This window comes from Aythya fuligula, chromosome 10 (genome assembly GCF_009819795.1).
Source record: "Aythya fuligula isolate bAytFul2 chromosome 10, bAytFul2.pri, whole genome shotgun sequence".
Lineage (NCBI taxonomy): Eukaryota > Metazoa > Chordata > Aves > Anseriformes > Anatidae > Aythya > Aythya fuligula.
Genome location: NC_045568.1, coordinates 4361995 through 4506173, shown reverse-complemented (window position 1 = coordinate 4506173; position 144179 = coordinate 4361995). Strand labels below are relative to the sequence as shown.

Genomic DNA, 144179 nt, shown 5'->3' with positions numbered 1-144179 from the left:
GAAATACTGAGCAACAAGCAACTTGACTCTAGATACTTATATATAGGTTTAAGAGCCTAACTTTAGGCAGTAGTTTTGAAATTCTTGTGCAATTCACATTGTGAGATAGTGTAGGGACAGTAGCGTGTCTAGGAGACACAACAAACATTCTCCTTTACATTATAAACAAGCCTTAAATAAGTAGTGGATGGAGCTGTTACCCAATCTGTTGTTGTTGTTGTTGTTGTTTTTAATTTAAAAAAAAAGGGGGGGGGGGGGGGGGGGGGGGGCATTCCAAGGTACCCTACAGATTTTTGGAAATATGTCTTGTGAACTATTTTTTCTTTTCAGTAAAATGACAACAACAACAAAATGAATGGGTCCCATGTTACAGATCAGACAATGTTTCTTAACAGGGTTTTAAAGCTTGTTGTTACACAAATGCAATTCCCACTGCCAAGAGTAAGCTAATATATTCTTGGCATGCTTGGTAAGTCTTAAATCAGAGACAGTGGGTACATTCTGCTTGACGTCCAGAGGAAGAAAACTTCACTTGGATAGCTGCATGGTAAAGAACTTCTTATTCAAAATCCAATTCTACAATGCTCACACACAGAAGACCTCCTCAAGCACAGTAGGCATTTTGCATATGTTAGGACCTCAGGGCACAAGAATGTTGTTGTATGATTATATCTCCTGATTTTCTTAGAAATTACCCCAGCTGCGTTTTAATGCTTCTTCTATAATTTGAAATGAGTAATTGCACAATGGATTAAGAATCCAACATGTTTTATTGGGCATTTAATATATCTTTCAAATGTGGTTTCAAAGATAAAATCTCAGTCTCCAAATTGCACCTTTACCAAATAAAACAAGTTGCTATATTCAGACCATTCTCGGCTCTCAGGTTTTACAACAGTATGCATGACCAATCCAATAGAGAACATTTGTTCAGGAGTGGTCTTTCTACAAACAGCTTAAAATGCCTTACAACAATCAGTACTAGCAAGGTTCATTTTACTGATTGGGGGAAGCTGGTGCATTGGGCTTGGAGGTAAGTGATTAGCCTGAGTTCATGCAGAAAGCCAGTTACATACTAAGCCTCATTGTCAGTTGCCTGCTACAGTACATTCAGCAGTATTCCTCCAACTTTTTCAGAGGAAAGCTCCACTGGCCATCTTATAAAGCACCACCAGAAATATTTTAAATTACATACAAGAAAACTAAGCTAGGACTGTTACTTTAAAACTCCATTTCCCCAACTGTGTGTTTGCTTGCAAGTGAGCCACTTTTTTTTTTTTTTTCCTTGTGGTTTTGTGTGCTGCTCTCTCATGTCTCATAGAAGAGCAAGAGTGGCTAGACAACATGTGAAGAAGCACTACTCTAGATTACCTCAGGTCAGTGTAGTTGTTCAATAAACATTAAACCAAGGTGAAACTATCTAATGATACATTCTCTAACCAATGTAGTGCATCTGGGTAATGGTTTAGAGTGTATCACTGGAGCTGACTTTGATAGGACAATATTACCAAGAAGTGGAAATGACAGAAGACAATGAAAAAGATTCGTTGTTCAATGTATTCTTTGCTTAAGTTTTCATAGTAGAAGATTAATTCCTAACAGATGCATAGAACAATTAAAACTAGCAACAAACTGGAGTATTGAGAGTAAAAGAATAGGTTAAATACATTCAGCTGGGCTAGATATATTCAAATTAGCAAGCTGTAAGGAAATTTACCCTGGAGTATTGAAGGAAATAGTTGAAACAATCTTAACCATTAAATGATTATCATTAAGAACTCATGGATCATGGAAAACAAGTCTCAAAGGACTTGAGAAGGACAGCTTCTTTTCCTGTTGTTTTTTTTTGTTGTTGTTTGTTTTTGTTTTTTGTTTTTTTTTTCTCTTCTTCTTTTTCTTTCCTTCTTCCCTACTTAAAGGAAAAAGAAAGGAGCAGAAAAATTAAAGACTAGGTGAGCTTCAAACTCCCAGTTGGTTACTAATTTCTTATTTGAATTTTTGCTGTTTGATCAATCTTAGAGCACTCAGCCAAGAGCAAGATAATAAGGAGTCCACATTTTTGTCAAGAGTAAAGTCATGCCACATTAATTTAATTTCTTCTTTTTTAAAGAATAAAGGGGAAGCAGTAGATGTGCTATAGCATGACTTTGCACAATTGAATGTAACATTCATATAAACAAGCTAGTGAAGCACTGGAAAATGAAGCTATTATGAGTGCAAAAATGGATGAAAATGTATTTCTCAATAGTTTTCCATGAAAAAGAGAAATCATACCAGCTGAGTTGCACAGCAGTTTTTTTGGGTAGCATCTGTTTTAAACTTTTCCTTAATTATTAGGATAATAGAATATACAGTGTACTTGGAACATTTTAAAATCAGATCACAACAAGGGGACTTCAGTGTTCTGGAGTACAAGATTTTAATTCAGCCTGATCTTGAGCTATTGGAAGAAGTGTCAGGAATCAATACAGTGAGATTCAGCAAACACAAATGTGAAATTTTACCTGTGCAAGAGAAAATTTAATATGCCATTAAAAATTGTGGAATAATTGGCAATGTAACAGTGCAACATGGCACGAGCATCTGGATAAAGCAAATCATGATCCCAATACACAAAGTATTACTTTGCTGTTGCTAAAAAAAAATAAAAAAAAAAAAAAAAAAAAAAGCAGGCACTACTTGGTAGCCAAAACATCTGTTTGGCTGACAACTGATTCTTACCACCATTATCCATGATTATCATGCCCTTGCCCTGAGTTTGATGGCACAGTCCTCTAATGACTGGAACAGAGATAATAGGAAAGGGGGAAAAAAAAGAAAAAGAAAAAAAAAATTCATTCCTCATATAGGATATGAATTTCTTTTTGGAAGGAGACCTTGTTTCTTGGTGAGAAAAGCCATTCTCCCAAGACAGTGGTAAACAAGCCCCTAATATAGTGACTGTAGTCTTTTCTTGATGGCATTTCAAACTTATCTATGTCAACACTGGCTGACAATGCGTGCTTCAAATCCAGAATATACTTTAGAGACAGCAACGCTCTTTCGAAAGACATTTTGAAACCAGACAATTGTATTAATCTGTCTCTCCCTCTCTAATAGACGCTTAAACTAACCAACCTCTCGCGCACAGTCTACTGTTCCCACGAATTGCTGGAGAGAGAGGACTTGATGTTCCCCAGTTCAAGAAAAAGCCTCAGGAAATTGCAAAAAGTCCTAAAAAGCCGCAGTTTGTTTTCATAACATTCTTTTCCTTTTAGAGAAGTAATAGATATTTTTTAACATTCTCTCTGATATTTCAGGAGTTAATGGCCAGTAATGATCTAAAAACTGCAGGAAAAAAAACAACTAAGGCACAAAGAAAGATGGCTTGGCTAATTATCAGGGCTTCATTTATGTACGAAAAAAGAATGTGTAAGTTAATGTGTAAGTTAGACCAAAGGGTTTCAGATTTTATTATTTTATTTTGTTTTATTTTGTTTTATTTGTCAGCATCTGGTCCTGGTGGATTCCTAGGTCCTCTCTAGGTCCTCTCTTCTAGCCTTTTACAAAGGCAAAAATATGCATATACATGTATATTATGGGTGGACTTCATATTACTTGAGACTGCCTAAAAGCCAGGCATCCAACAAGTCTTGTTCTACAAAGCTGGGAGTTGAACTTAGCACAATCTTCTGCGAAGATCATTGTCTCAAGCTGTGATATGGCTTGCACTCAGGAGTTGCTTCTCCTGTAGACAGGGCAACTTTCAGATGGCTAAATAAAAATGAGACAAAATCATGGCCTATAATACTTTCTACAGTATTATGACACCCTATGTCATCATTCCAGTCATATAAAGAAGGCTTCTTTTTCTCATGTATTATATGAAATTCTAAAGGAGTCCACTACTATAAATAATATTGAATATCCATGGAACCTAGCAAAGCTGGCGTAATTAGTTCCCTCTTCAATTTTTCTTCCTCCTCTGGTCTTCTTTTTACCTTCTTTGATACCTGAAAGTACCTTTGTACATTCACATTCGTGAGACTTGTAAAATAACCAGGACATAAGTATTTTGAGTCAGGCAAAGGAAACTTGAGACACAAAAAATGGGTTTGTCTGAAAAATCTGAAATTTTACTCTAATCCCCTCCACTTGCTGTGATTGTGTATACTTCACCACCTACTGGGATGTGGTTACCAAGATTGTTTCCAAGTCTTCAGGGTGCTCAAGTGCTGCAATTATTTCATTTCACTGAAGGCTGTTATCGCTGGCTTCTTCTAAGGACCTTGGCACAGCTTTGCTGAATGAGCTGAGAGATTTACTTTATAGAATATATGCTCAGTCCTAAACAGTGCTGAGCTTCTTTGAAGGGGATCTATGTCATTCATTTGTACTATATGCACATGAAGGTGTTAAAGGGCATTTAATGTCTTTCAGAAAAAGTTTAATTGCAGGATCGAGTTCTCAAAGATCATCCTAAATTGGAATTTAGAGCTCTTTGTGTTAATCTTTGTGTAATCTGGAAATCATTGTAAGAGGAACAGTTTGTAAGAATTTGTAATACAGGTGTGATAATGTTTCTCTTAAGATTCAAGAGGGGTTCTGATTTACCTTTCCAAAAACCACGGTCCCATTTTGCCTGGGAGCCTATTTCAGAATGCACTGGGCATATTACTGGAGCCCCTCCCAAAATGTTGGGTGCTTAGAACTAGCTGTTCCGGGTGACAGTTCTCCTCTTTGTTTTCAGTTGTTGCATTTTATTATTAGAGGACAAGCAATACGTTAAATACTTTCTTAATGTTTGTTTCTATTAGGCAATTGTATTTGCCATGGGGATAATACGCAATCAGGGCTGGAAAAATCAGCAGTGTTTGCAAGCTGCTTGTTGCATGGGTGAGGTGAAAATTTTTGAGTGGGTGCATCCAAGAACAAAAGGAGAAGGGTCTGCAAGGCAATCTTTCCATTTAAATGTGGTCCAAGTATTCAAATGTAGCAGAAAGTACAAAACACTTTTAACAGATTGAATTGAGCAACAGGTTGTCATGTGATCCTCTCCTACTGCTGATGTAACTAGTGCTACTATGCTTATCCCTATAAATGAACTAGTTATTTATTAATTACTTCCAAAGACGGAAATGATTATTCTCTATGCATGTCCATACTATTCGCATTAGCAAAAGCTTATCCACTGAAAGAATCAGCTCACTAATTAAATGCATTATGATAACAGGAGCAACAAGTTAATTGTGTTTCATCAGTGTGTTTCCTTTATTTAGCTTAAATGTGTTGTTTTTTTTTTCCATTTCACTGGCAACAGCATTTTTCAGATCTGTGGCTGCCTACAAAGCCTGCAAAACCCCACCTTTGAGACAACAAATAGACTTCACTGTGTGTTTAACTTCCTGTGTGAATGTGCAATTTACAAATTTGCTCATAAAAAGCAAGAGATTTTGCAGGAGAACAGCCTACACCTGCTATTGTACAACAGCATCTGTTACACAAAGCTTTATATATATGACCTCAAATAAACCTGATTCAGAAAAAAAGGAAACTATACCGAAATGCTCCTCTACAGCAGTCACTTTTTCAGATACTTTTGCTGTCTACCTCTATTTTTTTCCTCCACACTACCAGAAATAGTTCAAGTCTCTCAGTTCCTGCATTGGAAAAGCAGAATGGATTATCTGATCTCTTGGCCCTTTCTAGCACTATTGTTCTATTTGTCTGTTTCAAACTGTGATATTCAAGACCTTCTCCAACCTCTCCAAACAAACTTTCCTTAAACTGCAACTTCTAGCCTTGAACTGCTTCTTTACTGCTTCTCTGAATACCAGTTCTTCAGAGCTAGCAACAGCTTGGTTATTGATTTTATCTGAAGTAAAAGTGGACACCAAGTAAAATACAGCCTCGCCTCAAATCCTTTATTTTACTGAACTTTTTATGTCATTTTGTGCCTGTTTTAAAGTAACAGAATATATAACAACACACACTGGACTAGTTTAGCAGAGGCTGAGGGTTTGAGCCTACCAATCACCATAGATTTTCTTTGATTTAGATGCTATAATTAAGTATTTAAGAGAAGAAAGAAAATATTATTAGGGGAAAAAAAAAAAAAAAAAAAAAAAGGAAAAAAAAAAACATTCTTCTGATCAGATGCTCTCAGAAATCTGTTCCTGAAGCATATCAACGAAATCAGCGTTTATCTATTTTTCAGCTTAGTTATTTTTCCTGCTATCACCTGGCTGAAATATGTGAGCAATAACCTATAGCTGAAGTGAGCCTCCAATCTCACAATCAGCTTTTGCAGTTGCTCCCAGAAAACATAATGATGTTTCATTATTGCTCCCACATTGCCCTGGGGTCTGTTACAGAATTTACTAAGACTGCACACGATTGGCCAAGGTGTAATAGAAAGAAGCAGGTGGAAAAATAAAATACGATTTTAATTTCCTGCCATGTACTAACCTTTTACTATACCCAAAGCAAAAGAAGGATTTTAAACAAGATCTTACTTTTTGTGTGTCACTTGATTGATGAACTGTTTAAGTAATTCTCACTAAATGTATTTAAAACATATTTTTCCCTGCCACAACATGCTCTTGGATTTCTTCTCTGGGAACTTGTGTTTACAGAGCTTTGCAAAGCATAAGTGCTGGAGCTGAGTTAGCAAAATTCCTTGGCTTGCTTGTGTAGGATTGGGCATATAGACAAAATAGTGGAGTGACAAACTGTAAGCAAAGCACCACTGCTTCAGTTCTGCCAGATAGATAGCAGTGTTTCACTGCCAGATGATAAAGAAATGACGAAATTATCAGCAAGAGAACTTTGTGACTTACAGACTGTACTGATGCCTGATTATTACTCCAGCTGGGGAATACAGAATTGGGTAAATGTCTAACTACAGCAGAATCAAACCAAACCACTTGACACTGACCTAGAGAAGCAGGACATCTAGAAGGAGTCACTGACTGATTAACTTAAAAGCAAATGCCATGCTAAAGCAGAGAGCACAGAGTGAATAGAATGGCCTATTTCTATGTTTTTGACTGCATTGTGCCACTGTATTTAAGGTCAGCCATGGTCCTGAGGCAATTCTGAAACAAGCAATGCAGAAATGGGCATTTTCTGAAATGGTTGTTTCCAACAGGTGAACCCTCATCCACTGTGCCCGCAGTCCTGTCACCAATGTGGCAACATCCTACTTCATCAGTAGTTCTGCAGAAAACAAGGTGAACCCTCAGAGCAAAACACTACTTGGACCTTGTATCCACACACAAGCATTTCATCTCTGGTTAGCTGACTGCCCATTAACTCGCAGTAGATAATCCCACTATAAATCTTGTTTGGACACTCCCCAAGCATTTGTTCCAGACTACAAATGTGTAAGCTTCCTCCTTGCTCTGACCCTGTTTGGCAGCAGAGTATCACCCCATGCACATCTACTGTAAAGAATCTCAATCCTACTGCATTTTTTTACTTTGCTCACAAGTGCAAGGTGCGTGCAGCTTTTCACAGGCATGACATTCTTTCCTCCCAGCCTGAGAAAAAGCATATTGTATTGTTTCACAGATTGCTTCCTTAAGCAAAACTCGTGAGGGGGAATTGCTTTGCATCTAAATATAGTGTCCTTGTGGTAAGAAAAAAATAGTGAAACAGAAGCACTTTTAATAAAGTGCTGCTTTTATTCACTGTTAGAAAAATTTCTTCTCCTTGAAGGATGGAGTGCTTTGTTACAAATGCCTCATTCTTCTTTCATTTTTAACCCAAATTCCCAGCTGTAATTGGTCCCAGGTCACATGATATTTGTTCTGCATCCTCAGATGTTAGCAGTCATTATGAGTCATGCTCCCAGAAAGAAAGGCTATGCTGCATATTTTCTCTAAGCCAGTCAGAGTGGGGGGAAAGCTTTCAAACACAGCAACTCGAGAGAATTCCCTTGGTGTTTTCTGTGTGCAGAGGTAATTTTCACACCTCCTTTCCTCACACGTTAGTCAGCTAAGATTAATGGAGCAGTGGCCTTGCTTGGTTGCTGGCAATGTCCCGACAGCAGTGGAAAGGACAGCAGAGCCTGAGCTCGTGTACAGGAGAGGCAACATGCCAGCCATCAGTGAGACAGAGCTGGAAATACTTGTACAGAAGAGGTTTAAGGCAAATCTGTAAGCAGAATCAGAGTGTGAAGAACTATCATCCTTCTGAAATATCAACAGTATTCAGATAAACTGGCTTTAAAAACACTTAATCAATAAGTGTTTGGACTCAAACTTCAGACCAATCCTCTGTAGCTACCCCTGCCTTGACTTCTGAATGATCATTTTCACTCAGTTGTTTCAGCGAGCAGCTGGCTGTCTCCTGAACATCTTAAACTGGCTAAACTGCTTTGTTTGCTGGACTTCTATTCCTGCCTCCTCATCTTGGTGGCAGGTGTTACAAGTTCTTGGTGGCTGATCATTAAGTCTCCCTTTGTTTTATGCCTGCCTCTGAACAGGAGAAGCCTCTCCAGTTATTGAAAAGTGAGTCCCATTGAATTTATGGTAATAAGTCACTATTCTGTCCATGAAGTTGAGAACAGTATTATTTATTTCATTAAATATTTGCAATTTTTCCTAACAGAATTATGAATCATGTTAAAATTCTTGGGTAATTCCTAATGCTTCTAAGCCAGCAACCCTGCCTGCAATTGCTGTTCAAAGGTAGCAGAGAACAGGGTCCTTTCTGATGTTAAACAATTTGCCTGTTTTCCCTTAGTCTGAGCCATTATTCAAAGCAAGTTTTTCTATCATCTGATAGGGGAGGCGTGGTGCATGTTTTCAGACTAGTCCTGACAATGGCTACACAGGCACAACCACAGCATCTATATAGAGTTCTCTTGTTTTCCTTTTGCATCTGGCAGTCACATCTTTGACAGAGAGACTCTAGATATCTAATATACCAGACTTAACGGTCTGACTCAACCTAACAATCACCCAGTGGCTCAGGATATTAGATAGAAAGAATTTTTATTTTATGTTTTTGCAGGTAGTAGCTCTGTGAAAGGTAATAAGTAGAACCAACGGCTTGTATCATCTGTTTCTTCTTTCATATTCCTCCAAGGTAATAAATGAAAAGAATGGCTGGGTTTCTGGAATCCTACTAGGGTTTTATCCATTTAGTTCCTCCTCTGTTTATACATAGGAGACATGTCAAATGTCAATGAAATCACTAGAGAATTAATTTTATTTATACATAGGAGAGTACAGTTCTGGCAGCAGGATTTTAAGTACCTGTTCATGAAGTCACTAATGTCTATAGAACCTCACCTGGAAAGCCACTTCTAGGAGCACATGTTAATTTAGTATTTGTAACCTTTAATTCCTTACCTCTGTTGAGGTAATGAACAAAAGGTCTTACTGAGCATCCTCTTCTAAATGAACAGGACTAATTCCAACTTGTTTTCTGTTAAGTACTATGCCACATGTATTACTTCTGTCCATACTTCACTGTCTTTACACTATTCAATAACTTTGCTGGTATATATTAAAGCTTACTTGGTTTGTGTTCGATACAAAATATTTTTCAAGTAACATAACACTTGTATAAAGCAAAAATAATGCCTGCTTCATGATGCAAGGTTCAACAGTGCTAGCATTAATATATTTTCCAACATTAGGATTAAATTCTGCTGGAATTATTGTAATTTAGCAGAGTACTATTTCTGAAATCTTTTTGTAAATGAACACAGCCAGTGTATTTCACATGGCATTTATCAGCTTACAGGCTCTCATGGGAACCATAGACATTTGTACCAGTGCTGAATTTGGACTCTGAAATTTTGTATACTGGAAGCTGTAGATAATACTCTAGTGTAGCTGATGATGATTATAGATAATTATATATTGGGCAGATAATTTCTATAGCAATTTTTAAGCTTTCACAGGAGAAGAAATGGAATAATTTCTTGTCTGAGCAAAAGATATCTATTTAGTGCAATTGTGCTAGGAGCAGTTTTGCATCCAGATTAGTAACTGGAATACAGCCTGAACTATAAAGCAATGCGCGGGGATTGCAGGATGCTAACTGAGGGAACAAAATAACAAATTTGTTTCCTTCACATTTTACCCAGCAATTTAATTAAAGAAAATGTAAGTTTTCTTATTCTGCTAAACCATACAGGCAAAGAAATTGCTGTATTCTGACTAGACATAGAAGGGGGTTATCTTTTGCAACTGGTCTACGTCAAGTAGTGTACCTGCAAATTCAAACGAATCTTTACAAGCCCTTATGCAAGCCAAACCTGTTTACTAACAATATGCTGTCTTGTTGCCACAAGGATGACTCAGCATGGCAACATCTTATAGCATCAGTATGAAAAAAGAGGAAGCAATGGGAACAAAAGCGATATAGATGTCAGACGATATACTTCAGAAAAAAAAATGCTTTTGGTCAGCACGTGCGTAAACATTTATGAGAAAAGAATGCTTCTGGTATGCTGATTTTTTTTAGTGCCGTAACTTATTCCAAAATATGATGGAGTCTGTGTTAAAGCAGGATCATTCTGGAGGAACATTAGGAATTCACACAGGAAAATTTTAGAATACACAATGCTGTTTTAAAAGATGATTTCAGAAGAGATTGTGCATTGAATAATACTCAGGCTATATCTTATCTGTCTATGCCAAAGTGAAAAAAAAGTTGCTGCAGAATGATTCATTTCTTCCTTTCTGGGAGGATGGGCAACATACTGACAGTAGGGTGTCCTGGAACAGACCAAAGGTGAGAATGGGCATCATGTGCTTCTGCTACATCTATTGTCAGAAGATTTGGAGGCCCCAGTTTGTGTCATTTAGCAACCTCTGACTTCTGCTGCAGCCTTTAATTTGAGTTCCTGTCGAATCTGGATCTCAGTAGCCAAAAAACTCTAGGGACACCCTTGGAATAATCTTGAGGCTGTAGAAAACTAAAGGATAATTCTTGGCAGTGTACTTCTGTATTTTAAGAGAACCTTTCCTATATGCATGGTTTATTAAAGACAGTGAAAATGCTATCTATTCCTTTTCCTCACACCAATATGCCTCCACATCTCTTTAAAACAACTCCATTGTTCCCACAGTGATGAGACTGTCACATAAATCACACACGTGCAACAAGCATGATTAATTATAGCTCCAGAAATATGCTTACCCACATTCCCATTCCTCCACAGCCCGCAAACCCCTGTGGCAATTAAAATATGTGGATTATGGGTTGCTTTCCTAGGGTCACTGGAAAGCTAAGGACAGATATTTTGAATCCTCAGTATTTTGTCAGTGATGCTGCTACTCTCTTAGACATTAGTATCAAATTAAATAAATAAATAAATAATCTAGGGCCAAGTTGGTTCTACTATATTTTGAAACCTCATGTTGATGTAACATGACCTTGCAGTGCTGCAATAGGCCCGTGTTTGAAAAAGACAACAAAAGTTCCACCTTACCTCAGTACTAGACAAAACCACATGAAGTTCGTGAATAGCCGAGGTTTGGTGTAATTCCAAAATGGCAACACATTCTTGTGGTATATTTGCCCTAGGTGGCCTCCGCTTGCCTTTCAAGTGATAGGAATTAAGCATGATGACCAAATATTTTATGTTAAGATGTTAGTTCCTGATACTTCATTTAAGTGAAAGAGAACATTCATATGGGGAGGGATACAAGGCAGTGTTTGCAAAATGCAACTAGAAAAAATTGAATACAATTAAGAAAACTTCGGTTAAGCAATGAAGGAAAGCTGAAATACTATAATGGAAGAACATTTTTTCCCTGTTAAGTTCCATTTCTTGGAATCTTAAAAGTAAATTTAACCTACTTTTTAGGGTCAACCTTAAACTTGCCTTGAAGTTACCTTAATCTTTCTGTGATGCCTCTTTCTCACTCCTATGAGTTTCTCAAAACTAGGGAAGACCCTAGAGGAGGAGTAAAGAGTATATCCTGAAGTACTGTGACAAAGTGCAGCCACTTTCTCACTTTTGTCTCTCTTTCCTCTGAAAATTCTTCCTTTTCTGGCAGCCATGTGAAGAGTGAATCAATGTCTCTGAGCCAGTGAGGGTAAAGGAGACCAAAGGCTGAGAGCTTAGACAATACACATCATAGCTCGGGCTGGCTGGCCGTGTCAGATTATTACAGGAAAGAAGGAGAACAAAATGTAAAAAGCTTGAGAAACACTGAATTGTTTGTCTCTTTATGATGAGTTGGCCTTCTAGGAATTATTTAACAGGTTATTGTTCTTGTTTCATGAACAGTTCAACAATTACAATCAAAGAAATCAGCAGTTGCTGCTGTGCAATTTCTAGCCTTGAAAGAAGTTTAAGAACAATGAGCAAAGGCAGACTGGGAGATGACTTGGATGGGAGTTCCTTTAAAATTCGAAGTTCTATATGATTTTCTCAGTTTTAACAGACATTAGAAACTGAAGTGGAGGGATTTACTTTAGGATCATCAGAACATTTAGGCTGAGGACATACTTAATGTTAATGATGAGCACAGACCTAAAGATAGATTCAACAAAATTCTGGCAATTTTGCTGTAGAAAACAATTCTACATGGGCTAACAGTCCATTTCACCCCCTTACACTTCTTTCTGTGGTTTTGAACATTGTAACACTGGTTTCATGAAATGAAAGTTCACTCCTCTTGAAAAAAATATGGACAGTTTTCCTGGAATTAATTATATTAACATAATTCCTAGCCAATTTTAAAACATTCTTTCTAATGTGTCTGCCTTTATTTTACTTTGTGGTTGATGAAGTTAAGCTTCTCTTCTTCCTAGAAGAATTTCTTTGTTTTATTTCCAATATGAATTAACTGCTACTGAAAATTCCTCTCCCAAAAGCGGTTGCAAATAGGTAGTCAATTATGAATTCCCTTGGCTTCCACAGTTAAATGTTCTGATAATGTCACCAAAATATCATATAGCACAGTCAGATCCAAATGACATTGGATCCTTTCGTTCAATGGCACCAGACAGATAGCAGTGGAGTATCTCTAAAGAAAGCTAGTACTTTGGCATCTCCTTTTTGTTTTGGCTATACAATGATAAGATATAGCAGACTCAAGTTTTTCTTATGAAATAAGATGATATCCACTACCTTTTTTCTTCACTGATAGTTAGAATCTGCTAATTCTGAGTACATACTGCCTCGCAGAAACGTAAAATAGATCACACCTCTTATCTCTTCTCTTCAAACAGCAGTTAGCAGCTTAAATTTAGGTATCCTGTAGTACAAATAGAAGTTATGTCATAGGTAGTAAAGTACATATATTTAAATTATTTATGTACATTGACATTATTTAATTTTGTGGCCAAGTGGAAGAGACTAAACATTTGAGTTTGCCTTGAAATTCTGATATGTGGAAGAAACACTGGTGAGATTATCTACATCGATATTCTATGCTGAAGTCTAAATTACAATGATGAACTCCAGATTCTTCCTAACCCTAAACCACTTATTAAAAAAAAAAAAAAGATAGGTAGAAATAAACTGAATAATATTTAGCCTTTCAACAGTTGTCATGCATGTGGTTATTTTGCACATCTCTGAAAAGATTGTATCTGTGTAAGTAGGGCTTACACATCTGTGTAGAAGCAGGGCTGACACTGGTGGTCTAGGACCACTGATTCAAAAACCATCTCTGTGTGACATAATCTGAATGGGAGCCATTGTACTGCTGCGTCCACAGCTTCAGAGCTGGTATTGAAGAGAGGGTTTCATTCCTCTGAAACCTAATGTAACCTGGCTATTTCAGTTGTGCCCTGAAAAAGAGATTTTCTCTTGAGGACGAGATGAAACCCATGAAGTTTAGGTCTTTAGTCAGCCTGCCAAACATATTTGTTTTAGAACCACTGTTATCACTCCAGTAAAGACGGTAACTTTAGCACAAATGCAACATTTCACGTTCTTTTTTAACATCTTCCTTTGAAGCAGAAAGAAAAATCTCACTGTAATACAGAATACTAGATGAGAAAAAGATAGGGTTTTATACTGTTTAGCAATTCCTATCTGTTTTTGTTTGGTTGGTTGTTTTTTTGTTTTTGTGGTTTTTTTTGTGATTTTTTTTTTTTGGCCTATAAGAGGGTATTTATAGTTACACTGGCCATCCATAAAAATCTGTATGGACATATATGGGAAGATTTTAATTAGCCGAGCATGGGTTTATTTCACCTCTCTGTTCTGATTCAATGTCACTTGACTATGTAAAATCAGAAACAATTGAAGGCAGAAACAAAGAATTCATTTTGTATTAATATTTGCCCTGTTGTAATTGATAAAATAATTTGTCACAGGTATAAACAATTGATGGTCCTCAATCCCTCTATAATCAATGTTATGTAAATAAATGTAAGGCCCCCATTTTATCAGCTGTCACAGAGTGGCTTTTTCTATGGTTCAGAATCTGAACTTCTACCACTACTACTGGTTCAGAGTTGTAGGTATGAATGAATAGTTAAATTCTCTCCTCACCAGCAGTTTTACTTTAATCCATATTTTCTGGGTCTTTTCAGTTTACTGCAACCTGCATACAGACCATAAATGAGCTTTAGAAAGCATTTTCAAATTCCTACCACTTTCCTATGAGACCAGAATATTCCTTATGGAGTAAGGAGGCTTATGGAAATTTTAAATATGCATTACAGATACTTAATAGGATGAAGGAGTAAATTTGCATTTAGATAGATGTTACCATTCCTATGAATACGTAATCATTTTTAAAAGAATTTTTAAAAGGAATTACATTTAAAGGTCTTTTTAAAGGAATTATGAGAAATAATAAGTCTTGAATAATAGTCCTCTATTAACATCAAAGTAAGTGGAATGTAAGTGGCTCCATTCTGTTTTGCAAATAAGGACACTGAGTAACCAAAGTGTTATTTGCCGACTGCATGTCAGAATGAGGAATAGGACCCAGGATTCATATTTGTAGTCTAGCATCCTGTCTGCCTAGACCATGGTGCCTCTAAGCCTGCTGGAAAGGTGTCAGAAATGTGGCATCTTTGTGAAAGTCCATGGGGAAAGTATATAGACCTTGCGTAACAGTCAGTTGCTGTTTTATTTATTCCAAGTATTCAAATCCAACCACAAGTCATTTTTTAATCAGACAGTGTCGACTCAAGGGAACCATACACCCATTGCAAGAATTGGTGCAATCATGCTACAGTCTTGCAGTGAGTTTTGTTAATAGTTTCTAGTCCCAAGACTTTCCATTAATACACATTACTGACACCAGGCTGTCATCAGATAACCATGCCATTAATATATACAATATCAACCACTTTCAAATCCTAAGATTTTTGCAAGAATCAATGGGTATTTACTTTGTATGATTTCTACAGCAAGCAGAAATTGTGAAAGGGCTGATAAATGCATATGACTGTCCTGTGTTTGGTGACAATAGGCACATAGAATTGTGTCTATATGAAGTGACAGTGACTACTGTAGATAGGATGGGGGACATTGGAGAATTTTATTTTATTTTATTTTATTTTATTTTATTTTATTTTATTTTATTTTATTTTATTTTATTTTATTTTATTTTATTTATTTTATTTTACATCTAAAAGCCTGAAAAATTTAGCTTGGTTTCTGGAATACAGGATCAGATTCTTTCAGGATTCTTGCATGCACCCAAAAGTGTAGAGTTTGAAAGGTCAAATTAGGTCTTCAAATTAACCCACACGATGCCCCATATCAGCAAACATTGCCCTCAGTGACCAATCTGGCACTTACAATGACTTTGTTTAGGTGTGATTGATTGAAACTCAGTAAACAATTGTGTTTGAAGTTTCAGGGGATGAACTGTAGTCAGCAGTTCACTCAGAGTTATGTTAACTCACCTGGTTGAGGAAGAATAGAAAAGTACAATTTTTAATTGGTCAGCTGATATGAGCAAAGTACAACTCTGCTGAAAAAGAAGTTTAGAGTACTAAGTTTAGAGTTGCCCTTAATTTAAGCCAAACAGCATATTTACCAACAATTATGTATGGGACTTGGGGAACTTCTCAACATTAACCAATTTAGTCTTTCAACACTTCTGAAAGCCAGATTATATGACAGAGGATATTGTGTTCTTTAACAATGTAATGAACACTTTATGCTGGCTATATCCGAATTATTTTCTCTATTAATACATTCACTCAACAAGATAGTATCAGGAGGGAAAAGCTCAGTATAAACTATAGTTCTGTAAACAGCATTGGTGAACACACATACTTTCAAGAGGAAAGTAGAACCGTTCTTTTAAAAGGTAGACCTCTTGGATGTCTCAACTTAGAATAAGGAAACTGAGTGACAATCTGCTCAGAAAAATTGCACCAACAGCCCAGAAGGTATCTAAAACATCTCCTTTTTTTTTTTTACCAGCTGGTTATCAGGTTGTTGTCTGGTGATATTAAACATTTGGTAAGAGAGATCAGTTTTGAACTATTTTATCTATTACATATTGAGATTGATACTTTTGCTTTAAAAGTGCTCACCACTCATCAGCCTTCCAAAAGGGAATAATAACAGTTGCAGTCCTGCTCTTGGATTGACAGGCAAGTTTATAGACAAGAAGATGAAATCCCAACTCCACTCCTAGTCTCAAAATACTGCGAAATTCAACCCTGCTAAAGTTATAAAGCGTGAAGCAAAAACTGAAAGATGCTTTCAAAAAGACAAGAAAAGGTATTCAGATGAAAGGCAGCTTTATAGGCTTGGCAGATGGCTATCGAAAAGTTGTTTCTAAAAAGAAAGTTAAGCTAAGGCACAGTAAGATGAATAAGCTGCAACCAAGAGTGGTGGTTTATTTAGTATACGTAAGTCTTGCTTTTCAGTCTGCTGTCTTAATCTATGCTGTTCTTGTGCCTAAAAATAAACCTCCTCCCACGGTAAAGAAAATTGTTTACTGGCAGTTGGGCCTGATTTAAGAATTAAAAAAGAAGGAAACATTAGTTGCATTTCTGCAGAAAGCACTTAATCAGCAAATATGAGTTCCTTCAAAATCTCAGTATGTTTAATTCTCCTTCCTTTTACTAAGCAGTCTTCCCCTTCAAGCCTCAATAATTTGTTTCCCAACAAAAGACAGAAATAGTTCTAGAACAGCTTTTACTAATGTTTACTGTGGCATATCATGCTTATAAAGTCTTTTTTAATATGTAACCATTTAACTTCTCTTGGCAAGATAAATTCATGGTGATACAGATATTTTGTAAATACCATACTTACTTAGCATCTGAGTCAGAACTGATTGTAAAAGAAATTACATTTGTAATAGACTTGTTTTTGCAGTGTAATAAGGTATATTAAGCAAAAATTTTTAGATGAGCTAGAGCTGAGAGTTCGGTATGTTCTTTATGGTACAGATGGCAACTATGTGCCCTGCACTGCTGTGAGGGTATTTCTGGGGTCATCAGCCATCCCATGGGGAAATGAGTCAGCAAAAGCGTAAGTGATTTCAACACTTCTGTTATAAATTCCATAGATTAGTAATATGAACTTTACAAAAGTTTTGCTAATTTGGGACCTGTGAGACTTTCCACTGAGTAACTTTAGCTTTAAAAAAGTATACACAGCACCATGATATTTGCATTAAAGCAGTGTTAGGGATTGAGGCAGGAACAAGATTTTACTTTGCTGTTGTATGGCTGCACTTGAAAACAATTCCTGCCTTAGGTTAAACCTTAGCCAAGGCAAGACACAACTAGCTATTATAGGCTAAGTGAATGAAGAACATTAAGGTTCTGGGGACATTATTGAGACAGAAAAATGTGTTTATACCACAGTTTAGAAGCTACAAAAGAACTTTAAAACATAATGATAAATAAAAGTTAGATAAACCTAAAATAATTGTACAAATAAGTAATACTAGGTAGAAAACTTATACCTCTAGGTGAAAAGAAAGCTAAAGAAGCAGTTTTCACAACAAAAGAAAAAGAGGTATTAGAGGCCTCTAGGATCTGATAAAAGAATAAGAAAAGCATGCATGGTTTAAACTGTAACATTCTTCAGGAGCATGCACAAAAATTTCTATCTGATCAATGGCAAAAGGGAAGTAGGGATACCAATGGGCTTACCAATGGTCAGGAAAACTGGCCTGCTAAACCAGGAAGACTAAGGAGCATTGTGTCTGCAGCTGTCAGTAGTGTAGGTAGTAAAGTTCAGATGTCATTGCATGACTGTGGTCTGTTTAACATAATGAATGTCTCTTTATATGGCTCTAGAGTTAGACTTCAAAATTGCAGCTACACCCTGACAGCAACCGGCAGGTAACACAAACATATGTGGAATGCAAATGTGAAATAGATGTGTCCTGGGGACAGTTCCTTCACAATATTTTTTTATGATCATTCCCCAAATGACTAGTTCTATATATCATCTCACAATGATTGTGTCCATCAGGGTGGGCAATAGTATGGCAGAACAGGAATTTTTATTCCATTGTTCCAGGCATCCTATATATTAAATTCATGCAATTATATCTAGAACAAATTTAGCACATGTATGTTGTTCCAGATGTTAATCACTTTAAAAAGCATACACACGAACCCTTTCAGAGGTGTACTCATCAGGGTACCCTCTGGTTACAAGCAATTTTCCCAGTCCAAGATCCAAATACATAAAGCAGTATCCTAAAGGCAGTTTGCAGAATTGTGATTCTCCTACGGGACTTTGTGGGTACAATGCAATGAATGGAACATATTCATCCGTAGACGGAGTTCCATCTGTGGCAGGTCGAAGGCGTTAAGCAATTCGAACATCCCTCATTTTTCTCTAATGTTTCAGGACACAACAGAATAGCAATCACATATATTAAATGTGATAAACGTTGAAAGCCAATACATTTTAGATCAGTAAATTGCATGTGTAATTTGTATCTGCTATTGTCAGGGAAAGGCTATGAGAAATGGGATGGGGGGCAAGCTTTATGCACGCTATGTATCTGTATAATTTTGCTGGGACTTTGAATATATGTTAATGATTTGCTTGCCTGTATTGACTTTTTTACGAATCTGAATGCCAATAACTAGTAGTCATGTGTTCATCAGCTTCTGTCTTTGTGATATGAAATCCAATCGGGTCATTAATCGCACAGTAGGTTTCATGCTGCATTACAATGACAAGCTCATTGTTATTCAGATGCAGCCACCCATATTGCTTGGCTGCATGCCTCTGTTCTGGATCTATATAAGAAGGGTTTGAGCAAAAGAACTGTAGGTTGGTGTACATTTTATCATGTGTGAAAATAATCTTGCAGAAACGTATTCTAAGGTATTAATTTGGCTACTAAAAAAGCTATGACTTTTACCTCATGCCAAGCAATGTGCAGAAGTAATCTTGAGGTAAAAGCTCAGTGAAGACCAAGCACTTCAAGGCCAGCTCCAAATGTGGGTTTGGATAATAGCTCAGTTACATCATGTTAAAAATAAAGTGCTTAGTCTTCTCTTTTAACGTCAGAATAGTTCTAATAGCTCTAGTTTTTCACCTGTTTCAAGGTGAAAAAGCCTGCATTTTAAGCAATGAAAACAAAGTCTTCTGTACTATGGTAGCTTCTGTATTAGTTTGTCCATCCACAAGTCAAATGCAGCATAAAATGCCACTCTTTCAGAAGGTTAGCAGAGGTCATTTTCAACCACCCATACATCCTCTGAGACTCAAAGCACCGTTTACTGGTTGTACTGCTCAGAAAAAAGCCTGACCAACTAGTTCTGTCCTGTTTCTGCCTCTTTAGTTTGCTGTTAATATGATCTTACTGACATGTTCATATTAACACAGTCACCCCTTTCAGTGACCATGGTCATGATCAGCGTTAATATGCTCATGTTTTCAATTCTTAGAATAATGTAGAAAGTCTTTCTGGACCAGCTCCTTCCATTTTGCCCTGAAATTTCCAAATTATATCTTTCTTATAGAGCCCTTTCCTACTAAACACTGTTCAAATCCCACCCAACAGACCTGGTAACATGCTGTAAAGACGTCTACTTTAGTTGAAGTAGCATGCCCATATCAGCATGCAGTTTTAAAGGACTTGTGATTGACTTACCCATTCTAGTTATAATCCGCCACAGTCATCTCACTTACAGAAGGTGTTTCTTAGACAAACTATTGGTAAACTATTCCAGATCAACAGCATTGCTTTTTTATTCAGTGAAAGTGAGGCCAGCCATTTTTAAAGTGGTGCTATTGATCCTTCTATTTTTTTGCTGAATCATATTTTAGTAACAATAACCAGGAGCAGATATCATCAGTGAAGTCTCTGAGCCTACCATTTACCTCTGAAACTTTGGTTTCTAAGCCAGAGATCTGCTGTGTAGCTAAGTCAGTGAAGATGCATAGCAAAAGAGCAAAAATGACACATTCTCCTCCAGTTCCTTGAAGTATATAAGATGTCCTCAAGGCCCAAGTCCTGGTAGCCTCCATGAAGCTCACTACATATACCAGTACAGCTGTCCTTTATGTGTATTGACACGTAGAAACTAGGTTTTCCTATTCTGTACTTCCTTTTATGATTTTTTTTTTAATCTAAAAGCTGGATTTCAAACTCTACTGTGCCTGCAGTTATAATCCTAAGGGAATCCAATTGCTGGCTGTTTGTACCTTACTCATTGTTCAAACAGGCCCACATCTTGTAATGGCTCTGTGCAGGGAACTGGCCTATTTGGTACAGCTTGGCCTGTCCTACAGAGGCAGAACTCTTCTATGTTTCTAACATGATTACGCCAAAATTTGCTGTAGTTACTTCAGCTGCCACCATAGAACAGGCAAGGCCAAAATAGGTTAAAGTACTTCTGTACGAAGCCTACAGAGTTTTGAAAGTGTACCTAAAAAGCAGCCCCTCAGCTTGATATTCCACTTCTTCAGTCCAGGGGCAAGCCTCGTCCTGTGCATCCAGTAACAGCTGTACAACAAACCTTTAGCCCAATGTTCACTATGGCTAAGACACCAAAAGAAACAGAGCCCAGCAGGTAACGCGGAAATGAAGAAAAGGATTTAATCTACACTTGAGTTCAAAAGGTACAGACAGAGGTAATGAACAGAACACAGGAAGGGCAGGGACAAATGAGCCAAGGAACTCTACAAAGAAGTACAAATGAGATACTAAGCCATTATAAGTTGCTCCCTTAGTTTATGATAGGCAATTGTTTGCCTTTGTGTGCTCATAAATGCATTTAAAACAAACAGAACATTTCCTAGTATAGGCCATGGCACTGGTTTTTGTGTATGTGTTTTTTTTTTTTCCTGGTAAAAGTTTTAAGAATAGCATAGGTATATTAAGATGCTGACATGAAAAACTCAACAAAAGAGCTACAAACCTTTTCCTGTTATTAAAGAAACGGAAAGTAAATATTCAGGATTGGGAGATATTCCATAAGAGGATGTTCTGTTGTTTTGTATTTGAAACCATATATACTTTTGGCAGCAAATTGATTTATTTGGCTTATTTCAATTCTTAAAAAATGTGATGATTTAGAGATTCATCCTGATTTGCTTGTTGTTTTGTTCTTTTTTCAGTTATGAACCTGGATAGCATTTTGGAAGACGTTTGAGACACGTTTCAGATAACATCTGAATCCCAATAGTATTATTTGTGTCCTTAGTGGCAGATAGCTATGTTAAAGCATGCTCCTGGATTAGAGAGTGTTGAGATTAAATGGAGTGTAACCAACTTTTCATTTTGCTGTATAATAAAAATTAACCTATTTCTGATTTCTTAATATTGCAAATGAGCTAAAAGTGTTGGAGACAAATTCAGTTTTAGATGTTATACACACATCCACATGAACCATAAATCGCTAGTATCTGGTCTGCATGTGGTCCTGAAAGTTGTCTTTAGATGGTCTGATATACAGCATTCTCTAAAATCTATTCTATCCCTACATTTAATATAACTGGCAATGCATAGGAAACCAGAAGAAGAAAAACAGTGAAAAAAAGTCTCTCTTCTGGGTTATTCCTAGAATGGAATTCAGCTCAGGATAAACTAATGTTAAGTAACACCTTCATTTCAGCTCCTTGGAATTGCCTAGTACTTGAACTATAAATAATTAAAAAGTATATAAAAACATCATCCATAAAAACATCATGGAGGATATAAGCAGGTACCTCCACTCGCAGTGTTACAGGTAACCAGGGAAGTGAGTAGGAATGCTACCAATTTGGCATAACAAGATGACTCTCCAGATATGCCGAGGCAAATGAGCAGAGTGATGACAGAGATGCTCGTCTGCCAGCACACGCAAATAGATATTTGGAGTCGTAGCCTGGTGCTTTCCATGAGCGCTGCACTCACTATTTTGGCAGGAGATGAGCACGCACTTAAGATGGAGTGCAAACCCTGCTGTTCACAGTTGCCATAAGGGTCCCTTGCACAGCCAAAGCAGTGAAAAGCATCTTCAGTAAACGAATACCAAGGCCAAAAGGCTGTCTACAGACAGTTTGTTCAAAATTGTGAGCATAAAAAAGAACATGTGCTCAGTTACCAAAACATATGTCCACATGAGCATAACTGTGTTTCCCAGCACTCATTGGAGAAGTAGGTAAATATTGGCTACCACTGTTTGAAGAGAAATGCCATGAGCAAAGCTAGTATTGAACAATTAATTATTCAGGCATACCTAAACAGTTGAGCCACTGTTTTTGGCATCTGCATGCATGTGAATGCAAGAAGAACTGTGTGCAGAAAAGCTTGAAGCCAAACTGAAAATAAATAAATAAATTAATTAATTAATTAATTAAAAATATTTCCAATTTTTCCAACTGTTTACTCCTGCCAGTTAATTCAAAGCACATAAAATTGGGGGTGAGGTGGGGGGAGGGGGGTGGAAGGTAATTCAGAAATGCAATGTTGTAAACAACAGAGAAATAATATTCAATATCTGACTGATCTGATAGCCTTCTAGGTCCTTTTTCTGAATGTGGTTTAATGACTATTAGATGCATGAAGTAAAAGGGGTTTTGTGTGTGTATGTTTTGCATTAGATTCAGTGCCTTTTTATATAAAGACCCAGGCACACAACGTCACTAGTATGAAAGTCGGTCTTGTCTTTACAACTTTCAGTGGAGCGTAGCACTTTTTGTGCATTTTGCACAGGGCAACTGCGTTCATTGAAGTTGTGACTGAAAATTGCTGAAATACGGACATCTAGTGGAGACAGCTAATTATTACAGTTTACCTTCCAATGGAAATACACCCCCCCCCCCCCCAAGTCCCCCCCCCAAAAAAAAAAAAAAAATGAAATGGCCTGTTCCTGACTGTCTTGCAGGAGCCTGGAGTTTTGTCCTTACCCTTTGCTGCCTGGCCACAGCACAGCTGCATGCGGTGAAGGTGACGCAGTCAGAACTTGGCAAAATAGAAGCTGTGCGTCACTTAACTTACCTAGGTGATTGATGGAGCAGAAAAACTAACGACCCATGAAGGAACAAATGTTTCTCAAACAAAAGGTAAATAAATCTGATAATGGAGCTGTAAGGATGGGTGAAAATCAGAGGTTGTAAGTGCCCTTAAATCCCCCTGAAACTGCAGCCTCAGACCTTCTGCTTGAATTTCTATGGGGAGAAGAAAAGCAATAACTTTGGGAGTGTCGAAAGCTGTGATGCAGAGAAAATTAATGTTTACATCATTTTTAAATGCATACAGTTTGTAATACACATTGAGAGCTAGCTGAGGACAAAATTGCAAAATGCATTTTATTGTAAGTGCACTGCAATGGCTGAAGAGAGCCCCCGGGTCATACTGACAGGATGGCACGTCAGCTGGATCCAACGGTGCCCTAAGAATTCCTCATCAAGGTGTGTTTAAAGTCCGAGAATACAAAATCATTTTCCATTAAGTATGATATCTACATAGTCATTTTTAGTATTCTCTTTTCTCATGCTATTCGCTTTATTGCTGTCCACCTTGGAATTTCTGCTACTATGGGATTTCTTACTGGGCTGATGCTTGGCCAATATTTGTCCAACTTCTCTTTTTTTTTGTCCGCTGTGAAAACTGTCTGAAACTAAGCAGAAACTAACCTTAATTTATTTCTTTAATAAACAAAATTAAGATACTGCATATTAATAAAAATGAAAAGTATTCCCTTGTTGGTTTTCTTTTTTTTTTTTCTTTTTTTTTTTTTTTTTTTAAGTTTCCCAAAACAGTCCCATATCTCTGTCAAAGTTAATGTAACTAGAATTTCCATGGGAATTTGTGTTGATCTGGGGAAACTGGAACTGGCTAATGTAAATAACTATAGCCCATCCTCCAACTACTGTTCAAATCACCTTGTGAGAAAGAAATGGGCTTTATTTAAAAGCAAGTGTCAAAATATTTTTCGTGGACTACAGCTAGCATGGGATACAAAAACTTTACAGGAACATTCTGTGGAAAACAGAGACAGAAATGAGTCTAATGACAAATCATGACTTAAGTTTCATGAAACTCTATTAAAAAACTGTTTTTTTGAGTTGTATGGAGTCCAAAATTAACAAAAGACACTACTAGGACATCTCATTCTTTTACAATTTTATGACTAACTTCCTTGAGAAGATGCAAGAAAATGCTACATAGGCAAATATTTTTACAGACTGACATTTCTGTTTCCTTTAATAAGCCTAAGAATGTAAAATACGTCTTTAAGAAGTACCTAGCCTGTATGTTTCTGCTGAGATGGCACTGGGAATTAACTTCCCAGCCCCTTGAAAAAGTCCCCAAACATCCAGAAAACAACCACCTTTGATAACAAAACTCTCCAGCACCTTCTGCATATGGCAACTTAATTTTATTGTCAGTAGAAGCTTCACAGCATGAAAATAAGTTAATATTAGGTGTTAAATATCGGTAAATATAATATTAAATGAGTTCTCATTGTATGAATAGAATGTGTTTTATCTAATGGTACTAGGCAAACTCTAATACAACTGCTATTGTGGAAGGACACAATAACATGCAAAAAGATTGAGAATACATGATTGGAAATGCTTATGATTTTAAAGGATATTTTTCAAATATGTCATCACTAAGAGTTTAATTAGTCAGATAGTGAGAGCCTGTCTTTCCTTTGTAACTGTTTTTCAGTTCTACTCCTCAACCACTGGCTAAGAAATTCTGCACCAACAGAAGCTAGCAGCTTCCCCCTAGAAAGACATACTGTTAGTTCAGAGGGACAACCACATATGAACTGGTACTAGCGTCCCCAGATAGGATATTTGGCAGGAAATCATGAGTATGGCAATGTGAACAACAGGACATTCAGAGCCAGGCAATGGACAGCTGAAAACTGCACAGCAACGGCAAGAGTGTTAACATTTGAAGCAATGTACGTCTAGTTGTTCTCATTACAATTTGGAAAAGAGGGTTATATCAGACTTTTCAGAAAGCTGGTGTTGGTTTTGGACCTTAATTTGATACAGGATAACTAAGCTCAGTATCAAGAAATAGTAAGTAATGGAGTACCCCACATTAGAAGCAATGAATCAGCCACAGACAACAAAAAATAGGCTATTCTCACAAAGATACTCTTGAGCCAAAAGACTGTAAAACAGGAATGGAAATCTGAGAGATGATTTAACAAAAGGTACGGGCTTTCAGCCTCCGTAGGGCAGTATAGAGTACTGCAGTTTCTGTGGCACTTCAATGAGATCAGAAAACCTCCTGAAAGGATAAATCCTGAAAACTGCCATGAAAGTGATCTTCGGTCTTCTTAGTACTGTCCCTTGTCCCAAGGCAGGATCAACTTTACTTGAACTGTTCTTGAAATATGCTTGTCTAGCCTGCTATTAAAATTTCCAGCAATGGAAATAATCCTATCCTCCTAGATAAAGATGGAGTTGACCTTCTCTCCTAAGTACAACATTATTTTGCAATGTAATCTAATGGTCATGCCTTCTATAATGACCTGTTTTGTCAAATTTACATTTTCTAGACTGAGTTATTTCAGTCTTTCCTCACATGTCACTCTCATCACTCTCTTCTTGACTCTGTCCAATTGCTCTACATGAGCAGTTCTTCTAACTAGACACGCTTCAGCTGAGATTCCATCTCATGCAGAAGAACTATGAGTTACTTCATGTCTTGGATATGACACTCCTGCTTATAAATGCCAGTGTAATACCTTTTTTCACAATATGACATTTCTGACACATTCCCAATTTGTGATTGACTATAATCCTCAGGGTTCACTTTTCAGACCTACTGCCTAGTCATCTAGCTGCTGCCTTGTCATTGCTGTCTCATCATAAAAAGAGAAATCCAGACATTCGTGAAAGCATCTGTACAATCACTGATATTCTAAAAATATATATATATATATTGTCATGACTCGTCTTAAAGAGAGCTTGTCCTTCAGATAGCAAATATTCTGGCTGAAGAACAATCTGAACTTATAATCAGAAAAAGAAACAAGAACAGATACGTATTCTGCATATTCAGTTGAATAAATTAGTGTGATTTAGTTAATTGACTGAATGGCGTATACTGTGGTTTCCCTCTCAAGGCTGTATGAAGATAATGAGATGTGGAGAAAAGCAACTGACCTATAGTTTTCTGATGTTTTGTCTACTTTTCACTCTAATGTACGTCTCATTGTAATACGTCTGCACAATGAGAGAATATAGACATATCTATCCTAGATATGGTCTACTTACATATAAGACTGACTTGATTTGACAAAATTTCAAGGAATTTTGAAACCAAGTGTTATCGTTGATATTTGCGTATTTTCATGTTACCTAGAATAGTTTAGCTCACAGGTATTTTAATGGTAAAGTTCTAAGAATGAACCTGAAATTATCAGAGCTATGTACTTTGGAGACAAGAATATAACAGGGCCCTCTGTGGTTTACCCTCAATGCTTTGTATGTGAATCAATGTTCAAGATAAATAAGCACTCATCAGGTGGTATGTAAAGTAGATCTGCATGGGAAATAACTAAGAATACTTGCTTGGTATTCTCATGTTTTGCTCTACATTTCTTGAGTAGCCTTATAACTGTCACTCCCCTCTCTGTGCCTCATGAGTCTGTCTGTAAAATGGGAATAAAAGATGAAATACCTCATCCTAATGATGTGGTTTTACAATTTTCCATCAGTACATTCACTGATCTCCTCACTGAAAATCAGATGGACTTCCCTACCGAGAGTCTGTCCCCCACAAACCAAAATGTCTTGGTCCTTTATTGGACAGGGGTACCTCACAACGTAACCCCTGAGCAAGAAATGGTAGTTGCGCTGTAACTGCGTGTATGACGGTGAATTTGATGAGGCCAAGACGTGTTGATTTCATCAAAAACACAAAAAGGGATGTTTGCTTCTTACTACCAACTGAAAATGCTTCGCATTTTATTCTTTTTTTTTTTTTTTTTTTTTAATTACACTGCCATTTCCTCCTCAATTCAACTCTGGTAATAAGCTGCACAATCACCTCTGTTAAACTGTGCAAGTAGCATTGCATTATCCTAGGCAGCCACATGAGTCACCGCAAAGTCAAGGGTTTGTCACAGCGCCAAAACCAACCGCTTCAAGCTGAAAACGATCTTTTTCCCTTACCTCCCACAGCTATAAAGTTCCACCCACCCGTGTATCTCAGCCGCCCCTCATTATGAAGATCATCACTCATTTCAGTAACAGGCGTTCCACACAAAACGCCGACTTTTTCGCTTTATTGAACCGCCAGCACGGGCTGTCGGGCAGCCTGCGGGCACTCCGGCAGCACCCAGGCCGGCAGCAGCCACCCCCGAGCGGAACAGGCTTCCCGCGGCCGCCATTTTCCCTCCCCTCACGCCATTCCCCTCAGCCTCCGCGCAGGCGCAGCGTCCCGCGGGGCGGGGGCTCGGGGCGCTGTCTCACGGCGCCCGGCGGCGTGCGCGGCCTTCCCGCGCTGCGGAGGGTGCGGGCGGGCGGCGGGGCCGGGCAGGGCCGGGCGCTGTGTGTGGAGGGCGGCGGCGTGGGGGGTTGCGTAAAAAGGGGTGAACTTTCACTCTTCAATATGCTTTGTTTCCGCTTTTTTTAGGAGGAAACGTTAATAGTAGGAAATGGCAGAGGCGGTTTTCCGTCCCCCGAGGAGGAAAAGAAGAGTGTTTGAGTCGTACGAAGCCCCCTTTCCCGTGGATGTAGGTGGGGAGGATTTCAGAATGTGCCAGGCTGAAATTATGAACAACAATGTTATTGTGAGGAACCCCGAGGACATTGAGCGGCTCTATAACAAGGTGGTGTACAGCTTCTGCACAGTACCTCTAGTGTGTAAGCACAGGTAGAGCCCGTAGAGCATAATGTTTGTTTAAAACCTGCCTGCCTCATGCTGCCCTGCCTTGTTAACCTCCATTAACACACCACATCTCCCTCCTCTCCAGACATATGTACAAAACATACTTTCTGTAACAAATACAGAAAGTATTTCATCCTTAACCCAGCAAATAAATACTGGAATGAAGTGACATGAGCAAAAACAAACAAAAGTTCATGTCTGTTATGTTTGTTTGTTTTTTCAATGCTTATGCAGTCTTGCAGAAGCACTTTCTTGTTTTAAAAGCTCAGAAAGTTGGAATATTGATGTGTTATAAATGCTTGTAAAATTCCTTTAAGCTCAGAGTTTATTGAAGTTACTTCTTGAGTAATATGAGCTCTGAGCCCTTTATGTCTGAGTACTGTTTCATCACCATTCTTAAGCTGTAGTTTTATCCATCTCTGTTTTCTGTTACACATTGTCACACATCAGGTGCCTTCTGCATCTGCTTTCAACAGTCTGCTTAGAGATGTCATCTGACAAATATTTGAAATTGAGGAAAAAGACACAAAACTCCCCTGGTTGAAGTTTTGAGTGCAAGAGTACTGTGCATGGGTTATGCTTTCCCATTAAATCTACTTTGATCCAGATTTTGGAGGCCTCATCCCAAATTGAGACTGGCCTGTGTCAGGCACTGTACAAAGGTGGAAAAAAAAATGTAGGCCCTGGTTCAGTGAAGCTCACTAACACAGGGACAACAGATCAGTGCAGACCAGCTCTGACTGCAGCCCTTCACCAAACTGGCACAAGAGGCTGTGCTATCAGGCTAGTTATCAGAAGCTAAGCAAAAAGCTTTAGGCTAAGATTACATGCTTAAGATTTCAAATACTTTTTTTCAACAGATGAGGGCAGTAAATATTCTGTCACTTGAATAAAGGTTCATTTTTGTCTGATGATAAAATAAAGATTTTTTCCTTATCTTTGAAGGGTTATTTTGGAAAAGGTATTCTTTCGAAAAGTCGACCAGTGTACAGCATTTCCAATCCTTACCTGGTTTCTAAATGGCAAGGTAAATTGTGCCCATTTGTACTTTATTCACTAACTAATAATACTTTTGATTTCTCTTCACTTGTTGAAGATATACATGTATATCTTCATATATACATATATATTATATTATATACAATGTATATACTATATATTATATATAGTATGTAATAATATATAATACACGTCATATATATACATATATACTTCATATATTATATACATGTATAAACAGCACACAGAGTCTGTCTGTTGTGCCAGATCAAAATCCATCTATTCCCATATCTCGTCTCTGATGATGGCCAGTACGAGATTCCCAGAAAAAATACGTATGTTGATATCTCCCTAGCGCATTCTTCTAACCTCCACTGATTTGTTTTGGTACTCTGTTAAGTAAAGGTGTATTCGTTGGATGTGTCTTCCCATAACTGTCCAGTTTTTCTAGGTTTTAATCTGCAGATTTAGTGTCCATGAAATCATGAGGCAAGGATATGTGAAAACTGTCTATCTACTAGTTGCTAGTAGTTGCTGGTGTGCTCTTGTTTCCTTAGAGAAAGACTGTCGTGCTTTATCCATCTGTTCCATGACAATTAAGTCTACACAGACCTCACTGGATTTTATAATATCCTTGCAGAATTGTCTTTTTAAAAGCTGGAGAGAAATAGTTTATTTAGTTACCCTGTGTAGACCACTTCATCTTCATTACCTCTGCACCTTTTCTAGTTCACATGTGTCCTTAATACACGTAGGACCAAAATGGCACAGTACTGAAAATGTACTAATAATTGAAAATTATTAGGCTGTAGATTATCAATGATCAAAATGTCGTGAAAACTTTTTAATGTTGATGAAGCAATGTACGATTTTTCTTAACACAGGTGCTAATGTAAACATGCCTATAATTACGTCAAAAAAGTAAGTCAACTTATATTCTTTACAAGAATAATATCATATGTAGAAATGTAGAAGGTAGGAGTTCCTATTTAGTGTTTTATCTTATTATTTTCAGGTGATGACTTCTATTTCTTTCTGTTGTATTTCAGTTATAAATTACATTTGAAAAAAATGAAATAAATTAGATAGTTTGTTTTTTTCATGTAAGCTTATATATATTACATGCTAAATAGAAGCCAAGATTGAGTGCATGCATAGTAACATGGTAATTAATTCACAGTAGCAAGCATAGCAAACTTCTTCCTCAGTTGAGGAAGAGAAGGAAATTTCTGGGGCTGACTTTAAAATCTTTTCCAATTTCTTAGTGAATTAATACAGAGCTGAAACAGCTCTTGAATTTTATATTACATAAATGCTTTACCTTTTTACCATAGTCTCTGTTAGCGTTGACAGTTTGTCCATATAGCAAAGCAGCGTGGAGTCACGTATTTATTTATTTCTGCTTAAATAATGTATGATCTAATCATAGCATGCATATTGTGTTTGCTTTTATTCTGTGATGACATGATGACAGTAAAAATACTATAAAATGTAAAGTTCAACTTCTTCAGTCTTCAACTTTAGGTAAAAATGTAGTAGCAACATTACTACTACTACTACTTGCAGAAACACTTGCCATGCTTATGAGTCTACTTTGTGACTGCTTAATGTGTTAGCAGATAGAGCTGAGCATTAGTGGAAGTATCATTGCATTGGTGCAGAAGGTGCACTGTGTCTGTCTCAGTAGATTGGAAGTGCTAATTAAATGGTAATTAAGTCACTGAACAAAGAGGAGTCTGTTTTTGTAACAAAGTACAACACTGAATTATATGGCTTTATTATGAGACTTCAGAGAGGATTGGTGCTTTGTGTTGACACATGAAATTTGTGTTTAATTGCTTTTGCAGTTCAGCATTACCTGGTCTTATAATTGCTGTGTTAAAGTTTTGTTTTGAGAAGTAAAGCACGTTGTGCCATAATTGTCCAGGTTTGATTAAGGACAACTGTGCTCAGCTACCTGTAACTTTCACAGAGAGATTAATGTCTTGAACTGGATATTAATGCTATCTTCAAGTTGAGAACTAACACCTAACATCTGGGATTATGGTAATTATTAGAAACTGTAAATCATATTTACAGTTTTCAGCTAATAAATCACTGTGGGATTATTGCTATTCCTCAGAGATGAGAGGAATTTGGTTTAAAAGTTTTCAAAAGTAGTTAAAGCCATGTTTGAAGATAACTGTTCTCAGTGGTTAGCTGTGTAATAGATGAAGTATTTAAGAGCTCTATATTCAAATTCTTTGTTGCAGTTTTTAATCATGCGAACTCTGATACTAAGATGTTTTTTCAGGGAAGTAGTACTTAAGACTTGTGTGGACGAACTGAGTTTTTGCTTGAAGTTTCTGCTTCTTGAAACTGTATCAGAGTAGTTCTCCATGTGGAGTTCTGGTGTAGCATTCTGTAGCCCTGTTTGTTGCCACAGAAATTTTAAAAGTCAAAACAAAGCCAAAGAAAGTAGCAAAATCTTGGGTGTTCCTTCTTGTCTGAAGTGTTCGGAGGAATGGAGTGCCCTCTCGTGTTTTATGGGGCAGTTATTGGGATGCGTGTTCAGATTTGTTTTGTGAACTGTGTTGAGTCTTCCTTTGTCTTTTTTTTTATTTAATACACTTGTTTTTAGGGTATTAATTAGAGGCTGTAATGCTCTAGAACTTTTCATTTATTTTGCTTGTTTACTAGGTACCAGTGTCGTGTTCAGTGGGCTAAAAGTATTCTGCAAGAGCAAGGACTTGATGACTGCTCCATTACTGAAATTCTTAAAAATTACACTAAGCCTCTTGAGTTGCCACTTCTGGAAAGGGAGGGAGCTGAGCAAACTGGTGACAGTTGTAACAGCACGGGCCCAAATGCAGAAAATACAGAGCTTTCCAGACATTCTTCTGCAGACACTGGAAGTGTAGTAGATCCTGAGTCCTGTAGTCCTGAGTGCCATAATGAAGGCCACCAGAAGGCCTGTTCGGAAGGAGGTCCAGCTTCGGATTCCGTGGCTGCATTTGGCCCTAAAGAACAGAAGCCCGCTGACTTGAAAGAGGCAGCTGAAGTGTCTTGCCAGAAGCATAGTTTTTGTGTGCGTTGCAGCTGCAAGGCTAAGGAGAGCACTGAACGCAAATCTTGTGAGATGGTCGAGTCAACCGAATGTGCTCCAGAATATGTCTTGGTGGAGGAGGAAGACGAAAGTGGCTTATGTCCTGAAAGTGACTCTGCTCATGAGCAAGAAAATGTAAGGCTAAAGAGAGTCCTGTTCTTTCAGAGAAATCATGTAATCACTGCTAATTTAAGCATATGGTGTTCTTTCCCAGTTTAAAGTTTTAGTAACATATCAATTTTTTGTTGTAGCTTGTCAAGAAGGAAAAACTGGTGTGTAGAAAAAATCCATTTAGGATTTTTGAATATTTACAACTCAGCTTGGAAGAGGTATGTTTCAAATAAGTTGTAGTGTATGTTTTAACCACCAAAAGTAAGCATTGATATATATTACACTGTAATTTAATATCTGTCCCTGAAGTACAGGGTTCTCCCATGTCTCCTAAATATTTGGGATGTTTTGGTCATTAAACAAATTTTTGAAGAACCTGCAGTAATTACAGGAAATGTTTGTTTTAACAACAACAACAAAAAAAAGTAGGGTCCAATCCCATTTGCTTCTCCCGCTGACATCAAAGAGACCATTTACAGGAGTTAAGTGTAGAAATATGAGGAGTATAATATTTATATAAATCCTGTTTCTATTGTGCTACTACTGAATATATCCATGTTACTTTAATACAGTGCCTTCAGGAGTCTACAGGGCGTGAATAGATTTTTTTTTTGTAGTTTTGCATTAGATGAAATTTAAAGGTTGTAAAGAAAAGGCTCAAATGAAAATTTCAGGCAACTTGTTTGTCTGATGACATTAGGATTCATGTATAAAATGAACGTGAGCCCTTGTTCGTGTGAAATATAAACTACAAGAAGAGTCTAGATACCAGTTAAAATTTACTCTGTTTATTTTTTCAGGCTTTTTTCTTGGTGTATGCTCTGGGATGTTTAACTATTTATTATGGTGAGGTAAGAGATGAGACTGACCTTGAATTAATGGGGATGCCATTGGTTTTGAACTGTTTTGGACTTAATTTTTTTTTTACTGATTATGGCAGCATTGTATGCTGTTAATTCCAAAAGAGGAGAAGGCACAGTAATTCATAAAATTTTATTATGAATATAATCTGTTTATCTGAATATTTCTGTTTTTAAAATATTGGTCTGAAAGTGTTATGTCTACCCAGACAAATGTATCTAAGCAGGGTCTTTCTGGAGAGAAAGTTTTCTCATTGTAATTTATGCAATAAATATAGGGAAAGGAAGCATGGGAGTAATAATATGGTGAATATTCTTTCTTTCCTGAAACAAGAAAATTCTGTGGCGTTTTAAGTATTAGTTTATAAATATATCAAACTACTGCTAATGTAAGGATAAAATAATTGAAACCTATGCTTCTAGTTTAAGATTATCAGATTTCCTTTTAAACAAAAGCCTTATGGGAGTGATCATGAAATGATTAAAAAACTAAATGGAAACTACAGGATTCTGTCTTGTACTTAGGGATTTCACATTTTATTGCCTGAAGTTTGTTCTCTTTGCAGTGGGACTGTGATATCTGATATTTTGCTGCTGTGCTGTACTATACACGGTATTCTCTGTGTGCTATAATATTAATATAGATGTGTTAATGCCTTTGCTTGACTTCCAGGAGCCCTTAACGATTTTGAAGCTATGGGAATTTTTCAGTGAAGTGAAGCCCAGTTTTAAAACTATTTACATGGCATATCATTACTTCCGCAGTAAGGGCTGGGTCCCCAAAGTTGGACTGAAGTATGGAACCGATCTCTGTGAGTAGCGTCCTTTATTTTGCGATTGACTTCCTTTCAGATGTGACAGCCAGTGCAAGACTTCGGTGCCAAAGATAAATTGAACAATGAGGAGCTGCATGACAGCAGAAGGCTTTGCTGCTTGTAGTTAGCAAATGACATCTTTGGCTAGACTATAGATTTGCAATAAAGTTAGGATGTGAATGAAACATAACATTACATTTGCAGTAGCTGAAGAGATAGCTTAAGAGTCCTTTTGTTTTGCATAATGAAATCAAGAATTAACATAGGATTGCAGGTTACATTTTTTTAATCATACAAAAATAATTAGTAGTGTCCATAATCCCTTACTGAGTAACTGAAAACAAGTATGTCAAGATCGTGCTGAGCTAGTCCTCTAGATTGGCATGTAGGTTTGGCTGAATTCAGCTTCCTTATTCTTAATACCCAGGGCTATGGATAGGGTTTTGGTACTGATCACCTAATGTGTATGTGAAATTTATATTAGCGTGGTCATCATTTATTTGTGTTCTAGCCTGAATGTGGTGTCTAGCATATCAATGCCTTTGGATTTGTGCCAAACAAAGTGGATTAGTTTAATACAGGCAAGTGTTCGGCCCTCTCTTGAGCTCCTCTAGTGTCTTGTTCTTTGGCAGTAGCTTCTTCGAGTTGCTACATATTGCTATGACTGTGCATAACAGATAACTTGCAAATCACGATTGCCACTGGAATGAGGTGCAGCTCATGCTTTTCCTGACAAGGTCTAAGCTAGCCAGCCGTAAAAGAAAGCCTGTGCTAGATAGTCACCTCTTAGAAGCTCATAACAAAGGGGAGACAGGAAATGTAACCATTTAGCTCAGTTAACCACAGTCCAACTTCAATGAGTCTTGTCTTTATTGGAACATATAGAAGGAAATTTTAGTGGGTCTACAGACAGAACTGTGGCAGTATTTAAGATCTTGTGCCTTTTGCCTCTCCTAAAACTTGTGGAAAATGTCCACTTCAAACAGAAATTCACTGACTTAGTGATCTTCCACTTGCATTCCAGCAGCTCAACTTCTACTGCAAAGACAGTGTTAAAAGCATGAGTCTGTTACAGAAAAATTCCATCCTAAATCCTTTTTCTCCATGGCAATTGCGAACTGTCTTTTGGCTCTGTGGTTTTTGTTTATTTTTTTTTCTACCTGCCACTATCCTGTCTCTGCTGCTCCCATGTTTTTTGTCTCTCTTCCCTCCCTCTTCGCTTTCTGGGACAACTTAACTCTGAATTCAAACGTGTTGAAGTTTTGTCTTGTGTAATTAAAATTTATGAAGCATCTGAAAATATTTATGGACCCAGATATGAAACTCAGAAGGAAACTTTGATTATCTAACTCAGATGTTTCTCTCCCTTTTCAGTGCTATATCGAAAAGGACCACCCTTCTATCATGCAAGGTTTGAAGCTGATGTTTTTTATGAACTTTGTTTTAAACTAGAAAATTTCTCTCACTATTTTAGTATCTTCACTGATTTAAGACATACTCTTCACCCAAAATACTTTGCCAGATGTATTCATTTAGCAGAGGTACTAAGTCACACAATTTTATTGAATTCTGTGACAGTAGTAAGATGTTTAAAATTAAAAGTTTCAATGCACTCAGGAATGTAATTTAATTTAGTAATAATGACTTTTAAAAATATATGGTATGAATAACATGTAATTTGGTTGGAGATTTGACCCTCCAAAAAAAAATAAAAATACCCCCCGCCCCCCCCCTAACTTTTAAGGGATGATTAATATCTTTATTCCTTAGCTAGTCAAATTGAACTCCTAAATAGTAAATTGATGTTAAGTGTCAGATTGATGTTCATAAGAGAATAGCTCCAAGTACTGGCAGAAGGGTAAGGAGGCAAAGTGCCAGTCAGTGTATTCACAATTTCATTTTTTCTCCTCTAGCTTATTACAGACTTAAGCTTCAGAGCTTACTTACTGCATGCTGGCATATTGCTTAACATGGATTTTTAGGCTCTATTCTTAAGATACACAATCTTCCTAAAACAGTAATTTTCTTTCTGTGAATTGTCCAATTTGCTTTGTTTTCCAGTTACTCTGTCATTGCTGAATTAGTGGATGACACTTTTGAAGGTTCTCTTCGCAGACCATTCACCTGGAATTCCTTGTCTGGCTTGAACAGAACAACTGTTAATGCTTCTAAGGTAATTGTGTAAGCTACCCATTTTAAAATAACTTTGAAATGACAAATACACAATTCAGTTCCAGAGAATAGAGAGCTAGGAGCGAGGCCGGAAAGTGAATCCTTCTAGTCTGCAGAAACATGTTGAGTTGCTAGTAGGCAAATGAGTTTCATTTGTCAATATCCACGTGACTTTTGGAAAAAACTTATTAAAGTCCTGTCCCCTGTAGGAATCTTACATGTAAATGTTGCATGAAGAATAGAAAGACCTGAGGGACGCTTTTCTGGTTACCAATTCCGATTTTAAACCCGTATCCATCTATCAGGTTTCCTTTTCAACTGCAGAATTTAAAGTTTCCCAAAGACTTTTCCTGTGACAGAGCCTCATACATAATGCCTTTATTCTCATAGTCATGCTGCTCAGGTGTTTTGTTACAATTCTAGTTTATTTCATAACCTTATTGTGCTTTGATGAGGAAAATGAGATATCCAAATTGTACAGCTCTTGGTTTGCAGAAGATGTCTTGTAGGAAACATGGAATCTGCATTTCTAATTAGTCTAAAACTTGTGTAGAAAGAAACCAGATGAAATTCTTGTATTTTGTTTACCAACAGGAACTTATGTTATGCTATTTGATTAGACCATCTGATATGACTGAAAAAGAGATGTCCACACCAGAATGTTTGAAAAGAATTAAGGTTCAGGTGAGTAATTCTCTTCTTTGCCTGTGTAGTTTTGCTCCGGGGCAGCTGGACAGCTAATACCGATCATAAGAGCCCCCTTGAACTGCTGCTTGCTTTTTAGCATGCTTTGTTCTTGCATGAATAGCTGCAATAAAACAGCTAGATCCATTTGCGCCCCAAGGCAAGAGAAGTGTATGACATGCCATTTAAAAACTTCAGGTCTTCCAGTCTAAATCTGTATGTTACTGCTACTGTGAAGCATTTGCATGAGAAAATTATAACTATGGAGACTAATGTTTATGAATGTTTAAAAATGGAGAGAAGCATGAGAGGAGCTCACTTCAGGAACAAATATAGTCATCTGTTGAAGTTTTTCAGCGGTTATATAATATATGTCAATCTGCTAAGGCTTAATCACAATCTCTCACTGATTTTAGCATTTTTTTTCCCTTTTCATTTCCATAATAGGTATTGTTGTTTTTTATTTCAGGAACTTATTGTAACTCGTTGGGTGTCTTCCCGTGAGCGTAGTGAGCAAGATGACCTTTAACTGAATGTATAAGAACTTATTTTTTAAATACATTGCCATTTTTTAACCTGATCTCACAATGAACCATTGCCTCAGAACAGTCTTTATCAACATTCAGTTGGTATGTATAAATGTTGTCTAAAATTGAGGCATATCCTATTTAGTGGAGAGAATGTTGTATTGAAAAATAATGACTGGACTATAATAATGCATATGAAGGGGGAGGAATTAAAGCTGTGTCCCAAGTCAAACTACTATGCTGTTTTCTTATAATTTATAAATTGTAAATTGTTTACAAAATGTATTATTTTGAACAGTGACTAGACTGTAGTGATTAGTAATGATGTTTTTAATACTCTGACGGATTCATGCATTAGTGCTGAATAGGCAGTATGGCTTGCAGAGCCACTGAAGTACAAAACATGGATCTCTGACTGAAAGCCTAAGCAATGAGGAATCAAACAGGTTTCTGATAATACCTCACAGATTCTTCAAAGTTGAACTGGGGAGTTGTAAGGCTCATTTAGTTCTGTGGTTCACACAGGGACATAATTTTCTTCAGAAAAAGAGACTTAAGCTTGAAAGGGGTGTTTTTTTTTGTTTTTTTTTTAAAAAAGGCAGTAATTACAGTGAGTCAGATAACCTTTCTGTCTTTAAACTAGGCAGCACTTTGTCTTCTATACTTACATGACTGTAAAAATCTCTGGCCTAAAATGATCCAAGTCTTTTAAATGCTATGGAGATGTGGTGCCCTTTGTTGGCTTTTCTTTTGATTTGGCTTTTGCCTGTTGCTCTTTTCCTTTGCTGTGCTTTTTTTTCTAAATTGGCATTTATTTACAAGTTCTCTTTAAAATTCTTTTGCCATTGAAAAGATGATGGCAAGTGATTGTTGTCTGAATATTTTCTCTCTCTCTCTTCCCACTCTCAACGTCAGAACACAACAATGAACAGTAGGCATGCACAGTGACAAAAACCAAACCCTATGCCCCTCAACCTTGAAATACATTATTATTTTTTCCTCCAGTTGAACTAAATCCATGTTAATGTTGCTGGGAGGAAGGCTTGGCTTAATGATTCAGTTGGAGGCTTAGGATTTGAGATATCTATGGTACCATTCATCTTCCACTGAAAACTGACCTGGTATGATAGACTTGATGAAGTTGTACAAACTTAGATTTTGGAAGAGATTTGGTTGTTGCAGTATTTGAGCGTTGTAGGTCTTTGGAACGTAAGATCAGTCCAGGCTCTTAGGTGGCTAGACCCTGGAATTCAGTGGTCCCAACTAAAATGCTTATTTTCACAAGCAGTGCTCAGAATTGATGAATTCTTCCCAGAACGTGCAAGGATTTAAATTAATTCTGGAGTCTAAGCACCTAACAGCAATTTTAGGTGTTAGGCAGTAGGAAGTGCAGGGACGCCTTTCCTCATTTGGGTAACCTCGTAAGGACTGGGAGACTGCTTCTCCTGTGGAGTGAGGCATAGGATACTGCTGAGCAGTTCTGCCATACTACACTGGGTGCCTGCTAGTTTCTAACTTGCAGGTTCCTAAACAGGGTGTCTGCTACTGAGAAGACGCGTTTAAAAAATAAATAAATAAAAAAAATCCCACAACAATGAAAAAGAAACAAAAGGATTCAGCTCCTTCAAGTACAGCCAGCAGTTGTGGTTTAAGTATCAGCTACACTGGAGTTTGAGTATTGCTCCTATAGATTCAGGCAGGCATCTGAATTCCATCTTAGTCTCTGAACAGTAGGCTTCCCTGCTTCACAGCACTGTGAAACATTTTTTTTTTTTTTTTTTCCCCTGTGCTGTGAGAGAAAACATTTGCTGCTATGGTAAGGATATACTACAGTTACTGACAATGATGGTGGCTTTGAATTTTCCTTGTGCTGCTTTTGTTCACTATAAGAAAGGGGGTTACTTCTGGTCCCAGTAAAATTCCCAGGGCTGGTAAGAATTCTGTCAGCTCCGTCTGTTCCCACCAAACACAAAACCACAATCTTGTTTACTGAGGAGTTTAAATTGTAAAGACATGCCATGAATGCAGGGAATCATAGAATCATAGAATCATAGAATATCCTGAGTTGGAAGGGACCCTTAAGGATCATCAAGTCCAACTCTCGACACCGCACAGGTCTACCCAAAAGTTCAGACCATGTGCCTAAGTTCACAGTCCAATCTCTTCTTAAATTCAGACAGGCTCGGTGCAGTGACCACTTCCCTGGGGAGCCTGTTCCAGTGTGCAACCACCCTCTCTGTGAAGAACCCCCTCCTGACGTCCAGCCTAAATTTCCCCTGCCTCAGCTTAACCCCGTTCCCGCGGGTCCTGTCACTAGTGTTAATGGAGAAAAGGTCTCCTGCCTCTTGACAACCCCTTACGAGGAAGTTGTAGACTGCGATGAGGTCTCCCCTCAGCCTCCTCTTCTCCAGGCTGAACAGGCCCAGTGACCTCAGCCGTTCCTCGTACGTCTTCCCCTCAAGGCCTTTCACCATCTTCGTAGCCCTCCTCTGGACACTTTCCAACAGTTTCATGTCCTTTTTATACTGTGGTGCCCAGAACTGCACACAGTACTCGAGGTGAGGCCGCACCAGCGCAGAGTAGAGCGGGACAATCACCTCCCTTGACCTACTAGCGATGCCGTGCTTGATGCACCCCAGGATACGATTGGCCCTCCTGGCTGCCAGGGCACACTGCTGGCTCATATTCAACTTGCTGTCTATCACGACCCCCAGATCCCTCTCTTCTAGGCTGCTCTCCAGCGTCTCATCGCCCAGTCTGTACGTGCAGCCAGGGTTTCCCCGTCCCAGGTGCAGGACCCGGCACTTGCTCTTATTGAACTTCATGCGGTTGGTGATCGCCCAGCTCTCCAACCTGTCCAGATCCCTCTGCAAGGCCTTTACGCCCTCACTTGAGTCCACAACTCCTCCAAGTTTGGTGTCATCAGCAAACTTGCTCAAAATACCCTCTATTCCTACATCCAGATCATTTATAAAAATATTGAAAAGTACCGGCCCTAAAATGGAGCCTTGAGGGACCCCACTGGTGACCGCCCGCCAGCCTGACGCAGCTCCATTTACCATAACCCTTTGGGCCCTGCCCGTTAGCCAATTGCTCACCCATCGTATGATGTTTTTATTTAGCTCTATGGTGGACATTTTGTCCAGTAGGATCCTATGGGAAACCGTGTCAAAAGCCTTGCTGAAGTCCAAAAAAATCACATCAGCTGGTTTCCCTTGGTCCACCATACGGGTGATCTTATCATAAAAGGAAATCAGGTTAGTTAGGCAGGACCTACCCTTCACAAACCCATGCTGGCTGGGACCAATAACTGCTTTGTCCCCCAGGTGCGCCTCAATGAGTCCAAGAACCAACTTCTCCATGATTTTACCAGGCACTGACGTGAGACTGACAGGCCTGTAATTGCTAGGGTCTTCTTTCTGACCCTTCTTGAAAATTGGCACAACATTTGCCAGCTTCCAGTCTACCGGGACCTCTCCAAATTCCCAGGATCGTTGAAAAATAATTGATAGAGGTTCCGCAATGACATCCGCCAGCTCTTTCAGCACCCGGGGATGAATCCCATCCGGACCCATGGACTTGTAGGGATCCAGGTGGAGTAGCAAATCCCGCACACGTTCAGGGTCAGTTGGGAGTTTGTCATCCCCACCGTCCCGGTCCTCCAGCTCAGGGCACCCTGGGTCCCGACGCCCATCATCGGCATTGAAGACAGAGGCAAAGAAGGCGTTAAGCGTCTCTGCTTTGCCTACGTCATCGTCTGTGAGGAGACCTTCCCTATCAAGGAGCGGCCCTATGTTTTCTTTAGTTCTCCTTTTTCCATTTACATATCTAAAAAAACCCTTTTTATTTTCTCTCACAGACACAGCCAGCTTCAACTCTAGCTGTGCTTTGGCCACTCGAACTTTCTCCCTACAAACACGAACAGCATCCCTGTATTCCTGAATGATATGCAACTTAGTGGAAGATCTAGTGTTTTTCATTTAATGGAAAGACATAAAATGAAAATGTTAATTGTGTAATAGCTTTTTTAAGCTCAACATCTATGTATGTGTTCGCTGTATGTGGCATGGTGTCTTATTTCCAGCTGCAGATAACTACGGTTCATGTTTCAGTACTACTGAACCAAATAACTCAGATTGTTCTACCAGGGCACTGATACTTCCCATGTATTTATATTTTAATAGTTAAAATACAGTTCTTAAATGAAGTATGGATTCTGACTTACTCGGAAATAACATAATGTAATTTCTTTTTGTAAGCCAAATCTTAGTTGAAGGATTCTGACTTGCTCTAGAGGTTGCAGGATAAATCTCTAATAGTAGCAGAATTTTGTGTGTCAAACTGGTTGTCTCTATTTTGTTGTTGTTTTGCATATGCTTTTAAAGGAACTAGAATTTAGCAAGAAGTGAAAGAATATGGGGGTGGGAAACCGTGGTCTTTGCAGCTAGACAGTGTTGTGGAGGGGCAGGGTTAATGCAGTTTGTGCATACAAAATTATACACTACATATGGGCAAAATGACAATCCTTTATGATTACTTCTCCATCATCGAGCAGATAGTTCGGGTCTAGATTTGTGTCCTACCTTATTTTGAAGAAATTAGTAGAAGGAAAAAGACAGAATACTTGTCTTAAACTAGAATACGTGTAAATAAAGTGTGCCAAATTATGAACAGTAGAATTTCATCCTCAGTATATGTTTTTCTATAATCTACAATAGGTAGGAGTGCTGTTGGAGGATCTCTTTAAACTTAAGTTTCTTTTTGGTAAATTCTCAAGTTTTACCTCTCAGATAAATGCTGAGTTTGTTGCTCAGCACAGACATGACACTACATGACTAGCTTCTAATTCTAAGCATCTGTCTTGGTGTGAGGATTAAGTGTACAAAATGCAAAGAAGAATTGGAAAAGAAATATGTCAGACAAAGAGGCTGGATTTACTTGTTATATTTATTAGCAGTTGAAGTAAAGGAAAATGACTTTGCATTGTCATAGACTTTAGACTTGAGCAGCAGGCAAGCACAAATTCCTTTTCTGCCTATCTGTAAACAGATAGGGAAAGTGATAGTTTGGTTTGATACAGCTTAAGTTACAACAGTTCACTTGTTAAAACCCTTGATTACCCAGCAGTTATGATTTCTGATATTAAGGCTCTTGGCAGAACACAGTGTATAGTGAATGTAAAAAAAAAAAAAAAAAAAAATTTCCATAGTTCCCAGTTTCCATAGAAATTTTCTGCAGCATGTACATCATGTGCATGTTATTTCATTCAAAATACACAAATTTAGTTTCACGATCCTTCCCTAATATGCAGGTTAACATACATGAAGTTGTATTTTTAAATACATCAAGCAGTTCATATATCTTAAACCCTGAGATTTGGAGTCTTAAGGCTTTATTTTCATGTTGTATTTTGCTTTAGGGTGTCTATATTTTGCATAGGTGTTTTAACATCACAACTTGTCAATTTCCACCCTGGTTTTCTTGATCAGGAAGGGGTACAATGTAGAAATCTTTAGTAGTTAGCTCCTGATGCAGGGTAATATATTTAGAAGCATTCTTTGTCTGTGGGATCACAAATTTCTCTGTAAATTCACTTTTACTCATTTGCTGCTTTCCTTGTGCAGTCAGTATACTGTTAATGAATGCTAGTGCGTACGTGTAGCAATTGTAGTCATGTTCTTCATACCTAGGAAAAATATCTCATTAATAAGAGTTAGCACTAATTGTTCAATCACTGTGCATGAAGGAATATTTTAGTGAGTGACATAAAGAAGCACACAATCTCCAAGATCTGTTGCCATTTGCTTTCGTTGCTGGTGCTTAAATATATTCTATTAATAGCAAGTTGTGCTTTCCAGACAGGGATACTAGAAATTGTGAGCATGAAACCAAAAACAAAAGCTGCAGATTTCAAAATAAGGAGTTCTTATTTTTTATACATAACTTTGTTTTTACCTTGTTAATCTTTGCTTTCTCCTGTGTTTTTACTCTGTTACCTTGAAAAGTTCTTCCTGCAGCAGTAACATCCTGCGCCATTATATATGCTGCTTTGTGTGCCATTAACTTGGAAGCTTGCTTTAAAATCAAGCAGACTCTATCACTGATAAATAATTGATACTGTTGCTTTGCTGTACAGAGTGCCAGTCAAATTCCCATTGGCAGGCATTTGTACCAAGTGTGCAAGGACAGAAACACTACTACCTGAATGGAGTAGCCATTTAAAATGTCCTGTTTTTTTTTTTTCCTTTTTTCCACTATCCAAAGCTAGGAGCACAACACCTTTATTTTTCACTGTCAGAATGTTTTGCAGATTCTGCCAAATGTTTCATGTTGGTCACTAACAACTTGAGTAACTTACTCCTTTCCCTCGCCGCATAGTGCTGCTTTTTCTGTTGGCCCTGTGCAACTGGATTTGATAGTCAGTCTCCTGTCTGCTATCTGCCTACTTCTCAAGCTGCTTCTGTAACTGCCTCATCCCATGTCACTTCTCTATTGCTCTTCCTAGCCCTGTGACTCACTCCTAGTCTCATACTGTCAGTGTTGCCACAGGGAATCATCTGCAAGCCTTGCATGTCAGCCCTAGGAATTTATGAGATCTTCTTGCAAGTTCTGAGGACTATTGCTATCAAAATCAACCCTGAGCCCAGTTCAGGATTGCTCACTGTTTTCTCCAAAGCTCTTCTGGTTTGTTAAAGGTATTTATTTGAAGTGACATATGAGATCCCATGCAGTAAGCAAGAATTTGCTACAGTGCTCTTTACCAAAATAGTTCTCACCAAAAAAAAAAAAAAAAAAGTAGGAGGAATTTTGATAGGGACCATCACTGCAGCGCAAAACAATGGAAAATTACATAGCAAAAATGCTGGATTCACTTCAGCTCAGTGCTGAATTAGGTCGCTTTGCCAGGAGGTGGCACATGGGGAAAACAGAAGAAAAGCTTGTGGAAGAGATGCATGCATCTACCCACCTTCTGCCATTGCTTTTTTGACATCAAGTTAACTTCAGTAATAACATTAAAGCACTGGGAAATGTAGAAGTGTCAAAGATGATTATAAAGCCAATAGGATTTGTGTTCTGGAGGTATTTCTTAAAATTATTCTAGGTCAAATTCTTTCATTTCCTGATATTAGGGAGATAATACATTATTTTTGAAAATTTATAGTCAAACACATGCAGAATTGCTAAAAACTACTTTTGATTTGTTGTTGTTTTTACGTAAGATGATGTCTACTTCCATTAACTTAAACACTTCACAGAACTCTGCTCTGACAGGCTGCTTATTAAATGTACCATTATCAATGAGCAGTTCAAGGACTGGTGATTTCTGGGACAGCAGCTGCTTTGTCACCAATAGGCTTGGTGATGTGGCACTGAATGTTTTTGCTGGGCTGCATAACTTGTAACACCGTCATCAGGCATTAACTTGAAGGAAAGTTGCAAAGAGAACTGAACATTCTGGATGGAACATGCTGGTTCAATTCAAAATCTATGGGAGTCTTTCTGTGTGTAACTATCCAAAGCAATGTTACCAACCTGCTGGAAGAGCTAGAAAAGCCTCATTATTTTTCCCATTTCTGACCGCTGTCAGCAAAGAAGTCATCTGGAGGTAAGATCTGGGCAAGAATCTCATCAGTGTAGTCATGATTTCAGCCTTTAAATCTAAATACCTCTAAAACTGTTGAACCCTAGAAATTATTACAGAATTGCACCTGAATTTTTGTACTTCTGTACCCAGCGGTATACTCTTCAAAGGTAATGTTCCAGTGAAGTGTTCCTTCTTGTGCAAGATTATTTTGTTGCTGAAAAGTCCCCTAAAATGTTCTCTTATTTTAGCACTTTTATAGTCCAGCTACTTAAAAACACTTGCAGATTAGCAAGGCCACCGAGCATCAAGACAACCTGGAAGAGTTGAGTTTGTTAGCAATGTGTGTTGTGAAGGAGCTGAATGCACCACAAGCCTCATAGGTCCAAAACAGAATAGCTTAATTTATCATCCCAGGCTAAGTACCTTTATTACATTCACCTTTTAAACAACCTACCTGTGAGGAAGCCAGGCCTCTCCCACAGAAAATTCCTCTAGGAGCTTATCCCACTGCTGAAGAAGCTCAAACATATCTGGCTGTACTAGTGGGACACTAATGCACTGTTCCCATCCAGTTTCATCTCTGTGAATGCCCTCCTCATCGTAGTTATATACCACTCCTGAAAACAAAGAGCAACAGATAGCACTGGAGAAAATGGTTTCACATGTACTTTTCCGTGATTTTGGAAAGTAATTTTCCTTAATGCCATTCTTTCTTAACTAGTTAAGAGCATAGCTTCCCATCAGTGGCCTTCTATGGCTAGAGTAGAAAATGCAGTGTTTACTTTTATTGAACAACTGTTCTTATTTTTCACAATGTTATTTTGGAGCTTTTGATAAGGAAAACAACCTAAGGACAGACATGTTTCTTTTTTGAAACCTCCTGATTAGACTAGTTTTCTATTAAATAAACATCTCAAGTGAGATATTGAACAATGAGCCACTCTGAGAACCTGTCACGACTTACTGTGGCTCTTTTTTTGTTAGGGATGATTTTTGACTTAAACATAGTTCTAAGTCAAGATTTCCTGAAAATGTTTTTATTTGGGTGAACTTTTTTTTAATAGGCTGCCTAGCTTTGTGTTTCCGTGTCAGGAGTACAAGTCACCTGTCCCTCCCTCTGCACCTTCTCAGCATTTAGGTGGAACTGGGACTGGTGCCTTCGGCTTGAAGCCCTGCGCTCACTGCTGGGCAGCAGGATAAATGGTTGGATTGGGGTTTTTTGATCTTGGTGTGATACTCCTGCAGTCCAAAACTAATCCCGTTTCCAATTCCTGTGGTGTGCACAAGGAACCTTTGCACCGTTCCCCAGCAAGGCACCAGCCGTGTGTGTGCTGCAGCCGCCCTCCTACCAGCAGTCACGGTGGCAGAGGGGGCTTCAGCAACCCCATTACCTCAGGCAGAGGGGGGCAGAGGGCAGAGAGGCGCGGGGCAGGGTCCCGCGCGGCAGCTCCCAGCTACATTTTACCGTCGCCGTTGGTTATCCCCACGTGCAGGTCGGCTCCCCCGTCGTACCCCCTGCAAGACAAACACCGCCGGGGGCTGAGCGGGGCCGCCCGCCCGCAGGCGCCCTCCCTCGGAGCGCGACCCCCGCGGCCCCTACCCGAGGAAGGAGCCGGCCGCGGGCCGCAGGAGGAGCGCCCGGCGCTGGCGGTGCCCGTGTCGGAAGGGGCAGGGGAGGCGCACGGGGGCCGCGGCCAGGCCGGCTCCGCGCAGGGGGCGGCCGCAGGCGGGGCAGAGCGGCGGCGGCCGGCGGCAGAAGATGGCGGCGCCGCAGTGCCGCAGCCGCAGCACGGGGCCCGGCTCGGGGGCCGCCTCCATGGCCCCGCCGCCGCCGCCGCCCTCCCGCTGAGCGGCGCTCGCGGCCCGGCCCGGCCGGGGAGGCGGCCCCGGCCCCGCCTCTTCCCCCGCGGCCCAGCGGAACCGGGGAGGCGGCGGCGATGAGCACCAAGCAGGTGACCTGCAGGTGAGCCGCGGGGCCCGGGGCAGCCCCTGCCCGACCGGGGCTCGGCGCCGGAGGGGGGCTCGGGCAGGGGCCGGGGGGACGCCCCCCGGGGGAGGTGGCGGCCGCCGCCGGGCTCGTCCCCACAAAATGGGTTCCTGAGCGCTGCGCTGCTTCCCCACAGGTACTACCTGCAAGGAGTGTGCCGGGAGGGGAGCAAGTGCCTGTTCTCGCACGACCTGGCCACCAGCAAGTCATCCACCATCTGCAAGTACTACCAGAAGGGACAGTGTGCCTACGGAGCGCGCTGCAGGTAACGGGCCGGCCTCCTGCGCTCCGAGGGACCGGGGGAAGCGGTGCGTGCCCTGGGCCTGACACCCCGGGGACACGAGGATCAGGAAGAGCCGGGGCTTTCTGAACAGCAAAAGGGATGAAATGCTGCGTTAAGCGATGATGAGCCCTGTCTCACACTGCTAAAACCGGCTCACGAATGCAGTGTTGTAGTTTGACAGTGTCCTAGCTTCAGGGATGATCCTATCCTGTAGAAACTCAGCTCCAGGTTTCCCATGTGTTCTCTCTCCGTTCTTATTACTATGAGAACTGCTAAATACAAAACCCAGAAGTTCAGGTGTGCAGCCTCACGAGGAATGGCACCTGGCAGTGCTTCGCTTCCCGTGTTACCGCGGTGGGCACTGGGCCTCGTTTCAGCAGCACTGTGCTGGGTTGCGTTGTGGAGCTCACAGCCGTGCTCCTGCAGATCCTAATGACAAATCTTGAGGACTTCCAGCTCTGTCTTAGAGCAAAGTGCATTTTTTTCATGTTCCCCTAGGTTTTGTGGGAAAAGTGAACAGCTTTGCACCCTTTCCTGCAGCCTTCTGGTTGAGGCTCCTTGAGACCTCCAGTAAGTGCTGTGTGGTGGTGAATGTTGTCACATCCCGCCAGCCCGGGGTCCTTCACAGCCAAATTCTGGCCACAGATAAGAAATGTGTGTTTGCACGTTCGCCTGACAGGAGCTGGAGGTTTCAGGGTGTTACTATGTTTGTAATAGCTTTGTTGCGATCCTTTCTTTGGCATTGTTAATGGTATCAGGCTTGGAGCAAGAAGCCAAACCTCAGTGAGCTGCCTGACTCCCATAAGCTGCTCAGATGGAGCTGGCCGTTTGTAACGCTGCTGCTGGCTGTGCTGCTCGCTGGGAGCACCTGGCACGCTGCGAGGAGCACAAGGACACCTGCAGCCTGTGCTGCTCTGCTCCAGCTGTTTGGGGACAGCTGAGGGCACGCGATGCACGTAACCTACTGACGTGTACGGCAAAACTGGGCGCTAAGTACAGGACCAGAAATGAGTGTGGAGAATATTTCTGTTCTCACCAGTAGCACTCTAGCATTCAGGTGTGCCTGTGGCTTAGCTGCACCGGTTGCTCCTGTTCTACTGCTAGGCATGTTTCCATTATTTTACCAGGTGTCTTGAATCCTTCCCTATCCTGCACACAAACACCACATCTCCTTGCTGCCTGTGGTGTGGCAGCATGGAGTCTTAAGTGTTGCTGCTTGGAAGGGGAAAACAAGATCAAAAAATGTCAGTCCTTACTGCACATCTTTTAATTTTGCTTCTCTGAGAAATGTCAGCAAACCTGTTTGTGTGGGGAGATGACGAAGATCTGATTTAATATGCACATGAATAATGTTCTTTCAGCTATGCTTGGTGTCTCTAGAGAAGAAAATCCAGGTGTGCGTTCAGAGGCATCTGTTTTCTGAGACTGAGAAACTTCTAGTCTGGCCTTGAAAGAGAGTCAACATTTCAGTCAACTTGTTAAAACAACCCTTTATTTTTATTTTTTTTTAAAGGTAGCTAAAGTAGCTATGCAGCTTTATTTTGTTACAAAAAGGACAGGGAAATGCATCGAGGGAGCTGTCCCTCTGCTGTGCCTCGGTTTAGCTTTCATACCAGTTATTTTGTCTGTTTCTCTCATAGATATGATCACACCAGGCTTCCTGCGTCAGGGGGTGCAGCAGCTCCTGTGCCACCTCCCCTCACGTCGGGAGCGCTGCACAGCCCTCGCCAGCCTCCCGAGCACAACGCGCCGGTAATCAAGAGCAAGCTGCGTGAGACTGGCAGACGGGAAAAGAAAACACTAGTGCTCCGGGACAGAAGTGAGTAGGGCTGGTTCTGTGCTCATCTTCAGTGATGTCATCCTCTGATCTTTATGGGAGTTGGGTATTTCTTCACCTTTTTTTTTTTTTTTTGTTACTTGAATTTCAGCTGGAGAGGGGTGCTGTAGGCCTTCCTAACTCATGAGTCCCCTTTCCTGTAAACACTTGTGCCTGTCAGTACCTTTCAGTGACAGCATTTAACTGACCTGCTTGTAACCTGGTGTTCCCTGAAAGGGGTTTATGGTCTGCAGTGGGTTTTTTGGTAGATAGGTTGGGAATATTGTTAAAATATCCCCACTCCTTTTGTGCATTTTGTTCTCAATGAGAGGGCATCTGAAATGGTGAGAAGCCTGGCTGCGTTGTGCCAGGGCACCACTCTGTGGAGGATTGTGTCAGTGCCTAGGAACACAAGCCCCAGAGGTGTCCCTCCATGCCTCACACCTAGGGACAGGAGCTGAGTCCCCCTGTTGCCAGCATGCTGTTCCTACCCCTTATCACAGTCGCACCAAACGAGCCAGTTGCCCCGATGTGAAATGGGAGGATTTTTTATCCTTTTTGTAAATAGAAGACAGCTCAAGAGACCGTGAAATTTGTCTTTTCAGTAAGTAGTTTGTGAAAATTCTTGCAGTTTGGGACCAAACTAGGCTTAAGGATGAGAAGATGTAATTGTGAAGGAATTTAAAACAAAAAACAAACAAACAAACAAACAAAAAAACTACTATTCCTTGAAAAGAAAGTACAGGAAGCTTCTTGAGTAGGTTTTGTGCATTGTCCTGTATCGTTCATACTGTGTTTCTTTTTCATAAGATCTGAGTGGCTTGAATGAAGAAAAGCAGAAGCCCAGTGCCACAAGTGATGTGGTGTGTTGCAGTGACAAAACTGATAACGTGGAAATGAAGCCCCATTCGTATCTGGAAGCTATTTGCAGTGGACTGGAAGATCCTGTGGCTGGAAGTTCCTGTGCTGATGGAGAGCAGTGGTGTCCTTACGCTGCAGCAGGAGCATGCCACTTTGGAGATCGCTGCCTTTACCTGCACGGAGACGTGTGTGAGATCTGTGGATTGCAAGTACTTCACCCTTTCGACCAAGAACAGAGGAAGGCTCATGAGATGGTAATAGTAACATGAAATTGCGTTGGATTTGGTTTGCTTGCTGCAAGAGTGGATTTGTTTGATCTAAAATCCAAAGGTGTTTTATGTAGAATAGCTTGTTGTTCCAAAGGGCTTCTGTTGTGCTGTTTTTCTGGCTGTACAGTGATCCTAACAGAGGTCTGTTTAAGTATCTAGGACTTAAATCGTAACCGCGGTGCAAGTAGCTTTATACAGCAACTTCATTTTTTCCCCTTTTCCTCCTTATGAGAAACTTGCCTGCAGTTCTGGGAGACCACAACACCCTAAAACTCTACCAGGAAAATGTCTTTCGGAGCTTACAAGAGGTCTCAGTGGTAGGCTGCTGTCTTAGAGCAACCACCCTGCTGGTCTGCCGAGTCGCCTCTTCAAATATCCCAGCTTGTTCAGGGTGGATTTCAGGGCAGTGTAAAACAGGGGCAGACTGAACGGAGTACAAAGATTTTGGAGATGAACTTCAAGTAGGAAGGACGGGGGGCCTGGATGAGGCATTGGCTGGGTGAGGAAGGCCTTAAGAGGCTGCTCTTCCCTGTCCCCAGATTTAGGTCAGAGCAGGTGAGGAACAGTTTTCATTTCAAGGCTGAGGAGGAGAAAGAGCAGAAGCTTCAGTGGTTGCTGAGTCATGGTCCCTCCACAGCCTGGAGTGGAATCTGAGGGGCCAGAGTCTCAGTTCTTGCACTCCCAGCAGATGCTGGCAAAACGTGCTGCTGTGGGAGTTCTCATCCCACATGCGGGCACAAGCACCAGCTCACCCTGTAGCGCTGTAAAAGTAAATCGGTTGATGGTCAGTACTGGGATACCCTGATGAGATGCTCTAGGAAAGCCCGTAATAAGGGACTAATCCCTTATCTAGGGTAAAGCTTAGTACCTGCTGAATGAAGAGGGTGGCTTTAATAACAAACAGGATAACATCTTGAGTGTGGTATCCATTCTGGACCCTGAATTAAATGGTATTTAGGAGTATTTGAAGCATTTCCTTGTGTGATAGCTGTTCCATGACAGATGCAGGCAGGTGTACATTGCGAGTGTTCAGGCAGCCTTACTTCTGATGCTTCTGAAGCTGCAGAGAACATCAGAGGGCTGAATTGTGTGATCGCCCTTGAAGTAATTAAAAATAAACAATGATTACGAAGGGTAGCAATGATGCTCTTAATCAGTGTACCTTGTGTTTCCTGTCAGATTTCTGTCATAGACACTTCTGTTTTACAAGGAACAGGCTGCTCTATGACTACAATAACCACTGACATCTCTCCTGTGACAGATGTGCATGGCAACATTCGAGCATGACATGGAGAAGGCCTTTGCCTTTCAGGCAAGTCAGGACAAAGTGTGCAGTATCTGCATGGAAGTGGTATATGAAAAACCGTCAGCCTCTGAGAGGAGGTTTGGGATCCTTTCCAACTGCAATCACACGTACTGTTTGTCCTGCATCCGGCAGTGGAGATGTGCCAAGCAGTTTGAGAATCCCATCATAAAGTAAGTTTGTGTTAACTAGACTGTGGCCTGTGTCAGTGAGATGGGCTCTGCGGTGTGCTTTGACTTGATTTGGAAATAAATGTGGTCATTCCTTAGCAGTAAATGTTAGCCTAGCCATTAATAAGATCTAAGCTCAGAAAATCCTGGTCTGAGTGCTGGGAAAGTGCAAGGCATCAGAGTATGTCTGTGAGATGAGAAGATCAACCTCCACGTCCAGGTAGGAGGCATCAGGTAAGTTTACTTGCAACTAAGTTTAAGTTTTGGTAAGTTTACTGCAGCTAAGCATGTTGGCCATTTTTAACTCAACCCTCTCTCACTGCATTGACCATATGGCAAAGTGCAGACATTCAGCTGCAGAATAGCTGAGTTGACTTCTGCCCCTGCTTCCTTCACAGGAACCTGCTTGCAAAACAGTAACTCCTTCCTATCTATGTGCTTAATTACTGCATTCTTCTCTCAAATATAGCTTACTCAAGCTAAACCTTCCGTTAATCACACATCTGTGTCTGAGTAAACGCCTTCATCTTCTAACTATGTAAAAAACATAATCTAAACAGATTCTTCCTTAGATGAAAGAATTTTAAACATCCAATTAGGGCAATTTCCTTTTCTTAGAATCTCTTTGAAAACTCTTTCGAGATATAAGCACACTGAGCAAGAGGAGGGAAATATTTTCAGTCTGCTGCCAAAGTCGACTTTCCTGGGCAACTTTCATTATGAATTCCATTGAAGTGAAAGTTGTCTCTGTACCTGCCTAATGAGCTATTCTGGTTACAACAGGGACTGTGGCTTTTTTGCAGAAACAGTGCTCTGGAATCAGGTTTGGGTGTGATTAGGCACTGATATAAATTCTCCAAAAATATTTTTTAAATTATTCACAATACTGAACATACCAGTTTTTGTATAGTTACTCTAAATGATGGACTTGGATAAGTTTCAAAAGCAATGCCTGCAGAGACACGAGGTGTTTTTATGGGACTTACAGGGAGGTACCAGGTAATAAAGGTTTTCCTAGGCTTGTTGGGGTACCAGAAGTTGCTTATTTAATTCTTGATCTTAGTTCCTAATGAATAAATCCATCTCGTGAAACCACTAAATGAACAACTCATCAGTGCTGTAGATTTCAGATCATATTTCAAAAGGCTTAGGGACAATCCTTTTCCTTTATTCTTCTGGTTTGGCTTTCTGCTGTATGGGAGCCGCAGCGCTTCCATAGCAGTTAGTTTATTTCTGTGTATCAGGCCTTTAGCTATGTTTCTTCAGGAAATACCTATCGCTTTTGTTCAAGTTTTGAAACAAATGCAAGGCAGCACAAGCCTGACCGTGCCATTTCGGATTATTTCAGTTGAAACAAGTAAGAAATGTGCTGTACTAACCCGTGAAGCTGTCTGATGCATCCGTGTGACAAACTGTCGCCCTTTCACTCAGGAGCCTGCAGTTTTGGGCTAATTTATTAAGTATTGCTTTCAGAAAGTAACAAAGCATTCCTTCCTTGTCTTGATCCATTAAGGTCTTGTCCAGAGTGCCGTGTGATATCAGAGTTTGTCATCCCTAGTGCGTACTGGGTAGAAGACCAGGAGAAGAAGAATGAGCTGATTGAAGCATTTAAGCAGGGAGTGGGGTAAGTTCATTAACCGTAGATATTACTTACATTGTCTTTAAGATACACTAAGACTTACTCAATTAAAATCCCTGTATTTTGATACTTAGGTGATTACAAACCATTCAGTAAATAACTCTGAATCTCTGTTAACGGCACACCGTTTTTATTTAGCTTAACTTTTCAGCTGTTGTGAAAGGGTCTGTTGTATTTATAGATCAGAAGTTGCTCAAACTCATTGTGCTCTGAAGGGTTGAGGCTTTGTCGTTTCACTTGCCAAAACTGGACTTGTACAGTTTCTGCTGATCCTTTGGATGTAATTGCCTGGAAGGCTGTCAGTTATGGAGAAAACAAATAAGGAAGGAAAGCTTGATTTTTGTGATAGTATCTTGATATATGGGCTTAAAATTTCACAAATCTTTTGTAATGGCTACTGGAAATGGAAAATACATCACTCCATTCCCTTTATTATCTAATAAAGATTTGCCTGGTGATTGGAGCACTGGGAGAGGTCTGCTAAAGTGTTGTTTTACAGCAGCTTTGCAAAGCTGTGCTTGCCTGGAGTATGTACAGGTCACTTAGTTCAGGGAACAATAAGGAACCATTAACTTATCTCATTGCTCACTCTTTTAAAGGGAAACAAGTAGATTTATGCTTGACCCAAATGAGTCATGACTATTTTGCTAAAGGTTGTGCAGCTTTATTTTGTGATATGCGCCAACTTTTAAAATTTGCACTTTGGATGGCAGAAAAAAATAGGTTTGATTTAAAGCTGTAGCTGTTTGGGAAGATTTGCCTTTGAAGTATTGTTACAACTTTTCAGCAGAATTGCTGAAAGCTGTACTACTCCATTAAATCTTTAATCCATTTTCAATCCAGCTTCTTGTTTTACCTTACAGTCAGGCAAAATACTTGAATAAAATTAATCACTTTACACTGAGGTTCTTGATACTGTTGGTTTTCAATACCCTATTGCTGGTGTGGTTTTTCACTTTAATCCTGAAGGACTTTGTGCTGAGCGTAGTAAGTTGTGCTCAATATCTTGGCGTAGGCAGTTTTTAAATGACTGCACGTTCTAAGTAAGGGAAGCTTTTGTTTTATTGGAATAGCGCCATCAGGTAGTGTTATGAGCTGGGTTTTGGTTTTGGCTTTTGCTTTTGTATTTTGAGAATACAAAAATGGTTTTTGCTTTAAGTGTTTGGCTAAGACTAATGTGTTGTACCTAAGCATCTCGGTACCAAAGTGGTCTTACAAGTACCTGCCTTGGCAGTCAGTTTAGCTTTGAGGATGTAATATTACACACAATGAGAAAATGTTAATAAAATGTTCACTGAAGGGGAGTCTGAGCTCAGAGCAGGGGGTCATCCCAGCACAAACCCATTCTGATTCATATGCCAGCACAGAAAAAAACAAGCCAAACTTAGAAAACTGGAAGTCACAGATCACTTGTGTTCTAACCCAAGACAAATTCCATTTTTAATGCACTGCCTGCTTTTTTTTTTTTTTTTTTTTTGTGGTGGTGTTTGTTTCTTGTTATTGTTGAGCTTTCTTCTCCCTTCAGTTGCTATTTGGGAGGCTGTGTTTAGGACTTAGGGCTCAGTTTTATCACTATTTGCATATTAAGTTTGCATACAAGTTCAGTTGCAATTTCTCTGTAGCTTCACCTTCATCTATTTTTCATGGTAGAACAACACAACAAACTCCACTCCATCCCTAGTAATGCCTTTATAAAAAAAAAAAAAAAAGTTATGTCACTAGAACAACTTAGTTGAACAACAAAGCTGATGGAAACTTAAATTGATACAGTATTGTCACAGAACTTCCAAAGGAGATGATGCGAGGAACTGGTTCATAAAAACTAAGCGGTAGAAAGCGATAGATTATGTTCATGGGAATGAGAACATACCTGTGCAGGACAGAGGGCATTCTTTGGACATCCTTCACTTTTAGTGTCTTAAGATTTTTTTCTTATTATTATTTTTTAACTGACGATGCTGCTCTTTTATGTATTTCTTTGTTCACCTTTAGTTTTCTTTCCCATCTATTTAACTGTTGCCAGTTAACACACCAAGAGTTTTGGTCTTAACAGTAGTACTGTTGGTTTTGTTTTTAACAGTAGTACTCTGAATATGATGAGATAATTAAACCATGGCAAATTAACTGTATCTGCTTCCAAACTCACTGAAGTTAATAACTCTCTCTTCTAATTGAATCAGAAAAAAACCCTGCAAGTACTTTGAACAAGGGAAAGGAACTTGTCCGTTTGGAGGAAAGTGTCTTTACCTTCATGCCTATCCAGATGGGACACGAGCTGAACCTGAAAAACCAAGGAAACAGCTCAGCTCTGAGGGGACTGTGCGGGTAAGGGAATACTCCAGTCAGTTGTAATTGAAAACACTTTTTGAATGTGAAGGGTACCACTTAAATGTGGTCCGTGTAATGCATGGCCTTAAGAGAAGAAAACATCCCCCAAATTTCCATGAGGGAAAAGTTTGAAGAGTTTGTTGTTGGGGAGAGAGGACACCTTTCATTTAATAACAAAAATTTATCTTTTTTAACCAGTGCTTCTCATTGCAAACCTCTCTACAAAGAAACAAACCAGGTAGAGCTTTCACCTATAGTACAATTAAAAACTACTCTCAGTTGCCTGCATGTAGCTATCACTGAGACCAGCTAAGATGGTTAAAGACTTCTCAGAAACTCATCGTGCCTTGGCCGCCATCCTGAATGGTCAAGACAGGCCTAATTATTTTAATAGTATTGAGATATTAGATACAGCTCATTAATGCTGCCCTGTCTGACAAACTATTATTTATACGGTAACACTAAAGAGACCAGTTGTCACTTAAATTAACAGCAAATATTGCTGTTTTAAGTATCAAGTTCAGCCTTTTTTTGTTTTTAAGGAGGACGGAGGACCAATAACGGAAAATACTTTAACTGAAGTATGTCAAGCTAAATAAGATATTTTTTTTTCTATTGCAGTTCTTCAATTCTGTTCGTCTGTGGGACTTTATTGAAGACAGAGAAAGTAGGACTGTGACCAGCACAGATGATCAAGTAACAGAACTTGGAGAACTTTTCATGCACCTTTCTGGGGCTGATGAGGATTCTGCTACTTCTTAATAAAGGCAACTAAAGGTGCACTCTTTGGTAGCAATCCAGCTATTTATTTAGCGATGGTTTTACTTATTACAGCACAGTTAGAATGAATGTGCCCTGTGATTTACTTGTGCAGTCCTGGTAAAGTTTTCAGATAGTTTTTTGTATGGCAACAGAAAAACTAAAATATATTTAAATAGTTAAACTGATTGCATGGAAAAAAATCCCTTAATACCAAGAGGATTCTCTTCCTCTTTGGCCTAACATATGCTGTCTTGTAAACTGAGTGGTAATGTTAAATATGGCTCTTCTCTTGCCGTTTAAAGCATAAGCTGTTAAAAACTGTTGCTAAAGCTGTTTAGGGTGCTTTTTTTTTCCCCGCTAAAAAATGTGTATCTACAAAAACCCACTAGGAATTATGATGAGCGTAGCTTCTCCTTTCTTACAGAAGGGATTTAAGAGCTAATACATTATACCTCAAAGTACTTAGAATTCAGAAAAAGCTTTCTGTATTCTTACAGCGAGTGTTTCAGGAATGGGACTGAAGACCATACAAGTTCGGTTCCTACCATTGTTTTAAAATAATCAAGTGTATAGTGGCAGGAAATGCCTCCTGGAGCACCTGCTGGAAAGCAAATACAATTGTGCTATATCCAGGCAGAGAGCAGTAGTACTAGTACTGGAGTTACAAACATACAGCTGAATTAATTTCACAGCACAAACTGGATATTGCACACTGCATAGTAAATAGATAACTTTCAGTATTAATTGCAATAGTAATTTTTTTTCCAAATGTATTTAACTTGAAGGGAAAACCTTGATTCAGGTTAAATGAAGTAGCCAAAATTAAATGAGGTAACTAAATAATTTTATATCAGTGATCTTACAGTTCATATCTGTACAACATTAAATAATTGTTTCTTTTGTGACTGAAATTAGTTTTAACCACTACTTATCTTAACTGTGTGGGGAGTAGACATTTAGCCTTTTCCATCTCCATGTGTTTCTAGGATTGAGACACATCCTTCTGAGTCTCAGCCCCATTTCCATGTACCTCCTGTCCTCAGTTGCAGCTGGCAGATGCTGTTACTGAAAGCACAGGGAGAAGCTCCAACATTTACTACTTTTAAGTGTGGCAGTTCTTTAGGAGGACTGTCTCCAGCTGCTGATTTGTCTTTTCTGATTAAGGGCAACACTGATAGAGGGCCGGAAAGTTATGTATTAAAACACATCTCTTCTGAGCCACTTGAATTGTTACTGAATTGTATTTTCTTTAAAAATTTAATTCATGTTTGAGTTGCAGAAGCTTTATGATTCACTATAAGTTCTGGTTTTTTAATTACACTTTGAGCAAAAGTAGTTTACAGTATGATTGTGCAGTTTGTAAGAGGTTATTTCTGCGAGGTCATTTGTATTAACTTTGCAGTTAAACTAAACTTTGGTCTGGACTATCTTTTAAATGGCTACTGAGCAATATTCTGAGTACAAGCAAAGTTTTTGGGTTTTGTTTTTTCCAAGCAAGTTCAGCATGCAATTTTAAAATGAAGTACAGGGCTAATTTTACTGATACCTTTATGATGAGACTGCATGGCCTTGAAAGGCTGCTCATCTGTAGAGAATATTTAAAGATAACCATTTCAGGAAACATGATTGACACAACAAAAATTGTTGTGACACAAAGTGTATTTAGAGGCATTTGTGCAAAAAACCTCTTGTCTCAGCATGACACCTCGAGCACTACTTTGATCTGAAACTAGAATCTGTGTCAGTGTCATAAAGCAAACAGCAGGAACCTTGATCTGGTATTCACAATTTTTTTAATAGTACCAGATTACTTACTCCAGGATTATCTGCTTCATCTGCTGTTTGGCATTTCTGGGTCAAAACTAAATCCGAGAAGCATGTGGGATAAAAGTACTAGTTTTCTGTAAGGGTTCCAACAGAAGAGGGAGAAATCCCATCTCTGCTGGCTAACCGTTCCCTCAAATTGAGCAAGCAAATGTTGCTCTCTGTTCTGATCTAGGAAAAGTAACTTTTGTGTATTTCCACACTAATTGTTAACAATGCTTACTGTGAAGTTAGTCCTTAGCTTGTAAACATGGATAACTACTTACCGTTCAGTTTCCTTTTTAAAACTGGCATTTGAAGGCACAAGTGATGGTCTTAATCTAGACATACAATATAATTCTTCATTACTGATTAACTACAGAGATGAAGAAAAGTAAGTACCTCTAAGAGCAATGCAGTTCTGTAAGATGAATATTCAAGAGCTCCAGCCCAGCCATACTTTCTACCCTAAAATAGTTAAACAGTTGCACCCTTTAGCCTCCCTGCTGGAGCTTTTTTTCAGCCATTCCTGCATTTTTTTTTTCCCAGAGATAAATATTTCAGTGGTTACATATACGGGGGGGGGGAGGGGAACAATGGAGAGGATATTCTTTACCTTAAAGTTAACCAAGACATGCCTGATTTACTTTGCTCCATGAAAACAAACTGGGAAAACAAAAATCTGAAATTTAAAGGTAACTTGTTTTTCAAAATTACCTAGGGATTACATAAAAGGAACTTTTAATGTAAGAGCAGTAAGACAAACTCAAACCTTTTTAAATTCTTCATTTTACAGCTTTCAAAATCTAATGCTATACCTAATACTGGTTCAAAATAATCCTCTTGCTTTTATCAAGAATGTTGTTTAGTTTTTCCAGAGACACATAACCAGTTTTTAAAAATTAGGAGTTAATGGTTCCTCTTTTGGAATTCAGTGCTAAGGTAAGAGCAGCTTTCCACTTCTTTTTATCATTTTTAAACTTTTTCAAATTCAACTGAAGGTAAAATGAGAGACAAAGGATATTTAGAGAGGGCTATGTTTAAATACCAAGAATATTAATAAAAAGCATGCAGAACTCTACAGGATTGTTTTCATCAGTCCTAAACATGAATTTTGTCATCATTCTCAATTGTAAGGGTGGAAATATTATTCCCTAGGCAATAATGTTATACTGATATTCTGAGGACAAAGTCTAAATATTTTTATGGTAGAACCTTTCTGGCTTACATACTTCAAATTCCTTTCCTTGATAATTGCTTTGTGTTGTTTTGTTTTTTTTTTTGCTTGCTGCAGATTAGAAGCTGAAATGTCTATTTTGACATTACAGGCAGTTACGAGTTGCATATGGAAAATGTCAAAATTCATGGCAAAACAAATCATCTCCATTTTGCCTAACAAATTTTAGAGGCAGCAGTTTAGCCTGAGATAAGTGGTTCCATTTCCTCACTAGACCTTGTATGTGGATACAAACCCCATACTTGCAAAGCACGTAAAATCCCAAGAATGGAAATTTGTCTTCCATTAATGAACATATTTGAAAATAATGCTATTTATGAGTAATTCTTTGTTTAAACCACCAATTTCTTGTCAACTGCACATCAGCCAAGAGAAAACACACACTACCTGAGCAAAAAAAGCTTACAGAAGATGGAACACAGAGCAAAAATGGTGCAGTGAAGTAGCTTGATAGTGTATCAGTACAGGTATGTTAAAAAGTAGATGCTGCTGAAAGATTATTACAGTAGAATAAAACCATATTGTAATGCAAGTGATCAGAAACTGATGGTTGTCATATCAAGTATGTTTTACCTGTTTTTACCATTTTTACTGGTACAGTAGTATCTGTCCTAAGAACTTCAAAAAGTTATTCTGTTGTTTTTTCTGAACTTTTCAGATCTACACGTCTGTGTCAGAACTATGGCTTACTATATTAAATGATGACATTGAATCTTAAACCTAAAATTTAATTTATTTTATTAAAATAAGATAATCAGAGGAACCTTGGCTTACAATAAATGCATTTTCTCAGGAGCAATAAAAACAAAATTAAAACCCAAATCAGCAAGAAAAACTGTGTATGCTCAGTTTCCTCTTGATAGTGCATCTCTGACAGCTTCAGATGGGATGAAAACAATGCTCATTTCGCAGAAGTATACTGATACTGTTAATTAGCCTTTTATCAGCCACAAAAGCCTGTCTTTCTGCACTTACCACCTCATTGGGCTGCAAGAAACAAGTCAATAGTACCAAAATAAGCTGCTTAAGTTACTCAAGATGACCATAGCAAGACTGGCTAGCTTCCTTCTCTGAGCAGTACAGTTTAGAATATACTCCATTCCTTTGCAAGAGTTTGTCTTCTATGTGCAAAACTATTGCAAAACTATTTCGTGTTGAATTAGCATTTTAACTTATTTCATTGGCTTGATGAAAGCTCTTAGGCAGGAGCTGATTTCCACAAAGTTTTTTGTTTTGTTTTGTTTTCCTCTTCCCTCAGTCTTGTTTGCAGATACCCATTTCCAGCAAAACTCCCCCGACTTGAAGCGGCAGATGGCCTGGGGCAATCAAAGAGCACCAAAACGCATTATCTTTCCTCAAATGCCAAGTCGAGCCATCCTTGCTGTAAAAAATACCAATTTATCAGCAGATTTAAATCAATCCAGAAACACTGCCGAAGAAACATCCATCTCCTCTGTGTATGGGAAAAATAAGGCTCAAGTGCATCTATTAAAAAAATAGTAATAGACCTCTTGATTTATAGTCTGTTAACTATCCCAGTAAAAGAAACTGTAGAAAAAGGCAATGTGGAGCTGTGTCCCTGCAGGATAAGAACTGCAGACATCCTTAGCAGCTTGCTCTTAAAACTGGGATGCGGATAATCCTGCTGGCACTGATCCTGTACACCGAGGCATTAAAAGCACAACTTCTGTTACTTCTGTTTCTTTCCCATCACTGGAGAGAATAAGGGAAGGGGCGCACGATCCTAAAAAACAGGTAGTCTTGTGGATGTTAATGTGCACGAATTTATGTCCTCTGTATGCGCTGCACGATGCAGAGATGGTTCAGAAGCACTCCGGTTGATTTTGGGTAAAGAATGTTGCAACAATTCAATGGAAGACAGTATCTGAGGGAAATGCACATAAAATGAAAAGAGACGTTAGAGCTGCATCTCCTTCTAATTAAGTCTTACACCTTTATTTGATAAGCACCTTCTCTGCTTTAAGCACCTCCTTAAGAACCACACTACGTTATGCAGAGACACTGTAAGGAATACTTTGGGAATGTGCCAGTGTGAGCAACTGAACTCTGCCGTACGTTTTTATTGCTACAGGGAGTCTCAGGAGAGGGGAGGATACGTCTCATTATTTCATTGATATTACAATCAATGTGCAAGCATAGGGAAAAGAGTTTTTCTTCTGCACAGGGAAAGAACTGCATCCTCTGCCTAATCATCTGTTTAGACAACCAAATTTAGAAAGAGGCTTTCAACAACCGAAGTTACACTTAAATGTAACAGCAAGATGTTTTTAAAACATCTGCTGTTACTCAGTTCCAGGTATTTAATGAGTACAAAAAAAGTCCCTTAATCATCCTCACAGTGACAGAACAAGGGTCAAGTATGCTTTGTAAAAATAACAAAAACTGGCGTGTGAATTTAAATCCCTTAGCAAGTTGTATTTGCTTGTACAGAGGGCAAGGAAAATTGGAACGGTCTCTTTTATTTCAGCGCAGAGTTAAGGGAAATTAACGTACAAACAAATTTATTTTTTTTTTGCTTCTCTCTGAAATGGTTCAGGTATTGAAAGCAAATTGTTCTAATGTCAGTCTAACACACCTTCAGTCAGCATGCATATAGTTTTTAATGATTTTGTACATAATTCCTTTAAATCAGAATTATAAACTGCACAAGGGAGCTGGGTTGCTAAAGGTACATGTGAATAAACACAAAAAGAGGAAGCATGCCGCACCTCATTCCTGCATCTACCTTCAGTTTCTAAACCAATGCTTGTGTCCATCTAGAATGTTTTGTGTGCTAATGGCTATTTATAAAATACTTTGAAACTGTTATCTGCAGAAAAACAAACACTTACTTGTGGAAACAAGGGTCTTTCTTCCCTAACTTTCTTCAAACAATCTGCTACAAGCCTCTTCATTGCTTTGGGGCAGTTCTTATACAATTTACTGAGGTCTGGAGAAGCATACCCTCGGCCAACCATGAAAATAATCTAGAAAAGAAGAACAAGTAAATAGCAGAAAACCAAAGCTGTAAAAGTTGTTTCACTGACTGAAAGCTCTAGTGTACCAAAATGATCAAACATGAGCACCACAGGCAAACACACCAGCACAGAAACAAGCACACCATGTAGATTTGTCCCAATTAGTTAACTGAAGAACATAATTAGAGTGACACTGTGGTTTATCATATTCCAAGCAGTGAAGGCACTGCTACAGTTAGAACAGAACAGCACATAGTACGTGCCACGGCAATTTCCTTGAGTTGAAGTCTGCAGGTGCCAAATGATCCTCGCTCAACTTGAGCAGTTACAAGCAGCCAGTTTGGCACAACAGCTTCACTGGTCAGTAGAGCTGCATTTTCAGGTATCTCAGTAAAATATATCTGCAACACCAGACATACAGCTATCAAGTGGAAAGGAGCTCATAATGAGCTGCAATTGCAGCATAAAGGAATAAAGGAAAAGAAGGTTGGTTTGTGTGGTGTTTATTGTGTGGTTTGTTTTTTCTTTGTTTTTTTTTTTGTTGTTGTTGTTGTTGTTGTTTTTTGTTTTTTTAAACAAACACTATGAAATAGTGTTGGAAAATGCATTTTTCTGTTTTAGTCCAAGTTAATGGATCTCCACTGAGATTCTATCCAATTTCCAGTAACCTTAATGGCTAACTGAAGTGCTGGTAAGCCTATTGACTTGTAAAACAGTGTAGGTTTTGTTGGTTAAAGGGGGGTTCGTTTGTTTGCAGTTGCCTTTTTTTTTTTTTGGGGGGGGGGGGGGGGTGAGAGGAAAGGGTGATTATTCTTTTGTTTTTAAGCAGGACTAATTGTGCTATTATTTCTTTTTCAAGTTATGTTAGCTCCAAAAAAAGTCCATATAAAGTTGCTAAAATAAGGTCAAATTCCCGAGGCTATATTCCGTCCTTCCCAAACAAACTTATCTGAGGGGTAAGTGTCACATGTTTTGTCATAGTACTGATCATTACAAAATTTCAATATGATGAATTAAAACACATTGCACTATCACAGTTTGTAGACAGCTTTTAAAATAACAACAAGTCTCTTCAACTGACCTGGTTTCTCCTGCTTGGAACAGATGATAAACAATAGGGGCAAAACCAGTGGTTTGTGTCCCCCCCAGCTCATTATTAGATCTTCATTTAACATAGCAAAGCAAACAAATAAACAAAACAACAAAAAAACTGAGGATCAGCAAAACAACAATCAAAAAGATCTAGGAGTTTTTAAGTTCATGCCCTTCGGGGGGAAAAAAAAAAAAAAAAAAAAAAAGGTTTCAATAATGAATTAACTCTACACTTGCTAAGCAAAAAAAAAAAAAAAAAAAAGCATTCATCTGAAGAGAACACAGTTGAGGTTTCAATCCCTAATGTGCCTCTTCAGCTGTTAACTGACTGGTAAGAATACAACCTCGTGGAGACTAAATCACAGGGCACTTAAAACATTTATAAACATTTTTTTTGTGGAGTAACTCATTATCAATATTTGAATATTCAACTACACAGATTTACTGCTGAAACAAATGATGTTGTAAACAACATTCCTATTGGTGTTTTGCATTTATCCTTATCTTACGTTTCTTTAGAAAAAGTCAAAAATCATGCCTAGAAATAAAGTGCAGTATTCTGAAGATTGCTTCTTACCTGATCTCGGTTGTTTATGTGGGAGTACGGCAACTCTCCTGTCATTAGTTCGTATAATACTATTCCATAGGAGTAGACATCTGACTGGAAACTAAACGGGTTACTGTCCTGCATCCGTATCACTTCTGGTGCCTTCAGAAGGAGAAAAGAAACAAATTAAAAGCATTAATGGAGTACTGAAAGTATGAATTAATTCAAAGTATTAACAAAGCTTTGAAACAGACAAGTGGAATGTACAATGGAAAGCAGAAGAGTTCAGAAATAATTAGTAAACAAAGGTAAAACTCAGATCGTGAAGTATCCTGAGTTCAGTGTTATTCTGCATCTTACAAATACACAGGCAGATACATATACACACAATTGAGTGTAAACAAAAAAAACAACACTTGAATTCAACAAGCATTTTGCCATTATATTTGCAATATATATTGGCTTTTTTTCTTTTATCTCTTACATAAAACTGCGAATGATTTTCTCACTGTCAGTTTTAAAGCAAGCATAGAGGTTAAAAGGGAAAGACACCTGCCTGACAAGAACACTATTTGTTGGGTAGGAAGTTCCAAAATATTACCTGCAAGTCAAAGCTGCACGCATGCAAATAATGGACTTAAAAAAAAAAAAATACAAAAAGAAGAACGCCTAAAGCTGCACTGCCTAAACCGTTCAGGTTCCTTGCAGCAGACTCGCTCCTGCGGCTCCAGAGAACTGCGCACTCAGCCCACACCCACAGGCACTGAGCCCCCTGGTTCTGCTGACAGCCAGGGCTGGGGAAGGAGGATGAGGAGGTCCCGTGCCAAGAGCCTTCTCCATCAGGCACGCTGCCTTGAGTTAGAAGAACTGCTCGATGCTCTCTTCCACCCAGAAGCATTCAAGCCCCTATCTCACACTTCAGGAAGTGTCAATGGCAATAGGCAGTTTGGCACAAGAACATTTTTCTGCTCCTCTCCTGAACTTACGAGAAAGTACTTCTGAAGAAAATAATTCAGGTAAGATGGATGCAAAAATAATACCAGTGGTTAGAGCACCTGCATGAAAAGAGACATTTTCCCTACCTGCTTCAAGACTATTTCCCAGGGCATTAATGTTACCAGTAGGCATTTCAAATGGACATGCAGTTTTGTTCTTCTGTTAACAGAACTCACATCCTTCCTCCAACAAAACCTAAATGCTCCCAGATTCTTTTCTGTTACTTTAAACATTTAACCACGTTCAATCTATCTGTCCATTAAAAACCCGTGAGCAGGCAAGTAAGAGGCCTAAATATAAAACTGTTATACAGACTAAATTGCTTGAAAAATTGATAATAAAACGTTTACACAAAATAAAAAATTGCATATATTGAAGATCATGGAAGAAATGCAAGAGCACTCTCATCTTTGCAAAGCAAAGTAACATTATGATGCTAAAAAAAAAATTAAAAAAAAATGTTGACTGATTTAGTGAAACAATGCATAAACCATCAAAGCATCTTTCTGGTTAACTAAGACTTTTTCCCCTGAAGAAGTCCCTCAGAATTACTGAACAAAGCACTACTTAAAAGTACCACAGCATGACAACAACTCAGATCATATCAACTTTCAAGGAAACCAAATTGATCTTCTTTCTATGTAATGACAAGTCAGCAAGATGGTCTATAACTGATTAAAATGACAAAACTGCAAAAAGCAAAAAATGCATTTTTTTCCTTCCAAGATGCTTTATGTATATAGGCATACTGTTACGTGCTAATTTTAAGTATCTTATGGAAGTTATAAGGAGCTTTGTTTAAATTGATTTCGTAACTTGGTTTCAGGTTCTTTGCGCATTTTCTGTCACAAACAAATGTTGGCCAAGTATCCTGGTATTCTTAATGAACACTTCCTGCCTTTTCTCAAAGTACAAATACCCAACTAACAATGAAGGCTGCTAGGAATTAGAAAAATAAAAATAAAAAGGAAAACCTGTTTCAAGTAACACCTGCAAGTCATTCAGCATTAAGGATCTGAAGATGTAGTATGTACAAACACGTCACACTCAGCAAGTCCTCTCTAACTGGTTAACACTTCTATGAAGCATATACCACAAGCGTTGCTACCTGGGAGCTACAAAATACTGTTAATTAAGCCACATTCTGAATCTAAATACATCACACAGTATTAACAAAAATGGGTCAAGTGAAACTTCAACAGCACATTTACGGAACATTGGTGCTAAACAAGACATCCTTGTATAATTTTAATGATGCTTTTTAACTTGGTAATTGGCACTGTTCAATTATTCCATTTGCTGGATTCAAGTCACATACCTGAAAAGTTGCTTGATTTTTTCCAAATGATTTTTGGAAGGAAAATTGTGGAACTGCCTTCTAGGTTCTTGCAGAAATGAAACATGAAGGCAATCACTGGGAAAGTCCTCTCAGACAAGGACTTTGCCATAACACTTCGAAAGAATCCCCCCAAACTTTCCAGCAGAATTTGAGAACTTCCACACGCAAACTCACGTTCACCCACAACGCTTCTGAGCTGCCTCAAAACTTCCTGCAGCAATCTCGTGCAAGGAAAGGACCAGCGGTGGGCCTCACAGCTCCATCTGGGTGCATATCAAGCATTGTACAAGCACCAAAGATGACTGGTGCTCCTCCCCACACTTCAAGGAGCACTTCCCATCCTGTGCCCAGCCACCTGACAAAGCTGCTGGATGTGTAACCAGCAAGTACACGAGGTGGGATATCACCGAGTCCATAGCGGGGCACAGGGGAAGAAGAGGCCACGATGAAGAACACAGATAAAGACAGCACCTCACCCAGCTCCCCAAAAGCCACTGTTAAGCAGATTAAAGGCTGCTGTTCTCCCGTGCAGAGAGCCCTTTGGGGGAAACGTAGGATGACTGCAGGAGAAAGACTCTCCTCTCCTCTTGGAACAACTCCTTGCAATTCCACCAACAGCTCTGTCTCTACCCTCTATGTTTAGAGCTCCAAAAATGCAAGAGGAAAACCTTTAGATTCACACGGTGAATGGTGTCTACTTTGGACAATCAAATACCTCAGCACTTCGTTCTTCAATTTTAACTTGTCCTACAACTGGAATAAATGTCTACACAGTACTAACAGCATACATCATCACTTAGATTTAAAGCTTTGTCCAAGATCTCGTGCTCAACAGACAAAACATACTTTAACAGAATGAAAGGAAACTATTCAAGAAGCAGCACAGTGTTTTGCTCACCATCCACAAGATTGAACCAGTGGGTTGTTCCACCTGTTGTGATCCACTCCACCTGGACTTTACAGTTGCCAGACCAAAGTCACCTATTTTCACTGTGAGTCCTTCATGAAGAAATATATCTGAACAGTTGTTAAAGAAATTCTGTAGAAAACTTGAGTAAATAATGCTGAATTTTCTGTCACGATTACAAAGCATCTGGTTAGGGTCCTCACAAATACAAGTCAACTATCCAGGAACAGTGCTGTTTTTTTCTTTTGCCTACTATGCGTTGCATCTTAGAGAAAAAGTAATTTTATGGCATCTGTATTTACAGAATTAACACTTAGGACCAAACAAGACTATATGTTTTAGTGTTACTTGTATATTTATCTTCTTTACAAGGTACTATAGAAATTAACTGTTGACATCAAATACAGGTACTTAAAGTAAATGCTGTCAAGAGACACAGAGGAACACCACAGAAGTCATCACAACAATAAAAAGAAAACTAAGAAAAAAAATATTGCAAAACAAATATCAAAATAAAATTATTTACATAAAGCCCTCTGGTGGATCCCCTGAAATTTAACCATGATCTAACTACTCCCACTGGAAAAATGCAGGTCTGCACTAGTTGTAACCTATCTGCTTAATAGGTTTGTCTGTAAAGATTGAGAGGCTAGAACTTTCTTTGGATTATTTTAAGAAGAAATACTTTTACAATTTCATTTAAGAATGTCTTAAATTTGAAAAGATGCTTTAGAAATATCATGACAGACAAAAGACTCATAGTTCAAGGTTACCATAATGAGGAATCACAAAGTCCTAACCTCCTATACACTAAATTCCTATATACTGAAGTGATTATTTTTCTAGCCTAACTGAAAAGGGAAATTCCTTAAACTATGGAACTACTGGATTTGACCTATCTTTTAATACCTTTGCAAAACATTCTGTTCACGTTAGGAAAGGAAGTTACCACCCATGTGCTAACTCAGTAAGTTCTCTTCTCAGCAATTTCAAAATCAGACATTTTCAAGGGTGAAAGAGATCAGTTCACAACATACTCTGTATGCATTACTAAATTCACATTTTTGAAAGAAATATATTGGTAAAAGGTCCCATTTTCTTGAGTTTAAATTAGGATTTTTGGCTTCATTTCTGCCAGTCATCTGAAAAGGTTTTAAGTTTACTAAAGATACAGAGGATACAGCGTGGGGCCAACGAGTGTACATATGCATTGGTATGCACATGCATCCCCCCCATCAAGTAGCACGTCCCTACAGTAACTTCCAGCTAACAGAGATACATTGCATAAATACCATTTAATTAAAATAAGACACTTCTGGAGCAGGCCTGCTGCATCTCTTTTTTCATCTTTATAACAACAGTTCAGTAAGCATGCACACACCTTCTATGCAAGTCCTTGCTAAACATATCTTCTCACTCATCCAGAGGAATTGCTCATTTTTAGTTCTATACATTTGAAACAGTTATTTCAAGCCTCCAGAAAATCCATGTTAACAACAAATCACTCACATTAAAGTGTGATTAAGTTAGGAAAGGATACTATTGGACTTCATGTCTCTGTGGATGATATTCTTCGCATGTAAGTAGCTACAAAAGAAAAAACAGAAAAGTGACATATTGGAGGCTGTTCGTATAAACTGGGTCTTTGGATTTACTGATAGGCACTGTCAGTTTACTACATACCACGTTCATAATCTCTTGCTTTAGTGAATTTACAGGATACAGATAGATTTACAGGAAAAAGAAACGTAGCAAGTGCTAGTCAACTACAAAGCTCCAGCATTACAGAAAGTGAAAGCCACGTAAATAAATCTCAAGAAGAGAAACAGCAGCATCGCTGTCGTGTAATGTAATAACGCCCTAGAGAATCTGATGCCATCCTCTTATTTGTGAAATTTGCATGCTCTGCTAAGGCTCACTTTTCACAAACTGTTTTAATCTGCAGTCATAATATATGTGCCTGGTTTGCTGGGTGTCAGACTGGAAACCTGGGTCCTGACTTACAAAACAGATGAGCACTGACAGCTTCAGCAAATGTCAGCATCTCCTATGCTATGAATACTCATTGATTGGTCTGAAACAAAACTGAGGTGGTTACTGTTTCTACTCAGACATCTATAGAACTTTTCCAAGATTTATCTGTGTGAGGGATCTGCCACTGGAGAATGAAAAGAGCCATCCCTTCATCTCACAGAATTACTGTCAATATTAATTAGTGCTTACCAAAGCACTGCAATGTTATGGTAACACTGTGTGGTGTTAAAATTATTATTTTTGAGAGGTCTAAGAAGTTTATTTTACCTAAAAGAACATTCCTTTCAACTAAAAGCTATCAGTCTGCGATTATTTCCAACCTCTTGCTTCTGAGGTATGATAATAGTGAGGTTGCCATTCCTACAGGCTCTACCAAGAGCCATCTCTCCATACTGTCACACCGACTCCTTGCTAAAACCATGGCAGTTAACAAGCTACTCGAGATGGCCAACCCTACCAAGTAGTTGGCCTTGTTAACAGGATGATTTTTTCCTTATTGCCTTTTTCCCCTCTAACAGCATATAGATCTTTGCAATCACTTGGCAAAGAACAGGGGAGCAGAGGGAGAGATGCTGTCCAATGTTCTTTCACTAAGATATAAGCTGCTGTCTGACCTGTCTTAAATTGTACTTGCATTATTATACACTCAGAGTCCCTATATTATCCAACAACAGGGGAAAAAAAGAAGGATCTTAATAATTCCAAGTTTAGAATATGATCTCATCTATTGCTTTTCAGTAAGACCTTAAGGTACGACCTAGATAAAATACAGAAACATTGACTCTTACTGGCTAGTGGTCTAACATGAATTAAGACAAGATTATCAGAAAAATCCTAGATGAAAGAAAGTGACAATGCATACAACAGTGCTGGATTAAGGCTGCACAAAATCTTTTTCATTTGAGTACTTAACTTTGCAGTCTTAACAGTCCTTTGACATGGATCAGAACGTAACCTTTTAGAACTATGTGGCAAAGATTTCATTAGTGTTTAAGAAGTTCTGAAATATGTAGATTCATCACAAATCTTCATTCACACGCTCTGTACACAGACACTAACTCCTGACTCAGTATATCAGCTGGATAGATTAAAGTCTCAGAGCAATAGCTCTAAGGTTGCATATTAAGGTTTGGGGAAGGAAAAGGAAAGGTAATTCCAAGAGATGAGAACAGACACCATTATTGATCCTACTCACTCCATTCCCTGTGCTGTCTGCCGAGCAATATCAATGAGCTGGAACATTTGGAACTTGGTCTCTTGAACATGCAGGTGTTTATACAGACTGCTTCCTTCACACCACTGTGTAACAATGGCCAGGTTATCTTTAGTCATGTAGCCCATAAAGAGCAAAATATTAACATGCCGAGTCTTCCTAATAGAAAGGAGCAGAAAAACAAATTAGTATCTTTACAAAAAGTATTTTCAAGTTCTTTTGAAAATGTATTCCCATCTGAAGGAACGTATATTTCAGCTTTCAAGTCCAAAAACAAACAGTTTAAGTAGAGACGTGTAAAGTTTGTTTTTAAAAATAATAAAAATATGCCACAGTCACTAATTTGTTTGCTTTTTTTTTTATTAGCTTATTTTCTTTTTAGATAAAATACTTCCCTTTAATTCCAAGGAAGTTATTTAAGAACAACATTTAAGAGAAAGAAGTCAAGAAAACTCAGGGTTTTTGAAATTAGTAACCAACAGTTACACTTGCAAGTGGTATTAGAATAAATGACTGAAATAATAAAAATCTCCCTGAAAGCTATGAAAAAGCGACAACTTAAAATATAAGACTGAATCCCAATAGGAAACTAAAGGGTTATTATAACCTGTAAAGGAGTTAACAGATGAAAAATACAGTTCCTATATATCCTAACAGGTTCAGTTGCAGGATTCAGTTTTAAAATTAGTTACTTCATTTCAGTATTAAAATTAGTTACTTTAATTTTAATTAGACATTACAATACCAGTATTTGAAAGCAGAATACATGGAAAGTTACATGGATCAGGGGAATTATTCCCATGGATACAAGGGAATTATGCTGCAATTTAGAAAAGGTACAGATTGAATATTCTACCTGGTGATGAGCATTATGGCAGAATTTGTTAATCTTCACCTGCTATTACATGCCAAATGTGACCTGAAGGACTATGGTTGTTAGTATTAGTTATCTGAAAAAAACAAATTTCAGATTTCAAATTTTCAAACAAATTTCAGTGAAGAACCACTGAGTTACTGCTGGTGTCTCACAGCTCTACAATAGTATTCAGGGGTTTCGCCATATGCTCTCTTTTCTGTTGTTTTTCTCTGGAGATCTGCTTTTTCTACCTATCAAACATAGAATATTGGGTAAGATGGCTTAAAGGAGAGGTAGTAGGTAAATACAGTGCCATCACATAACAAAACGTAGCAAACAAACTGTGAACTCACCTTAATACAGCCACTTCGTTTCTGAAAGCCTGGAACTGTTCTGGGGTTGGATCTACAACCTTTAGTATCTTCACGGCTACATCCCCTGAAAACACATTTACAGTAAAAATTATTTAAAATGCCTTTGTTTTCCAAAAATAATAAATAATGGTACTTTACGGTATATGCAAAATCCCTAGGTTGCGCACAGCACACCTCTAGTAATCTGTACATAGGTCAGGATTTTCCTGCAGACACTTGAACTTCTGTAGTACCACACAACTCATTTACCTGAATTTGAGAGCAATGAAAGCCATTAATTGTTCAACATGCTTCCCTTCTATTTTGTAACAGATATAGTTGGCTAGAACTATATGTATGCTTTTTTGCAGGATTTGAAGCTATTAAAATCTCAAATGGGTGCAGTCACAGCTGTTTCATAAGATGATCTTTTAGTGTAGCTGCATTCTCAGCATATTACTTCAAGCACAGTCACAACAGAGTCTCTTGGCTTCCAAACAGTACGCAAAGTCTCATCACTATCCTTTTTATATCCAGCTTTACCATATACGTGTGTGTGTATAAACTTTTATTTTTTTAGAATACATACGAACTCTGTTTATCCTAAAGCTGGATATTTATTTTTACTTATAAACATCTCAAGTCCCTGAATCTCAGGGTAGGGCCTGGGGGAACAAAGTCACTCCCATTGTAAAAAAAAAAAGTCAGGTTCAGGGCTATCTGAGACACCTGAACACACGTGTCCATGGGACCTGACAAGATGCATTCCAGGGTCCTCTGCTCTGCCAAGGCCCCACCTGGAGCACTGCATCCAGCTCTGGGCTCCCCGGTACGAGACATTGGTGAACCTGTGAGAGCACATCCAGAGGAGGAGCATAAAAATGATCCGAGGGTTGGAACACCTCCTTGTGAAGAAAAGCTGAAAGAGCTGGGGGCGTTTAGCCTAGGAAAGGCTTTAGGGAGACCTTACTGCAGCCTTTCAACAGGAAGATGGAGGAAGACTTTTTTATTATTATTATTTTCTGTTACCACATTGTGTAGTAACAGGAAAAGGGATGGCAGTTTTAAACTGCAAGAAGGTTCATTTACAATGAAAAAAAAATCTTCTAGAATTATATTGAGGGTGCTGAGACACTGAAACAGGTTGTCCAGATTTCTTGTGGTTGCCCCATCACTGGGAACATTCCAAGTCTGGCTGGACAAGGCTTTCAGCAACCCCATCTAGTGACAGCTGTCCCTTCCCAGGGACTAGGTGGCTTTGAAAGGTCCCTTCCAACCCAAACCGTTCCCTGATTTGTACATAAATTTCCCAGCTGCTAAGGTTCAGAAACGGGAGGAATAAATATTCTGTTCAGGAATAGCAGAAAAATTATGAACAATATAACTGATTTTAAGATTTCAGTAACAACTTGGGGTCTAAGTAAAGTATCTTACTGTTCTTTAAGCTGATATATTTTTTTTCCTAAAAGATTAATTTGAATTGATGTCAGTGCACATGCTTGGTTTAAATTTCAGTGTCTGTTGAAGGGTAATCCAGAAAGGAATGAATACATGACGTCTCAGTCCTATCTGTTTAAGGACTATTTCTGCAGAATAAAGTTGTAAAAAGCTTTAGAGTGTACGTCCAGAAAACAGTAGAGTGTACATCCAGAAAACAGTAGAACTGAACTGATCAAAAAGGTACAACAGTAGAATGAAGCTGACTGTTCTAACACAAGTAAAGCCACCAACAGCAAGACCCACCGATTCCTCAGTGAAATATGTAAACACCAAAATCGTATTAACTATGGATGGACAGAACATTTTATAATTCAAGAGGGGGTAAACTTGCCTTGACACCGTCCCAAGAAGGTAAAAGGGGCTCAGGAAAACTGAAACTTACTCTTAGTGCACATACAAGCAGAGAAATTTGAGAGCAGCTCTCTTCTCAGATAGGCTTATTGCACCGTTTGGGGGCTGCTGCCACTTCGCATTGCAGCACCACCACCTACACTACAGAAAAAATCCCTAGAACGACAGATTTCTCTGCTACCACAATCAACTCATTCTTAATATGGTCTCTCTTCCAAGATACACATGGAACACAGAATATTTTAGAGAATTTTATATTCTCTAGAACATAATGATCAGCTGAAGACATTAGGAATACTAACAGCTCAATTAAAAAAGATGCAAAATACAAAAAGCATATGCAGACTGGTACTTGAAAGTTTCAGAGAAAGTACCCTGATGGAAACTGCAGTACCTTCCACTGTAGTTACTGTATAATTTCAATTTACAGAAAAGAAGTGCAAGTATTGAACACATTGCTGTACATTTATATCTTCTTCCTTTAACTTCCATAAACGCAATGTACTTCATATTCCATCCTTCAGCATCTTCCTAAAAAGAATCATCTCACATTTTCAGTATGAATTTTTTTTTTTCTATAGTTTAAGAGACCTCTCTGTTTACACATCAGAACGGTAAAAAATTAATTGGTAGAAAGACAACCAGTCTCACATGACTACCAAAACCAGCCCGTGAAGTACCTGGTACATACTGCAACTACCGTTCATATACAACGCAAGACCAACAGATGTCTCTCAGTACGTGAAGTATATTGCTAGGATATGCCAAGACAAGGATGCAGCATCCACTGATTATAAACCAAGTATTTTCATATTATTTTTCAACATATTCTCCATTATGATCCTTGCTCGACTAATTAAGTGATGTTTTTAGTTTCACACTATTTATCGAATCAGGTGCCACACTTTTTTAGGCTGCATGGTATTCCCCAAGCAGTTTCCTCTACAGAAAGAAATACACAATAGCACTTGTTTGTTTAGCAGCAATCTGAAGACAATTAGCTTCCACCACCCCCCAACCACCAAAAACCTAGAACTGATTACCAGGGTCAAAGGGGAAATGAGTGTTTATGATAGGTAGTCTTCCAACCCATTTAAACTGCCTTGGTTCTCTTTCCTCCTTTTAAATTTAGAAGCATGCTACAGGACACTACAGGATCCAAATGAGGTCTGTAACAGAAGCGGTGCAAATATTAAAATTAGTACTTAACCATCAGAACAATCTGGAAAAGTATGGAAGTGCAAGATACCTGTTCAACTAGAGACGCACTCCTCATAGCAAGACTGCCCTTGACACTATCATATCAATGAAATTGATAAATTTAATTCTTATTTTGGAAGACTAAGTCAGGGAATCTTAGTGGAAACCTAATACAGTTTACACACAGTTGTACACATTCTCTTAACAGCTCTTAGGTGCTCTCCAAACATACAGTGCAAACAGACCTTCGTGGCTGAGCACGTTAGGAAAGCTGACACCTCTACCTGAACCCAGAATTTCTGTTTAAGTTTGCAGCAATCTGCAATACTTGATTTCCTTTAGCTTCACCAAGACAGTTTTATTGCTGCATTTGTACTATTAGAATAGGTTACTAAAAAAATCTGCACTTCATTAAATTGTGCACTGTGAACTCCCCATTTCTACAATTCTAAATGGAAAAGACTTGCAAGAAATACACTTTTAAATCTTTCAAGACAACACTGCAACTGACGGTTACAAAAACAACTAACAAAAACAAAAAAAGAAAAAAAAATGCTGTCCTAGAATTTCACTTTAACAGGAAGTCAGCAACATTTAAAAAAAAAAAAAAAAAAAAGGAAAGAATGATTTCAGTTACTTTGCTTTGCTGACATTAATTCATAAAATCAAACTGTTGTCTTTTGGTAATTTAACATCATCTTTTCCCCGAAAACAGGAGAACTATATCCAGTTACTCAAACAAGACACTGAATCTTACTTATATAGAATTAGGTGATAGTTATACAGCTATTTTGTGCACACAACTGAAGGTCATTTGTAAATTGCAGCTCCACACAGCTCCCGTTTAACGCATGAAGTTCTTGATACACCAAAAATAGTTGCAAATGTTTTGGTAAAAAAAAGTATTCACAAGAAATTCACATTTATAACCTTGTTTAGTGACATCTTACTTTTTTTCCCCCTCTTGATTTCTGTGTTTCAAGGGCTTTGTGTTGTGTTTCTTTTTATATCAGATGCCCTGAATTTGGAATCTAGTTCTGTAGTTCTGCAGTGTGCTTCTTTTTGAAGTATTCCAGCAACCTTTTATTATGAACTCTCACATTAACCATGTTTTTCCCTTAGAAATAATCCACAGTGAAAGCAATTTATAGTTATTTCCTTCCCCTGCCACCTTGAATATAATTAAGCAAATTAAACCACAGAGGTATTAAAATGAAAAAAGGTAAATTTAATTCAACATCCTGCTGTGAAATTTCAGAACATGGTATTAAAGAAAATAATGCTGGATCCAATATAACAGACATGGATATAGCAGTTGGTAGATTCAGATTTTGATGTCTGATCTGTGTCTTAGTTTTTCCAATGTTAAAATTAGGAAATTAGTATTTCTCACCTAGTACCTTTGGTGGTAGATATGCACACAGCACCATTAGAACAGTTTCACTGTTTTCTAGATTACTGTCCTTCTACAGTATCAACATTTTGAGAAGACAAGAACTTACCATGCCATTTGCCTTTGTAAACAGTTCCAAAAGAACCTGACCCTATTCTTGTAGAAAGCATGACTTCACTTGCTTCTATTTCCCAGTAATAACTGGAATCTCTTTGTCCACGAGGCCTCTGGAACAAAAATAGGCATAGTTTCAGTTAATTATTTAATCAAGTAGATTATATACATTAATATATGCACCAAGATTAAATAAATTTCATTCACACAAAATTAGGATGCACTAAAGCCTTGAGGATTTTGTTCTGTAGCTTGCATTTCTGTTTTTCTCAGTTTTGATAGGCAAAAGGGGTACCTAACAACACTAAATGAAATAAAAATTTAAACAGATAACCAAAGAAAATATTAATACACGTTCTTTATTTATTCATTTAATTATTTTCCAGAATACCATTTAATTATTTCCCAAACTATTTTCTTTTCATAGAAGAAATACAAAATGTAATTCTTCCTGGAAGACTTTAACTGCTTAGGAAACTATCTTTAATTTCCGCACTAAGAACTTAAACCCTGATCTATGACCTCAAGAAGAACAAATAATTGTGGGTTCAAATAATCAAGTTTTTGAAGACATCTGAAATATTTAAGAAACTTACTTCAAAAAAAAAAAATCACAACCCTCAATCTGAAGAACTCTTTTACATATTTAAAATGTTAAAAATAGTAAAAATTACTTACAATTTTGTTTTTTTCTTGTGTATTAGATCCAGGGGCTCTCTCTCTTTGGGCTGGGACTGGGGTTTTGGGCTGAGACCAGCCAGTTGGGCTCATATTGTTAGGACTTCCAGACAGAGCAGAGGGTGAAGCTTAAATATAAAAATAGAATAAAATAGTTATGAACCATAAAACACACACAAAATAACACTACACTTTTATTATTATTATTATTGAAACCATACCTGATTCACTATGGCTTCGAATTGCATCCTGAAACAGAGAAGATAGATCAAGAGTTAGTAAGTACACAGCAGCATACAAAGAAACAAGCACAAGTAGTTGTGTTGAAATACTTCTTGATAGTTTTGATCAAGTATCATACGATATTAACCAAGACCCTTTAAAAGATAACAGCTTAGTTATTTTCTAGTTATAAGAACCCTATTTGCTATGAAGCATGCACTTTTTCAATTTTTACAACATATTAAAAATATTCACAGCATATTAAAAGGTATTACTATCAAAAAAAGGGGGGGGGGGGGGGGAGACATCGAACAAGAATAAACACCAGAAATACTTTCTGCATTCCCAGCACTCTGTTGCTGTACATGCTTGCATTTCAGATCTGAACATAGCTCATGTCATGGTCCTGTATCTCCAGGGGACAATTTTTCAAAAAGGTTTTGGATTATAAATAGGAAACTTCAAAGAGCCTCGAAAGCATTCCAGGTCAACATACATCTTGAAATAGTACGGTAGAGATATTTCAACACATAATAAGCTACATCTTGTGCTCTAATACAAAAAACAGCTCCTTTTCAAAACATTTTTTTCACAGATTAAAGTTTGATGATATTTGAAAAGCATGTTCTTACACAGCTCACTAGTTGGTACAGTATGACAGCTCTCACCTCATGCCACAGGCACTTTACAACACAACTCTACAGCCATGCACAAGATAAACTAAGCTCTGACAAACATGACTTCACAACTTTTCTCACCTGCTATGTATTATCCCAAAGAACATACAGGAAAGGTAAAATATCCAGGTACTGTATAAGTACAAAGCAAGAACATGCACTACAGAAATGTTAAACACTGTAAAAGTTAATAGAAGTCAATTCAAACTTTCTAACTAATTAGTAGAATAACAAATGTAAGACTTCACAGGAGGACAGAACAAGCTGATATTGCACCACAGAGTTTTCAAATTAGCCCAAATTATCCTTAGTAAAGATTCATTCACGAAATGCATCATTCTAGCTAGTTAGCTGTATTCCAGGCTTGAGTTCTAAACAGTGTATTCTTGCAGAACTCATCTACTCTATGCCTGAGTGAATTAAAATCTATATAAACTAACAGAGAAGAATTTTTGCGAACTATTACCTTTGTCCATTTTGAGGACCATGAAGTTATTTTCAGGAACCTGCATTAATTACAAGGGGCGTTTTTCTACATCAGCCTGAGAACATAACTTCTTTCAAGCTGGCAAAGAATCACTAAATAATTTTCAATTGCTCTCGTAGTCACATATAAGTAGCTCTTATCCAAGAAGAAAGGTATTTTTGTTGAACTTCAGTCCTGATTTGAATAATATGGTTTTTGTTTATGAATTCTACAGCAAACGAACCAAAAGTGTTCTCCAGAGTTTTTCTTACAGCACAAAAAACACCATGCACCAGTGCTGCAGCCTGTCACCTTTGCTTTGATGTGAAGTACATCATGTTCCTAATCTAGGCTTTTGTACAGCTAAGTTCAACAAAATAGTTTCCAGAGAAAAACAGCCACACAACAGATGTATTTGAGAAGGTTTTAGACTTAAAAATCTGCATGACCTAACGCATCTCTAATCCAAGCCTGTTCAAGTTTATAATAAGTATCACAGTAGTATGGCTTCACCCGCCTAACTAAAAATGAAGCTCCTCTATCAATTTGCCTTTTTCAATTGTTGTCCTCTGTATTTAAGTATGAACATGCTACAAAGACTTTCATTAAATCAACTCCAAATTAAACACTTCATGTGGACACTGCCATGGCTTAAAAGTTATAGCAATCCTGTTAATCACAAGAAAACAAAAGGCACCAAGGAAATACCTACTCTTCCCCTCAAACAAAATCGTCTGCACCAGGAACTGGGAGAAGCATTCAGGCTGTTATTCTAGGCCAACACAGTAAGAGATAAAAGAACAGAACAGAGGAAGTATAAAAAAAATATAATGAAATGTTAGGATAAACGAAAGAAAATGTAACCTAAGTTGTTTGATATATGATAATTAAGTGCAATGAAACATTTAAGTAATTATTCCTCTTCAAGCCAAAAAATATATTATTCAACCTCTCGTAAAATCCTTCAGTAGGGTGGCCTTTCCCATAGCATATCTAAAGGTATTTACTATCTTTTTTTCTTTCTTTTTTTATTCAATCCTCTATGCTATTAAGAAGAGGCAGAATAGAAATCATTTCCTTCTTTACTGCTATGCATAAAGGACAAAAAAAGCAATGTCTCCTCAAAGGCTCGTTACACTACCATGTTTAATAATGTATATTCTCTTTCTGGACTGCTTCGTTTTTTGTGTGCCGTAGAAGACAGTAGGTCTGGCTTCTGAAGCAGTTAAAAAAAAATAAAAATAGAGCAAGCTGCAAGCCTATAGGGAATGATATCTTCCCCATGAAACCCTGCTGCCACAAAGCTTCTCACCAGAAAATCTTCATGGGGCTGCAGTGCACTTTGCTTCACTTCCACCAAAGATCCAGAGGACTTCTCTGGAGCATTGAAGAAAGCCTTCATATTTCAAAGAAGCCTACAAGCTAACAGCTGAAGAAACATGCAAGTAAACTCAGCAAAGGATTTGGTTTGGCCTAAGGAGTTTTTAAACTACTCCAGAGGGAAAAAAAAAAACAGCATGTTTTCTGTAGTTCTGCAATTCATCACTTTCTTTCTGCAAGCCTTTCCTGCAAACCACTCCCTTACACAAACAAATAATACTTAAAAATAATAATAATAATAATAAAAAAAGAACTCTTTAGGCCTCACTTCAAAGAATTCTCTCTCAATGCTGCCAGTCTAAGGCTCTAAGGTAGGAAAAAAAAAAAAAAAAAAAAGTATTCTTGTAATCAAGTAACAGCAGAAGGATTCTCAAGATACAGGTGGTTTTAACACATGAGCCCAGAATCCCCAACAGTTACACATGGGTGTAACACACAACCTACTGTCAGTAAGCTTTGACTAGAGGATTCAAACTCTGAGAAGTATAATATCTAGACTTACACCTCCAGCCTGACTTAAAAACAAACATTAGCCCCCCAGATAATCCAGATTTATAAGTCCCTAAGAACATTTTAAAATATGCCCATTAATGCATACTTTTTCAAAAAAACAGAGCTTGTTTTCTTTTCAGATATGTGAAACTTGATTGTTAAGCTCCCCCATGTCTTTACAGACACCAAAATCTACCTAGAATTTTAGTAGACTGCAAATGAGCTATCAACTTTCTAGGCAATTATCACCTATATTCTTCATCACAGCCTACAAGGGAAACTGTACACAAATGACAGAAGCAAAGAAAAAAGTGTTTTTGGACTGGACAGGACATCCTGGACTATCAGATAGTCAGTCACAATTTACAGTTGTAGTTTAACTGTGTGATATTCCATCCCTCTCAGCATTACCTCAATTATCCGGCTGTCTACAGGCATTGTAGTGCTAACCATATGGACATTTGGGGTGGATGTAGATCGCTGTCTTTGGGAGAGGGAGCCCTCGTTGGAAGGATTTGATGGGTTGAATGTAAAGGCATGAGGTGTAGAATACCTGTGCTGGGAACTGGGAAGAAAAGAGAGAAAGTGGTTATGGTTATTTTTCGCCCCGTCTAGCAGTTGAAAAATACTGTTCAGCATAGCCTGTCCCAAAGCAACAACATACACAGGATTTCAAACACAGGAAAAGCTGGGACTAACGTGCTAACTAAAGCATTTGGTGAGCTGAATTATTTTCACTTCAGCTTAGAAACACACCACTGATCTGGTGTGTACCTCCAAGTGTACATCTGCCATTATAAAATTTGCCATGGTTCACCTCAATCCCCATCAAATCTCATTTAAAATACTGATAAATTACATAAATTACTAACTCTGTTGGATTCATTCAGACCTGTTAAATTTAAACAAACCACTCATTTCAAGCTTATTAAATGAACAGCTTAAAAGGTACTTTTTACTGCTAAGCCCTACATTTTTAAGTTTGCAAGACTGTTCAACTGTTCACACAGAACAGCCAGCAAGGAAGTCATGAAACCCAATACTGGTTAAAAAGAGGCCAACAGTAAAATCCAGTTCAACGAAGAGTTGTAAATCACAACTAATGTCAATCAAGCCCTATTTATTACAAATCACACAGGTAGCTTAACCAAAACCAACCTTCACCAAAAAAAAGTATAGTTAAGAAGTCATTGTTCAGTAACACTGGAAATAGAGTAAGACAGCAAAGAGAACAAAATCAATTACTGATGTAGTTCCAGCTAAAGGAAATAAATAAACAAACAGAACCATTTGCAAGTCAGCTACGTGCTCTGTGTCTCATTCCTGAATAGGTCAAGATTTTTTCAAAGGGATGTAGAAAAAACAAAAGATGGCCTGCCTTCTTCAGGCTCTAGAATTTAGAGGAAAAAAATACAGGCACAAATTAGGATCAGAAGACAGGCCCCTTTGGAAGAAAATAAAATTTATTCCAGCATTTAGAACTACAGGAACATTCTTGCTAGGTCTCAGAACTTTCTTCAAAAGAACAATATTTTCTGCTTCCACTGTTCTCTCTTTAGTCCCTTATTAATGGTCATAACATCAGGACTTTATTTTATTTTACACATTCGAGTCACGTATAATAAGTGAGTTAACCCTTACGTGTATACTACCTGATGAGATGAAATAGATTTGATTCACACAAAACCAAAGGGATCCTCAAATTTTCTTAGTCAAAAACACAAATGTCTCCACAAGCCTTTTAATATCCTCACTTAAAACCTAAGGACTAAAAATTAAAAATATAGATTCCCAATCAATGCTTTGCTTGAATCTAAGAGCAAGGAAGGACATTATGTATCATCTATGACGAAGTGGTGTTGCCTTGCACATTTATCCCAACCTTCTATGTGACTGTTCTATTTTCAAGTAGTTGGGGGTGTTTCTTTTTTGTTGTTGTTGTTGTATTTTGTTTTTAAACAACTGTATTTCCCAAAACAGAAATGACAGGAAATACTAGCTTACCTAACAGGTATCCGGGAGACAGACTCCCGCATCCGTCTCATTGTCAAGGGAGGTAGTGCAGGGACACCACTGTCATTGATATTTGAATTTGGGAACAATCTGAAATATCAACAAAAACAATTACAAATTCAACTGCTACACTACCTCCTGTACAATGCTCTTTAAAACTGAGAATTTAAAGGGCTGTTTCTTTTCGGCATAATTAACTTCATGAACATGTCCCTGTCTTTACATCAAGTTTTCCTTCTGTATGATATGACTAAAAACTGTGTCATCGGACTCCCATCAGACTTTCATGTGTTCTTACTAAACTTCAGATACAAATCTGCAAGACTTCAGACTTTCCTGACAGAGTACTTGAAGCCAAATTTTTTATTAAACCCAGGCAGTCACAATCATCCTAAATTCCAATTACTAATCAGCAGAAGCAAATGCATACCTGTTTGACCAGTTGTTTTAAAAAATGCAATCACTAATCAAGACATAAAGCCATTTATAGATTTTAACACTTTCAGATACAAGAACTTTTAACATAATGATCTTCATTTTTTTCTAACTGGTATTATGAAAGTATTATCCTTCATCACTTTTCTCACTGTTCCATTCATTTTCAATAGGGTGTGGAAGGCACTGGCAGTCCTGAAACACTCACATTTCCAACAGCTAAAAACCAGCTGAACCACGATTTCTCTTCTTCTAACGCAAGTATTACGCAAGAAGAATTAGGATGCCTTCCCATGCTGAATCAAAAGGGTACTATGGTACCTGCCTGTTCATTCAGGAACTTTGTTTGCTTGTCCCAGAATATCTAAATTTACAGCAATAACAAAATGCATATAAATGGCCTTCTTCACCTGGGAACAGACAGTCATTGCTGGCTGTTTTATGAAATCAATACACGTGGTCTGGAACTCAATGAAAGTGATTACACTTCCCCAAGATCCAAATTCACCTCTATAATAAAAGATTAATAAAAAAAAAAAAAAAGATCCAAATTCACCTCTATTATAGAAGATTAAAGAAAAAGCGCTTGTCTGTCACAGAGAGTTACTGTTGCTATTAAAAAGGAACAGTCCTTACAAGAGTTGCCTGATATTGCTCCAGTCCACACACATGGTTGGAACTTTAGTGCTGCAGTGCTCATGGAATTTATAACCGCATGTCTGACATCGAAACCCATTTAAGAGGAACTTCTGGCAGATGTCACAGAAAGCAAGCTTTAGAAATGTCTTCCGAGCCTAGAAAACACAATGAACGATTAATGCAAGATACTAGCTTCTCTTAGTCAATTGAGATGAACATCTTTCAAGCTTGACATAAATAAAAGCAATGATAAAATGTTATCAGTGCCCCCAAAATGTTACTGAACTTTGAATCACACTCAAGCACTTTTGCATGTATTTCCAGTTTGGTTGGAAACCTGGAAAGTTTACAAACATTTATGGCATTATTTAATCAATAATTTAAAAAAAAAAAAAAAAAAAAAAGAAAAAGGACAAAGTGTTCAAACATTCAAAATCACCATTTTATACTTTGTAAGTACAGAAGAGTTGGATGGGGTGGGAATTGTTTTTTGTTGATGTTTTTGTTGTTTTGTCTACAAAGTATCACCAAAACTGAAAGAGGAGATCATTTATTAGCTCTATTCATTTGTTCTCCATTGAACAAATCTTACCTCTCCCAAAAGAGAGACTGTCAAATTACTAGGCAGCATTAGCTCACAGAGTAACTCCATGACCTTGCAGAATTAACAGCACCCCTGTAAATTCAGTGCAATTGCCAACAGATCCATAAGGCTGCTGAGCCTTTTTTTTTTTTTAAAACAGATTAGACAGAAGAGACTGAAAATGCAAGTCAGTTCCCAATTCAGGGCTCTAAAGACATGATATTTTAATGCAACAGTTACAGAAACTTTTTTATATAAGCCCAAGTAATAAAAACAGCAATCATCTGACCACTGATGAATGTGTAACACAAGCTTTTAAAGTCTCTGATACCTATGAACCACTAAACGTAAGTAAGATTCTGACACTCCATCATCAATTGATATTTCATATTTAGCAAATTCAGTTCATGGGGAGTGGGGGAAGGATTCAAATCATCACGTCTGAAATTTCCCCCTGCTTAGAGAACCAAAAGGCACCTAATGCCTAAAACATTCTTTGACTAAATGCGTAGTTAAACTGGTATAATTTATATCAAAATACATAAAAAGAAATACTTACAAAGTTGTGTGTAGTGAGTGGAACATGATCAAGAAAGTCCACTTGTAATTCCTCACCAATCAAGGAGGCAGCATCAGTATTCCAATCCAAACGCACTTTTTTACTGAAAGAAAAAGTGGAGAGGACAGATTTATTTAGGAGATAAGAAGTTATGTCTCACCAATGATCTATGTTTTGCAAGCTTTCTTGAATAAACTGAAAGCAAATACAAAAAAGCGCAGCTAATTTCTTATAGTAAGCTGTATTTCACTTCTTTAACATAAAAACATTAGAAGCAATTTCGAAGCCATAGCAATTCAACTCTTTTTATGTCTGTTTTTAACATGTAAGTCATTTAGATATAAAAATTATTTGAACTAAGACACCTAAAAGCTATAATGGAGTCGCAGAAATACCCTTATAAACAAAACAAAAGAAATTATGAATTATGACTTAGTGACATGAAAGCTGTATTATGTGCTTCAGCACTGAAGTTACTTGTGACCTCAAAATGGACTCAGTTACATAGAGACATAAACCCACAAATGACTGCCTCATGACTGAGGCTTAAAAGAGCATTAAGCCCACGCCTTTCGAGGTGTGAAGTTAAATGTATTTTCTCCATGAGATACCTTCACTCCCTCAGCTTGTAAAAGAATCATTTGGTATTTAATAGCAGCATCCCCGGTCCTACAAAAAATAAGGAATACCTGAAGTGAGATTTAAATCCAAATACTGAAAATTTGTAGAGGAATGCAGAGCCTTAAAATTGAGCACACAGAGGAGATCTTCATTTAAGTTGGCCAAGAATTTCTAGCACTGATGTTTACAAACTACAAATGCACACGAGAACTGCACCTCAGATATGAAGTCATATCACATCACTTCAACTAGAGCATGGCAAAAATCTTTGTAAAATGATACCAGCAACTTGAGCATACCCCTCAATTTTGAACACATTTAATACTTAGCTAGAAAACAAAGTCAAACTTTTTAATACCCAGGAAGCTTAAGGTTTTGCCGTAGAGACAAAAGAGTAAGGTAAAGAAATCAACATGGAAGCGTTCACAATCAAACTGCACTTCTAAAATAAATTAGTAAAACAGGGAAATTAAGCGTTATTGCTGCTATTCCAGAAACAAGATTTTAAAATGATCTAGCTGACAGTTTCACTTGTAACATTATGGACTTACCCTTTTGGTTCAGAAACAAGCCGAAAAACTGCACAGCATTCTGGCTGCAGACCTCTTACTTTAAGTGCCTTCATAAGACAATCATGTAAGGTCATCCCATTTCGCACATTTACCTGTGAACAAAGGAAAAAAAACTGTAATGAATGATGGCACAATTAGTTTAATTTTTTTTGGAAAATAAAAGTGTTTTTTTTTTTTCCCCTCCTCTTCTTTTCCCTAGAAGTTTCAGTATAAAAGTAACCAGTTGCGCATTTTAAGTTAATAAATACACAAATATACTTGACTTATTTAATGACAGACTGCTGTGCCCTCCCATTTAATTCCCTGCATGTTAAGCCAACATTTGGGACTGGCATGTTTTCTGCTCTTGCATGCTTGAGCAAAGGAAGTTTTGAAGCCATTTTATAACTTTTTAATTTCTTACTAAGTTTCTGTGAAACAATTTTATACAGCACTTATACATGTAGGTAGCCTATAAAAACAACAGAAATGCAGACAAATGGAATTACCTTAAATATAGAAAAAGACTTAATTCAAACTTCAGGAAACTTTGCTTAAGATTGTATTTATTGCTGGTACACTCAGCTGTAGAAAATCTCATAGCAGTGTTCCCTCAAAAAGTTCTACTTCAGCTTTATCTACCATACTTCACTGTGGACATTTAAGGGAAGAAAATGGTGACAGGAATGACTACAATTTACTTCACACAGGCATAATTGTTTACATCAGCCAATTGTTTTCTTTTACTGTTAAATATTTAAGCAACATGTCTTGCTCACATACATTCAAAAAATACAGCACTGAGATAGAGAAACACCGGTGCTCAAAATACAGCCATCCTGTTTTCAAAATGTGTCCTCTAGAATTAGAAAACTGATGACAATGTATTTAAACACAGAAAGACCTTTTTGTGAAGCTTGGTATTTCTACTGCCAAATACACGTCATAGTATTCGCAATGGGAACAGTACTACGTTTCTTACATAAAAGTAACACAGACTTACCACTGTGCGTTGCTTGTTGGGCAAGAAAACCCGAATGGTATTACTCGTTTTAGAAGTATCTGATATTTTGCCATCATCAGATGCTCGGCGTTGATAACCAAACTGCTGGACGATAGTCGGCGAAATACAGTTTGGACCATCAAAGACTGAATCCTTGAGTCCAAAACCGTTACTGATAGTCTTCCAAGCTCCCTGAATGTGCTCCATTGATGCAGTCTGAAAAACAACAAAATTAGGAGAGTGAGGGAAAATTAAAATATACATCGTACAGTTCACCCACATCTGCAAAGTTAGCCCAAGTCTTGAAAGCATTTGCTTTTCTGTACATGCACAGGTCATCGGGCATATATGTGTAATTCCATTCTCACTGCATCTCTGGTGTCCAAGCAGCAGTTTACCATCATCTTAATTTAGACACTTGATGCCTGAAGGTAGTTAAATGCTAGCTGCAGGCCAAAAGAATAGTCCTGTGTGCAAGATATGGTATGCAAGCATTAGCACATTGTATATTTTAAGACAGAAAAAGAGGCCCAACAGAAATTATAATAAACATTAGGGAAAAAAAAAATATATATCTGTTTTTATCAGTGACTCTGGGGGGCTGGCTTGGGTCCTCCTTTCTGTTTTTGTGGTTTGTTTGTTTTGAAAAGAGTAGCAACACTCAGTGACATTTCAGCGTAAGCATCTCCAAGTGCAGAGACACGTACACACCCCTGCACACTGCTAAATGTGTACCCAGTACTACTTTTGCAAACTCAGGGATAATGATAAAGGTATTTTTTTTCCCAGCTCTTACAACTCCAGTACAGTTTGAACTCCAAATCATATTCCAAATGCATCTTATTCAAAACTAAGCAAAGTAAGAAACAGTTCTGAAATTTGAAATGTAATCCTTGCCAAATTGCAAAGTAGTCAGACTCATTACCAAGCTTGCAGTAATAGTAATAATAATAGCAATAATGGAATAGTGAAAATAAGCTTGGTAGCTTATTAACCACCCAAAAAATGCATCCCTTTATAAACATCTGAGAAATTGATATTCAGCACTACCCAGTGTACTTTTGCCACGTTAGTAGATTAATGCCAGCTTTAGTCTTAGGCCTTGTGCACAATCACTATATTCCTGCTCACCTCTATGAAGGGGAAAGAAAGTCATATTAAAGCTGTTAAATCAAAAAACAAGTCAGCCAGGAAGTACCAAAGCAACGGTCTTCCAAACAATCTTAATTCCATCCCCTTATGGCACAGTAAAGCCTACACTGAGAGACCTCTGCTGTTTCCTAAAGCCACCGACAACTCAGTGCAGAACACCAGGCACGCCTGTACTGAACACCTACCAGCAGTTATTCAATCTCGTTTTGTGCTTCTTTGAACCCTCCAATTCATTTCAGGCCCAGCACCCATGATAGAGACCGTGTGCTCCCCCCACCCCAAACAGACACACACGTTGCTCAGAGAAAAAAGGCTGTTTGCTACAGCTGAAGAGCTGAAGTAATGGAATTCACGGAAAACATCTCCACTGGTGTTAAGTGTCCGTTTTGGGATGTCCAGAAGTATAAACTTTTAGTTTCAGAGAGGTTCCACTCAAAGCACAGCTACAAAAAGGTTGGTAAGCACTCGACATTGCTACAGCCCTACACCCAGATGTGACCAGTACCTAGAAAGGAACCATGACCAACACCCTGCAAGAAAAGGGTCTGGTTGATGTGAAACACCTACCACTGTGTGCAGACTGCAGCAGAAGCGAGAAGGAAAAAGAATCCATTCCCTCTGTTTAGTAAACCACTACCTACCTCATTCTCTACGTATCTTTTAATTTATGTAACAAATCCACTGCATGTAATACTGCTAAAAATATTCATGGGAGGAATTATATCAGGTTTCTGTTTCAAATTTCAGTGAAACAACATCATACAGAAAGGAACGGCATAATTCCGGTGCCATTCTCTGGCCTAGAAGTAATCTTCTTTCCCAAAAGACTGCGTATACAAGATTTTCCCATAATCTCTGAAAAGCACACTTCTGTAGTGTGTTCTTACCACCTACATGTTTTTGTCACGTCCTGTTGATATTTTCTAGAAACAGTCCACAGGCACAGAACATTAGCAAGCAAGATGACTGATCTCATTAACTAGGCAACAACGATGGCTAGATGGCAAGTCTAAAAAGATGGCAATGAGAGCAAGAGCAGTACTGATCCTACAATATTGCTACTGTAGCAGTACTGGTACTGGAACTGGTACTATTTCCTGAACTTGTACGACAAATCGAATTAATTTAAGTTTGCAAGAAACATACTCAGTGAAAAAGTTACCTGTTTTCTTCCCTATAAATCTCTCCACCAGCTCACCCATGGGGTCAGGTGAGCACTGGTTCTGCTGAAAGACTGCAGCTGAAGAGGGCCAAAACTGTACCGGAGCAAACTTCAGGCAGTCAACCCGCTCACAAACTGCACCTGAAGTTACTCATGAACCACTCTTAACCCAAAGCAGATCGCCCTGTCAGGGTCTGTGCTCAGCCTTGGTACACCAGGTCAGAAGCTTGGAGATGCGAAAGATGTCAGGCTCTAAACCATAGAGAAGTTTTTCTTGTGTGTACTTTTCAAGGAAACGGACACAGGGTGCATAAATAAAAGGTCTTTTGTGCTCCCTTTTATTTCTAAGGCAACCGGTACATTTGCTTGTCCCCTCTCCCATGAGATCTGTTGTGTACCAAAACCACCTCACCTTTCTCCATGCCCATTAAGAACCCCACACCTCCACCATCCGCTCCACACTGTGGCCTCTTACGCTCCATGCCATTGGGGTCTTACAGGTTAGCTGGTGAACCTTTCTTTCACTGCAGACGTACCCAGTGGCCGCAGACACAAGCACACACATCCCCCCGCCTGCCGTCGACACTCCTGCACCAGTGCCACCAGCTCTGCAGGCCCACTGCTTCAAAGGTTCATAGTGTACCTTAAAATGCCACTGATATCTAAAGCTCTATACGTAATCAAGACCTAGTAGCATTTAGATATTTTAAATTATTTCTTTTTTAAACCTATGGCACGTTAATGACAGTGGTCTTAGAGTTGGTGGGAACAAGGACTGGGAAGACAGAGGAGTTCTGATAAAAGGAGGGAGAAGTGGAGATCAAAGTGAGGAAAACAACAGAGTTCAGCATGCAGAACCAACTACAAGTACAACAATCCAAGCGTTCATAAGTATTTTCCTATACCTAGGAAACAGAAAGGAGAAAAAATGGTACATAAAACAGCAACAACCACGTTGAGCTTACAGATAGCTACAAGAGTAATTAGACAGCAGCAATAGAAAGAATGGGAGTAAATTGCTATATAAGAATATTAAGATGAAACCCAGTCAGTCTGTTCTCTGTCCTCCTCTCCACTTACCCACACTGTGGGGAATCCTTCTTTATTGCAGATTTCTGGGTACTGCACAGGACAAACCAAGCCAAGAGCTCGGCTGGATTTCTCTGCCAGCACGCCGAGGTGCACAACAGCCGGGCAACACCAACACCTCCCTGCTGCTACTGCTCAAGTCAGCTGACAACAACGCAACATTAATTTATTTTGTCATGCTGCCAACGTTTCCTGAAGAATTCAAGTGAAAACAGGAAATGACAAAAAAAATTCGAACTTGCATCTTGACAGAAGCTGGGTTTCGCACCACAAAAAGGTCCTTCCCTACTCCAGCAGCGCCCTGCCCCAGTACCAAAGGCTGCTGAGGCCACAGAAGGGCCTACCCACAGAAGTGAATTTGGAGCCTGCTGCACTCACAATTACAAAAACAAGGTCATCAACTGCTACCAGCCTGCTGCGCAATACAAATGTCAGCAGTACCTTGCATCGTGCAGTCACGTCCTTCTCTCTCCTAGGAGCTTTGCCTCGTGTAAGCGTTTTGCTCAAGGAAACGTGGTACATTCAGAGGCTCTGAACAGTCAGCACTGAGGTAGCTGCAGCTTTCACCAGCAATTCATACATATATAAGCTAGAGGAGGCAGCAGTCATGTATTTCCTTTTCTTATAACTACCACTGCAAAGTGGCAGAAAATAGGAATAAACTGCTGCAGGTCAAGGTAATGTTCATCTGCTGTAGGGAGATTTACTTGAGCGAACCCACCTGAGTCCTCGCTGACTGAGCTTACTGGGTAACTTCGCATCAAACCTGGGAAGGACTCCAGGAGCTTGGGCAGCAAATAGGGAAGAAAAAAAATGGGAAACGACTGTGAAAGAACCTTACACTAACAGCATTACAAGCAAATAAAAATGGAAGACTCTATTCCTGCCTTCCTGAGCAAGCAAGCCCCTGAGGTCTGTGCCTCTGCATCTTGGTGGCAGCCTTGCGACAAAAGGCAGAGGGAAGAGCAGGATGCCCGGCAGGGCTCAAATTGCTGCAGGAGCGCTCTCATGTTCAGCCCTAGTGTCATGTTCTTGAGAGCCTACACGGCACATGTAGATTGCTGCAGAGGACAAGCGTTGGTGTCTGAGGAGAGACAGAGAACTTGTGAACTGTGGCAACTCTGTTCTCGACCTCCTTGGCTCGTTGGAGGGACTCGTCAGGCCTCCAGGAGCCCAGCCAGGAACACCGGGACTCTGGCAGGACACGGGCAGCCACCACACACCTTCCCTCCTCACCAGCCACTGGTCTCGGGGCTGTTATCCGGGCAGAACGGGGCCAAAACAACTGCTCCTTAAGAAATAAGTGAAGAATTACTCACTTTTCCACTGCCCTTTAGCACAGAGGAAACTAGCTTAGAAAACTATATAAATAAATACCAATTCTGAACACAAACAGCTCGTTTCACATACCAATGTGAGGTAAGAGAATGGCAACTACTTGAACTGATGAAAAATGTATAATCCCACAACGTACACACATCATCTGAACACATACACACACTGAATACCAAAAGAAGCACAACAGCAGGAGCCAACAGGACACGGGTTGATCCCACTTCTGGCCACCCTAAGACGTAAGACGTGCAGTGGTGTAGCCTGCCTTTCAGTGCCCAGTCCCTTGTGCCCTAGCACCGATTCCTTTATCTATACGGGGACTTTGCTCCAAACAGCAGTCCATGAAAGCCACTTCCACTGAAACTAAATTTTTTACTCGAAATCTCCCAAGATCCACACCAATTCACCCCAGTGCAAAGCTATCTGATATGTTCTGAAGAGAAGTTTAATTTAAAACAAAGGAAGAAAGATTGTGTAACGCTGCCTTCATAAATACATCATTCTTAGTTTATGCTTATTCCAGAAAAACTAGTTTTTCTTCCTTTAAATGAGTTACGAGCCTGTTTTTGAAACATAATCATTACCAGATAGTAGATCTTTACACTGTGTTCAAGTAGTCCATTGCCAGCTGAATGCTTTCACACATCTTTTTAAGATTTTTCTTCCTGCTACTCTTCACTTTCATGGAAATTACTACAGCCTGTCTACAACCGAAAAACTGCAACAACAGCATTCAGATATTATTTTAAGTATTAAAGTACGAGCATATTGATCCCCTTCTAGAATCAGTACCAGTAGGAAACTGATTTAGTGATTTATTTCACATTAAACACTCAGGCTGCATGGAAAAAAATCTCACTATTCCTCCTCCTTCCACAGCTGTACTACGTGCTGGGACCAAGACTGCATCTTTACCTGGTATTTTTTGCACAGATGGCAGATCTTGATAATTAGTAATTTGTACAAGCATTAAAATTAAAAGCACAAAATGGCTACGTGATGCACACACCTAACTCTAAGCAATTCCTAGAGATCCCTCACTGAACAGTCCCAAAGCTTCATTTCCAAAACCAATTAGGTGGAAAAATCTCTGCCCAATGATAAACACTCCAATGTTTAATAGACTTCAGGAATCTTTTTTTCCCCTCATCAAAGCAGACATTAGGGAGCAGTACATTTGCTCTTATCTAAGCTTTACCAATACACTCCGCAAATGGTGGCATTAGAAAAATTTAATCCCATTCCAAATACAACCAACACTGAACAAAAAACTGGTTTAATTACTGTGAAAGTCCCATTTTCCTGAATCAATTTGTCTGCTAGAACAACTTCTAGTTTCAAGGTTTGGTTAATCCTAATTAATAATATCAGAAACTGAAGACAAACTGCCTGCGTATCGTACTCACGCTGGGAGAAATGGAAGCATGGAGAGGCATCCTTTGGTCAGTAAAAGCTAAAGTAAGCAGTGAGTCAAAACAAAATCCTGTCCATTACAAACTATCTAGCAAATCTAAAAGATACTTTAAGTTACTTTAACTTTTTCTAGAACCACAAAAGCCTTTAGTTTGAACTGTTCAAACTTCAGTCTGTCTTCCTGAAGAGTGCCAAGCTGGTAACGAGGCAGCCCCAAAGTTCACAGCGTACAAAGCTGAACTCCTCTCAGTAGGCTCAGTTTAAGTGCCTTGCCCTTTCCTTTATTTCTGAAACAGATACCAAAACCTTTTAAAGAAAATGTAAATACAGTTCCCTCCTCCCAACAAACACATACACACTTTGCCATTTTTACCCACGCAAACACCCAACAGTCATACTCAATTAATGGCATACATAAATGCAAAGCGAGAGGATAAAAAAGAGAAAACTTTCAAAAAAATTAAAACTTTCAAAATGAAAACTTTTCTTAGAAGGTAGAAGCTTTAAAATTTGCTTATAAGAAATGTTTTCATCTCTGAGAGAGAAAGCTCACTAATGTTTACCCGAGTCTTTCTTAGCCCCCCTCCCATACAGCAATTTTCAATTGATTTAATATTGCATGGGTGAGCAATTGTCTAGGAAAAGCAACACAAAACAACAGCAAAAAAATAAATACATAAAAACACCACACCAAAGAAGTGTCTTCTCTGATATATGGTACTACATTTTTAAAAATAGTTTTACATAGCTGTAGAAGATAAAATATAGAGCCATTCCTATCCTAATAAATACAGCTGTTATGCACGCAAACATAAACACAGGGCAAGAGTTGGGGTTGGTTTAACAACCCAAGCACATCTCGCGTGCATCTAGAAGGCTGGGGATTTTCCTTCTGATGTTTTGCATTTAAAGAGATGAACACCATAAAGCAAGGTCCCTCTTGGTAGAATCGACTTTAAAAAAAAAAAAAAAAAAAAAACAGTTTTTTTTTCCTAAATGTAATTGTCCAAAAAAGACAAACAAACAAACAAAAACCCCTGACCCACAAAATACAACCTTTCCACCTCAGTTATTCTGATCTTTTAAGCATCTTCTCTAACCTTTTTCTCAGCCATTCATTTCTTATCATTCTGTTGCTGCTATAACTTGAAGGTATTCAAGGAGGGAAAACACGGTGCGGAATACGACCGCTCAGTTTGATACATTTCCAGACTGATTAAACCTTTGCAAGTCTATTAATTTTCTGTATTTAAGATCAAAACTTTGGCTAGTAAGCATAAACCAAATCATACTGCTCTGCTTTTACAGCCCCAAAGTTCTAAACTGTTTTTTTTTCTGAGAAAAGCAGAACAAGTGTAAAACATTAAAAAAAAAAATAATAATAATAATGGTATTTTGCATTTCTGAAAGCATGATTAAAAAGAAAATAAAAAGCATTTCCTCTACAGCAAATACAGGCAGCACGCCATGCTGGTACTTTAGCTCTGCGATCATGGAGCTCTTCAAAAAGCACCACCTTCTATGCCAATTCTCAGTAAAGGCATAGGAAACCATCTTTCTTAATAAGTTTCTGTTCCTAGGCTGGATTTTGGGCTCTGGTTATGAGGTATTTATCACAAAAGCTATCTGCACCTTTGATTACTTTGTGCCTGCTCTCCTCCTGGTGGTTGCAATGGCTCCAGGCTACTCTTCCTGAACACCTGCTGCTAACATCTGTTGGGCTTGTCCTTTCCACATGGAGAGCCTGCTTGTCAGTCGCCCATTTCTTCACAGGGAGTTGATACCAAGTTCAAACTCCGAGCTCTGTAACTTTCCCTACGAAAGCCAAATTCCTTCAATTAGAAGAAACAGAAGCACTGAACACTCTGCGGGTATCTAAAAGAACAGAAAGTGATACAAAATCTAAACCCTTCCCTTTCCCAAAGCAAAGAACAGTCCCAGGTAACAAGAAAACTGCTGTGGGCATATCCAAGCACTCGATCGTACCTTTTTACAGTTCTAGTTAAGTACTGTTGATGACTTTAGATTCACAATAAATAAATAGAAATAAAATTACTTTTAGAATTGTCACAAAAGGATGAGGGAAGCTGGGAAAGTACGCGTTTTTTTGCACTTATGTCCAAGGTTTGCCAACAAAGCATCTGAACTCAGCAGGATGTAAAACCTAAGCTGATTTAGTAACTGTTACTTGAAGCATAATGCCCTAGAATATTTATCTTATAATCAAAATTGATAAATATCAAGAGGTGTTCACTCCATGGTTTTAAGGTGTTCTCTTACATCTCAGACTACTGCAGCTGAGATGATATTTCAGACTCTCACTTTTCAATTTGGTCAATTCAAATGCACTGCTAGAAACAAAAAGCATACCGAACAGTGCTTCTTATACCTGACTGTATCAGAGTCACATCACAAGGCACCCTTGCCACCCTCAGACTTCTTGTTTCTCACCACGTTAACTTCTCCATGAAGTTCCACGTCCCTCCAGGAAAGACCCAGGCAGGAGGCAGCCCTTCAGGGGGCTGCGCAGCGCAGAGCAGGGCTTTGACTTTCCACGTGTATGGTACATTACACAGGCAAGGCAGCCTCTGTATGTACAGCTGATAGCAAGACTTGTGGAAAAAAATGCTTGTCCATTCTCAGACATGTGCTTATTTGCATTTTGAACTTGCTCATGCTTGAATTGTTTCAAGTATGGATGAAAGCCCCAAACTGTGTTTAGAGTTCCCTGGAACTCATCCACTTTACAGCAAGGATGAAAAAGTTACTCAAATGTCAGCAATCCACCAAACGCCCTTCCCACACAAGTTCTCCAGAATTAAACAAAAGCTGCTGAGAGCCTCAGCACAAAGAGGCCCCGGCTCTCTCCTCCCCAGCTGCATGTAGGAAACGAAGCACCACTGAGGACACCACCATGGCTCCTTAAACAAACCCCAGCTTTGCTGAAAAGGAAGGCAGCCCAAGATTAGGTTAATTAAATAACTACTGGGAGGTGCAGCTTATGAAGGCTATGCACGTCTGAATTGTTGTGTACAGTTCAAACGTAACACAACTGCTATTAAAAATGTTACAGAATAGCAGATAATGCTGCATGATCTGTTCAGTTAGAGCAGGATTCAGTGATCCAGCTGAGTCAAGAGTTAGCTGTCCTCTGCACTCACCCCGGCCAGTTTTCAACTGGTAAGTTCAGTTTATGACATGTGAGCCCTGAGCCAGAACCAGCAGAGCCCCAGGGAGGTCAGGGCTGCAATTTTAAGGGCCTGGGTATGGACAATGTACAAATCCACACCCGAGGGGCGAGGGGAGAGTAGGGGCAAACAGCACCAAGAAAGGATTGGAAGGAACCTTGAAGATACATCTCTGGGAGCTTCCAGCATGAGAATTAATGATTCAATTTGGATTTTATAGCCAGTTATGTGCACCCGAGAATGGTTCAACGTATGCATCTGCAATATGAACCAAACCTAACGTGGTAATACTCCAGTATTTTAGTTACAAAGTGCCTGGACAGTTTTACCAATGTTCTTTTACTGTTTCCAATGCACAGGTATACGAAACTTGCATAAAACGGCAAATAAAAATTGAATCTAAGCAGAATTTACCAACTGAATACAAGCAAAATTACTTAATATATGCCAAACATGCACTGTCCTTAGTGCCTGAAGAGAAAAATTACATTCCGGTTTAACTCTATCTTACATTATCTCACTAAATACTTTTAAGAAATTACAGTTCTTACCTGGGTGGGGTTTTATTTATTTATTTAGCAGAGTGTTTCAGAGGTACAATCTCAGAAAAACAAAACAAAACAACCAAAACAAAAACCTCACCACTTGAAAGATAACGCCACAGACTTGATTTGTATCAGGTCTACATTACCCACAACAGATCACAACAGTAGTTGGGAGAAAGGCAAATGCTATTTAGAGAGAAGTATCAATAAAGTTCTAAACCGGGGAGGGGTTTTCCTCTACAAAGTAAACATCCACGGAGACTGACTAAAGCAAGAGCTTAAGTTAAACACGCGCTTCTGGTAAAGCAAATGCTGGAACTGCTGTAGACATCATACCAATTTTGTGGAATTTTTCAAAACACAAAAAAGCAAATTTCAGCAGTAGTCAGGGAATACAAGCACAGAACTTGGTGTGCTAAGGTTCCATTCCTACTAACAGTGACCAGGGGACTTGGAAGAAAGGAAGAGGCAGAGCAAAGAGGAAGGGAAAGACAGAAAGTGGTTTATACCTTTAGTTCTCCTTTACGTGAACGAAGTCCTATGACAAAACGATGAAGTACATCATCTGTGGAAAGTAAGACAAAAAAAAAAAAAAAAGAGATTTACTACTTTAATAGACAAACATACACACCAAATTAATAACCAACAGATTATTTCATGAATTACATCAGCATTAGGGTTAACTTGTCTTCTCTCTATTCTACTACCTTTCGGGGCCCTCCATGATGTTTACACACTTCAGGGCAATGAGATGCACTGTGTAAGGCCAGGCTGCAAGACAACCAAGACAAACATGCCAGTAACAGCTAAAGAATCTCATTCTTATTCAAGAAACGTCATAAAAATCTTTTACTGCTGAAACTCACTAAAGTAAACAGCAAGTACATCCTGAACGCTTTCTTCTCAGCCATCGGGCCCTTACTTACACAGCAACCACCTCGCTGACTCAAACACTGCAACAAACCCTGGATCCAAAAACAAGAAAGGAAAAGGTAACAAGGCAAACCTCTGAGGCTCTCTATCTTGTGTACAAGCATTAAGTGCAAGAGGAGGAATTCCCAGGGAATCTGCAGAAGCCTTGGTTAAAGATACGAAGCTCCAATTAGTTAGCAGGGTCTGCTCCAAAAGGTTGCCCAGGGGGCAGCTGGGTTTCAAGCACCTCCACCAACACAAGCTCTGCACAGCTTCTCTGAGGAGCCCGGTCCAGAATTTGACCACATGCAGAGTGTTTTTTTTTTAAAAAAAAAAAAAAAAAAAAGTGATTTTGCTGTTTTCAGATGGAGTTTCACGTATCTGAATTTGTGCCCATTGCCTCCTGCCATCACTGGGCCCCCTGAGAAAAGCCTGGGGTCCTCCCACCAGGTATTTTTACGCATTGACACAATTCCCCGAAAGCCTTCTCTTCCTCAGGCTGAGAAGTCCCAGCTCACCCAAGTCCATCCTTATATGAAATAAGAGGAAGTACACAAGGAAAAAAAAAAAAAAAAAAAAAAAAACTAGAAGAGCCCTTATATTGCTAGTTCACTTTCAGTTGCCAGTACTGTCTCTCCTGGACAGGGCAGGTGTGTAGGGGCAGGAAGCTAAAATGATTTTACCCAAGACAGCAAGCTCCCAAAGCCTAGCAAGAAACCAGAAGAATGCTTTGTGATCTTCACCCTACACTACTTATTTTAAACCTCCTGACAGTCCAAACCGTACATCTACCCAGCCTGCACAGCTCTCTGCAGCCTTCAAGCGTGCTCCACGCAGAGCACTGCGATGCTTTCCGTGGTGGAAAAGGATAAAACAGGGGGACTGTGGAGCAGGCAGGGAGCGGGGGCCTTCGCACAGCACCGAACAAGCCGAGGGCTTTAGTTCTAGCAGGACTGGTGAGCAACGACTGAACTCAGGGAGAGCATTTGCTAGCAGAATTGGCAAGGAGGAGAATGTATGCAGTGAGCTGACAAAAATCCCAGCTGTTATTGCAGACGGGAGGCTCCATTAAATCTGAGAAGTAGAATTGTTTACCTAAGACAATAGCAAAATCAAGGCAGAAGAAAACTACGCTGTGCTGGAGGAAGTGTGCCTACTGCAGGATTTCCACCTGAGCCACTCCACAGGACAAGGGACGGAGCAGGGGAAGCAGGTGTTCTGCATGGGGAACACTGAAGGAGAGCACGCTCACCCCAGATTACTCACAGTGTCCGAACACCGCCTCCGAAACAGTCACGATTGCTACGATCACACCGAATTCACAGCCATCAAGAGTTTGAAGCACAGAGCTGTGAAGCGGCAGCTGTGTTTCAGTGCTGTCAGGTCACTTTGGAAGTAGATGCTGACGGCGTTAGGAAAGCTACCCGGACCGGACCGGAGAGGAGAAGCACAGAAGCTCGGCATTTCGCTGTCTGTGAGCCCGGCAGCCCGCAGAGGGGACGTTCTGGGTGTGCTGCTGCCCATGCAGACCACAGCATCACCCTGCCGTGCCACACTCGCTGTTTCCTCCACTGTGCACTACCATCGGGCAGGCAGATATGGCACTTTGTCACTGAAAATCTATTCTGAGCAACTGTATTAAATGCATTTTCTGTTGAGCGAAGGAACCGGCAGCTTAAAATTAATTAACACTCGCTGGCCTTCTTGGAAATTATGACAAAAAAACCTCCTACTACCCTTACTCCTCGGCTGCGCTATTAACTCCCATCTTTCAAATTACACCGCCTATTTAAAGGCTCCACATGGGAAACTGAGACAGACAAAACACTCAATATACAAAGGAAACCAAAACAGAAAAACAAAAAGAAAAGCCTCTTCCAGACATAAAATATGCAAACAAAAAATAAAAAATATCTTGCAGCCACGGCAGTAATACTATTTCTGGTGACTGAAGGAAAAATATTTTCAAGCTTCAGACAATTTTAGTCTCAATCTGCCTGATAATTTTATTGAATATTTTCTTCAGAGCATATTGTGCTTCTGCAAAACAAAATAATTCCAGGTACCGTCCTGTAATTTAACATCAGAAGGGCAGATCTTACTGGAATAGGTAAAAATAGCTCCAGTGAACATGCCAAAGGAGAGTCTTTCCACTATATGGCCACTGCTTAGATTGCAACATCAGCTGGCTCTCTTTTTATAACCTCTTGATTGCCAGTGAACAAGTTACACAGAGAACTTAAAAGGTTTGAGGAACAGAAGAGCAAGCTCCGAAACCCCTTTCAGCTGAAATCGATCCACTGGACCACCGACACGAAGGCTTTGCTGCAGCACGCTGTTAGTGCCTGGGTAAGCTTCCCAATTGCTTCTAAAAGCATTTAATATGAATGATGTAATTCCGAAATACAACTTATTTTTTGCTAAATGTCAGCACAAACCTAGAGGCTTGCACACTCTCTCATTTCTTGTGGCTGCAACTCAGCATGGTAGCCCCCTGCCTCCCCCAGCACCTGCCCTGGGCTGCTCCCCATCAACCCATTTGGGCCAATTTCTGCAAACACATCCCCCAGCCCCGGGCACCTTGGAGCACCTGAGGATGTTCTCTTCCATGCTTCCACAGAAAGGCAGCATCCATGGCAGCACAGACATCTACAGCTGCTAGGGCAGCGCTCAGCAAGGCACAGGGGCTGCTGCGCTACAAGCTCAAGCTCTTTTAGCCACCACTTGACTTACTGATGGCCGAAACTGCTCAGCTTTCTAGCTAGGTACAAGGAAACCAGTCTCCTCCCACCTTCAACACCACGCGCAGCCTGACGCCTTCTCAGGCCTACGTATTGCTACTGACTGGACACGGCTTTCTGAAGTTATTGAAGGGGAGAGGGAAAAAAAAAAAAAAGACACAAAACAGCAGGACGTGACTTAGCTTGCACAAAGTTGCTCTTACATTTTTTACTTCGTTCTATAAAAGACTGAAGGAATGTCAGTATATTTAACTCTCCGTACGCTTGGGATTGCTGCCCTGGTAAGAACCATGCCTTATAGCACCCCGCGGCCCCAGCAGTGTGTGCCCATACGAAGAGCTAGGCGTAGGTCTAGCAGGAAGAGTTGGGACATTGGCCGAGTGTTTTTACAACCATGCAGGTTTTACAATAAAATACAATAAATGCACAAAGAACTGATAAAACAAGCGGGTATTTTACTGGGCTTCTGAAACAGATTAGACCTAAAGAAATTCAGGTTCTATCAGAGATTAGTAAAATAATGGAACTTTTTACCTGACAAGAACTTGCAATTAACAGTTGCCAGGTAAACTCTGAACCTCTGAAATCCTGAAAAAAGGTTTTATACAACCTGAAGCTGGAGTCGCATCCCACAGCACACGTGTGATCAACGTTCGGTGCAACTTAAAAACAAAGTTTCTAAAACAAACCTTAACAAAATCAAGTTTTACTGCGCATCAGAACACGCCTTTTCAACTGGAATAACTCATTTCAGAAGTTAGCACAGGTTCTTTCATCTTCACATTAAACAAGACCTTTACAAAAATGTTTTATTTTCAATGATGACGACTTGGGAATCAGGTATCTAGCATTTTTGATAGCAATAAATTAGGAATTTTTAAAAATCTTATAAAACTTAACTTGTATTTCTTCCTCCCAGCAGCACTGCCATGCCTGAAGCCCTCCCTCCCCTGCAGGACGGCCGCCCCCGTCCCTGCAAACACAACTTCCATGCCAATTCCACGCACCTGCAAGGGAATTCTCACCTTCACCTGTCTTGCTGGGATCCCTTCAGGTTCCCCAAAAAACTTGTGTGTAAAGTATTGCATGCAATTTATTCTGAACAGGGGGAGAGATGGACTGAAGCAGGAAGGCTGGCAATACCCAGCTGCCCAACAAGCAGTTGTGGCTGGGCAGGGGGTTGGGAAGGACACCTCCATCTTCTCCGCAGGTAGGAACAGCGGGCAGTGCCTTTAGTGCTACTCTAACAGACCGAAGAGACCACTCTAGAAAATCCCAAAAGCACAGCCAGACTTTGGGCAAGCATGATTAAATGGTGGAGAATGGAACAAGACAGTGGAACATGCAAAAAGCCCCAATTACTGATGGAGGTGACAGAGACATATACTAGGGCAAATGACGGCCAAACTGAACGGCTACAGAAAGACAAAAAGGCCAACTGGTTGCATATGAACCTTTCTCAATACGTACTTAAAAGTCAGCCCTACAAAGGTAGCATTAAAGACCTCTTTCTTCTAGCGGGGCACCACCTTGCATCTCTCTGGGGCCTGCCTCTGCAGCTAGGTGTTCCTAAAGCACTCCTTGGCAGAGCCCTACCTTCTTCTCTAGTGGAAAAAGTTATGTAACAAAGCGCTGTGATGGGGGCTCTGAGCCATTTTTTAAAGTCTAAACCTCTGAGCTAGCTTTAATTAATATGGTTAACCCCACGCCACACCCAGCTTCACAGTAGTGAAGCAACCTCCCTGGCTTGGGAACTAAAAATACACAAGATGTCTCAACTGCTCTTAACCGATACTGTGTACTTCAAGTGGAAGGCGTATGAATTCACACCTTTTTGTCAGCTGTTAGCCAGAAATGAGTACTTTGGTGTGAAACCAGCAGCATGCACGCAGCACAAGCTGAAGTTTGAAACGGAGCCACCTAATGCAGCAGTCCAAGGCCACTGCAGCCATCGGTCCAACACCTGCAAAGAGCCCCAAGCAGCAAGCGAGATGACCCCACAGAGCAATGCCACTGAGCTGCCAATAAAGGCCCTGCCAGCAGGTTGCAGATAATGCAAAGACAACGAGGCAGAGACACACACTCACCATGCACTAAGGTTACCTGCAAGGCAATTCAAAGTCTTTTGCCTGAGCTAAAACCAGTCGGCTCTGAGCTGTGCTAGAGCCCTGCTGTGTTTGCGGCAGCACGCAGACGTGAGGAGCATGCCCAGGAGAAGCAGAGCACAGACACACCTGCGACAGCAAACAACCGCGCTGACCTGCGTTTGCCACTACATTGTTCCACACGAATCCTGAGCTTTTGCTCAAGCTGAGCTCTAAAAAGCTCGTCACTCCCCATGAGCGGGCAGAAACCTCTGCAAAATAAGTGATTCGATCACATTAGATCCCTTAAAAAATACTCCGTTATGTAAACATTCTTGCTTATTATCGGTTACAATTCTTAGCTCTGAAATCTGCCCAGAAAATGCTCCACTCCTTTCCCAATGACTCAAGAACTTTTGTTTATCCTCATCTACTGTACGCTCTGCAGCATTTCAGTACACAAGCTGACCATATTCTATTAAACTGTAAAAGGTCAGCACACACTGCTGCAATAAAATCAACTTTGTGTGAAATAGATGACATTTATAGTACAAACACAATATTCAAGTCACTAAAGGAATAAGCGTATGCCAGCTGCTTTTCAAAGCAAAATTGTTGTTTACAGAAAAATAGTGTACGCAGCAAGAGCCAACAGAGCACTGCGAATTATTCACAGAACTCTGTCCAAAACAGACTTGCTTTTCAGAAAGCCTACAAACATCACCAAATATGTATCTGGATCACCGGTGGAGAAAGCCGTACAAAGTAAGGTGCGTTTAGTTCATGCTGTCTCAAAACAAATAAGCTAGTGCATGGTCTTTGCTTAAAAAAAAAAAAACTTTTTAATTTGTCATCAAGGCAACATTTTTCCCCCATTTCCTAGTGTTGTATCATCCTTTCTTTTAATTAACTTGTAGAGCTGACAAAATGCTTCCACAACCTTATTCAATACACAACAGATTTCTAAGTTAGAAGCTTCTTTCAGCTACTAGATTTCATACCAGAAATACCAAAGGCTTTTGTGGAAGCCATCGTGTACCACACTGGTGCAATGGTGATGAAAACGCCTGCTCATGTACAAACTGATCTTAAACTTACTGAAATCATGCTTAAATTATCATACTTGAAATTTTAGTTAACTCGTAAGTTTTAATCTTGCTTTTTGTATTTTTGTTACTTCCTGAAATAAAGATAATTTGGACTTATGCAATTCGGTATTTTTATGAGAAACAGAGCGCTCACTTCTATTCCTCTTCTCGCAGCTGCAGTCTCTAGATTTCTGCATTTTTAAGTTGGAATATGCTCCGTGAGCTTACTGTTTAAGAAACAACCACCCCTTCCAATTACTCATCTGTTTCAAGCTGCATTTACATAGAACTTTTGGAAATGAAACCGCACGCAGGAACTTTTACCCTTGTGTCCTCAGCAACTAGTCTCACATGGCCATGCCATCCAGCTGTCCTTCATCCTCTCCTCCAGCAACTCTTGGGCACACAAGCTTATTTTGACTAACCAGTTAAGGAGAGGCATCAAGAATATAAAGTTCCTACACTATGGAAGTAGGGAGCCAGAGCACAACAGAATCCTTCACTCTTGCAGCCTCTCCATCAGCTGGGCACCGCAGCACAAGCCTTTGGTGTGCCAGCTGCAGCAGCACCTCGCCACGTGATGAAACCAAACCAAGAAAAAACCTCCCTCCTGCCTAGCTGGCAGGCCAAAAAGGTAGACAAGCAACATATGAATAGAGAGAGAGGGGGGAGAAAAAGCCTGGAGAGTGCTCAAGCACAGCAATATCAAATACGGGGAGGCAGGAGATGCTGGAGGTACCGGAAAGCTGTGGCAAAGGGAACGAGTGAAGGTGTCAAGGAGGGGAGAGACGGCATCTTTGCAGCAGAGATGATCACACACCCAAATGCAAATATGTATTTAGTAGATTTATTGGCTCATGTGCTCACATGACTTTATTAGTAATATAAGAAATAATTTAAACATTCTGTATATACAACTCAAAGATGAAGTTATCAGCACAAGTCCTGCATTTGAAACTAACTGATTAAGGACTGACTTAGTCATCATAATTTCAACTAGCAGCTTTTGATTTCATCTCCCGCAACAGCTTTAGAGCTAACAGCTCTCACCATCTCATCTTAATTTGTTTTCAAGGACAGAAAACAGGGAAAACTTGTTTTTTCCCTCAACTCCTGGTTTCCCAACAGTGAATGAGACAAATAACTAAACTGGAGGGGAGGAGGGCGGTATATGCCCCAGAAGAAACTACTGCTGATTTAGCACACCAAGAAATGCTGACCAACAACTTCCGTGGCTCATGTTTGTGGTTTATAAAATATGAGTTATTTTAATAAGTTATAGTAAGTTCAGGCCCTGAGACAGCAGTAAACTTCTTGTGTAATTTGAATAGACTCTATTGCCATTAAAAATAAAAAATGAAAATTCTTATGTACACAGCAAAAGCACTAAACTGAAAAACATAGTTTTATTTCTTTGGAAAAAACAGATATTTTGTCTTCTACTTCCAGATTTTCTTTCAAAGCAGGTTAGTCAGCAGTGTTGCACAATAAGTTGTCCAGTCCTGAAGATATTAAGTATGGCAACAAACCACATGAAAAACACATTCCAGATTTCTGAAAGCAGCACTGCTCCAACCCAAATAAGCTAGTCCGCTTCTGATTTAATAATCTAAGACTAAATTGCTCACCATATTAATCAATCATCCATTTCATATGCATAAAATACAGACCCACACTCATTTTTATGATTAATTGTAGCCTTAGGGTTTGCCTACGGAAAATATTCTTTAAGACAACCTAAATTAAAGCCATTTCCATTCTTAACAAGTGCCCACATAACAGATTTAACTGAACTGCTAGGAATTCACTCTCACATGCATCAGTGCAATCCTTTCTCCTGCACCCACACTGCAGACACATCCTAGAGGATAAGCCTATCTATTGAAATTTTATCCTGGCTTACCCAATGAAGAAATCTTGGGCAATATTTGGAGCTGGGCTTCTCAGAAGCCAAAAAAAAAAAAAAAAAAAAAAAACCTTTAAAAGTGCTGGAAGTTTTTTGTACAAAAATATTTTCAGCCATTGTTGTTCTGGGTGGAATCTCAGGCTGAGCCCATCAGAGCCCCTGGCTTTGCACAGCCACAAGGTGCAGCCGGGGGCACCTGTCCTGCTGGGGCAGCCCCCCCGCAGCTGGCTCCGAGGTCCCATTGTCCAAGGGAAGGCCCCTGCACTTACGGATGTCACTTAGAGGCTAAGGAGGAAAAAAAAAACCTGCTCGGGTTATTGTGCCTGACGTAGGCGAGGCACACAATGGCGAGGAGCAGCGGTGCTGTCGGTGGGGGCCGGTTCCTGCTGTGTACATTTGGGTTGCAGATAAAGAGTCCGGGAACAGCGCTGCCCCGGAGCCGCACCACGTCCACACGGCGCAGCCGGGACAGCTCGGAGGGAACCAGGAAACCGCTGCCCCTCGCCCTGCTTTCTGAACCGAATCTACGCGGAAAACAAAACCCAAACCCACGGCTCAAGCAGAAACGCGCCTGAGGAGCCGCCGGTCCCGCCGGGCCGCCCCGAAGCCGTTTTCCCTTCACGGCCCCGCGGGCCGGGCAGCAGCGAGGCCGCGGGAGGCCGGGCGCAGACAAAGCTCCGGCCGCGCTGAGCAGGCCCCGGCGGGCGGCCTGGAGCGGGGCAGCCGCTGGGGGCCCCCCGCAGCTCGGGGCCGCCTCAGCCCCGGGGCCCGCCCGGGGGGGCTCCGGGAATGGAGGGGGGGAGGTGCGAGGGGCGGCGGCTGCCGCCGCGGACCCCCCCCCCACGGCCCGGGGCTCGTCGGCACCCACCCGCCCGCCCGGCCCCGGCGGCAGCACCGCCGCCCTCATCCTGCCCCCGGCCCCTGTCAGGGGGCAAGCGGCCGAACGGGAGCTGCCCTCGCGCCCGGGGTTCGGCCGGCGCTGCCCCGAGAAAGGAGAAGGGAGAAGGAGAAGGAGAAGGGGGCCGCCCCGCAGCCCCTCCGCCCCGCAGCCCCTCCGCGCCCGCCGCCGCTCCTACCCGTGTCCCCCCCCGGCGGCCGCCGGCTGCGGGCCCCGCTCCCGTCACTCGGCGCCGTCCGTCCCGTTCCGCATCTAAAATGGCGGCCTCCCGCTCAGCCAGACATTTATCCGCCGCCTCATCGAGCCGCCGGCGCTCGGCTCCTTCCCTCCCGCCTGCCTCCCGCCGCCCTCCCCGCGGCCCGAGCGCCGAGCGATCGCTGCGGCTCCTCCCCGCCGCCCGCCCCCCGCCGCCATTTGGGAGCTCAGGCGCCGCGGACCCGCCCTGGGGGCGCCCCCGCCGCCCTCCGCGGGGCGGGGAAAAGAGTTAAAAAAAAGCTAATTTGGAGCCTCTTCCCCTGGAGGGGTCAGGGAGCAGGGCCCTGCGTGCGCCTCAGCGCAGTGGGGATGGGGAAGCCCAGGGGACGTGGCGGTCACTGCGCCACCCCACAGCGGGCTGCAGGGAGAGCCCCTGAGGAGTAACGCGGCTCCACCACGACTTTTCACGCACATTGGTGTTTATAGCTACAGAAGTTCCCTCAGGTGTTAGTCAAGTGAGCGTTAGAAAGAGCCTCCAGGAGAATTGTCGCGGCCCTGTTTGGGATTGCTCTGCAGAAGAAGCCATGTTCGGCTATAAATCAAGGATCGAATTTAGTTAAAAAAAACTCACTAACTCTGTAGAAACATACCAAAGGGAAGGGAAAAAGCAGTACTGTAGGGCTTGCTTCTCCTAAACACCAAATAAGAAAGAAAAAAGACCTCAGCTACTGGTGCCCTCCAGGAAGAAGTGTGGTTGCCAAGTAATAGGAGAGTGAAACAGTGACAGCAGTAAGCACCCCTACACAGCTGCAACAAGTGGCCCTGTCCCTGGAATACCATGATTCAATACCTTATTCCTACATATTCTGGAAATTATTCACTTATTCCAGTGTAATATTGCCTTTTATTTTGAGGATATTGCTAAAACAAAGAAAAGATTTAACTAATCTTTTGTAGCATTTTTCTACAAGGCTAAATACATCAGTTGTGTTGAAAAACACCTCTTTCTCCCTACTGCCATGGACTCAACCTACCTAAAAAATAAAAATAAAAAAATCAAACAGCCAAACAAAAACCCAGACCAAGATCACATCTATAAAGGATAAAATTTACAAATGTGAATCATACTTTACAATTTTCTCGTGAGCATCTTTTCTCTTGTGTCACATTTAAACTGACAATGTCCGCTGATGCACAGTCACGTAAACAGGATTCGTAACCATGTATCAGTGCTGGCCCAAGAGAAATGCATACATCCAAAGCAGTGCATATAGTGACTATTCACGTGTCTTAAGACTAAGCATGTCCCTACAACATTGTAGACAGCAGTACAGACTTTGGCAAAAGAACCTCAAAATACAGTAAAATATGAATAAAAACATGGCATGAGAAGTTTAAAAAGAAAAGAGGATAGAACAGATGCTCACTTAAAGGGTGGTTTTGACAGAATACCATTCATACGATTTTAAACTTTCACAAAGAGTGGAAAGAGTAGTAGTAGCTATGGAACAAGTGACTACAGACAGGGAGGAAAGCAAGCCAAGTTTCAGATAGTTAAACAATGTAAGTTAGAGTTGGGTGGTGTGTTTTGTTGTTTTTTTTTCTTCCCTGCATTGTAGAATTTAAGTTTTATACATGTTTACAATAGGACATCTTATATATGAAGCTAGCAAAGCAGCGTACTTGTTTTGCTGGAATGGAAACTGTAGCACAGTCTGTTCTCATTAATTATTTTTGTTGTTTTATCCTGAAAAAAATCAAACTTGGTTTTATCCATACCCAACTAAGAGTGGATGCTCTTGGGCTGTTAATATTGCATACCTTTTCTCCACTCTCACCAGCATCTTTTCAGCCAAATAGCAGAGCTAAGCATTGGGAGTTTTTATTTTCCTATGAAAATAACATCTAACTCCCCATATGGGCAGCACAAGAGATGCCTCTCCACAAAAGCTTCAGCATTTATCATCATAGATTAAGTGGGTAGCGACTTTGTTACTTCCCTGGAAAGCCTAGATTCTGGAAATAGATCCATCTGAGCAATTCATGCACTCAAAGAATTCAGTGAAAGCTAGTCAGGCTATGAGATGGGGTTACATAGGCTTCTGTGTCTGCAGATTGTAACCACCAAAGATTTCTTTTAGTAAATCTTTTGAGTATAAAGTCATCCTTTATGATATAGAATAGACTGTCCAATACAAACCGAGTATATGCTGTTACTACTTTACAGTTCACTTCAGTATCTATTTTTAAATTCACTTTAGTTTAAATTCACTTTCAGGGTCAAGCCAATTTAAGTGCTTTAAGACAGTTAACAAAAGAAGCTTTACGTGAAAGCTCGGTATGTTTTACATACACATACCCCTTGAGACACTCTGCCAGAGGTAAATATATTGTGCCATATTTAACTCCACAGTACTGCAAACACATTTTCCTAGGTTTATTGACCACTTCATTCTGTCTTTATACACTTTTTTTCTTGGTTATTCCTTTTTTTTTCCCCCCTTTCCTACTACTATAAACACGTTCATTTAGGAAGCATATTTATCTAGGGGAAAAAAAGAGTTCTTTGTCATGTCAAGGGCTATAGTCCTCTACAAATTTGTAGATTCCTTCTTCCAGAATCAATTCCATCTCTAATACTATGGCCCACCTATTAGGCACACCTATGCCTATGATTCTTGGGTGGTCCTTACATAAACTTAAGAACAAAAATATTTGACAGAAATGTCAATTGCAATAGATTTCAAATGTGAGTTTGTGTGGAAGCACATCAGAGTGAAACTGAAATAGTTTTTCATTAAGCAATACAGAAATAAATTATTCTGAGAGAGCAGCCTATAAATAGTAAGCAACAGTTTTACTGGAAAAAAATGGTATGAGGCTTTCTTCACTGATAGTCTTACATAGAGCATATTCTTAAACTTTTCAACAAGCTGTCTACCAGTTTGCCATCCTCCATATGCTCCCACTGTAATTTATGGTATTATAGATATCCAGTGTCTCGAGGCTTATTGCATGTAGTGCAGCAGAGAATTTCATCTTCTCCAATTTCAGTGCAATGCAATTGCTTCTAGGAAAATCCAGAGGTGCTGCACTACCCCAGCCAGTTCTCTCAAACTGCTCTCCAGACAGGAGGTGTTGCTTTCTTGAATTTTAGGTACTCATTTGCAGTGCCTATTACCAAGATTTATTTTTCCTCTAACATGAAATGAAGTAGTGCCACACAGGAATACTGCTCAGAAGTTTGAAACCTGAGAACATGAACACAGGTCCTGGTTACAGACCATTGTCCCTGCTGCATGACTCAGCTCATGTCCACCGGCTCATTCCATGTTACACACCTTGGCTGCCCATTTGTTTGCAAATGATGAGGAAAAAAATAATACAGATCATTAAAGCCACATAGTTTCAAAGTGATCTGTTAAATTGTATCTGACATAGCTGTATTTTGTTAGGTAACCATAGCTGTGGCCATCTGGAGTTAGAAATAGATTTGAGATAGCAGTTAGATTCTCAGCAAGAGGGCTGAGAACCTGAGCCATGTACCTTTTGTCAGAAACAGAGCCTAGGAAGCTTCCAAGAAGAGCTTAATACAAGCTTGCTAAGTTAATTGGTATACCACTGTATACTGAGAATATCAAAGCAAGAAAATAGTTTTTGAGTAATGTTTTCCTAAAGCAGAGATGCTGAAGCATGGATATTCTGCACAGTGAATAAATATTCAGTTTGAATAAGTAATGTGAGCTCTAATAGGAGAAAAAAAAAAAAAAGCTTTCATTTGTTGCTGTTTGAAGAATCATTGTTACTTCATAGATAATAAATACAGCAGTTTGATTTATACATGTATTCTATTTTTGAAACCTAACCAAGCTGGTTTATTGGGTTTATTTTGACTTTCTGAAGAAGTCTAACCACAATAAAATGTACTCAGAGCTAGGTACCACAGTTTAAAAATAACAAGCATAAATAGCTCCTTCCTGACAAGCTTCTTAGAACCAAGCCTGAGCATATAATTGCTCAGCTTCAGAAGGTTTCTATTATTATTATTTTTACCTGATACAGAGCTACATAAATAGTCTGGTCATCTGATTTGGCATGACCTCAAGCATTATTTTTCCTGTGCATGAACAGTTTCTGGTGTGCAGTAACCAAACCTCATTCAATACTTGATTTCTCTAGAAGTTGCTCATTGTAATGATGTACATTAGGATGACAGTAAAAAATTCAGCTTCGCTTGAAGAATCACAGATACTGAACCAGGAGCAGCTGAATAAAAAAGGAAGATTTAGATGCATACACACATCTGACTAGTGCAGACATATGCACACGTTCAGAACATACGGAGGGATGATAGGCAACAAAAAGCAAAACTTACAATTTTGTTACCTTTTCATTGGTCTTATAACTTGTGATTCTTCAGAAAACAAACTTTTTTTTTTTTTGGAAGAAAACACTATTCTTGTACTCACATGGCTGTATTGAATACAGAAAGGCTAGCTTATGCTCTTTTTGACATCACACAGCGTTTATCAAAGGTAGATCCTAAGAGACAAGGGAATCAAAAGCAGTCTAGGCAGCATATCTAACAGCTTCCAAGCCGCTCTCCAGCGCTGCTATTCCCAGATAAAGCCAGACTAATTATAATATAGGTATAAGGTTATGAATACCTGACATCATTCAAGGGTTTAACGTAATTCTGTCTAGCAGGAAGACAAAAGTCCATTTTAGTCCATCTGTGTACACACACGTAGTAAGATAAACAGAAGGCCCATTTACTGAGTTCTGTTATAAAACATGATGCAAAGTTGTTGTTTTTTTTTTTTTTTTTTTTTTTTTTTAAAAAAAAAAAAGTATTTGGCTTTCAGCATCAGCCTATTTATCCATTGTGTTTCAAGTTCATCTTAAACATTCAGATAAACAAAGATAGCTGATCAAAGGCGTACATTGCCTTGGCAAGTATACCTGTTTTAGCTAGCCTTTGATACTTTGTGTATCAGTGTCATATACAGCAAATTGTGCATGACAATTAAAATTCTGGTGTAAGCACATATTTTCATTAGTATCCTATTTCTGAAGTTGTAAAAACCCTTCACTGTTAAGCTGACTGAGTTTTGTAGTTGTACAGGTGTGTAACATGGCTGTTAGGCATGCTGTTAGGTAATAGTTCAGCTGCAGACCAGGATGCATTGGTGAAAATTTCAGTAGGGGCCAGATGTCTGTGACAGGCACAGATGTTGTTATTCTTGTAGCAGCAGAATGCATCAGCAGTCTTCACCATGTGAAGCTCTGTAGGATGACACAGTGTAGATATGCTAGTCCAAAAGGCATATGGTTAATTTAGAGTCTAGATTTTAATGGAGGGGATGTTTTCATCATATGTTTGATGTCATTTGTTAATTTTTTTTTGCTGTCTTTACAAACTCGTTTCTCTTAGACTGGTCAGTGGTAATGAGACTGACTATATGCATCAGGATACGCTTTTCCTCAGTGGAAAAGTCAAATTACTTTTAAACCTGCTAACACAAGCTGATGTTCATTTTGGTCCCATTTTTATAAGAACATTTTTTGTTTCTTTTTGCAAGATACTAAAAAAACAAAACAATGCTATGAGCAAAACAACTAAATTACTTGAACAGTAATTAGCAAAGACATCAGGTCAAAGGAATGCAAACATACAAGTCTATTGCTATGCCTCACTCCAAAAGTGTAGTATGCCGTGTTAGGTTTGTTAAATCTTTCAGCAATTGCTGAGAAATGAGTATCAACATGTCTGCTTGTACCTGAGTATTTTTAATACTTTCAAGATGGATATCTCCTGCTCAGATGTATTCAGATTAATTTATTCAGACATTCCTTAATTTCAAGCATATTCCTGGTGGAGGCAGAAGCTTTATATTAGCAACAAAATAGGTGAAATGCAGAAGACAGCTTACATGAATGGAACAGTGACTTAAGAGCTTAACTCATTGCTAAAGCATTGCTGCTGAGACATCAGTTCTGTTCGATAGCAGGGCTGAATAAGAAAAAAAGCAAAGTCTTTTGTGGGTGACTAAAGCTCTGTATCTCACGGAGCAAGTGTTGCTAGAATCTGTGAGTTTGGGTATTCTGATGCTGTGTGCAGCCACCAACTTTCACACAGGAAACAAAAAAAAAAATATATGGGGGGGGGGGGGAATAAAGTTGAAGGGAAGAACAGGAACAGCAGATTCTTGTTGCCAGTATATAATATGTATTTACATACAATTCCAACTTGGGGTTTGATGATTTCAACAAACCACTACTTTAATTCTTCTCTATACACCATGCTATTACTGTAATCCTAACTGGAATATTACTTTCAGCACTATGGAGTCTTTGGTACTTTATGGTGGTTCCGACACAGCAATTGAAGTAAAGTTAAATCTTTCCCGAGGCAAGTAGTGTGAAACTCAAAAGCAGTATTGCTATCTGAGAACCAGTGGCTGAGATCTCCCCAGGACACTCCTGGCAGATACGTATCTTTTAAGGCTATCTTCTGAAAATAAACTAAGGTGGATTTCCCCAATGCCCTTGTGAAAGCTGTGAGGTTAATAAGAAACACTGTGACCAAAGATAACTTGCATTGATGCATGCAGCCTTCAGATGCTTTACACCAACGTCTCTTGTGCTTGCTTGACCCAGCACACTCTGGGTAAAAGCTCTGACTTCTTATAGCTGATTGCAAAGTTTGATCCTGAAAGCTATTTAACTAAATATTTGTGTGAAATATTCAGTACAAAGCAGTTATTTCCCCCAGTAATGGATTTTGGGTTATTGAGTTTAAGTAGGATCATGCTTTTAGCTGACGAATACAAGCAAAGTTTTTTTGCTAAACTTTAGTATTTTGTAAACTTTAGTATTTGATAACAAAGTTAATCAATCAATCGAATACTGTGTTAGTGACTATAAACAGTTTTGTTCAAAATAATCAGTGCATATTTTCATAAGCAAATTTTCTGCATATTCAAAATATTTGATAAGATTTAGTAAATTTAGTAAGTCTCCATTTAGTAAACTGACTAGAAGAAAAATAACCTCTTCCAGATGTACCTGTCATTCTGATTGGCTTCTGGATTCTCTCCAAGGTAGGCTAATACTTTAAATACACTAATATGTAATGATATGTGCCAAGCCTTAGTGCAATTATGTTTTCATTTGAACACACCTCAGACCAGTCCAGAGTATTTAAACATTATCGACATAAAAGCTTTAGCATCATGCACTACCAAAAATATCACATTCAAGGTGGTAAATGCTGGTATTACCATGTATCCCAGGTCCTGTAAGAGCTGGAGTGTGGCAGAGCAGTGCCACCACAGTAAGCTAAGGTACAGATGTTGTACACGTGCATTAGCCACTATTTTATATTTAAAGCCTAGGATTTAAGGAGCTTCCACTTATCAAAAGGTACTGCTTTTGGCAGCTACTTCATACATTAGAGAAGCGGAGAAATCTCGCATCTAAATGAACAAAAGGGAAAACAGGCCTATAAAGAAGAATTTCCATTTCTGTAGCAATCACAGGAAATGTTTGAGTATGGGTAAGAAATATACATTGTGTCAAATATGAGAACAGATTATAATATTAAATAATACTTCATAGCTTTGTTGCGTTTAATATAGGGCATCTAATTCACTTGAGGTTTTAAATGTGGAAAATCCTACTTTCTTTTAGGCATAGGAAATAGACTCAAGTGATTTAAAAACTTCTGGTTATTTTTCCTGGTAGCTTTCTGTTGCTTGTTTTTGTAGGAAGTTAAGAATTCTCTGAGGAAAGCGCCAAGATGTTTGTGTGGCTTTATGAGTAATGGAAAGAATTTACAACAAAATATGCCACTGCTGAGTAGTGATATGGAACAGTAAATAATAAAATAGTCAAGAAATAAGGATAGCTGAGATTCCTGTTTGTAGAATAGCTTTCCTTGAGGAATGTGAAACTGGTACAGAACAACTTATATGAAACATTTAGGGTGATGATGTTTGCCAAGAAAGCCTTACTTTGAACTTGACAAAAAGCAAATATGTTTTAATTACCTTAACTTTGCAGTTCAACTTCTTGGTAAGAGAGTGCTACTTGGAAGTAGCTGTTGCTGTAGAATTTGATTACCCTGAGTAAATTCTATTGTTCTGCTGGGCTAGAAATCTAAGCAGTCTTTTACAATACCAAAACCATACTGAAAATATTGTTTTACAAAAAAGATTCGACAAGGAAATAAAGTCTTAGGTAGCCAAAGTTAAGGAATATTATAAATATTTATGTAGGTTATTAAAAATAGCTCTTATCTTCTTATGAAAATAGATATTTTTCACATGGAATGCTGCATTCCTAGTTCAAGGAAAAGAAAGAATAGTAGTTTCAAGGAGCCTTTTATCACAGAAAGACAGAATGTAGAATTATCCTTTCATAATAACTTCATGCAGTGGAAAACTTCCAAGGCAATAAGCCACGTAAGTACTGTTCTTGCACACCACTGTTTACTACAAGGCATAACACCCTTAGTCTTCATTAGCATTTTAGAATAAGTGAATATCCTTATGCATGCCAGTATGTCATACTGGAGCAGCTGTTGGTATGCTACACATATGCTAATGTAACTGAAAGCAGCTATCTTCAAACAGTCTAAACTGCTTTATTTTTTAAGTTTAAACCGAACTTGTTATTCTGATTTCCCACTGATAATACGAGAGTAAACAACTAGGAAAAAGACCACTGTTATCAGGGAGCCTTAATCGCTATCTGCCTTCATTCTTCTCTGCCTTCCCCCGCCTTCACTACTGCCATCGGTTCTAAAGTTGTTGCATCACTTGCATGGCATTAGATGTATGCCACCCAGTATGCTTTCCCAGCAGGAATGCCAACTGCATTTATCTATTTTTATCTATAGAAGGCTGCAGTGGGCTTTTCAATTCATAGAAGTAGTCTAAATAAATAAAGTTCTGCAAATTATTTTCACTAGAATTAGACTCTCAGATTTAACTGAATCAGCCTTTGTATTTCATTAGAGAACTTCATTTATTGCCTTAATTTCTTGACACAAGCTTTCACTTTCAGTAAAAGCAGTCTCAATTCTAACCTGCATAACAATCACAAATGATGTGCCCAAAGCAAACCATAGGTCTGACAAAGTGGACAGCAATTCATCTTTTTCTTTAGGGTTAAAGCTTCACATTGAATCAGAACATTTGGGCTACATTCCTCACTGGGGGAGGTGGGGGGGGGGGGGGAGGAGGAGATTCTGAATTTCATTAGTCTCTCTGCACTTCAGGTTTGTCCTCTAAAGAAGCAGCAGAAACACTGCTATGCTTTATGACCTAAGTGCAATTTCACAATAAATTTAACATAGTGACCATCCTTTGGCAGCTGTCTATAATTAGATTTCCCCCCCCCCCTTTTAGCGCCTTCTGCACGTTTCCACCCCCTCTTTCACACTGGATCTAGCAATCATGAGACTAAACGGTGAGTCAGATTTTTTGTTTTCATGACTAATCCAACAGTCCCAGCACTTCTTGATCAACGCAAGGGAAGGAGCAGAGAGGCCCAACTAGTGGATGATGTGTGCAGAGACTGGAATCTTCCCACTTAGCAACAGCCTACACATCCAATTATTTGGTTTGTGAAACGACAGCCTAAGTAGTTAAGTAGTTAGAAACTCTGTGATCCCAGAAAGAATATCTTTTTGTATATGCAAGGTATATCTCAAAGGCTATACCTTCTTACTCTTCTGTTTATCACACTGATATAAGTAGTAATGTTATATGCAGTCACAGCTGCTAAATTAGATTTGTATGTTTTTCATATACTTCATTTGCTGTAATTTATTTTACCTCTTACACTATAGATAGTCATGTTTGAACAAAAAACACAACTTTTTCAAAAGGTTATAAAAAGAACAACTGGAATGAATAGAAAGGTAAGAAAGCTTGCTGATAAACACATTTTTTTAGACAGTTAAGACAAATACAGACATTCAAAAAACAGTATTAGGTTATGAAATATTAGATTAAATCTTTTGCAAATGAATGCAAAGCAACAGTCTAGGAAAGGAAAACCTACATTATATGTTCATTAACAGCAAGGGTTTTCTGGTTCTTTTCTTGTCAACCAGATAATGAGATGTGGGATTTACTGTGAATAGCTCCCCAGAAGTGCCAACTCAGTGCTCAGCAATGGTTACAACAATGAGAAAATGCTAGGGATTTAGGATGAAAGCTAAGAAGCTAAGAACAAACAAGAAAAATAAATACTTATTGCACTGTATAAATCAAGATTGTACCCACATTTGACTATAACATGCAAATCTATTCCTGTGCCAGAATATGAGTCTAATAAAGTTAGGAGAACAGAAAAGGGCAAAGGGGATTATCAGAGATAAGAAAACAGCTTCCATAAGATAAGTGACTAAGTAGATTAGGACCTTTCAGATGGGAAAATAAAAGAATGACCAAGAGAAAAATAAAGTTATTTTTATAAGATAAGTACTTCTCACATGCCCATTTATTCAAATCTATCTTTAGCTACTACAAGATGGCTAAGTTAGGCAAACTCAGAATGTAGGTACTTCGGTGTGTATTTGTAGGTATTTCCTCTCCTAGGTTAAGAGCACTTTATAAACTACAATGAGTCCAGTGATAGATTATTAGGAAGACTGCTTTAAACAAAACAAACAGGTGTTTTCCATCTACTATGATTTCCCACACAATTGAGGTAGGATTTTCTTAGCTAGAGACTGACTTTCTTTCTGTGCATTTGACAGTCTTCTGTATTTTTAATGCTTTCTGTAAGTTATCTTTTGTTATCTTTTGAAGTTTGTATCTGCCTAGCTATAGCTTTTTATATATAAAATACTGGAGCCAAGGGCTTTTAAATTTAGAAATAACTTACACTTTTTTTCTCCTTCATTAGGTTTGGAGGGAAAAATCCTTTTGGATTATTTCCCCCTCCTTCCCCCCCCCCCCCCTTTTTTTTGTCCCTCCCCTTTTTAAAATCAGTAAGCTGCACTGTCTCTGGAATAGCATCTTCAAACTCCAAGACACCTACAAGCATTTTACCCTTTTAGATGTTACCTCAGAATGAACCTGATTTGCCTAAGGGCACATATCGCATTAATGAGAAATAACCTGAACAAAACTGAGGAGCAAAGGCTGGCAAGTCTGTTGTTTCAGCATCCAAACAATATTTCTTTGCAAGGAGTCTGTTCGCCAGAGTATTTTATTGTGTTATGACTCCAGTAGAGTTCTGGAAAAGGAGATATTTCCACTGACCTCTTTTTCCAAGGGGATCCACCTAATTCTTCAATCAGCAACCTTATCATTTGGCGTCCTGTACAAGGAGGCCACCAATTCACCTGGATACATTCATCTGAATAATGAGCTAGGTATGGAGGGACAGCATAGCTCATGATTCAGTAGATGGCTCTAACCTAAGAATCTAATTTAGCATTCCAGAAGTCAAGCTGCCTGAAATGCCTGTTGCAGATTTTCAGTGCTAAGCAGCACACTGTATGAGGGTCAGAGATCTAGCTCTAAGTCAGTACAAGAAAAATGAAGCTCAGAAGTCAGGTTTGAGAACCCTCATCATCACAACACATTCATTTACTGGCAAACTCAGCAGACGAGTTAGCTTCATGCATGACTGATATTGGCATTGTACCATATTACTTCCCCCTGCAAGTCTTATTATGTAAGAACAGCAATCGTCACTTCTTGGCAACAGTTACGCTGCCATTTCACCATACTGACAAACAGTTACACGAGATATGCTAGGAGTTGAACAACAGTGAAATATTCCTATACATCAAGATTTCAGTTTTATGTCATCTCATTACAGACCACAATTAAAGTAGAATGTGTGCCCTATTGACAGGGGTCAACTGAATAAATCTAGAAGTAATTTACAAAGAAAATACCTTCCATTTGTTTAATGGGATGTATCACAATGACTGAAACAGAGACATCTGAACTCAATTACCATATTTCAACTTACATGCACCTCCAAAAAAAATCCTAGATTTTAGTGTTCTAAAGTACATGTAGCAAGTACATGGAATGCAATAAAATTACACAGCAGATTCCCACCAAAAAGGTATACATAGCTTTTCTGAAATTAAGCACTACTTTTACAAAATGCAGCCAATATTACAAAAACACTTTTTTCCTGTATATTAAAAGTGATGAAAAATGCACCTAGATTTTCAGTGGAGAAAGCAAAGACATTGATTATTATCAGTTTTTCGCTATTTAAGTGACAACATTTCAGTCAAATAATTTCAAGCTATTTTTGTCCCTTTCCTATTTCTGGATTGAGATTTTTAGATTTAGAACAAGGACAAGATCTGTTCTCTGAATGCTCTATTATTGTAAGAATCCTGATATACCAACCTAAGAACGCCTAGGCTTTTTAGAAGAATTATGGCTCAGATTTAGGGATGCTCTTGCTCCTTTACAAAATCCTCACAAACATCTTGAGGTTCCATGTTTTGCCTTGACTGACCTCTAGAATTGACACAGTATGAACACAGTTTTTTTCCTCCAACATCCAGAAAATGGAGGAAAAAATACCAATATGACAAAAATATTTTGAAAGTTTTTACAGTAAAGTAGAAATACCATCTAGTTTAATTTGAACAGTTAAAAAGCTATTCTGTATTTACAAAAAATTTGTACATAACCTGAAAATCCTTGACAGGTGTATCCTAAAGTAACTGAGATAGTAGCTTCTGGAATTAAGATACAGAGCACAAAAATATGTTGGTACCATTGTTTATATGTGGCACTTTTTTTTTTTTTTTGGCAACACAAAGCAACATTAAGTGTGCAGCATACTTTCAAAAAAGCAAACCTAAAGCACACAGGACAGAGTGTTCACAAAAGAAAGCCTATAGACCTAATGGGGGGGGAGAAGAAGAAAGAACACTTTCCCAGGCAGGTATTCTGGAAAGTATAGCAGACTCCACCCAACATTAGTAAACAGACAGTTTACAGAAAAGCCAAGCTCAAATGAGAAGTAAAATGAGGAACTCTGTAGTCAGAAAAAAAAAATAATACAGAAGTTTACTAAAGAAGTTATCATTCGGTGTTAAACTTTATCATCCTGATTCTAGGAACTAAGTGATATGACCACAGGCTACAAAAATAGCTACAGAAGTAGTCACATGGAGTGATGTAATGTGAACGTGGAATAAGTCCTTGCTTTTTATAAACTGAAAAAAAAGTTATATTCAGTGAAACTCTAGGAAAAACACAAGCCAACAAAAAAAAGTTAGCCTCAGTGCACTGAATCAGGTCAAGGCCAGCATTCATCTGTATGCATTTGATGCTTACATCAATATTCAATAGTAGAAAAATCTGAAACCTTGGCATATTACTGCAAAGCACTGCACAAAGAACCTTCATTTTGGGAAGAGTTACTAGCCACTTAATGGAGTGTTTTACTTTCATATATCTACTTTTGTACTTGGGCAGAAGAAATTATGAATCTCTATCCTCATGAAGGAGATGCATGACTTCCCAAATATGGAGGAGTTTTGATCTGTTGCTTTTCTACCATGTTTTTTTTTTTTTTTTTTTTTTTAAATAAACATACAAAGGAAAAATTGAGATGCAGCAGAGCAATGTGATGCAGTGCATTTCAACCTTGCCAGCCTGCCCTCCCACTCCTACAGTAATAAGCTTCAAGATGACATACATATATTCTGAAGTCCGAAATCACAAAATCACAGAATTGAAGGGGTTGGAAGGGACCTCAAAAGATCAGTGGGTCCAACACCCCTGCCAAAGCAGGTAATATTTTGAAGAAACCTCATTCACAAGTGTAACCCTGAAACATTCCTAAACAAGCCAGAAAGAAATATTGGAAGTTGTTTTATTTTCTATTAGCATACATTGGAAAATGCTAGACCACAGTACTGACCTGTGAATGGTTAAAAAGGAGATGATAATGACTGTATGCGATGTGTTAATATACTAATGCAAGCAAGAGCTTCATTCTGCATGCCCTGGTGCATGAGATCATTGGCCAAGTGGCTGGATATTTCAAACCACATGAGAGAAGCCGTGCTCTCTCCAGCTTGGAATATGGCCACACACAAAGTTTTAGAATCTCCTTTAAAAGAAAACAAAATAAAGTGCTGAGTTGCACATGACTTGCTAAATCCATCTTTTAGAACTGGCCTTGAATTTGAAATAGCCAATAAATGTATTTTGCATTGCCTTCTCTTTCTACCACATCATAACAGGATTAAGGAGTTGAGCAACAGGCTCATTTGGCTTTAGAGACTGTGATAGCTCCTGGTTCTTAAAGTCGCTCTTATGAGCCATCTCCATTGATTCATTCCAGTTTACTTTTATTCTAGAGTACTTGAGTACTGAAATGTGATGCTTTGTACCATTTAGTTCTCTTCATAGACACAGATAATGTGTCCAAAAGATAAAATGCAGAATAAAAATACACACCATAATATAGCGAGTTTTAGATTATAATGAATGACAACTACAAAGGCCTTGGATTTAAAGCAGTGATGGGCTCAAGCTGTAGCTCTGCCAGAAACTAGTCAAGTCACTTAGGTGAGTAATTGAAATGTGCTTAAACAGATGTTAAATCATTTACTGGTTCTGAGACTACGTTAAACATAAGAGAGATTTTCAAGAATCCCAAAATGACTTTGTTAACAAGAGTACACATCAAGAAAAGACAAGTAGCAAGGCAGGAACAGGGAATATCTGTAGTTAGTGGCACCTACAGCTTCTAAAGGAAAAAAAAAAAATAAAAAATCATTGACTCAAAATCATGAGGAAAAAAAAAGTCCTGTTTAAAGATTACATCTGTCCCATGGAGGGGAGGGGTGGGGAGAGGTGTTGTTTGGTTGTTTCAACTCCCTCAGCTTCCCCCAAAAGATAAGAGGCTAGCACACATTGTATTATTACCACCACTCTCAAGTTTACTTGATCCCAAATTCAAGAGCTCTTTCCCACACTCACATTTCAGTCTCCTTGCTTTCAGTGACTTAGTTCTGCTTCCAGTCCTAGCCTCACCACCGCTAGAAGCAGCAGCCTGGCAGTACAGCAAGGAAAGCAGCTTTTCAGAAGAGCCCTGTTCTTGTGGAAGGCTGCAACCCACAACAGGGCTGTGAATTTTCATATCCTCACAGGATCAATACCAATCTTCACCAAACTTGCATGATGCAAGGAAGTCACTGGACTTGACAACACTGAAGTAGTGACTGAGGTAAAAACCTCAGCACTCCTGAGAGTTTTGCACATGCCTGTGTTACATGGGCTATGTCTAGAAGGCTCTAAAAGGGCCATTTCCAAAGCAGCTGTAAGAATAACTTTTGTTAAGTGCCCATACTTACTGCCCTTCTGCACCTCCAGAGGCATCAGACTTCTCAGTATGCTCCAGCTGTGCCCAGGGCAGGGCCACCAGGTTCCAAGCCTTCATGGTCACATCACAAATGCAATCTGAGAGGTCATCTCTGAGACATTAAAGACAGTTTTAATACGCAGTTTTCAGTCATGCTCTGTTCTAATATTAAACTTTATACCTCAGTGAGGAAGGATAAAGCACGGGTAAGCTAAACTTCACAAGACTTCTGGGCACTACTGTAATGAAGACTCTGTTCCAATATTTTGGAACATATTTGCAAAATGCTTTGTTCAGTCAGGGTCTGTTTACATTCCAAGGTTAGAAAATTGTCACGCTTCCCCTGTTCTTTCGACACTTTCAATTGTGTGAGGCATCAGCATTGGTTATGTGAGGGACATACCCATTCGTAAGGCAGAATTCCTGCTAGCACAAGGTGTAACCAGAATATTGAAAACAATATACCAAAAATACCTACTAACTGGAAAGCTATGGGGAAAAAAAAAAAAAAAAGTATTAATGAAGGATGAGCAACTGGAAACCAAAGAAAAGCTAACACTCTGAACAGGAAGAAGGATTAAAGTGCACACTAGAGCAGAAAGAGGAATAATTTCATGGCTCTAAACTAAAAAGGGGGGGAGTGGGGGGGAGGGAAGAGGGAGAATGACTTTCAGTTATCTGTAGAGAATCTTATCACAGAAGGGTGTGCTCTCCAAAGCCACACATACTGCATATCCTTTCCCACTAGGAAAAACTGATTCTAATTTAAGTTTGATCTTTTATGCGTTCTTACTACTCATAATATTTGTACATTTGTTTTACACACCTGTAAAATCTAATGTCTATCTAGGAGGAGTTTCACTAGAACACCTGCAGCACAGACAGTCTGCTCTCGCTGTCCAGAACAGAATCAGAGTCAGGGGAGTTAGTCGCTTATCAGCATACTGAGATGACCTTATAACATGTGAACTTTGCAGTTTTATGGCTAGCAACCCTGTTCTTCCCATGACCCATGAAAGAAGGAAGAAAATTAATGCTCAGCTCACGCTGCAGTAGTTAGAGGTGCTCAGTTGTCCCTCTGGTATTATTTTATAGCAGCTATATTGATCTAAATTTGTAAATGTCAGGAGGTACGAAATGCAAATAGCATCACAAATCAGCAAGTTCCCTAGAGAATAAAGCTGATTACCACCTTGTTTCCAAGCTGTCATGTGACATAGGGTTCTGACTTACTTTGATTCATCTAACTAATGTGAAGGACAATTAAACACTGCTGAGATACGCCATATCAGGGGCTCTGGAAAACAGCAAGGAGCATGGATTATGGATCTTTTTGGAAAGTGTATGCAAACTTTCAGTGGGAAGTTCAAAATAAAAGTTGTGTGGCAACAACTTATCTTAAATTCTTTGCCAACATACAACATTTTGTTAGCAGTAAGCTCTGGTGTCCTGAAGCCAGCTGTATATCAACAACTCCATATTTAACCCTGCAAAGGGAAATTCTTCCACATACTGTAGCGGTATGGCTCATCCAGGAGACAGTCTGTTCCTCAAGCCAAACCAAGATTATAGTCCCTGACCAATTCCTTTGAACTATGACTGCAATGTTTCTAATTCACATGATTCTACCATGAGTAGGATGATTCTGTCCTGTGATCCAGCCAGTCTTTTGGAAATCCAGCAGCTCAATTCTTGTATCATTTTCAGCCCTTTCTGGGGAAATTCCCTCCAACTCTCTGCTACTTCCACCTCCCGAGGTAGAACATCTAGACCATTGCATCACAAGGCAGACGGATCAGTCTTTCTCTCTTTCAGGAGACAATATGATTTTTTCCAGCTTAGGTTAAATAGGTAGGGCAGTCCTTAATGCCACCTTCATAGGAGGAAAAGAAACAGAAAGTGTCCAGAAGTCCAGGCCAGCACTCATCCCCTCTCCCCATCTGTTCCTGCAAACAGCAGGCCAGCCGGGCTCCACACTCTCTCTCAGCTTAGAGGAGGTCTGAGAAAGAGTTGAGATTTCCTCTATTTGCTCAGGTTTGAGAAGAGAGCTACAGTCTAAAAGCTGTCTTAAGCTCATGGTAAGAGCAGGTGCACACTGCAACCCACATGGAGTAGGAACGTAAGTAAGGGCATCAAAATCATGATTAAATGAGAGCAGGCTGCTGTAAGTGGTGATCAGGTGCCTCTCTAGCTGATCTAGCCAGACAGAATGGTGGAACAGAGAGTGGGGTACTGCTGGAAGCCTTTATGGCCAGGCAGTTTCAAAAGTTCCTGTACCCCAAAGGCAAATTGCATTCTATATGTTTAGGACAACTGGCAACATTACAGAGCCAAGTTCAGAGTGCTCAGGATAATCTAAATAAAACACATTCCCTCCATATGCTTTTCTTGGTTTTGTTGTGGAAATTTTCTTCCTCGGGATATTTTGGCATCCAACCTGGGCTTTTTGAAGTTATTTCTGCAATACCACCACTAAATTTATAGTTGAAGACATTTTCCATTTCCATTCATCCATTTGTTTTCCTATCACAAAGCATACTGGAGAGGGAAGAGTCTGGCATTTTAGCTTCTGCTAAGTATGAAAGGAGATGGTGCTAGGAGGGAAAGATAGTTAAAAACCCTTGGGGGGAAAATTGCTGTGGTACTGTACAAAAAAAGGCTCAAGTAGGATGCTTCTGCTTTAAAGAAAGTTAGTTCTCTACTCCTTAACCTCTTAAGTAATTCAACTACATAAACCTGCTTACAGAATAAACTGCAAGTTCTACATAGAGCCTCCTTCAGGTTTGACTTTTTTCTTCTTTTACCTGAAGGGAGGAATTCAGGTTCATTTAAGCTACAGTGACTGCAGTCTGTTTCCTAGCTTGAGTCCCTTAACAGTGCAACTTTACTTGCCACCTGCTAAGCAGTTCTCTCTGGATTAGAAATTACTTGATGTGTTGGAAGTGTTTTGGGAAGAGCCCCCACCTCCCCCCAAAAAAGTTTTAGAGAGTAAAGACGGGACCATTTCTGAAACTTGTCAATAAATGAAATAAAAAGTTAGGGATAAATTCTTTCTTCTCTGCATGCTAGGTCTTCAAGTTCTGCCATAACTGAGGTGGATACCCAAACTCAGCTTTGGTGACTGCTTCTCAGTAGGTCTTCCAGTCTCTCCCAAGGGAGATATTTTTCTTTACAGAAATACATATTAATAGTAGCAAAATCCCAAAGCTTATTTTGTTCTAAGCAACTGGCCTGCTTGCTACAGTATTTGCTAATTTGGAATGAAGGACTGTCATCTAAACCAGAAGCTTTGTCTTGGAACACTGAAACCTTTCCTGACAAAAGCTTCACCAAAATAGCTCAACTTCCATGCAAAGCTTTTGGCTTTGAATGTCATTTTCCAAGGAAAAACATTTTGTTGAAAGATTCTTGATGAGCTCTCTTTCTAAACTGAGATACATTTTGAACAATCACTGTGCAACACAAAGAATGTGAAAAATCATGAGCTTTATCAGTGTCATCCAACAGATGCATTTTGCTTAAGTAATTAACTTGAAATAAATATACATAAGCATTCTCTGCTGGTTTGCAGTTATTTTCAGGGTATAGCAAGTAATCTAACACTGCATCTGAAAACAGCTGCAATTTATAGATGAGTGATTTTTGCATATGAATAGATTTTGTTCTGCATATGACTAATTTCTACTACTTCTGAAAGAGATTAAGCATCTTTTCCTTCCTGTTAGAAGCAATTACAAGTTAGTTGGATAATTGCTTTTTTGCTTGTTTGAAAGAAGTACTACATTTGCCAGTATTGAACAATATAGCTAGATTGAAGCTGTATTTCATTTTTAACTTTTTTTTTCAGTTGCTTTTGATATTACCCAACAAATTCCACTGGAGCAGAATGTTAAGGCCCAACTAATGATAAACCACATGACTCTAAGCAGTTAAATTATGTGAACCTAAGAGAATCTGAATGTTTTGAATTATCTTTGTGCTCATTTCAAAACATATCTAATACATCTTGTTTTGTTCAAGTACTTACAATATATGCTACGTTGCAAGAGGGGACGTGATCAGGTTATATACCTGCCTGTTCTAGTATAGGTAAAGAAACAAGTACTAGTAGTAAGAAGTTACCATGGGTATCACCATTGAAAGCAATTTGAATGTATACATATTCTGTAGGGGCTCATTAGTATCTATGCTCAAGATGCTAATATTGGTACATGTCCAGAAGTTCAATAAAATTAAGATACTCCTACCAATCCCATGACACAAGCTTCACTAGGAGCGTTGATATACCCTTTATAGGTAATTCAACTGCAACATTTGAAAGGATTCGACATTTATCATGTAGGAGCCACGGGATATTTCAATCTTCAGGCCTACTTACTGGCACTAAAGTTTCAAAAATACATTTTTCTTGGATAATCTCTGATCACTGCTTGCACAAAGATTAAAGTAAACAGGACGAGCATCATGGTAAACACCTGGTTTCCTCAATGATTTTTCCCCTCCACTAGTGGAAGACTGACTTGAACATTCTATGTCTTATTACTGCACCGTAGAAGAGGGACCACCAAAGCTCTGTTAACATACCCAATATGTTTTTGTTTCTCATCGGGTCTTTCTAAAAAACAGCACAACATGCATGTAAGAGCTAGCAATATTGCATTAAGATTTCTGCACTGTTCAAAAGAGCAATGAAATACTGCATTTTGCTTGTTGAATTAAAAATAAATAAATCCACTGGTCGTTGGAGACAGTTAAGCAATGAGATCATATCTTTTTATAATCTCAGAATTTAATGTGTAATTGAAACCAGGAAAACAAAAACTGTCTTTTTAAGACAAGCTGTATCCATGAAGTATGTATGAATTCACATTTGGAGATGCAGGATACAGAAAGGTGGGACTTGGTGCAGTTTGTCATAAACAGGCAGGGTTCCACTTGTTGTAAGCAAAGAGATAGTGCGATAGCATAAATAATATTTTTCATATAAATCAATAGTTAATAATTTAAAGTTGCAGTGAGTGGGGAAAACAGGAAGCATGACAAATGCTGGATAAAAAGTACTGGTGTGAAAGCTACACTTAGTACTTCAACCACAAAGTATTCATTTCACTAAACTATACCAAAGAACAATGATCCTGTTACTCCATGGTTTATCTCTAGTATCTGTGTCCATAAATAAACACTTCAATCAGTAATCTCTTTCATTTACCATTATCCTGATGGAATGTGACTGTTCATTATATACCATAGAATCTATTTAGCTTAAGAATAGTAGTATAATAACCAAATTTGAATCTGGGTACTTATATAAAGCTCTATTGCACGAGACTAAGTCTAAAATTTCTAAGACATTACTCTGGTTTTATGTAACAGTTCTTCTTCATTAGCCTATTCAGTAATTTGTGCAATTCTTTGGAGAAATAATTTTTCCACAAGTCCTCCTTGGCAAATAAACTTTGAGTAGGAGTAGCATGTATTCATGCAAGTTAAAAATTCGCAGCTCTTTAAACAATATCAATTGCTTGGATATTCCTGATGGAGGTCAGACTATCATGGAATTCTTGCAGCTTTGTGTTTATATGGAGAATTGGGAAGGTAGGCAAACCTTGGGGGTTTTGAGATTTTGAGGAAAGAACTGGGAGCTTTTGGCAATATGTAAAGGAATCCAAATGCAAGCCAGTGAAAGAAACCAAAATCAGGAAGTTGCTGGAAAACACTTTGTAGGAGGCATTCACTTGCAAGATTGGAGCGAGCAATTAAATTGGCAGGGAGACTGAGGTAGGCAGGTTGGGTGGAACTGAAGCAGGTTTGGGGTTGTTTTTTTCACAGCACTACACTAAGCTAGTTCTTACAGTTTAACTCTGGCCAATGGATATGTCATTAATAAGCAAAACAGGATAGCATAAACTTCACAGCGTGGAGTTATATTATTTTTGGTATTCTAGGCATATTTTAATGCCTCTTAAAGAATTGAATCTTCTGTAAATCTAAAACCAATCATTGTGCATTAAGTAGCGTATTGTGAATTAACGCAGTATGTGGGCGGTCTTACAGTCTTTGAGGTAAGGGTTCCTACATTCACATCAGGAAAAAAAGAATGGTTATCTAGGGAATAAAGTCACTACAAGAAGCCCGTCCTGTACATGCCTATACACGTCAAAAGCCTCATCTACCGTTCACAATATAGAGATGGAAGCTTTAATGGGAAACAGCTAATCTGAATAGTGGATGGTAATATAGCCAATTGGGCTGCACCTTGATACGTTTGTCAAATAACTGCAGTGACTGCGTAAATTCCTGAGTGCTGGTTGCTTCATTCAGTGTTGCCACATAGGCCTCAAGATATGTATGCATATAAAGCATTTCTAAGCAGTGCTCATTTAACGTATGAGCTGAGCACATACAAAGGGGACACCGAGCTGTCACAAGGGTCTGTTACATACTTTGTGGAAACACAAAATTGGAGCTGTCTCCAATCCCCGTGTAAAATTAGTTCTGGTGTTTAAAAGCTTTTCTTAACTAACATTATATACTAGGCACTTAGCTCTCTCTAGACAGCAACCATATATTTTTGTACTTAGCGGGCAATGTATGGTGTACTGTTGAGAGTAAAACCATCCCCACAGACAATTTGAAACTCTTTCTCATGACAACACAAGATTTATAAGTATATAGCCAACTTTAATATATAATCTGAAGAAGACCAGAGCTGCTTCTACACCTTGAAAACATTATCCTTGATTAAACAGTGATTACCATCTTTCCTCAGATTAAAAAAAAAAAAAAAAGATATGTGTATATATATTTATGTATATAATTTCAAAATCAAAGCCTTGTACTTACTGCATCTTCTTCTGCATGTCATCTGATGGCACTGGGAACAGATCCCAGCATCCCAGAATGCAGCTTGGCAGGTATTAGTCTCCTGCTTATAATAGACTCTCTAATTGCAATGCATTTTTTTCTCTTTTGAACTAGCTAGCTAACCTGTAATTTTTCTTGTTATCTGCCCAAAGCTAAATGAAGTATCTGATACACCCAAGGAATTCCTCACCTGCTACAGGTGACTTCAGATGGGGAGTTGCCGTCACCAAATAAGTATAAATCTACATGTAACCAGGTTTCAATAATATCCCCAGGCAAGGCAGATCGCTCATGCTTCCATTTTTATACTGTTTATTCTTATGAGAACAGTGAAGCCCTCAGCATGCAAGTCTCCTCCCCTGAGCTCCAACACAAGATTGAAGCCTAGAGATTCCAATCATTGAACATGTATTGACTTGATTTAATAAGGCAAGGAGAACCTCAATGAGCAATTGCAGTTGCTGCTGCTACCCATTAGCTTCAGGTGTTAGCAATTCGGCAGATCTGTAATGAGTATACTTTAGCTTGACCCACTTTCTCCTCCCCATTTTGCAAAATCAGGGTTATTCTTGTTATTTTGCATTTGGTGCTTTGCACTTACGCAAATGTTTTACAATAACACATCTTCTACTGTCACAGTTTGAGAAGGTTCTGCTATTGACATGTCTAGCTGTACAAGTCAATGCAAATACAAAGGTGGGGAGGAAGCAGCAGCAGGATTTATTGCAAATTACTATGTTGTGTTAGTGCAGCAGCAGGAGGAAAAAAAAAAACAAGTCTTGAACTAGAATACTGATTCTACATTCCTTCTCCCCAGTTTGAGAAACACTGATTTTTTTTTTCTGCCTTTTGTTCCTTCAGCTGTTCCTGTTGCCTCTTCTTCCTGCTGCCACCCTTAGTAGCAGATAGCAGCCTTACTGCCCTTAGCAGCTGTCTCCTTGGTCTAGATTAAGACAGTGGCTATGGGTGGTCTACCTGTCTGTCGGTGCGCAGAAGCCTGCCCTCTTTTTTAGAGGGTAATTATGTACCTTCTCTATGAGTGGAACTACTGCAACCTTTTCTTAAGCTGTTTCCTCTGTTGAAGAAATATCTTCTGCTGTTAAGCAATTTAATGGACTTCTGCTTTCTGCAAGAGCATGGAGTAGGAGAAATGAGGTTTCTTTCTCTCTTGTTGTTGTTACCATGCCCTTTCTTTCATTGTTGTCTCTGTTCTGTTGTATACGTGGGAAAGCAGACAACAATCCTGAGAATAATGTAAGACAAACCAGGCTCTTTGCTCAATATATATGAGGTTTGGGTAGAAAGAAAGTCAATTCTCTTTCAAGGAGATGCAACGTTTCCCTAAAAGGCTTCCCATGTGGTCTACTGGGCAAGATAATGTTGCACTAGAACTACGCAGCCTCCCCCCAGTAAATGATTTCCTTTTATTTGTAGTTAGTCATTAGATAAGCTCTGTGTATGCAATGGTGTAGCAATGTTCTGCTTCTGGACAAGTCCTTTTTGTACCAATAGCAAATCTCCGCTCACCACTGTCGTTGCGTATACACACGGAATCAAATTAAAAAGAGCATGCTGCACATAAGCCCAATGCAAAAAGCCTGTAGTGAAGAAAGTAGACACAAAAATCAGGCACACAGCCTAGGCAGTTCAGAATGAATGTTGCAGAAAAATAATTAAACCTAAGTTTTCAAAGTTTGGCTTTTGGAACAAAAGGCTCAAGGTTTATAATAGAAAATCTTGGATACCCTTCATGCTAGGTAGGAGCACTGCTGTTGCTGCCTGTAGTTACAAGCTTCTATATCCAAAAGTGTTTCATGTCATGTAGTTCCTGTAACTACCAGGTTTGTTTGATATCCACTATGTTTCCTAACAAAAAAAGGTTGAATAATTCTCCATACGAAAGTTTGAAGAAGGTACTCAGTTTTAACTAGCTTTTTTAGGCACCAATGAATAAGTAGACAGCTTAAATTCTAGTTGCCTAAAAATACTAGAATTATTCCCATGTATGTAATAAGAAGGAAAATAACTGGTAAAAGGAAATAAAAATAAGCTGGTGGTTGGGCTTAATTTCAGTCCGGCTTAAGAAAATGTTTTCTTGCTATCCATAAATGCATGGGGTTAGTTCAAGCACTTTTTTTTTTTTTTTGCATTTTAGTTCACACCTGGCCTATAAATGATGCACAATTCATGGAGAGGGAAAAGCAGCCTATGGTTCTGTAACAGTGTCTGAAATACCACGGTGAGCTTGGAAGAGCTTTCAAGGTGAACATGTTTGTGGCCTCTGCTTAGGAACAGTTTAAGTCCTGCATTGTCCACTTGCAGGTTCCCCTGTTTTAGAAAGAGAAAATGATGTTCTAAGTCTTATGCATGTTATAAAGCAGGATCGTCTGTTTCAGGCAATCCCTGCCTGTGGGCAAGAACCTCCACGAGACGGTTCTTTAAGCGTGTGGTGCTGCTTTGATCAGCGTGTTGATACAGTGGGAAAGTTTACCAGATTACAGGTATGTGTGTAGACTTTTTTTAAAAAGCAAAAACAAACTACAGGTGCAGCTAAAAATACCTCCGTGTAAAATTCAGTCAACTAGTTAAAAATGTGAGTAAAGCACTTGTGTCAAAGGGTATGAATCTGCCATCATTTAGCAAAAATATTTCTGCTCTGTGTTTTTTTCCTTTAGTACAATGACTTTAAGTTAATCGCTAGTTCAGTAAAGAACTGTGGCTTCTATAGTGTGGTTCAGCTTTTAGATTTTTTTTTTTTTTTTTTTTTTTTCTCCAGGCTTCTGTGTCCACAGGGTTTTATTTGTATGCAAACATTTGTGCAGGTGTCTGCCTGGTGTTTGGGGCATGCAAAACCAGGGCTTGCCAAAACTTTGATTTTTTTTTTTTTTCCTAACCAATCATTTCACATACCAGAGCACCAGAGGGACATGGTCTTCCATTTCAATTAAAGTCCACATTCTTTATGGAACTATACATGCTTTCTTCTTGTCCTGTGAGTTAATAAAGGTAGAAGACACAGTATAACAAAGCTTTGTGTAAGAATTCTGGATTCTTTCTCTGGTGTCTCCAAAGTAAGAAGGTTTCTTCTGTCTGACCCCCCTGACACTTACTGCTGTGAGGAATGTTTTAACAATTCGTGTCCATAACTGATAAGCTGATTCTCCCAAAATTCGAGCTGAAGATAAGAGCGGTCACTGGTTGAAAATATTCAAAGGAGGGAACAAGCTAAGGATCCTCAGACATGGGGTTCTTTAAGCAGGGGCTTCTGCATACCTTCTGGAGTCCACACGAGCAAGCATTAAATTTGAGTATCAAACTGAATATACTTCTATTTGATTGATTGTCAAATTCAATATATTCTGAGTATCAAAATGAACAGGGATTCAACTAAACTTCTGTTGCAGTATGATGAAAAAATATAAAACCAAGCACTTTTTTTTGTGGGAAAACTATTTAAATGTAGTAGCATTTTGTGAAGTGATCAGCTGAATTGCAAGGGGAACATAGCTCATTTTCTTGCAGATGCTGGTCCGTTCTTCCAGCTGTGCACACAACAAGAGCACAGCTGCTGGTCTTGTTTATACAGATGGCACCACTACCCCCATTGGCTTGCCCACTGGGAGAGATTGTGCTTTGAGCATCTTTGTGCTTTTGGGGGGGGGAAAGTACAAGCAAAATTCCCTTGTTCCCCCACCTACAGAGAGGTACTGGAAAGGAGCACAGAGGGTTCAGCAGACAGCACAATCCATGCTATAGGAACATATGAACTCCAGCAAAGATAGCATACAAGCTCCGAAACTGAAGCAGGTAGTGACCACATCAGCTACAATGATGTGATCCAGACTAGTTTGCAGCTGAGGCAGCACTGACTTAATCGTGGTACGCAGCGTAGATAGCCAACAATATTAATCTGACATGGTATGAATGCCCAGAATACCCATCCCATTCTTTTTGCTTCAGATTTTGAAGATGTATGGGAGTCTGCCAGTGCTATGAGCTAGAATATAGCTTAGGAGCATAGAGGGAAGAAGTACAGTAATCTAGCATTCAGGCAAAAAATCTTACTGTTCCATTTGGTTATACCTATTCTTTTTCTTGTGGCCTGATTAGTGGTAATCTTTTGATGGTTTCCATTTGGCTGAATTGTTGGAAATGTAACGTGACATTACTATTAAAAACATAGAAGCTCCTTCCTTGAAGCAGATGACAAACAATATGTGCTTCATTCTGAAACACAAGCGTGTATCACTGCCAAGAAAAAGGACACTGGGCAAAGGGCTTCTGATGCTTAGTGTTTGGCTTTGGTCTCTGTGAAAAAACGCACTTCCAGTCATTTGGGTGTGGGGATTTTCATGGAACAATCTTGATTAGCTTGCTTTCCTAAGGAAAGGAAGCTTATGTAATGGTTCAGTGTATCTCTCGCTCCAAATTACAGACGTGTTTAACACATGAGCCAAGGTCTCAAAAATAATTACATTTCTACAAGTTTCTTGGAAGTCAGCAGCCAAAGACAGAAAAAGGAACCATATTCATTCCTGAGCTGAAGGAAAACAAGAAAAAAAAAGAAAAAAAAGAGAGAACTCAGCAACCAGCCATTGTGCATCATACTGTTTTAACATAACAGGCCAGCCAGGCACTGCTTAGCTACAGCATCTGAGGTTTTTGCTCTATGGGGGTGACACTGGAATAAGAAATATAGTAAAATATCCTTATCTGCTGTTACAAATTACAATGTAGCTGGGGCACCAAATAATTGAGATGCTGGATGGAAGTATACACAGCAGTTTGGTCATTGGCTAGAGGGTCATAATTTATTTCATGTAGCACTTGAATGGGTGAGGGTGAGCAATAACTTTTGATCTCTCTTCAGGATCATTTTCATTTGCCTAGATTACCCAGATTCAGAATGAGAATCTGAACCTACCTACTGAAGATGGCAGTAAGTTGACTCAGATTTGTATGAGAAATAAGAGCAGTGCAGTGATATAACTGTGTAGGAAACTTTGTCCAAAGTCATTAAATGTTTTTTTTTTTTTTTGTTTTTTTTTTTCCCCTCGTGGCAGAGCCGTATCTGTGTCATTCCTTTTTCATTTATTGTTCTAAGCCTGGATTCCTTAGATAACTTTGCTAGAGACTTGAGTTTTATTGTAGATATGGAAAACTGCCTAAAAGTTTGGCTCCTTGGTTGTTCTGGCAGCATTCCTGCCTCACTGATATTCAGATGCAACACATCCTACTTGCTCCAGCAATCACTCTTTAAAACAAGACAGGAAATAATGGACACCAAACAAAGTGAACTCTGCCGCTACCTTAGTTAGCAACCCCAGAAACTCATGAAACTGTTTTGTGAGCTGGATCTTGGGAGAGCTAGTCCTAATTCCTTTACCCTGGTTATGTGGGCCTTAAATATAGCTACAGGAAAAGGGGCAGCATTAGTGTAGATGTCACTAAACCCTGCTCAACATTGCAGGTCTTGAATTGCTAATGTTTGGATGGCCAGCCAATAGCCAAAGAATTTCGGTAGCATACTCCAGGCTGTCCCCAGAGTTCAGTTGTTCTCAGTGCCAGTGGCTAGCACCGGCTGCTGACCCTAGTGAAAATGCATGCAGAGACACCTGGGGGATATTAGGCAACGTAGTTAACAAAAACCTAGCTGACTTCTGTGAAATGCTATGGCCGCATACTACCAAAAGCAAAGGCATAGAATAATAGATGGAGTTACTTGAACATATAAGGGTAGTATGCTAGATTTTAAAGCTATCTGAGAACATGACACATAACATACACTGCACATCTGAGTGGTGTAGATAGCCATGCCTGCTTGATGTTTCCAAGGACAAAATTCTGATTTCTGTTGCTTGGTAGTTTGCCAACAGATTGTTTGGGCTGTAAATTTTCCTGCTGGCTCTCTGCCCTAAGGTGATTTTGTGGGTGTGGGTGTCCATGTGGATAGAAGAGCAACAGTTGATGAACTTCTCAGGAAGGAAAAAAAAGTAAACTTTACTCTTTTAAGGATTTTTCAACTATTTCTACTATTTCTTTGAAGTTGTAGTGTACCCAGTCTTTCAAGCAAGAGCTTCAAATTTGATGAATGGATTCATTTGGTTAAAGATGTGTCTACTGACATCTTTTAGACTGATAAAATTCCCCTTGCTGGTCATCCACCAGATTCATTTAGAGGCTGAGTCACTTGGTCATTTGCAATCCCCAGCAAACAATTAATAACCAGCAACAGCTCCTACATGACTGCGAGGGGCCAGCATTGTGCCTGGTGTCCTTCCTCACAGTGGGGCTTAAACACTGAAGCCCTGAAACATAAAACACCGGTGTGAAACCTCAAGAAATTCCTGCACATTGCCCAGGGCATGCCCCGTGATCACAGGTTGCACTGTTCAGACGTGGCAATGAGAGAACACAACGCTCAGACTCTGGATATGACTTTCAATGTGTTTACTCTTTACTTAGAAAGTCTATCAGAGGGACAATAAGAAGAAAGTCCCCTCCTTCCTTCTAACACATGCTTTCCTCACTGCACCTGAACAGACCTGGGACTGTGCTAAGCAGCTTTCAGGTTTCCATGATTCTGGTTTGCCTTATCTTGGCTTCCCTTCAAACTTCTACCTGTTCTACTGCTCCCGAAAGTCAGCCTGTTTTGGCAGCGCTCTGTCCTACCGTTAAACTGGATCTGTCTGGTACAGAAGTCTGCTCATCTCTTCCTCTGTGGTGGTCGTAGCTTCCTGGGAGCTTCAGTGAGTCTGGCTAGGTTCCTTCACCGAGAGAGGCAACTGTGTGTCCTTGAACAACTTACGCAGTCTCTGCCTCAGTTCTCTGTTTTGGAAAATAATTGGTATTTCACGTGCCTTACCTTTTGTCTTGACCTCTGTTTCAGTTACAAGAAAAGGTAGGGTAGGGTTGCATACTAGGCATGTAATCGCTTATTTTTACGAAGCTGCAAGAGGAAGGATTTCACAAGAACCTCGACACCCAGCACAAGACTGAGGGAGTTAAGAGAAGCTAGACTTCTCCGGCAGCTGAAGAACTTAGGAGTCAGGCAGAAACTTCAGACCTTAATGTCCTGGCTGATACAAACTTAACAGAGGGGATGCTATTGCTTTCTCTGGGGCTTCTGACCTGCTGTCAGAAATTGTCCCTTTCTGGACAGTCATCAAAACACTTGTCACTTTTTTCTATCATAACATACAAATGGCTGTTACACCCTTAAAATGAATTCCATATACATGGGTGAAATGTATTAAACCTCAGACTATCTAGGAAAAAAATTAAAAATCTATATCTCTGGGAGGTGAGTTTGACAGCTTTTTGTTCTCATGAGAAATGTAACCTACGCAATCATTTTTATTAAACAGGGGCTTCCAAGGATTTGTTCTATAGCTGAAACAACAATTTGATGGGATATTACAGAAGCCCAGCAGGACTGAGAGCAAGGAGTGAACCCTCTTGTAGGTGCGTGTGTACAGTGCCTGGCTCACTGGGCTTCTGATCCTTGCTTAGCCTTCAGGCTATTTCCTAATGGGGAGAGTTCCCACAGCAGCTCTGCCTTGAGTCACACTAAGTCAGGCTCACTGACCCGGTGACTTCCATAGCGTAACAGAGCAGTGTATTTAATTCCTTTGTACTCTCAGAACCTCTCACTGTACGGCAAATTTAATCAGCTATTAAGCTGAAAACCTGATGTGCTGCAGAACTATAAAGGAATCTGTCACATTCGTATACCTAAGTAACAGGTATTTTGAATCCTTATTTTTTAGGTGTCTTTGTTTAGAACACACACAGCCTGAGATGATGTGAAAGAGCTCAAATGTCTGCCTGCTGGTTCCACTAGCTTTTCCTCTCATGCAAAGTAAAATACATAGCTCCAAATTTGTACTATGAAGGTAATGAGAGAAATGAAGAAATATAAATCAGCAGTACAGTTTTTAAGATACTTGGATTGTGCCTTTTAAATTATTATATGTTACTGTAGCATTTCATTTTAACTACACTATGAAAAATCATAACTCATGAAACGCTGCACGTTGGGTACTTTTGGGTCACGCAGTTGGGACAACAGAGGTTCTGTCTCCGCATGTTAGAAGGACCCCCAATAGAAATGCCTGTGCAGTTTTAAACTCCCACTTAATTCTGGCAGGAGGTCACTTCGAGGTTTCTTTAGAAAGCACAGTGTGAGCTACCAAACTTAAGACAGATCAAGAACCAAGGCCATCCCAAAATTGCATAACGTTACATGGCCGAGGAAGTAAGGTATTCGGTCCTATTGCCCCATCCCCTGCAATAGAACCCATTGCAGCAATGCATTGAGAAATTGAGTTAAGAGCTAAGAGGAGGCATTGTAACATCCCAGCAACCTGGAACGGGGCTGGTAGAGGTACACAGGGCTGGACTTTCGGTTTGCTGTGCAGGAGCAAAACTTCACAGCTCTCGTGAATGCTAATGAGTCCCATGACTAAACCGTGGCATATTTTGAGAGTGCAATCCATAATACATATAATCTCAGTCATCATTTGGAAACTTCTGACCTACATGCAAACTTCCAAGGAGCTACTGCAGATAAATTATCACTGCAATTACGGGTAGCCATGGAGCTCTAGGATTGTGTGTATATAATACATTGTTATGCAAACACACATCTACTTTTAAACCTCTGCTTCACAGTCATCGTGGTTTTAATTTCAAAGCATCAAAAAGGAGGCAAAAATAAAGTCTCTTGCAAATAGATCTTGATTATATCTAGAAAGAATTTTTGCAAACAATTCAAAAACAGGCAGTCTGGAAATCCTAAAATGGAACTGTGCTAGTGAGAAAAGGACAGTTGCCCTTAAAAGTTGTCCTTAAAATGCAATTTTTTACTTAATAAAATCTAATTCTTGTGCTGGTTTAATGTTAAACAGGAAAAGATAATTTCATAGATAATTGCATCTTTCCTCAGAACACAAGCAAACTCCCACCAAGTTTTTCATGATAGATTCATAAAATGCCTCTTAGAAATAGCACTCATTTCTTCCTATCTGACTCATTATTGCAACCTTGTGAAGCAGTATTTAATCCTGCAGGTATTTAATCTCGATCATTTAGCCTGGACATTTCACAGATTAACAAATCTTTTGTATGTCACTGTACCAAAAAAAAAAAAAAAAAAAAAAAAAAAAGAATTTAAAAGCTCTGCAAAAACTGTGAAAATAATATTCCCCCACTCATCCCCCCCGAGACTCACCAGAGCCTGAAAATGCTTCCCACGCCCAGCTCGCCTGCTGGCACCATCAGGAGTGGTTTTCATCCGAAGGAGAAATCCGAAGACCGAGAAGGGATCCCATCTGGGAGGATTTTGGTAAACAAAAACAAAGTGTACCTGGGGTTAACAGTTCTTAGCAGAGCAAAGGGAATAAGCTGAGACAGAACGATCTGCCTCTCCCAAAGGCTGTAACGCGTTCTTTGTGTTAGCAGAAATACCTGGACCCACACACTGAACTCTTGAGTGTCACATGGGTGACAGAGCTAAAAAAGGCAAACCCATAGGCTTAATTTAAACTGCCCCCAATATGTTAGTGTTTTCCCCTGAGGCAGCTTATGTGTCTCTTCCAAACTTTTCTAAGATTTTCCTGGAATTTTAATATCCCTCTCTCTTTGGTTTCATACTTTTTAACTCTTTTATTTTTAGATTCAATTTTTCACAGTGGTCTGTAGAGTCTGCTTGACGCCAGCAAATGTAACTGGATCCCAAATCCCTGCAAGCCAGGAATTGCAGCCATGATCAGCATGCTGCCGAGCAAAACCTTGGCACTGGTCAAAACCAAATAGTCTAAATCCTCTATTTATCTTATGGCAGGGCTTGGGAAAGCAGGCAAGAGGAGTTCATCAAAATGTAAAAAAGGAATAGCTGGGAAAGGCTAGGGGTAAGTAAACAGAAATCAAAGATGCAAATAGATCTGTTCTACAACAGATTTGTGTGACCGGACTTCCAAAAGCAAGAACAGAGGTTTACAAAAAAACAGATATTTTATTCTCTAGTAACCTAGTAACAGGACAGGCACGCACAAAGCAGATTGCCTTTAAAAAAGGCTTGTGTCAGCAAGGTTGACTTTAGTGGAATAAATAAGAATAAGCTGCTTGGCAGCAGATCACTGCTGACAATAATCTCACAGGTCAGATTTTCCAAATTTGTTTCATAGCTCATTCAATACACTCATAACTCCAACTACCATTTCTGTCTAGGAACAATATGGAGCAGCGTCTCTCAACCAGCCTTTGATAATTAGGTCTCAGGTTTTTACCTTGATTTTACACGGTGTGCAACTGGAATAAATCCACTCTGAGACTACGGAGCTGAATTACCTTGCTTGAACTTTTAATTTTCTGTCACTTGCTGCCCCTTCTTCCTGTAAAAGAGAACAAAATTAAGGATTGACAGTTTATGTGAGTGAGAAATTGTTCATCCTAACTATTCTAGGATCTCTAACTTTGGTAACTTGTGTCTGCAACAGAGTGTGACCACTTCACGGAAGAAAAAACAAGAGTATCAAGGCAGTTATTTGCCAAAGGTGACATGATGAGTCAGCAGCAGAGCCCAGATTAGAGTACAGTGTTCAGACTGCCCATCCCATATGCAGCTCACTAAACCACTGTTCCTCCTGCAGCCTCAAGGGAATAAAGTTCATTTAGTTAGGTGGTAAATGCTCAACTCCTGCCCTCACGCTTCACCTTGTTATTTATCTAAGTTTTGGCAGGCTTAATTGTTTGTTGCCAAGAAAGGCTACAGATCAAGAGAAACAGAAAAAGTGTTGGTCTTATCCTCAGAGAAGTGTTGCAACAGCAAAACTCCACTTTGTGAGAACAAGAGTGGTCTGCACTTGGAACACAGTTGTATGTAGCACTGAAATTGCTTGATTTTTGACAGGACAGCTTTTTTGTCTCTTTATAAGTAAAAAATGCAGAGTAGAAGACCCCTAAAGCAAAGATCTTGAACAGAGCAACTGACATTGTATGTCCCTTTTCTCCGTTGCATGAAGAAGGTTCTGTATTTTTTAAGCCATTTGGCAACTTCTGTAGCCTTGGCATATTTTCTTCTCCTGGCAGAGATAGTATTTGGTATTCACATTTGTTCAGCTAATGAGAAACTTGGAAAGCCAGCCCCAAGCAGTTCTGCCAGCTGTGAGTGATGCCACGTTACTTACATGCAGGGTCTTCTGCCTTCACTGGGCTGTTGGTGTGGGAAGAGATGGGACAAATGGGCCCAGCGTAATGCTTGTAACATTTCAGTTCCTCTTGGATCACAGTTCCTCCTGGTTCTTCTTGGTACATCTGCTCCATGGCTAACCTTCCATTCTCATTGTCCTAGTTTGCAAGCTCTTAAAGGGAAACATAAGAAAACTGATATCATTCTGTGGTTTATTTATCACCTGGCACTGAACAGCACAGTTTAGGAGTCTCCGTTGTCACTGTGATGCTTCAGTGTTTCATCACATTAAGTGTAACTAAGGTGGAAGTCTTGCAGGTCTCCCATATTCAAGCAACTGTTCTGTAGAGTTGTTCTCAACATCAAGAATTTTGTGTAAGAGACCCAAAACCGTAACTTTGTCTTCCTGCTACTGGCTAGCAGCCTGATACAGCTCCCTGAAAATGCTTCAGATCATGGCTTAATGATGAGTCAAAGATTTTTGCAATTTGTTCATTGTCAATTTTTCATTGTCAATTTGTCCACTGAGTTACTTTTTTTTTTTTTTTTTTTTTTTTTTTTTTTTTTTTAATTGCTAAAACTTTGTTGATTTTGGAAAGGGAGTTTCTGATCTGCTATTTATTTTTTTTTGTTTTCCAGCATTCAAGATATTCACAGATTATGTAAAACAGTGTAAGCTGACACAGCAGTTGTCAGAGAGCTCAGAAGTAGTAACTTTCTGCTTAGTCCACGGGGCTCACAGAAGCCTCACAAGGCAGAAAGTCCAGTGCATCCTAAGTGGCCTGGTCTCTGGGAAGCGTCTATGGACTATGGACTATCTACCACCAAGCAGCCTCTTGAGGTCAGCACAATCCAAGATGTAATGGGCACTGAAAGTAGGTGAGCACCAGGAAAGAAATGTGTGACGCCACATTGGGCTTTGTCAGGGGCTCTTCTCCACTTGGGAAGAATTTTCCATGATGAAGCATGGATGGCAGAATTACAAGTCCCTAAGATATTGAGAACCAAAGTGTGATTTGGGGGTACATGTTACATTCTATTTAATAAGTTATTTGGCTAAAAGTGGCTTTAAATGTGGTATCTCTTTGTATGTACTTTGAATGTACGCAACAGTACTTTTTCTATGATGGATGATGCAGAAATGCTTGCGCTGGGCAGAAAATTCAGCCAGATACTCTAGGAAGCCTCCACAGTAGCCTAAGGCAGCTGTAAAAAGAATGTGGGGTGCTGCTTAGATATTTAACAGTGGGGACTGAGTTACCACTACTGGTCATGATTCATCAACTTTTTGCATATCTATCACCGAGCAATATAAAGGAGTGAGTCCATGAGAGCAGAACACACAAGAAGCCTTAAGCTCTTACCATGTAAATATTTGTAAAGCAGATGGTGAGTCCTGAGCATTAGGGTAAACATACATTTTTCTGTTTTATTCTCAAATGCAAGTGTATTTTATTCAGACCTCAATCTTGGTGCTGTGTAGCTGCCACTAATAAACAGTTTCTTTTCAACTAATCTCTAGAGAAAGATTCCTACCTACCCCGTCATGCCTCTTGCAGGCGTGTTGCTCTTTCCTTTGTTGATTTATTTTTTCTTTTTTGGACATTGTGAAAAAAAGGTTAGGCATCTGTGCTGTGGAAAAAGCAGATTCTAAAACTAATGATACGGAGATATAGTGTGGAAGGCATAGAAAATTTAAGTTCAAATCCTAAGGTTTTTATTCAGTTCTGCAACTGTAGGGAGAGCAACTTTACTTGTGTTTTTGAGAGGGGATGGGAATATCTCCACAGTCCAACTTGCAGTATCAAACTTTAGTGTCTTTATAGAAAGAAGTAGACTCCCATTTTTTATTTTGAGTTGCTTTCTGGAAGATCCTGTCTCTTTCTGTTGAGTACAAAGTGTGCCAGGATTAGCAGAGCCAAACCTTGTTACATTAATTCCTTCAACGTGAGGATTTTGCTTTAGACTGAGGAGGATTTGATCTCTCTCTTGTTTCACTTGGAATGAAAAAATTCCTGTCAAATGCTAACCAGATTCAGATCCCTGAGCTAGAGTGTGGTATTTTGCTCAGTACATGTATCTCATTGACACATTTGCCTCTCATTTATGCCACCAGCTGAAAAGCTTCAAAATCTACTATCATAAGTATTTCCTTCATGTAGGGATTTCATATGTATCATGATCTGAATTTATCAACAGACGGAGCATTGATTTATAACCTATACTGTGTGCTTCTTTTAATTAATTGTTCACATGCAGGTCAATTATTTGAAGTAGCTGTAGCAGGCTTGGTGAAATATTATGTATGCAAAGAATATTTTCAAGGACTCAGTTTCCTAGCAAGACCATTCTGTTATTGGCTTGGACTTGCCTCATGACTGTTGTTACAGGATTTTTATTTTAGTTCTTTCTCGCTCTTTTTGACTATGTTTTGTGGTTCCTTGCTCAGAACAGAAACCCAAGCCCAAAGGAGATAAGTGCTCTCACAATTGCACGTATACAGACTTGGGCAGGACAGGCAAGCAGCTGCCTGGATGTCTGTAACAAACACAAATTCTGGCTACAGTTAAACACGTCACTATTTAAATAAGCAAATGTGTTACTCCAAATAAATTTATTTTTAGATGATACAGTTTCTTATATATATATATATATATATATATATTTAATTCTTAGCATTATTTCAGAATCAGAGAAGTAGGCTACTCTACTTTTTGCATCACTTTTATGTCCTGGTAGACTACTGCCCTCACTTTTGGGGTTAAAACTGACCAAAATTAAAACCAAAATAATATCATCAATATCCTGGATTTCTTATTGGAATTTCTATGCCTGGCCATTTTGATAATCTAAGATGATGTAGCAGTTAACATTTGGTTTGCCCTTCATATACAGGCTCTCAATACCCTTGAAATCTCCGTGGAATTTATAGTGCTCTGTAGATGGAGACACAGAAAACCAGCAAGTGAATGTGAGTCGGGAGTGAACTCCCATGTGACTGTTACATCATTGGGAAGTACCACCAGGCTCTCTCCTGCTTAGATCAATCACACCACATTACTAAGTAACACACTACAATTTTTGTACATCTGGGACAGGGCTGAGTCTAAAAATGAGAGTCTAAGATAATGCAGAAGTTATATCATTTTGGAGGGAAAGAACTGCTTCATTTTGTTTGCCTCAGAAAACTGATGGCCAGAATCATTCTTCGGGGTGAGCTAGGTTGTAGTTAGTACATTCTTGAATGCAGCAAGGAAGCACTAAGTTGTTGGGCTTTATAAACTGTCCTTGTAGCAATGTGGCATCTCAGCAGAGGAAAAAAAAAGGGGAAGGGGGAGGATCCTAGAGTCCTCCAAGTCAACAGTTATGCCTGAGTTACCATAAGGACTTGTGGGGCAGACGTAAGGGGTTTTGTCTTAGACCTGCCACCCTCACATGACCACAGACAAATTCTCTGTGATGCCATTAATAACATAATTGAGTAATACAGTGTTAGGTGTTTTACTATCAACATGGTCAACGTGCCATCTAAACAGCATGGAGCAGCAGTAAATACACGTAACAAGGATTCTGAAAAATATATACTTGCTGTGTATGTGTGGTAGATGTAAAATATTACCATTATAGGTCCTTCCAAGTAAGTCATAGTTTCATTAAAGGCAAGTTGCAAAAAGGGTGGTGCACATACTGAGATCAGGCCAAAATTTCAACTGAAATTGTTGGAACAAGATCTTTAGACTTTCATTGCTCTTCATTCTTCCTTATCCCATGCAATATACATACATAGGAAAAGCAACCATAAAGCGTATTTATCTTCATGATACGGGGTCAAGAGCCAGGATGAGAATAAAGACACTCCTTGGTGTTGATAACAACTGCTTTGTGGTTGAAACTGGATCCTTGATGTTCAGTGCCTTGTTTTATGTGGTGTGGTGGGAGGAGTCCCCAGGCTCCATGTTCCTCTGTTATCGGCTGGGAAGCAAGTGCTAGAGTTTCTTTCCTAGAGGAGGCTGACTCCTGATGGGGCTCTCTCTCATTTTTACAGAGGGCTAAAACAGCTTTTCAAGTGCTTTATGAAGAAGTTTGGATTCAGTGTCTTAACCTTAGGAAGAACAAAAAGCAACAATAAAAGTCGAATCAATGAAAACAGCTTTTGGTTTTATATCTGTATCTGTATCTATCTATCTGTATTATTTTTTTTTGCAAACCAAACAGGCTGTGGCAAAGGTATTAAAAGTGAAACTCAATAGATACAAATTCAATTCACTGATTTAGTTTCCCTCCCTTGACAGAAAGTAAGATTATGGAAACTCTAGTCCAAAGTAAAATAGGAGTTAAATTTTAA

The 144179-nt window shown here is 39.2% G+C and overlaps 4 protein-coding genes across 8 annotated transcripts; 2 read left to right on the top strand and 2 right to left on the bottom strand.

The window, feature by feature from the left end:
* Positions 1 to 27765: 27765 nt before the first annotated feature.
* Positions 27766 to 37697, top strand: TSEN2 (tRNA splicing endonuclease subunit 2). Its single transcript, XM_032194416.1, has 12 exons — positions 27766 to 27830; positions 27954 to 28149; positions 29154 to 29235; positions 30092 to 30128; positions 31887 to 32427; positions 32544 to 32621; positions 33204 to 33254; positions 33937 to 34075; positions 35453 to 35489; positions 36140 to 36251; positions 36845 to 36934; positions 37404 to 37697. Exons 2-12 carry the CDS (start codon positions 27976 to 27978, stop codon positions 37461 to 37463), a joined length of 1401 nt encoding a protein of 466 aa, XP_032050307.1. The 5' UTR covers positions 27766 to 27830; positions 27954 to 27975; the 3' UTR covers positions 37464 to 37697.
* Positions 37698 to 42390: 4693 nt separating this feature from the next.
* Positions 42391 to 46864, bottom strand: MKRN2OS (MKRN2 opposite strand). The gene is made up of 4 exons (XM_032194224.1): positions 46647 to 46864; positions 46512 to 46561; positions 45501 to 45663; positions 42391 to 43147 (listed from the first exon to the last, which is right to left on the bottom strand). Exons 1-4 carry the CDS (start codon positions 46862 to 46864, stop codon positions 42922 to 42924), a joined length of 657 nt encoding a protein of 218 aa, XP_032050115.1. The 3' UTR covers positions 42391 to 42921.
* An 84-nt stretch (positions 46865 to 46948) lies between these two features.
* Positions 46949 to 60821, top strand: MKRN2 (makorin ring finger protein 2). Of its 2 annotated transcripts, XM_032194176.1 has the most exons (9): positions 46949 to 47009; positions 47170 to 47298; positions 48957 to 49135; positions 49943 to 50247; positions 51524 to 51738; positions 53249 to 53359; positions 55555 to 55699; positions 56324 to 56479; positions 60763 to 60821. In XM_032194176.1, exons 1-8 carry the CDS (start codon positions 46984 to 46986, stop codon positions 56462 to 56464), a joined length of 1251 nt encoding a protein of 416 aa, XP_032050067.1. In that variant the 5' UTR covers positions 46949 to 46983; the 3' UTR covers positions 56465 to 56479; positions 60763 to 60821. The 2 variants fall into 2 exon arrangements, with proteins under 2 accessions (XP_032050067.1, XP_032050066.1); XM_032194175.1 differs by lacking the exon at positions 60763 to 60821 and having other exon boundaries at positions 56324 to 57900.
* RAF1 (Raf-1 proto-oncogene, serine/threonine kinase) lies at positions 60226 to 106528 on the bottom strand. Of its 4 annotated transcripts, XM_032194171.1 has the most exons (18): positions 106388 to 106528; positions 97090 to 97145; positions 86697 to 86912; positions 85694 to 85806; positions 84522 to 84624; positions 83377 to 83534; positions 82297 to 82395; positions 80704 to 80857; positions 77277 to 77304; positions 77056 to 77183; positions 76373 to 76490; positions 71820 to 71904; positions 70593 to 70769; positions 68904 to 68950; positions 67355 to 67473; positions 64152 to 64283; positions 62357 to 62491; positions 60226 to 61389 (listed from the first exon to the last, which is right to left on the bottom strand). In XM_032194171.1, exons 3-18 carry the CDS (start codon positions 86901 to 86903, stop codon positions 61249 to 61251), a joined length of 1944 nt encoding a protein of 647 aa, XP_032050062.1. In that variant the 5' UTR covers positions 86904 to 86912; positions 97090 to 97145; positions 106388 to 106528; the 3' UTR covers positions 60226 to 61248. The 4 variants fall into 4 exon arrangements, with proteins under 4 accessions (XP_032050062.1, XP_032050063.1, XP_032050064.1 ...); XM_032194172.1 differs by lacking the exon at positions 82297 to 82395; XM_032194173.1 differs by lacking the exons at positions 85694 to 85806; positions 97090 to 97145; positions 106388 to 106528 and having other exon boundaries at positions 86697 to 86773.
* Between the last annotated feature and the right edge of the window lie 37651 nt (positions 106529 to 144179).

Excerpts from the sequence above, each read along its gene's own strand:
- MKRN2 (XM_032194176.1), top strand. The coding sequence starts at position 46,984 with ATGAGCACCAAGCAGGTGACCTGCAG. Across the intron at positions 49,136-49,942 it reads ACTAGTGCTCCGGGACAGAA|ATCTGAGTGGCTTGAATGAA; the intron begins GTGAGTAGGGCT and ends CTTTTTCATAAG. Across the intron at positions 53,360-55,554 it reads GCATTTAAGCAGGGAGTGGG|AAAAAAACCCTGCAAGTACT; the intron begins GTAAGTTCATTA and ends TAATTGAATCAG.
- RAF1 (XM_032194171.1), bottom strand. The coding sequence starts at position 86,903 with ATGGAGCACATTCAGGGAGCTTGGAAGACTATCAGTAACGGTTTTGGA. Across the intron at positions 82,396-83,376 it reads AGCAATATCAGGCAACTCTT|ATTGTTCCCAAATTCAAATA; the intron begins GTAAGGACTGTT and ends TTGATATTTCAG. Across the intron at positions 64,284-67,354 it reads CTGGTTCAATCTTGTGGATG|GCACCAGAAGTGATACGGAT; the intron begins GTGAGCAAAACA and ends CTCCTTCTGAAG.
- MKRN2OS (XM_032194224.1), bottom strand. The coding sequence starts at position 46,864 with ATGGAGGCGGCCCCCGAGCCGGGCCCCGTGCTGCGGCTGCGGCACTGC. Across the intron at positions 46,562-46,646 it reads GCGGCCGGCTCCTTCCTCGG|GGGGTACGACGGGGGAGCCG; the intron begins GTAGGGGCCGCG and ends TTTGTCTTGCAG. Across the intron at positions 43,148-45,500 it reads GAGGCCTGGCTTCCTCACAG|GTATGAAGAACATGACTACA; the intron begins GTAGGTTGTTTA and ends TATTTTTCCTAG.
- TSEN2 (XM_032194416.1), top strand. The coding sequence starts at position 27,976 with ATGGCAGAGGCGGTTTTCCGTCCCCCGAGGAGGAAAAGAAGAGTGTTT. Across the intron at positions 28,150-29,153 it reads TTGAGCGGCTCTATAACAAG|GGTTATTTTGGAAAAGGTAT; the intron begins GTGGTGTACAGC and ends TTATCTTTGAAG. Across the intron at positions 36,252-36,844 it reads CAACTGTTAATGCTTCTAAG|GAACTTATGTTATGCTATTT; the intron begins GTAATTGTGTAA and ends GTTTACCAACAG.